Source organism: Plectropomus leopardus, chromosome 7, assembly GCF_026936395.1.
Source record: "Plectropomus leopardus strain MGB_pleo_1.0 chromosome 7, ASM2693639v1, whole genome shotgun sequence".
NCBI lineage: Eukaryota > Metazoa > Chordata > Actinopteri > Perciformes > Serranidae > Plectropomus > Plectropomus leopardus.
In genome coordinates this window covers 13,654,059-13,757,909 of record NC_142182.1, presented here as the reverse complement: position 1 = coordinate 13,757,909, position 103,851 = coordinate 13,654,059, and the positions used below count along the sequence as shown (strand labels likewise).

Genomic DNA, 103,851 nt, shown 5'->3' with positions numbered 1-103,851 from the left:
AGCAGTTTTTTGGAACTGTAATTTTTGCCATTTTTGCCATACTATAGCCTTGCTTTTTTGGTCATTTTTTCCCTGACATGCCGAATTCGGGTGTTTTGGGCCTTTTTTGCAACATTCTATGCTATGGTGTCTTGGCACACTATTTAATGTAGGTTTAAGCAGTTTTTAGCCATTTTTTGGAAATGTCATTTTTTGCCATTTTTGCCATACTATAGCCTTGCTTTTTTGGTCATTTTTTCGACATGCCATATTATGGTGTTTTTGGCTTTGTTTGCAACATTCTATGCAATGGCGTGTCTCTGTGTGCTATTTAATGTAGGTTTAAGCAGTTTTTAGCATTTTTTTGGAAATGTCATTTTTGGACATTCTTGCAATACTGTAGCCTTGCTTTTTTGGTCATGTTTCCGAACATGGCAAATTTGGGTGTTTTTGGCGTTTTTGACAAAATTCTATGCTATGGCGTGTCTTGGCACACAATTTAATGTAGATTTAAGCAGTTTTTAGCAATTTTTTTGGAAATGTCATTTTTTTGCCATTTTTGCCATACTATAGCCTTGCTTTTTTGGTCATTTTTTCGACATGCCATATTATGGTGTTTTTGGCTTTTTTGTAACATTCAATGCAATGTTGTGTGTCTGTGCACTATTTAATGTCGTTTTCATCTGTTTTTAGCAGTTTTTTGGAACTGTCATTTTTGCCATTTTTGCCATACTATAGCCTTGCTTTTTTGGTCATTTTTTCGAACATGCCGAATTCGGGTGTTTTTGGCGTTTTTGGCAAAATTCTATGCTATGGCGTGTCTTGGCACACTATTTAATGTAGGTTTAAGCAGTTTTTAGCAATTCTTTGGAAATGTCATTTTTTTGCCATTTTTGCCATACTATAGCCTTGCTCTTTTGGTCATTTTTTTCAAACATGCTGAATTCGGGTGTTTTGGCGTTTTTGGCAAAATTCTATGCCATGACGTGTTTTGGCACACTATTTAATGTAGGTTTAAGCAGTTTTTAGCAATTTTTTGGAAATGTCATTTTTTGCCATTTTTGCCATACTATAGCCTTGCTTTTTTGGTCATTTTTTTGACAGGCCAAATTCGAGTGTTTTTCGCGTTTTTGGCAAAATTCTATGCTATGGCGTGTCTTGGCACACAATTTAATGTAGGTTTAAGCAGTTTTTAGCAATTTTTTGGAAATGTCATTTTTTGCCATTTTTGCCATACTATAGCCTTGCTTTTTGGTCATTTTTTTTTTCGACATGCCGAATTCGGGTGTTTTTGGCGTTTTTTTGCAAAATTCTATGCTATGGCGTGTCTTGGCACACTATTTAATGTAGGTTTAAGCAGTTTTTAGCAATTTTGGGGAAATGTCATTTTTGGCCATTTTTGCCATACTATAGCCTTGCTTTTTGGTCATTTTTTCGACATGCCGAATTCGATTGTTTTTGGCGTTTTTGGCAAAATTCTATGCTATGGCGTGTCTTGTTACAGTATTTAATGTAGGTTTAAGCAGTTTTTAGCAATTTTTTGGAAATGTCATTTTTGGCCATTTTTGCCATACTATAGCCTTGCTTTTTTGGTCATTTTTTCGACATGCCGAATTCGATTGTTTTTGGCGTTTTTGGCAAAATTCTATGCTATGACGTGTCTTGTTACAGTATTTAATGTAGGTTTAAGCAGTTTTTAGCAATTTTTTGGAAATGTCATTTTTGGCCATTTTTGCCATACTATAGCCTTGCTTTTTTGGTCATTTTTTCGACATGCCGAATTCGATTGTTTTTGGCATTTTTGGCAAAATTCTATGCTATGGCGTGTCTTGTTACAGTATTTAATGTAGGTTTAAGCAGTTTTTAGCAATTTTTTGGAAATGTCATTTTTGGACATTTTTGCCATACTATAGCCTTGGTTTTTGGTCATTTTTTTTTCCGACATGCCGAATTCGGGTGTTTGTTGTGTTTTTTGCAACATTCTATGCAATTGCGTGTCTCGGCGAGCTATTTTACGTCGTTTTCATCAGTTTTCAGCAGTTTTTTGGAACTGTCATTTTTGCCATTTTAGCCATACTATAGCCTTGCTTTTTTGGTCATTTTTTCGACATGCCACATTATGGTGTTTTTAGTTCTTTTTTCAACTTTCAGTGCAATGGTGTGTCTTGGCAGGCTTTTTCGTGTGGTTTGATGTCATTTTCAGCTGTTTTTGGGAGATGTCAAATTTGGACATTTTTGCCATACTATAGCCTTGCTTTTTTGGTCATTTTTTCAACTTTCTTTGCTATGGTGTATCTCGGCAGGCTATTTTATGCTGTGTAAGGTGATCTTCAGCTGTTTTTGGGACACAATTTTGCCATACTATAAACAGTCACACACAGAATTGTTGTTTCAAAAAACATAAAGCACAAAAAAATACAACATCACAGACCACAGAATATGTTCACAAAATGCATACATTTATTAAGAACAAAAATATTGTGTCAGTATAATGCATTGTAAAAAGTGCAAAAGTCAATGTAATATGACATATCAGTGTAATTTGAAAATAAAGGTAAGTTTATACTGTTAGCATGTCAAAAAAAAATAAACAACAATACATACACAAAAATCAGAATGAATACAGTCAAACATATGTATAAAATATATGGTAAAAAAACTAAGTGTAAATATCATGTAATAAAATTCTGAAAATTCATTCATTTTTTCAGAAAAACTTCATAAGAAATGAATAAAAATAATAATGAGCCTATTAAAAGAAAATCTGTTTAAAATTTGTGTTTGAAAAAAATCAATATAATAAATTAAAAAAGAACTTGAAAGAATCACAGTATAATCAAAGGATTAAAAAGCATTGTATAAAAATAAATGAAATGAAACTGGGTTTTTCCAGTCTTTTTGTCAGGCAGTTCGACAGAAAAAAATGTTAAAAATATGGTTACAATGCCTATTATGAGATTAAATAGCATGCCGAAACACACCATATCAAAGAAGTTGCAAAAATGGCCAAAACACCATATTTTAGTATTTAAAAAAAAAAAAGATGACAATGCAATACTTTTGTATGCAACTAGCCTGCCAAGAAACGCCATAGCAAAGAAAGTTGCAAAAAGGGACAAAAACACCATAATTTGGCATTTTGAAAAAATGACTGAACATGCAAGGCTATAGTATGGCAAAATTGTAAAAATATGACATCTCCCAAAAACAGCTAAAAACCAAATTAAACCATGTAAAATAGCCTGCAAAGACATGCCATTGCAAAGAAAGTTGCAAAAAGGGCCAAAAACACCATAATTTGGCATTTTGAAAAAATGACCGAACATGCAAGGCTATAGTATGGCAATAATGTCAAAATATGACCTGTCCCAAAAACAGACGAAAACTAAATTAAACCACATAAAATAGCCTTCCAAGACTCGCCATAGCAAAAAAAGTTGCAAAAAGCGCCAAGAAAAACATAATTCGGCATGTCCAAAAACTGACCAAAAATGCAAGGCTATAGTATGGCAAAAATGTCAAAATATGACATGTCCCAAAAACAGATGGAAACCAAATTAAACCACATAAAATAGCCTGCCAAGATACGCCATAGCAAAGAAAGTTGCAAAAAGGGCCAAAAACACCATAATTTGGCATTTTGAAAAAATGACCAAACATGCAAGGCTATAGTATGGCAATAATGTCAAAATATGACATGTCCCAAAAACAGATGAAAACTAAATTAAACCACATAAAATGGCCTTCCAAGACTCGCCATAGCAAAAAAAGTTGCAAAAAGTGCCAAGAAAAACAGAATTCGGCATGTCCAAAAACTGACCAAAAATGCAAGGCTATAGTATGGCATTAATGTCAAAACATGACATGTCTCAAAAACAGCTGAAAACCACATTAAAACCTATAAAATACCCTGCTGAGACACACCATAGCAAAGAAAGTTCCAAAAAGTGACAAAAACACCATAATTTGGAATGTCAGAAAAATGACCAAACATGCAAGGCTATAGTATGGCAAAATTGTAAAAATATGACATCTCCCAAAAACAGCTAAAAACCAAATTAAACCACGTAAAATAGCCTGCTAAGACATGCCATTGCAAAGAAAGTTGCAAAAAGGGCCAAAAACACCATAATTTGGCATTTTGAAAAAATCACCGAACATGCAAGGCTATAGTATGGCAATGATGTCAAAATATGACATGTCCCAAAAACAGATGAAAACTGAATTAAACCACATAAAATAGCCTTCCAAGACTCGCCATTGCAAAAAAAGTTGCAAAAAGCGCCAAGAAAAACAGAATTCGGCATGTCCAAAAACTGACCAAACATGCAAGGCTATAGTATGGCAATAATGTCAAAATATGACCTGTCCCAGAAACAGACGAAAACTAAATTAAACCACATAAAATAGCCTTCCAAGACTCGCCATAGCAAAAAAAGTTGCAAAAAGGGCCAAGAAAAACATAATTCGGCATGTCCAAAAACTGACCAAAAATGCAAGGCTATAATATGGCAAAAATGTCAAAATATGACATGTCCCAAAAACAGATGGAAACCAAATTAAACCACATAAAATAGCCTGCCAAGACACGCCATAGCAAAGAAAGATGCAAAAAGGGCCAAAACACCATAATTTGGCATTTTGAAAAAATGACCGAACATGCAAGGCTATAGTATGGCAATGATGTCAAAATATGACATCTCCCAAAAACAGAAGAAAACTGAATTAAACCACATAAAATAGCCTTCCAAGACTCGCCATAGCAAAAAAAGTTGCAAAAAGCGCCAAGAAAAACATAATTCGGCATGTCCAAAAACTGACCAAAAATGCAAGGCTATAGTATGGCAATAATGTCAAAATATGACATGTCACAAAAACAGATGAAAACTAAATTAAACCACATAAAATAGCCTTCCAAGACTCGCCATAGCAAAAAAAAGTTGCAAAAAGCAACAAGATAAACATAATTCGGCATGTCCAAAAACTGACCAAAAATGCAAGGCTATAGTATGGCAAAAATGTCAAAATATGACATGTCCCAAAAACAGACGAAAACTAAATTAAACCACTTAAAATAGCCTTTCAATACTCGCCATAGCAAAGAAAGTTGCAAAAAGGGCCAAAAACACCATAATTTGGCATTTTGAAAAAATGACCGAACATGCAAGGCTATAGTATGGCATATGACATAGTATAGTATGGCAAAATTGTCAAAATATGGCATCTCCCAAAACCAACTGAAAGCCAAATTAAACTACTTAAAATAACCTGCCGAAACATGCCATAGCAAAGAAAGTTGCAAAAAGCGCCAAGAAAAACAGAATTCGATACATCCAAAAACTGACCAAACATGCAAGGCTATAGTATGGCAAAAATGTCAAAATATGACATGTCCCAAAAACAGATGGAAACCAAATTAAACCACATAAAATAGCCTTCCAAGACTCGCCACAGCAAAAAAAGTTGCAAAAAGCGCCAAGAAAAACAGAATTCGGCATGTCCAAAAACTGACCAAAAATGCAAGGCTATAGTATGGCAATAATGTCAAAATATGACATGTCCCAAAAACAGTTGAAAACTAAATTAAACCACATAAAATAGCCTTCCAAGACTCGCCATAGCAAAAAAGAGTTGCAAAAAGTGCCAAGAAAACAGAATTCGGCATGTCCAAAAACTGACCAAAAATGCAAGGCTATAGTATGGCATTAATGTCAAAACATGACATGTCTCAAAAACAGTTGAAAACCACATTAAAACCTATAAAATACCCTGCTGAGACACGCCATAGCAAAGAAAGTTCCAATAAGTGACAAAAACACCATAATTTGGAATGTCAGAAAAGTGACCAAAGATACAAGGCTATAGTATGGCAAAATTGTAAAAATATGACATCTCCCAAAAACAGCTAAAAACCAAATTAAACCACGTAAAATAGCCTGCCAAGACATGCCATTGCAAAGAAAGTTGCAAAAAGGGCCAAAAACACCATAATTTGGCATTTTGAAAAAATCACCGAACATGCAAGGCTATAGTATGGCAATAATGTCAAAATATGACATGTCCCAAAAGCAGACGAAAACTGAAGTAAACCACATAAAATAGCCTTCCAAGACTCGCCATAGCAAAGAAAGTTCCAAAAAGTGACAAAAACACCATAATTTGGAATGTCAGAAAAGTGACCAAAGATGCAAGGCTATAGTATGGCAAAATTGTAAAAATATGACATCTCCCAAAAACAGCTAAAAACCAAATTAAACCACATAAAATAGCCTGCCAAGACTCGCCATAGCAAAAAAAGTTGCAAAAAGCGCCAAGAAAAACAGAATTCGATATATCCAAAAACTGACCAAACATGCAAGGCTATAGTATGGCAATAATGTCAAAATATGACCTGTACCAAAAACAGACGAAAACTAAATTAAACCACATAAAATAGCCTTCCAAGACTCGCCATAGCAAAAAAAGTTGCAAAAAGCGCCAAGAAAAACAGAATTCGGCATGTCCAAAAACTGACCAAAAATGCAAGGCTATAGTATGGCAATAATGTCAAAATATCACATGTCATAAAAACAGATGAAAACTAAATTAAACCACATAAAATAGCCTTCCAAGACTCGCCATAGCAAAAAAAGTTGCAAAAAGCGCCAACAAAAACAGAATTCGGCATGTCCAAAAACTGACCAAAAATGCAAGGCTATAGTATGGCATTAATGTCAAAACATGACATGTCTCAAAAACAGTTGAAAACCACATTAAAACCTATAAAATACCCTGCTGAGACATGCCATAGCAAAGAAAGTTCCAATAAGTGACAAAAACACCATAATTTGGAATGTCAGAAAAGTGACCAAAGATGCAAGGCTATAGTATGGCAAAATTGTAAAAATATGACATCTCCCAAAAACAGCTAAAAACCAAATTAAACCACATAAAATAGCCCTCCAAGACTCGCCATAGCAAAAAAAGTTGCAAAAAGCGCCAAGAAAAACAGAATTCGGCATGTCCAAAAACTGACCAAAAATGCAAGGCTATAGTATGGCAATAATGTCAAAATATGACATGTCCCAAAAACAGATGGAAACCAAATTAAACCACATAAAATAGCCTGCCAAGACTCGCCATAGCAAAGAAAGTTGCAAAAAGGGCCAAAAACACCATAATTTGGAATGTCAGAAAAGTGACCAAAGATGCAAGGCTATAGTATGGCAAAATTGTAAAAATATGACATCTCCCAAAAACAGCTAAAAACCAAATTAAACCACATAAAATAGCCTGCCAAGACTCGCCATAGCAAAGAAAGTTGCAAAAAGCGCCAAGAAAAACAGAATTCGATACATCCAAAAACTGACCAAACATGCAAGGCTATAGTATGGCAAAAATGTCAAAATATGACATGTCCCAAAAACAGATGGAAACCAAATTAAACCACATAAAATAGCCTTCCAAGACTCGCCACAGCAAAAAAAGTTGCAAAAAGCGCCAAGAAAAACAGAATTCGGCATGTCCAAAAACTGACCAAAAATGCAAGGCTATAGTATGGCAATAATGTCAAAATATGACATGTCCCAAAAACAGTTGAAAACTAAATTAAACCACATAAAATAGCCTTCCAAGACTCGCCATAGCAAAAAAGAGTTGCAAAAAGTGCCAAGAAAACAGAATTCAGCATGTCCAAAAACTGACCAAAAATGCAAGGCTATAGTATGGCATTAATGTCAAAACATGACATGTCTCAAAAACAGTTGAAAACCACATTAAAACCTATAAAATACCCTGCTGAGACACGCCATAGCAAAGAAAGTTCCAATAAGTGACAAAAACACCATAATTTGGAATGTCAGAAAAGTGACCAAAGATACAAGGCTATAGTATGGCAAAATTGTAAAAATATGACATCTCCCAAAAACAGCTAAAAACCAAATTAAACCACGTAAAATAGCCTGCCAAGACATGCCATTGCAAAGAAAGTTGCAAAAAGGGCCAAAAACACCATAATTTGGCATTTTGAAAAAATGACCGAACATGCAAGGCTATAGTATGGCAATAATGTCAAAATATGACATGTCCCAAAAACAGACGAAAACTGAAGTAAACCACATAAAATAGCCTTCCAAGACTCGCCATAGCAAAGAAAGTTCCAAAAAGTGACAAAAACACCATAATTTGGAATGTCAGAAAAGTGACCAAAGATGCAAGGCTATAGTATGGCAAAATTGTAAAAATATGACATCTCCCAAAAACAGCTAAAAACCAAATTAAACCACATAAAATAGCCTGCCAAGACTCGCCATAGCAAAAAAAGTTGCAAAAAGCGCCAAGAAAAACAGAATTCGATATATCCAAAAACTGACCAAACATGCAAGGCTATAGTATGGCAATAATGTCAAAATATGACCTGTACCAAAAACAGACGAAAACTAAATTAAACCACATAAAATAGCCTTCCAAGACTCGCCATAGCAAAAAAAGTTGCAAAAAGCGCCAACAAAAACAGAATTCGGCATGTCCAAAAACTGACCAAAAATGCAAGGCTATAGTATGGCATTAATGTCAAAACATGACATGTCTCAAAAACAGTTGAAAACCACATTAAAACCTATAAAATACCCTGCTGAGACATGCCATAGCAAAGAAAGTTCCAATAAGTGACAAAAACACCATAATTTGGAATGTCAGAAAAGTGACCAAAGATGCAAGGCTATAGTATGGCAAAATTGTAAAAATATGACATCTCCCAAAAACAGCTAAAAACCAAATTAAACCACATAAAATAGCCCTCCAAGACTCGCCATAGCAAAAAAAGTTGCAAAAAGCGCCAAGAAAAACAGAATTCGGCATGTCCAAAAACTGACCAAAAATGCAAGGCTATAGTATGGCAAAAATGTCAAAATATGACATGTCCCAAAAACAGATGGAAACCAAATTAAACCACATAAAATAGCCTGCCAAGACTCGCCATAGCAAAGAAAGTTGCAAAAAGGGCCAAAAACACCATAATTTGGCATTTTGAAAAAATGACCGAACATGCAAGGCTATAGTATGGCAATGATGTCAAAATATGACATGTCCCAAAAACAGAAGAAAACTGAATTAAACCACATAAAATAGCCTTCCAAGACTCGCCACAGCAAAAAAAGTTGCAAAAAGCACCAAGAAAAACAGAATTCGGCATGTCCAAAAACTGACCAAAAATGCAAGGCTATAGTATGGCAATAATGTCAAAATATCACATGTCACAAAAACAGATGAAAACTAAATTAAACCACATAAAATAGCCTTCCAAGACTCGCCATAGCAAAAAAAGTTGCAAAAAGCAACAAGATAAACATAATTCGGCATATCCAAAAACTGACCAAAAATGCAAGGCTATAGTATGGCATTAATGTCAAAATATGACATGTCCCAAAAACAGACGAAAACTAAATTAAACCACTTAAAATAGCCTTTCAATACTCGCCATAGCAAAGAAAGTTGCAAAAAGGGCCAAAAACACCATAATTTGGCATTTTGAAAAAATGACCGAACATGCAAGGCTATAGTATGGCATATGACATAGTATAGTATGGCAAAATTGTCAAAATATGGCATCTCCCAAAACCAACTGAAAACCAAATTTAACTACTTAAAATAACCTGCCGAAACATGCCATAGCAAAGAAAGTTCCAAAAAGGGAAGAAAACACCATCATTTGGAACGTCAAAAAAATTAACAAAAACATGCAAGGCTATGGTATGGCAAAACTGTCAGAATATGACATGGCAAAGAAACAGCTGAAAACAACATTAGACTACATGAAATAGCCTTCCAAGACACACCATAGCATAGAAAGTTCCAAAAAGGCTATAGTATGGCAATAATGTCAAAATATGACATGTCCCAAAAACAGATGAAAACTGAATTAAACCACATAAAATAGCCTTCCAAGACTCGCCATAGCAAAAAAAGTTGCAAAAAGCGCCAAGAAAAACAGAATTCGGCATGTCCAAAAACTGACCAAACATGCAAGGCTATAGTATGGCAATAATGTCAAAATATGACACGTCCCAAAAACAGTTGAAAACCACATTAAAACCTATAAAATACCCTGCTGAGACACGCCATAGCAAAGAAAGTTCCAAAAAGTGACAAAAACACCATAATTTGGAATGTCAGAAAAGTGACCAAAGATGCAAGGCTATAGTATGGCAAAATTGTAAAAATATGACATCTCCCAAAAACAGCTAAAAACCAACTTAAACCACATAAAATAGCCTGCAAAGACATGCCATTGCAAAGAAAGTTGCAAAAAGGGCCAAAAACACCATAATTTGGCATTTTGAAAAAATCACCGAACATGCAAGGCTATAGTATGGCAATAATGTCAAAATATGACCTGTCCCAAAAACAGACGAAAACTAAATTAAACCACATAAAATAGCCTTCCAAGACTCGCCATAGCAAAAAAAGTTGCAAAAAGCGCCAAGAAAAACATAATTCGGCATGTCCAAAAACTGACCAAAAATGCAAGGCTATAGTATGGCAATAATGTCAAAATATCACATGTCCCAAAAACAGATGGAAACCAAATTAAACCACATAAAATAGCCTGCCAAGACACGCCATAGCAAAGAAAGTTACAAAAAGGGCCAAAAACACCATAATTTGGCATTTTGAAAAAATGACCGAACATGCAAGGCTATAGTATGGCAATAATGTCAAAATATGACATGTCCCAAAAACAGACGAAAACTGAAGTAAACCACATAAAATAGCCTTCCAAGACTCGCCATAGCAAAGAAAGTTCCAAAAAGTGACAAAAACACCATAATTTGGCATTTTGAAAAAATGACCGAACATGCAAGGCTATAGTATGGCAAAACTGTAAAAATATGACATCTCCCAAAAACAGCTAAAAACCAAATTAAACCACGTAAAATAGCCTGCTAAGACATGCCATTGCAAAGAAAGTTGCAAAAAGGGCCAAAAACACCATAATTTGGCATTTTGAAAAAAATCACCGAACATGCAAGGCTATAGTATGGCAATAATGTCAAAATATGACATGTCCCAAAAACAGACGAAAACTAAATTAAACCACATAAAATAGCCTTCCAAGACTCGCCATAGCAAAAAAAGTTGCAAAAAGCGCCAAGAAAAACATAATTCGGCATGTCCAAAAACTGACCAAAAATGCAAGGCTATAGTATGCCAATAATGTCAAAATATCACATGTCCCAAAAACAGATGGAAACCAAATTAAACCACGTAAAATAGCCTGCCAAGACATGCCATAGCAAAGAAAGTTACAAAAAGGGCCAAAAACACCATAATTTGGCATTTTGAAAAAATGACCGAACATGCAAGGCTATCGTATGGCAAAAATGTCAAAATATGACATGTCCCAAAAACAGACGAAAACTGAAGTAAACCACATAAAATAGCCTTCCAAGACTCGCCATCGCAAAGAAAGTTCCAAAAAGTGACAAAAACACCATAATTTGGAATGTCAGAAAAGTGACCAAAGATGCAAGGCTATAGTATGGCAAAATTGTAAAAAATATGACCTGTCCCAAAAACAGCTAAAAACCAAATTAAACCACATAAAATAGCCTGCCAAGACTCGCCATAGCAAAAAAAGTTGCAAAAAGCGCCAAGAAAAACATAATTCGATATATCCAAAAACTGACCAAACATGCAAGGCTATAGTATGGCAATAATGTCAAAATATGATATGTCCCAAAAACAGACGAAAACTGAATTAAACCACATAAAATAGCCTTCCAAGACTCGCCATAGCAAAAAAAGTTGCAAAAAGCGCCAAGAAAAACATAATTCTGCATGTCCAAAAACTGACCAAAAATGCAAGGCTATAGTATGGCAATAATGTCAAAATATCACATGTCACAAAAACAGATGAAAACTAAATTAAACCACATAAAATAGCCTTCCAAGACTCGCCATAGCAAAAAAAGTTGCAAAAAGCAACAAGATAAACATAATTCGGCATGTCCAAAAACTGACCAAAAATGCAAGGCTATAGTATGGCAAAAATGTCAAAATATGACATGTCCCAAAAACAGATGGAAACCAAATTAAACCACATAAAATAGCCTGCCAAGACACGCCATAGCAAAGAAAGATGCAAAAAGGGCCAAAAACACCATAATTTGGCATTTTGAAAAAATGACCGAACATGCAAGGCTATAGTATGGCAATAATGTCAAAATATGACATGTCCCAAAAACAGATGAAAACTAAATTAAACCACATAAAATAGCCTTCCAAGACTCGCCATAGCAAAAAAAGTTGCAAAAAGCGCCAAGAAAAACATAATTAGGCATGTCCAAAAACTGACCAAAAATGCAAGGCTATAGTATGGCAATAATGTCAAAATATCACATGTCACAAAAACAGATGAAAACTAAATTAAACCACATAAAATAGCCTTCCAAGACTCGCCATAGCAAAAAAAGTTGCAAAAAGCGCCAAGAAAAACATAATTAGGCATGTCCAAAAACTGACCAAAAATGCAAGGCTATAGTATGCCAATAATGTCAAAATATCACATGTCCCAAAAACAGATGGAAACTAAATTAAACCACATAAAATAGCCTTCCAAGACTCGCCATAGCAAAGAAAGTTGCAAAAAGGGCCAAAAACACCATAATCTGGCATTTTGAGAAAATGACCGAACATGCAAGGCTATAGTATGGCAATCATGTCAAAATATCACATGTCCCAAAAACAGACGAAAACTAAATTAAACCACATAAAATAGCCTTCCAAGACACGCCATAGCAAAAAAAGTTGCAAAAAGGGCCAAAAACACCATAATTTGGCATTTTGAAAAAATTACCGAACATGCAAGGCTATAGTATGGCATATGACATAGTATAGTATGGCAAAATTGTCAAAATATGGCATCTCCCAAAACCAACTGAAAACCAAATTTAACTACCTAAAATAACCTGCCGAAACATGCCATAGCAAAGAAAGTTCCAAAAAGGGAAGAAAACACCATCATTTGGAACGTCAAATAAAATTAACAAAAACATGCAAGGCTATAGTATGGCAAAACTGTCAGAATATGACATGGCAAAGAAACAGCTGAAAACAACATTAGACTACATGAAATAGCCTTCCAAGACACACCATAGCATAGAAAGTTCCAAAAAGGGCCCAAAACATCATAATTTGGAATGTTGAAAATATGACCAAATATGCAAGGCTATAGTATGGCATTAATGTCAAAACATGACATGTCTCAAAAACAGCTGAAAACCACATTAAAACCTATAAAATACCCTGCTGAGACACGCCATAGCAAAGAAAGTTCCAAAAAGTGACAAAAACACCATAATTTGGAATGTCAGAAAAATGACCAAAGATGCAAGGCTATAGTATGGCAAAATTGTAAAAATATGACATCTCCCAAAAACAGCTAAAAACCAAATTAAACCACGTAAAATAGCCTGCTAAGACATGCCATTGCAAAGAAAGTTGCAAAAAGGGCCAAAAACACCGTAATTTGGCATTTTGAAAAAATGACCGAACATGCAAGGCTATAGTATGGCAATAATGTCAAAATATGACATGTCCCAAAAACAGACGAAAACTAAATTAAACCACATAAAATAGCCTTCCAAGACTCGCCATAGCAAAGAAAGTTGCAAAAAGCATCAAGAAAAACAGAATTCGGCATGTCCAAAAACTGACCAAAAATGCAAGGCTATAGTATGGCAAAAATGTCAAAATATGACATGTCCCAAAAACAGATGGAAACCACATAAAACCACGTAAAATAGTCTTCCAAGACTCGCCATAGCAAAGAAAGTTACAAAAAGGGCCAAAAACACCATAATTTGGCATTTTGAAAAAATCACCGAACATGCAAGGCTATAGTATGGCAATAATGTCAAAATATGACCTGTCCCAAAAACAGACGAAAACTAAATTAAACCACATAAAATAGCCTTCCAAGACTCGCCATAGCAAAGAAAGTTGCAAAAAGCGCCAAGAAAAACATAATTCTGCATGTCCAAAAACTGACCAAAAATGCAAGGCTATAGTATGGCAAAAATGTCAAAATATGACATGTCCCAAAAACAGACGAAAACTAAATTAAACCACATAAAATAGCCTTTCAAGACACGCCATAGCAAAGAAAGTTGCAAAAAGGGCCAAAAACACCATAATTTGGCATTTTGAAAAAATGACCGAACATGCAAGGCTATAGTATGGCATATGACATAGTATAGTATGGCAAAATTGTCAAAATATGGCATCTCCCAAAACCAACTGAAAACCAAATTTAACTACTTAAAATAACCTGCCGAAACATGCCATAGCAAAGAAAGTTCCAAAAAGGGAAGAAAACACCATCATTTGGAACGTCAAAAAAAATTAACAAAAACATGCAAGGCTATAGTATGGCAAAATTGTCAGAATATGACATGGCAAAGAAACAGCTGAAAACAACATTAGACTACATGAAATAGCCTTCCAAGACACACCATAGCATAGAAAGTTCCAAAAAGGGCCCAAAACATCATAATTTGGAATGTTGAAAATATGACCAAATACACAAGGTTATAGTATGGCAATAATGTCAAAATATCACAGGTCCCAAAAACAGACAAAAACTAAATTAAACCACATAAAATAGCCTTCCAAGACTCGCCATAGCAAAAAAAGTTGCAAAAAGCGCCAAGAAAAACATAATTAGGCATGTCTACAGTATGGCAATAATGTCAAAATATGACTTGTCCCAAAAACAGATGGAAACCACATAAAATTGCGTGCAGAAACACACCATAGCAATGAAAGTTGCAAAAAGCGCCAAAAATACCATAATATGGCATGCTCAAAAAAAGGCCGACAATGCACTACTATCGTAGGGCCTTTTTTGTTGTTTTTTTGACATTCTGCATTATGGTGAATTAGGCAGTTTTTGCAACTTTCTTTACCATGGCATGTGTCTACATGCTATTTTATGCTGTTTTAAGCTGTTTTGGGGACATATGAAATTTTGACTTTTGATGCCATGCTATAGTATGGCCTTTTTGGTCATTTTTTTGACAGGCTATATGATTTTGCCAGTTTTTGCAACTTTCTTTGCTATGGCATGTTTCGGCATGCTATTTAATAGGGTTTTCAACTGTTTTCAGACATGTCAAATTTTGACATTTTTTGCTATAGTATAGTGTGGCCATTTTCATCGTTTTTTTTTTAAACATGCTACATTATGGTGATTAAGGCCGTTTTTGCTACTTTCTTTGCTATGGCATGATTCAGCATACTATTTTATGTGGTTTTCAGCTGTTTTTGGGACTTGTCAAATTTTGCCATTTTTCGCCATACTATAGTATGGCATTTTTGGTCGTTTCTTTGACGTGCTATAATATGTTGTTTTTGGCTGCAACTTTCTTTGCTGTGGCATGTTTCAGCACACAATTTCTTGCTGTTTTGGGGATATCTCAAATTTTGACTTTTTTTGCCATGCTATAGTATGGTCTTTTGGTCATTTTTTTGGCGTGCTATATTATAGTGTTCCTGGCTATTTTTGCAGTTTTCTATGCTATTGTGTGTCTCGGCATGCACTTTCAAGCGCTTTTCAGCTGTTTTTGGGACATGACAAATTTTGACATTTTTCGCCATACTATAGTAAGACATTTTCAGTCTTTTTCTGGACATGCTAAATTGTGCTGTGCCATTTTTTCAACATCCTATGCTATGATGTGTTTTGGCATGCTAATTTACGTGGTTTTCAGCTCTTTTTTTTTTTTTTTTTACTTTTTTCGACATACTATACTATGATGTTTTGGTTTATTTTTTTGACATGCTTTATTATGACATTTTTGGAAGTTTATTCAACATTCTATACTCTGAGTTTTCTTGATATATTGACCTAAACATGACAAAAAAGTCATGGTATTGTATGTTGTCCAAATTGTGAAGAAAAAGTCATAGTATAAACTGTGAAGAAAAATGTCATACTATAGCATGTCGTCCAAAAAAAAAAAATGTGTGAAGTATGTTGTCCAAAATATGATTAAAAGGTCATACTATAGCATGTTTTTATCATATTTTGGATGGCATGCAACTTTTTTTGTATGTAACACTATGTACACTACATGTCTGCTAAGTAAGTAATAAGTAAGTAATAACTGTGCTGTATTCTTTAACACCTTGACTTTATTTCATGAGGTTTAACAGTGTACGTTAAGATGCCATCTCTGTCTTTTAAAATGGCTGTCTCACTACTGAATAAGCAGTAATGTCGGAGCAGGTGACACCACTTTACATATCCACACACATACTCACACACACCTTGGACATGGACTGTGCGCACCCTCACACTCGCACAAAATCTACTCACATTTTATAGGTTCTTATGTGCTGTGAACTCAGTATTGTTTTTAATTTAACTTAAGTCGTTTTTATGATGTCTCTACATGCGTGATGTTGTGAGGATCGATGAGCTTGTAATGCAAGACAAATGTCCATGCAAACGGACAATGAAGTCTTATCTTATCTTATCTTATCTTAATTTCAGGGATTTTTTTTCCTGTGTTAGCACTTTCTCCCTCCACAGTCCTGGTGCCATGGAAACCTTACTTCCTCTAATGTGGGTGCAATGTAACATCCGCATCCCACTGTCATGCCATTTACTCGCTCCCTTTGTTTTCAGACTTTCAGAATAATCAGTTAGTGAGCACACCATATTCCTGCACATCTCTTTCTATACACATTTATTTTTGCTCATGAGTTTACAAATCTTTTCAGTGACATCTTTTGTTAATTTGTCATGAAACCTGCCTACACTAGTACATTTGCTACATCTCCTCAAAATGAACCACCAGAGCAAAAGCAGGAGAAATAAAATGGAACAAGTCAGAAACAAAAACTCAGTTTGCGACTGCTGTATGCACTAACAAATCAGGAAAAATAGCTGTCACACAGGGAATAATATTGATATGACACAATGTATGATATATTTCACCAAGGAGAGGGTCAGTAGAAAAACTGCAGCATTTTGTTTACATGTGTGAAATGTACAGAGATTGGCACATTGAGGCCTTGGCAAGCACACAAGCCTCATTCATCACATCACCTCCCCCTCTGGAGCACACAAAGATGTTGTCACAGCCCCTCTCTTATGAAGAACCCTTTACATTCCTGTGTTTACAGCACATGGGCCCTCCATTATCATATGTGCCATGTAATTCAGCATCTAAAACTAGGCGGCTGTCACTCACTTTTTGTGACTGAGTTTAAATGTTGCATTCAAAAGATGATTACTATATCCAAATTGTTCTTTTTTATTCCTTAATCAACGTACACACTGTGTATATAGTATGTACATCATGTATATTATTCTACTTATCCTCAGGATAACATCAGGGACTTCATATTTTTGTATTCCCAACCCAATATAAATATTAACTGACTTCAATGGTGCATCAGTTGCACAGTTTTGATTGCTATACATCAAGTTGATTCATACATTATCCACTCCACTTTGACTATTGCAAAATCCATTTACATTTCTTTACCTCAGAGGTACTCTTTTCTAGTTAAATAACTCTCAAAAAATTGACACATTCCTTTATTTAAAAGGGATACAAAGCCCCTTTCTATCAAAACAACAAAAAAAGCACTGGCAGCTATTGCTAAGGCATTTCCAAAACATATACTGTATATACAATGATCAAGAAAAAGGGAATCAGGGCTGCATAAATTAAGGTGGTGACATCCCCAAGTTGTCTTGAAAATGGAAAATAACCAAACTCCAGTCCACAGGTAATGTCTGAAATATACACAAGGTTACAACAATAAGAAAACAGACGAAAAAAAAAGAAACATATGGAAAACATCTAGGGTTGTTTTGCTCAAAATTATTATGTTTTTTCTGTTTTCAGTATCTCAAATAAAATAACCCAGTTCTCATCATTGATTCATTATTTCCCATCTAGGCTGAATGCCCTTGAATTTAGGATCCACCAACACTATAAAAACAGAATGGTATAATTTCATCAATATGTTCTTCACAAATTAGTCCCCCTCCCTTTAAAACCCATGTCTATCCAGCACCATCATCAACAAAGCCTACAGCTCACAAACACAAAGACAATAAACACAATCACACACCCTGCTATGCACCGATGCATGACACTCCACCATGCACGGTGCTCTTTGACCACCATTCATTTCCCTAGCTAACCTGGCATACCACAACAAACAAAATGCTGCACATATTGGTTTGAAAGACATGGTCCCACTGAGCGGTAACAGCTTAAGCCACAGTACAATACGTTGTACCTCGGTAAGATAATTTTTCTAAATGACACACACTTACACCCTTACTCAGTGTCCATCCAGTGCTGGCCACCAAAGCAGTTTTTACCACCCAGTGTTTGGAACCCCAACCCCCCAACCCATCCAATCTCCCAACCATCCCCTCACTCTATCCCTCACTATCCTCACCTTCTCTTTCCTATCTGCTTCTACTGCACTCCTCTTTCACGCCAGCTGTTCTTTATCTGGCGACTCCTCTAGCGTGATGACGGTGAACTCCTCTGTGTTGCCATTCTCCTGAATCTTCTCCTTGTTCATGAGGGTCACCATTTCCTGCTCTCTCTCCTGGGCGTGGGAGCTGGATACCGATGCCGCAGCACCATTCCCCTCGCCACCATCTTTGGATGTGATTATCAGGGTCTGCTGTCTGCCGCACCAGCTGCAAGAAAATATTTATTTATTATTGGTTGTTTTGTTTTTTTGCCATCCACCTAGACTGAAATAAAACATGTGGCTATTGGAACGCTGACTACTGTGCAAGACATCACATGACAACTGTATTAGTGTAAGATTTAAAAACAAATAGCTATCAAAGTCATACCTCTTTCTTTTGGCAACAGCTGCGCATACGAGAAGAATAGCAGCAACTGCTACAATCACTATAAGGATTACCAGCCAGTCTAGAGGGAGAGATGATAAGCAAGATAGTCAACAGTGTTAAGGCTGAGTCAGAGAGAAATAAAGAAGGAATCCAAAAAAGAGTGCATTTTTCCAACATGGTCTTTTTTGACTGCAATCTCTTCAGGATGTTAGAGGTACTTACTTGAATTGCTTTTCTCCCGTTGATTGGGCTCCTGTGTACTAGGAGTCAGGACCCTATCCTTGCCATGAGGGTGTACCTGTTGTGGAGCTGCATGTCAATACAGCAAGAGTTAACATTTAAATCATGTCCAATACAAGTCATTCATTGACAATTTTAATTTAAAGGAACACACAAAACTAAGCATATTGAAAACATAAAACTTGATGAAATATGTAAATGTATTTGTGACTACATTACAGAGGATGTCTTTAACTTTAAATTCCCAAATTCTATGTGCATTTTCATCACTTTGTGAGGAGGCTTTGTGGCACCAGATACAGCAGGCTACATAATAAGTTGCTTCTCATTGTACAGCAAATTAAACTGTGCTTTCCATACACACTTTTGTGCCCTTGATGTGCTTGTTTTATACACTAAGCATTATAGTAATGCCCTCTATTACTGTTATTATTGTTACTGTCATTTTATTCTATTCTATTTTATTCTATGTTAAGTGCCTTCCTTTGTATATATATTTGCATTATTTTGCCTGTTTTAATGAATATTTCATTCAGTTGCTCTCTTATTTGCTGCTGTAACAAAACAATTTCCCTAACACAATTACTAAAGTATTATAGTATTATAAAGAATATTCTAAGGGACATAGAGGTAAAATCACTGTAATAAATCTGCTTCACAGCTCAAACTAACACAAGGGGGCGTCATGTGCTCTTAAAGTTCTCTAAGTCTCCCTGAAACCTGTTGCATCTGATGCCAGGACGTGTCTTTATATTTCGATCTACTTATATAACAATATAATAATCTCAACCATCTTTTTCTGTGATTCACTTTGGATATACACATGGCAGCACAAAAAAAAGTAACCTTGCATTATAATACAATCAGTCAAATAAACAGAGTTAAATCTGCACTCATTCTCTTTGTCTACACACAAATTAGGCATTATAATCACCACAGAGGTGCTTTTGATTGCATGGCTGTAACACAAAATGCATTACATTGTCAGAACACCAAAATCCTGTTGTAAGTTGTAATCATATACATAACAGTACTTGTACTTTAGTTTGTAGCAGCTACGTTCTTTTTTTTTTATTTGTTTTTTTTTTTTTATTGCTGGTGTTTTTCTTACTTTTATCATCATCTCCATCATGCCTTTTTTTCTCTTCTTCTAGCTCATTTTCGGTGGCAGGTGGTGCTTCCTCTGGCTCCCCAACAGGGGCCGTTGGAGAGACTGTCTCCTCCTCAGGCTGCATCCCAGATCCAGCAGGCTGATCGAACTCTTCAGGCATGAAAGTGGACCCCATGCTGCCGTTTTCACTCCCTCCAAAAGGGTTTTCTTCTACAGCAGGGCCCTCTGTGGAAGACTCTGGCTCATCCACGCTAATTTCTGTGTTAACAGTGGTGGCTGGCAATGTAAGGTGCCCAGGTGTTAATGTGGTGTCTCCACCATCACTTCCGGAAGAATCCTCATGTCGTGTTTTTGGAGTGGTCTCTTCCTGGCCCTCTGCCATTGTTGGGGCTTAAAGAATGAGAATAAAGAGGTTCATGCATGGTAACAGTCACACATAATCTCATCTGGATATATTTGTACAGTGTTGTAAAGCCTGATTACATTCTCTCATGAGATTAAACTTGTTTTTATCCAGTCTGTCAATTTATTTATCATCTAGGCATTAATGTTACAATAGTAATACATTACAATTCAAAACACAAGTAAATTAACTTGCGTGATTGACTTTCTATGTTCAGTTGAGTTTCTCACAATCTTCTGCTTTTCATTAGTGTATCACCTCAGTGAAACTAAATAGTGTTTATTTTTTCGTTAGCATGAAAAGTAATCCTTCCATATTGACTGACTTGGAGGAAGGTGCAAAAGGGTGCTCCTCTGCATGTCCACCCTGTTGCAGCACAATGTTTCTACAGTAGCCCAGACCAGACAAACCAAACACTGATTCTAGTGAGGGCCTTTTGCTTTTGATGTTACTTGGAGGCCACCGTAGGTTTTGTGACACATGAGAGGTGAGCAGAGGGGTACTCACTTGGTTGCAATCTGCACCCTACCCCTGAATGCCTCTAAATCATACATACTGCTCATACATGTATATAGCATTTTTTTTTTATCATGGATTCATAAATCAGTAAATAAATACATGCACTGCAATATTTACTTGTAGGATGCACAGCTTAAAAACCCACAATAAAGATGTGTGAAGTGTTACAGCTACTAAAGAATTGCCTTGGATGGGAAGTTTTCAAAAAAGGGAAAAAAGAAATTGAGAAACTGATCCCTTAATGGCACTCAAGGCGGTCATACCTGACTGTAGGTCCCACCTTAGCTAAGATAGCTAGGATATGCGAGGATGGTGTTGACTGAGGAGATAATTAGGTAACTAGATCAAGATGTTGTCTAAGACGTATTATTTGCATTTTCTTTTGCTCCAACATATTTTCACTTCCAACTTGTCAAATACCGACACTTGATCAGATACTTGTCAAAATATGACGTTCCAGGTACTCCTCCTGCGTCAGTTTTGTACACTCGTTACATGCATACATGTCTCTTTTTAAAATAAACTACTGTTTTCGCAAGAAATACACAGTTTCTGCTTGTTTAATGCATTGTCATTTTCAAAATAAACTTAGAACATAGGTAAAGACCTTTGCTCTTAGGTTTACCACGGTTAGGCTGAAAAAAAAAGACATGGTTTGGCTAATATTGTTGTAATTAATGTAACATAATGTCATGTGACATACAACACCAGTATTGTATGCTACACATACATGCATACATACATACATACATATAGTATGTTGTTGTTAAAACAATTCCATTGACATTTGGTTTCACATGTGACACAAACAGCAGGCTCCTGGGTGAAAGTCCAAAGTTTTTTTGACCCATATTTGATCCACCCACCATCCCTTCCCCCTGCCCTATGCTGACTCTTGTTCTTTATACTATGGTATCCTGGAGCATCAAAAAAGGTCACCTCCTGATGCGCCTCAGCCTCACACTGAAGGGTGCCTCTTTGCACCAGTGTCTAATACTGAGGTACATTGGCCACGTATCGACTGACTATTTGCAGAGTTGTTTGTTGCTGTAATTATGTGGAGGGTTTGTGAAATTCTAAATTTGTTTATTGTCAGTTGCCTGTCAGATGTGAAAACAAATATGAATGCAGTTTCATAATCTGGACATTCTGAGTGTTTTTAGATGTTGACATCTCATCGGTATTTCAATAGGTCTGATGATAGACAAGATTAGATTTCTTTTATTTGTTTTTCCAGCTTGTCCATGTAGTAGTAAATCAGTATTTAAACTTTGAAAGATGGTGACAGTTGGACACTAAATGTATAACACAAGGTGAGGGAGGAGCAGATCTCTTGTGCCTACCTGGTGCACCTGTGGGTAAAGGTCCATTGACTTCAAATTTTTTTGAACAGTCCATCCCAGGCTCAGCTAGCACATGGGGAAACAGGAAACAGATATTACCGAAAATGGAGAAGCAAAGAACAACAGGTCTATGCAATACAACTTTACATGACATTTGAGCTATTTGAGTGTCAGCTTTGGACTGCACTTAAGTGCAACTGACTTTTTCCTGGGGATATAGTCACCTTCGTTATCATAGCAGTAGACATCATAGCGTTCCTCAGCATTAACATGCGGTTGAAAAATGAAGCCAGTGTTGTTCTTTGCACAGTTTTCATGGTGAGACTGTCTGAGGATGGCAATGCTCACATTGCTGGTCCAGCCATACCTGAATAGAACACAACAATAGTAATATTAGAGGATATATTATGACAGCTTTGTAGCAAACTTTGAGACATTTGTTTATAGAGAAGGCCATTTTTCTCCAAGTAGCCACACATTACATCATCCTAAAAGAAGTAACTCACATGACACTCAAGTGACAATTAAGTGTGTGAAGATACTCTGTAACTAAAATGCAAGGCATGCTTTATTTTCATGCTTTACATTGTCCCAGTTTTTATGATTTTTTTAAATTTTTTTATTTATTTTTTTTTATCTAGTTTTGTGGTATTCACACAATCTGCCCAGGGACTACAGTTGAAAATTACCCAAGGTGACTTAACTATTATATGTGTATTAATGTGCACTGTCCCTGCAATCTCAAAACATAGAACAAAAAGAGACAAACTCAGCTGTGGAACAGATGGTAGTTTTCTTTGTTAGAAGTCTACATGAGTTCTACCACATGACAAAAGTGACATACCCATTTTATAAAGCGGAAAGACCTTTTTCCTCTTTTCTGGTATTACATGTTTTAGTGAAGGCAATAATGGAGACCAAGTGTGTTAAAGCTGATGTTCAACTGTTGTTCAAATGTTAAAAGATGTTAGAGGGCTGAACTCATGGAAAGACCATATGCATTTGGGGTCCATAAATGTTTCACCCTAAATTGTTTCATCCACACATTTTTAAATATATCTACATAACAACCATAAAATGATTTTTTTAAAAAAGTCTTGTTTACAACACTTAATACAGATAATTATGACACCGAGGCTTGTGGTTTTACCTGCATGTTTCCATGTCTTTGTCATAGGCTTCCTGGACTTGATCAGGATGCGCCATGGTGCTCTGCAGCTGCTCACACACCTTTTGAGCCATGTCAAAGTTCAGGAAGTGACGGTCTGCTCCCTCAGCCAGAAATACCCCAGCATAGCTGCAGGAACGGGACTTCACTGTCGGGAGAGAGAAGGAACAGAAAAAGGTTCAGTGTCTTACAAGATTCATTACGATTTAGATAAATTATGGGAGGATTGCAGGTTAGGAGCAGTGGCGCCTGGGCTTCAGGCCTTTGCATGTATTCACAACAAATGAAGAATGAGAGCCCAGAGTTGTTACATTGTAGCAAAATCAAACAAACAGATACGACATGACAAGACAAGACAAGACTTTTAATCCTCCTTTAATAGTCCCACAATGGTGAAATTCGAATTACGTGTCCGTTTCTAGAAACCGGGAGTGTGCAACCGCCAGCTACTCTATGTAATACACTGACTAGACATAAATATCTCATACAGCCCCAGTTCAATAAATCTCACACCATCCCTTTTAAATGAAGAGAGAAAGAAAGGCATTATCAGCACAACGTAATTTCATTTACTAAAAGTCTGTTCAAGGTGGAGCTTTCAATTCTGATAGAATGCTGGAAAGTTTAATGCATAGTTATGCATCATATTATAATTCATATTTTGTGAATAAAATTGGATTCTGCAAAAAAACAAGTAGCATGTCTCTGTCAGGTAAATGCAGTGGTAAAATGTAGACACAGTAAGTAGTTTGAGTTGCACATCTTTTAAGTGCTTTGAGGGCCTTTTGTAAACTATTTCAAGGTATAATGAGTTAGAACAGCAACAAATTATTTTTTATATCTAAAAATCATGAGAAATCTATAGCTATCTGGGGTGTGTTGTTTAGGACCCAGGCTGAGCAGCAGGCTGAGCCTATTGCCTCATTTTGCACAGGCACATTTTGAATAAGCACTACACTGGTTAATTAAATTCCTAAAATCCAGTTATGGCTTTTGATTTTGATATCCCGCATGATTTCCACTGACCCCATCTTGTCACCCCACAAAAAAAATTCTGGGTGTGCCACTGTGTGAGAGTAGCATGAAGGTAAAAGAGTCTGTCATTGCTTATGTTTTTTTTAATACTCCATCAATGCAGTTCATTTCTAGCCATCATCAAGTAACCACAGGCTGACATTTTCATTTTAAATGACTATGGCTAGCTAGGGAATACGCAATTTCGGATGAGCTGAGAAATTGTTCTAGTCAGTCGAGAGAAAATTAGTAACTGAATCATATGAATGATTTATTAAAATACATGTAAAGTAAACAAATCAGTAGTAGCTCAAAGCCATAATTACAACATGCAGACAGCGAGATGGAGCATGGAGTTAAGATGCTGCTTCTGAAAATAAATACTATGATAAGGATCCAAACGCTGTGGATTACTTAATAGGTATTTATCATATATTGTTTTAGAATGATTTTGGGATCTACAGTGTTATGGGCATCCTGGTGCCTTTTTAAATAACACTACTATTTACTCAATTTAGCTACAATGTCTTTCACTCAGATGTTTCATTTATTAATTATTTAAGTTGCGATGGTGGGCATGAGTGCTTAAAATGTATGGTAAGAAAATCTAATTCATACTATACACATGCAGTGTCTTTTGCTTTAAGTGCCAAGTCATGGGACTTTTTTCTTTTTCAGATGAGTTCACTGGGAGAGAAGCACAGAAGCATCATGAGACAGGAAGCATCTACAGTGATTAGCCCCCAGGTCTAGTCAAGTCTATTTTGTTCAAAACAAATTGAGTACACAAGTGTCTGCCAACAACTTACAGACAAGGAAGGATACATAAAGGTATGCACACACATACACACTATGCTGTATGCTTAAATGTATAGCAAATAAATTGCCTAATTAATCGTGCCATCACAAAAAAAGGTTTCACTACAGTATCAACCTCCACAAAATGCTGCCAAATGGTACACTGAAAGTGGAAAACAGTGTGTCTCACATGTGACACTCAGCGTATTTGCTTAAGTTTGCTTGACCAAAGGAGAAACCTCAGGGAAATGACTCTCCCTTGTTGAAATGAAAAAAAGACAAAGTAAACTAGGCCTAGCAAAGAAGCCAATGAAGAGGCAGCATATGTGTTTTTGTACACATGTAGTTTGCTTTCAAAGAGCGATATGTCCATTAAGAGAATGTTATAATTGGCATAAAAACAGATTTCAGAGTTTTAACACTAGGGGATTTTTTGACATGAACAGGTGATCATTTGCATTGAGAATGAAACATAGAGACACTACCTGGGAAGATTCAGACATGGGACACACATCCCTCATCCTTATACCTGTGACTGTGACACCATCTTTGCATGGTTTCCCCTCCCACATAGAGAAAAAACATTATTGTTTTCCTGTTGAATGCCACTGAAAGCTATTTTGAAAAACATCTCATCTAAATTATGTGAAATAACACATGAAACTCATGTTTCCAAACTTCATGGTAAATTGCAAAAGTCATAAAATGCATTATCAACACTGAAAATTTGATCAGGAAGCTGATGGGTTAATTCCGTTAGGGCTTAACAGATAGTTAACTCAGGTGCTGAAAACAGGCAACATTTTGTGCTAAGACTCGTATATATAAACTTTAGTGCATTAAATTGCACAGTGCCTGTGGGTATAACTTCAGATTTTGTTTAATGCAAGAATAATTTGCATGAGCAAAGGCAAAAATATCCTTTTGCACAAGCACAAATTTATTAGAATCCATGCTGTTAATGCACTGAACAAACCAATATCAGCAGATGCAGGGGATGTGAAACAACACCAGACTTGTACAGGAAAGCAGCACACATATGCTGAGCTTCTTGTGGTGAGGCCTGGCAAACAGATAAATCTGCAGTAACACCTATTGCAGAGTTTCTGAACAAGTAAATAACAACCGTGCCAACTTCTGTTAACAGCTTTCACTAACTGGAATACTTATAGCTTCACAAGCCTCCTGAAGGATCAGGACATAGTACAACTAAAGCCAGTAGCTATAGGGTTTCTTTGTGTTGAAAGTACTCAAGAAGACAAGACTGAAAATGGATCTAGATAATGTGGTTCACAGTTTCAGGAAAAAAACAAAAAAAATGTAATTAGCAAGTTGGAAGAAAACTAAAGTTACAAGAAAAAGTTATGGTGAAGCAATACATTAAAACATACTTTACATTACTTATTATTTTTCTCCTTTACTGCTGCAATTAAAAAACCTTTTACTGATCAATACTTATAAAAACTGCTCCCTCACAATAATATAACTACTTAGCAACAGACCAATGAAGGACATTTCTTGTACAATGTAATGTAATATACAATTGTCCCACAATATACATCCTACATTTTGAATCCTATTGAGCGTGCTTCAGAGAGAAGTGAAGTCAATTCAGTGGTTTGTGTTGTTGTTATCTGGTTGCACGACATTGTACAGTATGTTTTCACATTGTAATCACATGCTCCATAATGACTAATTGTGCGTCTAGCCTCAGCAAAGAGGGAGGTGCACTGTCTAACCACCAGCTTTGGCTTTCTCAGGCTGTATCCTGAACATCTGTTTTTTTGGGTGGAGGGGTTAAATATTCATAATATTCTTTTATAGTCTTTATTTTTTTCTATTTCAAATTATGTGTTGAATTTTACATGCTATTACCACCATGCACCTAAACACCAAGACAAACTCCTTGTTTGTGCAAACTATGTCATGTTTGAGGCAGGATGAGAACCTAAAAAGCAGAAACCCAAAAAGGGAGCAAGAAGTACAAACAAAAAGTGAGTTTTAATGCTGAAGAAAATCCACAAAAAAACATCAAGTGACCAAAAATACAAAGTACAAATTAAAACATAAGCAAAAACTAGGCCGCAGCAAACAAAACAAAAGGACAGACAAAACTAATAACACAGGTGACACAAATCAGGGAAACAGAGACAGAGGAACAAAGAATCAGGGAAACATAGATAGAGGGAGAGACACACTGAGAGACAGAGAGACAGGAAGGCACAGAGAAAAAGCACAGAAGACACACAAGTAGTAAAAATACAAAATAAAACAGGAAACAGAACATGAGTAACTAGAAACAAGGAAAAGCTAAAAAAACAGAAAACCCCACATCAAAGTCCACAGCATAACACAAAACTGCTCAACCATGACAAACTACTTGACAATAAAACTGTTTCTGATTTCTCTGATTACACCTGCATTGAGGTTTGCAAATATGGAGATGTGCCTCAGTTTTAAAGTTTTACGATCCTATGTATGTAGAAATTTCCAAAATTTCTTTTGTTATGTTGTGGCTACATTAATCACTTTGCCATGGAGAAAGCTGACCTCAAAAAGACTAGATATGAATCTCCCCCTCCCCATTTTCCACTGGTTGTTATGAGTAAACAGCACACTAGCAGCAGCAGGAAGTTGAGCTCTCTGCTGTTAGTGGCAGTTGAACAACAAGAGTTAGTGCCAACACTGGCTTTGTCAGGCATTTCAGTTTGCTTCTCTCCCTCTCCCTCTTTCACTCACTCTCTCTCTCTCACTCTCTCTCTCTTGCTCTCTCTTTCTCTCTCTCTCACTTTTGTACACAAACACATAACTGAAAGAACATCAACACATGCTGCCACATGGCAAAGTGTCCCTGAGAGTAAAGGGGTGAAAAACAAGACAACAGTCCTGGCCTTGCAAACCTGCCCAGAGAGATCAAAAGGAGCACCGCTTACCATCAGTGAGCTGAAAAGGAGGCTGACATGAATCTGAGGCGCAATCATTAGTATGCAGAGCGAACGGTCATGGGTGTCTTTATACAGTTGAGAAGCCTGCTATGCCAAGGCACTGACTCCCCCAAAGGCTCCATTGTCACCTAATAGAGTTGAAACCAAGGATACTGCAAAGTGTGAGTGTACAGAGCCTGAGAGAAAGGGAGTTTTAAGGCAGCATCTTGCCAAAACCTCCAGCTGCTCTAGAAGTAATAGACAAGCCCGACTCTCCACTCTCGCTTCAATTTCTCCCCCCCACCTCTGTGTGTTTCTCTTGTTTTCTCTCATTACCCTCTGTTTGTCTTTTCTATGCCAGCAATAAAGTACAAATTACCCCCTGCATGCAGGTGTGCAAACACACAGAATATTGGCTGATCATTTCTTGAGTCATAACCTTTATAGAACCACGACACCACATGGAGCACAGCGAGACAGCCACAATGCTCAGCAGGCCAACATCGGCTTATTTAGTATCTGCATTTTTCCCTTTCCTCTTGTCCTTCATGGCTACACCTTACTGAAAATGTTCTCACTAATGTTTCTCATAAGTACTCATAAGTACAGGAATCCAGTGCTTGAACAGAAAGTCTACTGTATATCCCACTACTACTGTGACATCCTTTTAGCCATAGTTCATCAGCTAGCTAGACCTTTACTCCCACAATGCTCCAGTGTCCTGCATTATCACACTTGAGTGAAGTTGCCCCGTCAGCAGGCATGCCTTTCCCTCGACTGGTCAAAACAAAGGTCCAACGGGCGAGTGGAACAGGTGAAACTTGAGAAATGATGCAAATATGTTTGCACGCATGCACACACACACACACACACACACATCCCAGTGTTACCTTAAGGTTACATGAAGGACTCTAGCTATCTGATTTTCTTTCTTATTTGCCATTTCCTCTTTCACCTTCTGTCTTCCACCCATTGACACTTTGCAGCTTTCTTGAAACAGAGAAGGCATGTGCACGTTTTTTCCCCCTTTTGCTTAAAGTTCTCCACTTATTTAAAAAGAAGCTTAATAGATCCAGACATCTGTGATTAGATATTTGACCTCCTACATTCTTTTCAAATTTTAAAATAGGCCTAGAGGAGACTTTAGAAGTCACACACTTTAAAACATTCTTGACACTGCAGGAATATTTCCGTGATACTGTGTGCATATTTTAATGAATAGCTTCTCTGTCTCCTGTTTGTTATTCCTCCGGGTTTTAAATAATGTTTTGCTTGACTGTTTCTTTAAGAGTAATAGTTTGTATGAGTACATGCATTTACTCACTTTCTTGCTGGAGGCTGGGAGATGGTTAGCCTAGCTTAGCACACAGACTGGAAACAAGATGAACATCTACACTAGCTCTCTCCAAAAGGCTCAAAAAATCCCCTGACCGCACATCAGAGGCTTACTATGAAGAAATGTTGTTTGTTTAATCCTTACACAAACAGAAATGCAAAAACAAAACGTTGGACTTCCCCACACTAGCTGTTGCCCACTGTGCCCATCTTTGTGCTAGGGCTAAGCTTGTCCCCTCACTCTAGTGCCACACTTAATGAACTGGCACGAAAGTGGTGGCGATCTTCTCGTGTAATTGTCAGAATGAAAGCAAATGACTTAATCAACCAAAATGTCAAACTATTTCTCTGAAGTAACAGCAGTATTGTTTTTATCTACACTTAGTCACAGTCCTGTCTGCACAACTATGGAAAAGGGAACTTTTTCCTTTTTGTCCTAACATGCATGGATCAGTATAATCTGTTTTACACCTGATGATGCAGTCATCAGAGTTAAGAAATCACTGCCTTGTGCAAGAAGATGTGTGTACATTACAGAGCTCTTTCTGAGCAGTTTTCCCATGGACACAAAGACTTTAGTGTATGTGGAAGGCAAGCAGATGGGGGGGTGGGGGGTGTAAGGAGTATGAAACTCACAAAAAGGTTTTCAAAGTAATAACAAGGTTTAACAGCAGACAAAAACAAAGACAAAATCTGAAACATGGGGGCTCCTGCACCATATAAGATTTGGCTTTGTAAAGACGAGAAAATTCAAAGAGGAGAGAGGTTTTACAAAATACTGGTGCAGGTCCATTTGGCTTCAGGGTAGTTAATTTGTAGAGAGGGGTATGTTGGTAGTGACGGCAAACACGTGTCTGAGAGTCTCAGGTGGCAGGAGATGGTACTCGGAGTCTGTACAGGCACAAGCCCTCTTTGTCAGGGCCCAGTCCCAGTCCACAGGGCCCCTGACCACCCCTCACCTTGTAACATGACACTGGTGCGTGCAGGATGGGCCTTTACGCCAAGGAGGCAAATACGGCCACATTTGCAGGAAGTCCAGCGGTCAGGTTTGCCCGAGTGCTTGAATTTAAGTTTGTGTGTGAAAGAGAGAGACTGATCCTCTGCATAGAGGAAGCAATAGTCAGAATAACAGTCGCACTATCGCAGCAAGTGGACACTTGGTATCTATATATGATACTCAAAAGATACAAAAAAGCTAAGCGCTCATCATCAGATAAAGTTATCAAGTGTTTTGATTCTGATCATCAGATCAGCACAGTTGAATAAACTGACAAATTATCAAATTTGAAAGGTCATTACAGATAACTTTTACAATCTCATGATCAACTTAATTATTGAAGTGCCTTAATAAATTTGAATCATCCCAAATTGGGTTTTTATTACACTACTTTCAGAGGTCATATAGTTACACATGAATTTATATGGCTGACATTAATCCAATTATCTATGTGGAGAAACTAATTTGAATATCCCTGGGGCATTTTCATTCACTACTGTGAAAGAGATACCAGTTACTAGTCAAATTACTTTTTTTTCCAGAAATATGTTGTAGAATTACAAGCTCACAGATGCTATTGGTGGGCAGTCAGTCAGAATTGTAAAAACTCTCCACAAATCTAATTTTCTTAGGCCACAAGTCCATGAGTGCTGCTCTTAATGATGTGCTTCAGGCAAAACACAGCCACCGGTTTAAGGTTCAAAGACAACGTCTGGACAAGGACGAGATGTAACCACCGCAGGACATTTCTAGCCAGACATCATTACTCTCAACACTCATACATAGACCTACAACCACACACAACAACTCACAACTCTTCAGCACACAAGGTGCCTTAAGGGGTGCAAACACATGTTGAAGCACTGGGGAGGAAAGAGGCTCCATCCCCTTTCCTCCTCCTTACCTTGCACATACAAGCTGTTTGGGCAATCTCTTATTTGCTTTTAAATACTGGTCAAATTTATAGCTTGATGCTTGTTGTTCTTTGGCGCAGTGCCAGAGGGAGTCTTTGTGAACAACCCCACTACCACCTCTTTAGGGAACAAGCCAGACGAACCCAGACCTGTTTGATTCAGAACCAACTTCACCTCCAGAGATATATTGCTCCAAGCAACATATCCAATCAAAACCTTACAGCGAAAGCACATGTGGGAAAAACAGACAAAGAGAAAAGAGGTACACATTGAGGGGGGACAGCTAGAGCGATTGCAGAGTATCCTTTGTGTCAGAGAATAAAGCATTAAGCGTGGCAGCACAGACTCCAGCTGTATCAGCACAGCAAAGAAGAAAAAAAAACTATTTCAGCTTCTACCTGAAAAGGACTGCTTGTGAAAGCCTAGCTGATCACCTAAAACCCTGATAAATAAGGTTCACTTCCCAGCGTGTGAATGTGTGTTAGACAGAAAGTGAGCAAGAGCGCCTGTCTCCTTTGTGTCTGTCAGGAGTCTCAGACTGCCAGACATAAGCCTGTCTATGCTGGTTGTAGCACACGCTCTCTTGCCGGCATCCACTCATCCATTCTACAAGCAGCAGAGCAGCAGCAGCCTCTTTCTTTCACTGCCTTCTCTTTACATGAATGCTCACTCAAATACTCAACAATCCTCAAGAAGAGAAAAAATAACAATACTGGTTGGTCCTAAAATGTGAAAACAAAGGGTTTACCAGCATAATTTTGGCAGAATAAGATAAAAAAAAAAATAAAATCCCCAAACAAAGAGCCATCTGCTGGGCAAAGGCACAGTCTCCTCACCTTGAAGTAGTTCGGACCTGGTGGAGGCCAGTAATCCAAAGGTGACCCCCAAGAGAAGCGTCCACATCCTGGGCAAAACGTCTGGCGATGGCTGGGTGAGTAAGCTGGGAGTAAAGGTGTGTAACAGTCCTCCTGTGGTCCTGTCTTCCCTCTGCCAGGAGTGACGGGTGGTGTGAGTGTGTGTGTGAAACAGAGAGAGGGTGAGTGAATGAGAGAGCAGTAAAAAAAATAAAAAAAAGAGAGAGAGAGAGAGAGAGAGAAGAAACCTGTCACTGTAGATGGGAGTTGCTTTAAGTGTCTGGTAGGCTGCTGGAGCTGACTCAGACTTTGCCCCAACTTTTCTATTCTCTGCCCGAAAAGAGACACAGAGACTAGTGGCACACGAGCAGAAGGGCTGAAGTGGTTCATGTAAGCACACACCCTTCTGCCTCTCCCACACTTGCCCCACCTCCCCTCCCGCCCCACCTTGCAAAGCCTCTCTTTTCCTCTTTCTCTCTTCCTGCCTCTACATTTATTAATGGTTAAGAAGAAGGTGATCTCTCCCTCTGCCTGGCTGCTTATCCTCGTCTCCCTCCTTCCCTGCCTCCCTCCCTGTCTCCTGCTTGCTCCCCACCCCTCTTTCCTCTTTTTATGTTCCTGACAGCAACAGTTTCTGAGAGCCCATCTGGTCTTTTGTTCAGTCCTCACTCCATTTTCAATTCATGCGATTTTCTTGTCTCTGCTCACTCTCTTGTCTTTCTCTCTAGCTGTACTGTATGTCTCAGTGTGATCTTGTGCCGCCAAATGAAAGAGGTCACATCCATTTCACAGAGACACACCTCATCCTCCAAGTTTTTACAGATCCAAAACACTGATAGAAAACAGAATTGTTGCAATTATTTTTTTGAGTGTCTCACATCTGTTTTTACCTGCTTTAATCTTATTGTACTGATTGGCCAACATACATAAATTCATCAGATGAAGAAAAACAAGCACCACAGAGTTACATTAAACCCATGTCTGCTTTACATAATTCTGAAAAAAAAATATGGTTGTGAAAATGTGTTCCAGTTGTGCCTCTAGCTAGGAACCCCCTGACATAGAACCATGCTTAATGTTATCTGCAACTTCCTTTTCCACCTCCATTATGAGGAACCTACTTCCACTCATTTCACTCTATCAGGCGATGGACAGAGTCATCATAAATTTCTACAGTCTCTCAGGCAATCTCGTGTTATTTACATGTGATTGTGCAATATTTTAAATAAACTGTGATGAAAATGTATGGTTGTCAGTCTGTAATTCTGTGACTTCCTCAGCAACCAACCATAACGAAAGTCTGATGGCTCAGCATGACCAATAACTCTGTAGTCATGGCAACAGCACTTAAACAAACAGATGTGACCTGGCCTCTCAGGTGAACACAGTTATTATTACACTCAGCTCAGCAGCTCATGGCACTTATCTCAACATTTCCAGCTCATTTAGCCAATATCATTATGAGACAAACAGGGACAACTGGAGTAATGGGTAAACAAAAAAGTCACATGAACATAGATTGCAGATACTTAAGGTCGATATGCTTTTCAACCGGAAACTTTTTACACACTTCTGTTGTGAAACACAGGAAGTGTAAATGAAGTTGAAGACAAAAGCACAGTCACACGAGTGAAATAAACATTAGCAAATATTCACCTCCCGTTCACTGCCATTCAATAAAAGGAAAGGGGCAAATAACACATTTGCATGCACTGGCAAAGTATATTTACATGTTTTTGTATCTTGTGGAGTTCAAATTTGGTGAACTTGACCGCTGAAGTCACAGCCACAACTAATAGCAAAGAATGGCTAATGAACTGCGCTTTTACAGTGCTATTTTAGTCTCGTGACCATCCAAAGCACTTTAACACTACAAGCCACATTCAGCCATTCACACACACATTCACACACTGGTGGCTGAGGCTACCATACATGTACACATACCATGTACCATACATGTACCCATACACACTCACGCCGATGAAACAGCCGTCAGAAGTAATTTGGGGTTCAGTGTTTTGCCCAAGGATGTGCCGACATGCAGACTGGAGTAGCAGGGGATTGGACCACCAATCTTTCAATTTGTGGAAGACCCGCTCTACCTCTGAGCTGACCGGTTCTGTCCAGCTTCCTATACTGTAACACTTCAAGACATGTGAAGTCTTATAATATACTGAATACTGAGCACAGTTTTCAACCACTAGATGAGAGACAGAGATCAACATAGGTTCATTGAACCTAACGGCCATGTTCTCATTTAATACCGTCCAGGGGCGTATCACGCAGACATGAAAGGGGGCTTTTGGCATCAGGATTGTATACTGGAAGCACTGGCAAAGCATATTTGTATTTGACCACTTTAGAAAAAAGTATATCAAAGAAGAATAAATGGAGGAGACATTGATTGTTACTGTGTCTATCCAGCCAATACTATATGATATTGGCAATGAAAAACACAACCTGCCCCACATGAGAGATGCGGCCTTGCTGGCATTGAGTCGGAATGTATGAAAATAGAAGATGCATCAACAACATCAGATTTTGGGGTATGCATTAGCAAGCTAGCTTTCCATGTCTGTCATGATTTCAAAAGAAATCAAGCCAATTTTCTGAGATCTGAGATACATATATTGGAACCATAGTAGCCTATGTACGTACACAAAATTTAATAGCAAATCATCAGTTGTTGAGATTTGTCAGTCTTTACCACAGTGGTGAACCAACTGACTGACCAACTGCTAAAGCCACATCACAGGCAGAGCTAAAAATACTAAAATACACCTGAATGCAATCAAAGCCCCAAACACAATCCCCGTCACTCAGCTAATGATGAAATAAACATACAGGAAAAGGAACAAGTGGAACTCACTGCAGAACAATACCTGAGGACATTGAGAACAATGTGCTCCCAGTAGGTCAGGACTAGTCCTTCAACTTCCTTTAGCCTTCACTGGACTCCTGTTTGGGAACAAACCTTTGATAAGCGCAATTATGTGAAGTGCTTTTGCATGTAGCCATGAAAAATTGATTCATGGTATTTGGGTAAACACAAAGATGAAGAATTAAAGGGAGAATGTTTAGATTTAGTTTGGAGAAAAATACTTACATTAGTAATTTCACACTCGTGATTTCATACACTGATTAAAACACATTTATCTTTTCTGATGACTGAATTCACACACACACCCTTGATTTCACTGAGAAAAGAAACGTCAAAAAGAGAACGCAGTATCAAAGATTCACACTTCCTATCCTGCAGACACAAGTCAGTTCCTGTTTTAGCTGTTGCCATAGTGAAATGTGTTTATAGTTCATCACAGGCAATAACAGCAAGGGTGTAACAAGGTATTTGGTTCATGGTTGTTTTTTTTCATGTAAATCACATTGAATTTTTCCCATGTAGATATGCTACAAAAATAAAGTTTCCCTTGCCGGTTTGACAAATATGCATACTGCTATATGAGGAATTATGTAAATATTTAAGGTGGTTTATAGTCCAATTTAATAAATAAAGCTGAGAATAAAACAAATTAAGTGTCAGTAATATCCAGACAGACTGAATGAAAAACGTTAGAAAAAGAGGAAGAGGCAGATTGACAGAGAGACGCCAAAGACAAACGATTATCCAGCCTTCCTTCATTTGGTTTGCGTTTCATAACAATGTCTGTCCTAGTTTCTCTCTCTGGAGAAACTCTGAGACAAACTGCAAAGACCACTCCTTTAATGAATAGTCAGGTGAATGTGTAACATTTGCTGTGATTGATAAATCTCTTTTCAAACTGCTGAACGTACACATTGTGCCATGTAGACCTAAGAGTATAATGTTCAACACTTGAGCTCGACGGAATGCACAAAACTCTCAATCACTGTCAGTCGATAGTGGTTAAATAAACTTGTTCACCTAAGTTGAACTCATCACGTTTAAGAGCTTGAATGAACATGATCGTGACCTAGTGATGGGGAGAGTTTGTCCTATTTAAGTGCCAAGTGGACAATGTAAATAAAAAAAAGGCGAGAGAGACAAAAGCCTGTAACCAAACAGTTAACCACAATTTCTGTGTTATTATCTGGCTATCTGTGCTGTGTGACGTTACAGCAACACAAAAAAAGAAAAGCACAGGAGGTGAACAGCTGTACACTGGGCATGACTACAGCCTAAATTAAACAGCAGACTGCTGAGTCAACCAATACGCATCAAGCAAGGAAAAAAAAATTTCCATGATAGCTATTCAGCGAGGACACACACATATGCTCTCAACAGACGCCCTTGTGGTTGGGGATCCTTGTGGTAACGGCCGACTAATGGCAGCTCCTCAGCATTCCTGTGAAGTAGCGTGTCTTTTTCCCTTCAACCAGCGCAGTCACTGGTTTTGCGACTAGAAGCGATTGCAAGATGTCCTTATACACACAAAGCAACAAGACCAAATCCATCATTCACTCTCTAAAGATACAGTGAATATGAGCGTTTGCACAGATGTAGTGTAATAATGAGAACTACATGTTCTGCAGTTATATTTGTGTAAAATATTAGCTGTTGCTGAAGACAGCATTAAGTTTCTACACATTTTAAAGTGATCCACCTCAAGAAGAACATGTGATCTCTTAGTATTTATTAGATAGATGTTTCTGACAACTCCCTGTTCCTCTTAACTGGAACTACAGAGAGCCAATCAGAAGCCGGACTATGTCCTGGGGGTCTATGGGGAGGTGAGGGAGGTCATGAGGAGTGTGTCCTTGTTGTGTATCTTTGGCCGATGGATGAGCTCTGCCTCACCCTGCAGTGTCTCAGGCTGAATGAGTTATCCCGGCGTCACAGGAGCATGACTGGACTGCTTCAAAAGGCCGGGCTTTGTGCAACAACAACAAAGCAAGGGCCTCGCTTGTGTTTGGGTGCTGGGACGGCAGAGCGGGCGTGTTTGGACAGTGAGTGTCACAGAGTGCTGTATAGCCATATGGAATGTCTTGTGTCACCCCACATCGGGGTCGGACTCTCAGTCAGCATCACAATGATTAACCACAGCAATCTCACAGGTGAATTGTTTGCAGATCTCACTCAGATTCTGATTAATTCATGTGCTTCCTTCTACCCAACAGGATGAGTGCTAAAAGAGGCATTTCTAAGAAATGACATAATGGTCTAACTGCAGTAGAACTCAGACAGAAGAAGGAAGTGGAAGTATGAGGTGGTAATTTTACAGCAGGCTTGTCTGCATCCCAGTTAAAAGACGACTGAATAGAGAAGTGCTGGTAGTAAGGGAAAATGGGGAGACCAGAGGAAATCCTGTCAACAATGGTTGAACAAACTTGAGCGTGAGATAATGTGGATGAGAGCAAGCCTCTCACCAACCCTGGTGATCACTCACAAAGCCGTTCACACAGGGAAATATGTGTCTCTGTGGGTGTGTGCGTGATGCCAAAAAAAGAGGCAAACCCCTGTGAGGCAAAACAAAGTAAAATGGGACATTATAGGATGATACGATCATCAAATTCCTTTTATAAATGTTGAAATTATTCATAATTTACCGTTACTTTATCCTCCACAACACTACCCTCTTTGAGAAGACAGAGAAATTCACATGATTTTGTTTGAACACTTCAGGGCTGTTAATACATAAATGGTTCCAAGCTTTGATAGTGCCCAGAACTGGGAGCTGATGGATAGAGGCTTAAAGGGTGGGGTGCAGACTGGGGTACCGTAACACATCCCCACCCCATGTAATTTTTATTTATTTTTTTTTACAATCAAGAGGTGCATCCAGCCCCTCATTGGATGTATCGAAACCCTTCAAAAATGGAATTCTGACCACTTCTGCAAATTTGGACCCACACGTTTTGTCAGACGATGCATCTGAAGGACATCCAAATATCAGCACAAAACAAGTGCACACTCGCCCACTTTGGTCTCCATAGCAACTGCCTCCATCTCTCTGCAACCATGCTGTGTGTCCATGAGTCTGACCTACACGGCAGCGCGAGCCCCCACACTATCTTCAAGACCCTGTGCACAGTTCATCAAAACCTCGGCGGGAGCAAATCTGATTCCTTCTGTCTGGTGGCTCTCTTACCCAGCTGTTACACATAACAAGATTGCTGAGCGGAGATTGGCGGGCAGCAGTCGCAGAAGTAAATGTCAGACTGTGACAGGAAAGCCAAAGAAATGTCAGAATCTGTTTTGCTGCATTCACAGTGCTGATATTTGGAAGGGCATTGTTCAACTGCACTGCTTAGCAGCCCCAGCAGTTGTCAAGCTTCTAGCAAAATGTGATATGCAGGGAGGTCAAATAAAGGAACATGATTTCACTTTCCTGACAAACAGTACCAACCATATAAGAACAGAAAATATTGCATCACCAGAAAAAAATGCCTATTTCATCATAAATATTAGGCCTGAAGGATATTGCATACCAATGACACAAGAGGGCCAATACAAAAATCGTATTTCAATCAGCCAAGACCATAAGACAACTAATCAACATACGTAATAGAGATGCTTCCAGTTGCCTCTCTGTCAGCTCTGTTAAATTTGTGCTAAATCTACAAGCTACATGGTAGATTCATTCATTCTTTTTTAAACAGAGTTTAAAAAATTAAAGTTAAAATCTGCCCTTGATCTTGCTTCATCTTTGGAGTTGAAGGATGAGTTGAGTAAAATCACCAGCTACGATGAAAATTTCATCCGGTTGCTTGGGCATGTTGCTGCTAAGATTCCTGCCATGCATTTTTTGAATTTGCATCTCAGTCTTGTGTCCTGTCTACTCTGAACACGGTCCACCCATCCAGTGCAACAGCTTGATCCAGGATGTTTGGGGTTGACTGTGTTTCCGTGAAGATGTACGCAGAGCAGTCTCTGATTCCCGTTGCTGAATGAGCCTCAGTCGCATCTCATCCACTTTATTCTACTGCAACCTCACATTAGCCAGAAGAAGGCATGGTAGAGGAACAGCTCTCGATCCAAGTTGGGTCAGCCTTGCCCTGATGCCAGCTCTCCTCCCTCTCTCTTCGTCCAGCACTTTTGTTTTTTTTTCTCCCTCTGGTCTGATTGGCCACTCGGCATATGCTGTTGGTGGAAATCCTCTCGTGGTCTGCTGCATTCAGTCCAAATCCCACACAACTTTTCCCAAAGTTGATAAGTTCTTCCTTATTGTAGAAAAGTCGTGCTTCATAAATTTTCTGCAAAATTAAGCTCTTATGTCTATTTTGCAAGTCTTGGAGGTGCTCTTTGTTGCTGGCTTTGGATGGTGGTGGCGTGTGGCTCAGTCATTCATCCACGTGAAAAAAAAACTCTCCTTCTGCTGACTTCTAGCTAAATAGCTGCTAGCTAGCCAGGTCAAGATTTTGAAATGTAAACATCAGCAAACAATAATCAAAGTTGGGAATGAATGAACACCAGCCGAACTAACATCCAGCTAGTATTGCACAGGCATCGATAATAGACTGGACAACATCCATGCTGCAGCAGTTTCCAATGAAATCAGGAACTGTAATATCCTTGCATTCACCAAAACTTGACTAAATGCTGGACAGTGCCATTCAACCATTCAAAATTGACTCTTTTTGTGCATGCCCATCCGGTGGTACAGAGGACTCTGGCAAGAGAAGGAGAGGGTACATGTGCTATACGATGAACAAGGACCAGTGTGACAGCGGGAATGTTAGGTGCTGTCCTGTTCCTGCTGTGGATCACATACACCTTGTGGGGGGCGGCTGCAGAGTGGAGTCACTGCCTGTGTTCGGGTGGAGCAACCACGTGGTGGTTGAGGTTGGGCTGTGTGGACAGTTAAAAAAGTCCAAAACCAGAAATCATAGTTTACCAGAACTATCAAGAAACATAGACTGTTATAAAGCAGCAGCAGCAGCAGCAGCAGCAGCAGCAGCAGCAGCAGCAGCAGCAGCTAACAACGTAGGAGGACACAAAAAAGACACAATTACAGTGCACAAATTAAGGAGCTGAAGGGATCCCATTTCACTGGAGTCGTACCTTGCATAATTCTGTGACAAATAAATGACTGACTGATAGACATTTTAAGAAAAATTACACGTTTATCACCAGCTCTCGCGCTGTCAGTGTGTTGCTTGGGTAACAAATCTGCCACCTGTAAAGATGTTTAAAAACTCAAAATACCTACAGAATGCAAATGCTTGCATTTGTGTTTACTTCCTGTGGCTTTGTCTTCCTGAGCAGTTGTTTCAAAGTCTGTTTTTGATTTGATCTCAGTCTAATCCAAGAAGCTACTATATCTCTCACCAGCAGCTGGTGGAGGTTTGCACATAGATAAATACTTACTCAATGCAGCAGTTGTATTATAATAACACATTTATATTCAATAAGGAGGAGATAAATGGAAGAAAGCTTCCCCTCAGCGAGACCATCTCAGACAATGGAATATGGTCCAATTCCTGAAACTGAAAGATGTACAAATATTTTAGACATTTCCTCTTTTTTTTAATTTCAGGTGTGCATGTTTATAGTGACATTTCATGCTTGTCAAATCACAAGTAATTAGAAAGACGAGACTCTGGAGACGCTTCTCCAAATTGTGGTATGGTGATTATGACTCAAGCTGAAATGTTAAAGGGCAACATTTTTGTCCTCTCCCCTCACTTTTTATTTGAGTGTACCTTCCATCACCGTGGTAACCAGCACCAAGGAAGGTGTATGTGAGTGTCTGGAAATGGCTAGCTGAACAGTGGGCATACTGTAGAAAACAGCTGGGCTGTGCCAATGGCCTGTTAACCTCCCCCCATCCCTATGTACCCTGCCTGTATGTGTTCCTCCTCAACACAGAATGAACACATCTCATTCCTCAGCAACCAAAGAACAAAATGTCCTTGCTCCACATTCACTGAAAAGAGTCTATGACGAGTTATAGCCAAATCAGAATAGCAGGGAGATAAGGCAGTTCTAAGAATTACCATCAGCCAGAGAATTTCACTACGAACCTGACTGTAATAGCATTCAATATTAGTGCAGCTCCTGTACCTCTTTTCTTTCATTGCTACCAGCATAAAACACAACTCACCTAAGGTCATTTATACTCTGAATTGAAAAAGTAGAAAACCCATCTTGGAAATAAGCAGCCCATAAATAAGAGCAAATTAATTAAAAGTAATGTATTTTCCTTGTCAAACTGCATTAATTGCACCAATCTCATTGTCAGCGCTGCCCTTGAAGCAGTGTGTGGTGTGTAAAATGGAAATACAAGCTGGGGACATTAGAAAGTGTGAGAGCACAACTTGACTAATCAGCAACTTCTTCCTTCATCTCGAAAAGAAACAATGTCAAACCCTGCCAACACACATCTAGGATGAGCTCTGGCCAACTAGTGCTGATACATATGTAAACAGCTGTTCTGCCCACACATACAGCAAAGATAAACATCTGCCGGCATAGACTGACCTGTATACTAAGCCTAGGAAATTATCCTAATTGGCTTCTATAAATTAATTATCATGTAATCTCTTTAGATTCTAATTAAACAGAAACAGTCACACATCTGTTGTTTCCCTGGTAGCCATGTGCATGAGGGTGGGGAGAAACATGTTTTAATGAGGCACACACACATTTCAAAGTTGAACAGTGTGTTTTATTGGCATCTGAGGACACCAAAACCTAAATGATTAGTGTATGTATTTTGTATACACATGGACTTGGAAGATTGGTTTTCAGGGATGTTGCATCATCTGTTTTAAATAAGTTAGATTAATTAATACAGATAATTAATTACCTTGCTCAATTCTGTGAATTTTGTAACAGGAAGTGGTTCATGTGGGTTTACCCTGATCGGAAACTGCATTGCCACTGATGTTCAGTGATAAATATTTTTGTTTTTTACAGCATCCCATGCATGTGTTTTATAGTGACATAGAGAAGATGCACTGGGACTGAAAAACAGAACTATATATACACAACGGAGGTGTAGCACAGAAAAACCACCCCTATTACAGTATGTAGGATTCACGTGCTATTCTCTCTTGGTAATATTTGGCACCACTGCTAGACTCCTCTACTACTCTAGCAGAAGCCCAGTTAAACTCCTCCATCACAAAGCCTGGGGATTATCTGTCAGAAGTGAGCCACACACAAGTTTATAGTATGTGTAAACCATAATCCAAGCGCGACCAGGAATCAGCTTTTTAAGAGCTCTCTGCTTGTGAAAGCCCACGACAGGCTTTGTCATGCAGGTGTTTCTTGCTTTTTCCTTCTAATCACTTTCATACAGCTATCCTGCTTTTGTTTTTTCAGGCTAGGGCCATGCGCTGTGGTTGTTCTAGGTTGGCGCGGAATTTATCTAAAAATCGTGAGGCTAATTCATCATCCACAAGTCGGCCGTCACTTGACAGCGTAACTGTCATCAGCTGCTGGGTGCGCAGGGTCTGGTCATCCTCGCACAGTCGCAGCTCGGCCCTGGAGGTCCCGACGGCAAGGATACACGCCTGAGGAGGGTTTATCACGGCGCTGAAGCCGCTGATACCGAACATCCCCAGGTTGGATATACTGCCAGCGAGACAAAAGGAGAACAGAGGGAGGAAGGGATGGGAAGAGACAGTACACATATTACATCATTAGTCAAGCTCAGCAGGGGAGCAAATGCATGAAAATCAACTAAATGAGCATTATAGAGGCGCTAAAACCAGCTTCTTGACGCAAAAAAGAACATTATCTCTTAGAGTGAGTGAATAAAAAAATGGGAGTGAATCAAGTCTATAAATACAACAGACTGTGAACATCTCATTTTGAAGAATATAACATTGAGCAGTAAGATTAATACCAGCCAGAAAGTCTCCCCCTTAATGTTGTGTATGGTGAGTAAGAGTGACCTGAGGGCAGTCTGCTGTTTGCCTTAATGAGTATTGGAGCTTAGGGTGATGAAAAAACGAATAGAGGAAGGACATACACATATATCCCCAGGAGGACAAAAAGAGCTGCATCTCCACAGGAATTCATCTCTCCTGCCTGACACAGAAACCCCATTTATGCCTAAATGACACCATTAATTCTAATGAGTTGAAAAGCCTCCCTTCCACTTTTCTGCAATTGATGGCACAGTAACTGATGGTACTTGTCGCCCAAGACCACATTAAGTTCAGTCCCACATGAAATGTAGAATATGCATAATATATTGAGTATCTGTGAAACAGGATTTAAGTCATAATAGCGGAAATTTATGATGGCTATCTTGCCGCTGAGCTACAAAAGGAAATTGTGAAATGGAATTAGGTGTTACAGAGATGATAGGGCCACTGTTCTCAAATATATGTAAGAAGTCAGTTTATTGAATTGAGAAAGACAGAGTCATATTGAAGACTGAGGAGGAAAATAACATTAAGTTTTATCATGTGTCTTTCTGTATGCCTTTTCTGTCCCTGAGAGATGACATATCGGTTGGGTTTACCTGAATGAGCCTCCCTGGTACTCTTCAGGTAGAAGTTTCCCATCTCGAGCCTTCTGGGCCAGTGCCTATGGAAACGTTAAATGTCAATCAAACTTGTGAGCTTTGTGTCAGAGAAGAAAAAATTCGAGCATGACATGCGGGAATAATACAGTGATAGAGAAAGCAAACCTATGTGACATGTAGAAGAAAAAGCTTGTATCCAAATCATTATAAATACACACAAGAAATCAGCAGAGCCCCTATTTGTCCATATGAATAAGCAAGAAGCATACAAAGTATTTGGTTAGATGGTAAAGGGAAAGTCAGATCATCGGAGTCAAAAAGATTCATCCTCTGGATATCATGAATATCTTTACAATATTGTGTGCATGTCCATCGAGTCCATGTTGAGATATTTCATATGATAAATGTAAACTTTGACCAGCTGGTGGCCCTACAGGAAATGTCAGGGGATCACCAAATACATTAGAGTCCATCACCTGGGGACCATGCATATCTGCACAATGTTACAACCAGATAGTTGAGATTTTAATCTGGACCAAAGCGGTGGGCCAGCCGAGCAACAGACTAACCGACAATGCCAACTACAGCCCATTTCCCACTGCACAAAACCCAACAGCTGCTAACATCTGGCTGTTTATGTAATGGGAAAGGTAATAATCAACATTCACACCCAAGTCAAATGACTCTGCAGTAATCACAGGTATTTTATTGGCTCCGATTGGCATTAATGGCGTGATGCAATGACACACTGACACAGAATATACCATTCAACTCTGCCCAAGCAGCGCTTAAGCATTACTCCAAACTAGTCTGCACTGAATTTGAAAGAGAGACTGAATAAGTAAAAGATACATAAAGAGAAGCAAGCACCGTAGAGTTTTCACAGGCCTCAAACCATGCTGCTCTCGAGTGTTTACTGACCTGTTCTCTTGCCTGTCCATTACGTTAAATGTAATGCATACTCTTATTGTAATAGCCCCTCAGCAGATGGAGACATAAAATACAATGCTTTACCATGTATGTACTATTAATTCATTGTGCAAAATAATAAATGTACTTGAACTTAGGATGGATGTTTTGTACCTGTTCACTTTGTCAATGAAAAAAATGGTTTGTGATATTAGCAGAAATTAACATGTTGGTTGATATTAATATTTCAATATCTGCTGATACCGTGCGGATAATACTGTGCATCCCTAATATCAAGCCAATTTACACAAATTAAAACTGTGCAGTTGAGGAAGGTTTAGTATATTCCCTTTAAATACATATGTTCTGATGAAATACTCCAAAATGTTCAGTAAACATGTTTACTGAAAAACTGTTTCAGTCACAGTATTATACCATTCAGACCTTTCAGTGAAAGGGGTCAACTTTCCAATATCATGATCAAAAAAATGATTAAAAGCCCAATAGCAAGCACTGATTTACATGAGAACTATTAGACCGTGTATTGCTAAAATCAAGAAAGGGAACTGACAACACCCAGTAGGAAGATGAGACATCTGACAAGGAACACGAACACACTGGGAATGTACTTGATCTACTTCTCACTAAGAAGTATTTGTGTGATTCTCTAAACATATACAGTTGTACCAGAGATCAAGTATGAGCTTTTAAATCTGTTTAAAATACAGGCTTCATTATATTACAGACATTGCTAAAATAACAGGGCTACTGTTGAAAAGCTATTGTTGAACTTCTCTTTTTTCCATGTTCTTTCTCTCACTTGAGACTGCTAGGTGGCCACCATGTCTTTATTCAACATGAACTTTATTCAAATGGAAATGTACTTAAAGGTTAATGCGGGGACACCACTAACACAGAAAGTTGAGAATGACTCACGGTGGTTGTGAGACACTGTGGGATACGGTAGGCGCATTTGAGATAAGAGCTCTTAGGGCAAACACAGTCTGATGTGCCACTCCATCACATCAACAGCCAGCAGTGACCTCTCTATGCTTCATTCAAACCACATGTTGATTTTAATTTGAGACCAATAAGGACTGATAAATGTAGATTTAACTGAAGCCAGCAGCATAACTAAACTGAATAGCAGTGGGTGGCGAAGCTCATTTTAAAGGCCGAAGTGGACTGAAATGTACGCAGTGTCAGCATCTGTGCTTTATAGCAGCTGTTTGCATGTGTATGTGCACTAATTCTCCTGCAGTGATTTTATTGCTAAGCGCCAACAGACATAACATTATCTGACTTAAAGTCATAAAAAAATGTTTAATAAAGACAACACATGGATAATGCATCTTTTCCTCTGGGGCTCACCACTGGGGCAAACTAAAGTTACTAACTAGAAGTGTAAGAACATATCGAAGCACTTGAGTATCGCAATGCTATGTTTTGTGATACTGTGTCGATGGAGTTAACAGGCAAAGATTCGTGACAGTGCTTCATTTTATGTTGTGTTCACACCCCAGCTAATAGACAGCAGTGCTGTAATCTATCTTTAGCCACCTGATTATTCCACTCCAACGTAACAACATATCACTTACATAAAAACAAAAAGCCAGGTCCTATGAAACAGGCAGTCATAATGGCAACACCAATTGCTCATAATATTACATTTTTTTTTAATCAAAACGTATCCCCTTAACTACAGTACCGCAATGTATTATATATATATATATATATAAGCCTTCCCCATAGATGATCCCTTACTCTGGAACTCACTCCCCACACTTATTCAGAACTGCACTGACCTGACCCAACCAAATTTAAATCTTAATTAAAGACTTACCGTTTTAAGCAAGCTTTAAATGTGTGACTGCAGTGTGTTTTTGTATGTTGTTATTATTGTTGTTTTTTCTGTGTGAAATGCCTTTATGTTTATGCTGCTTTTTAACTTCTGTATAGTGTCTCTGAGTACTAGAATAGTGCTTTATAAATACTATTATTGTTATTATTATTATTATTGTTATTGTTATTATTATACTGCATTGCAATCCCTGTATAGTGGTATGCACTGTATTTTCAGATTACTGCCAATACACAGCCCTATTATTAAAACTGCATTTCAAAAGTATGGCAGCCATGATTAAGACCAGAAGAAATCTAATTCACAAAACCACCAAATTTCACCTGCTGTCCAACTTCCTAGACAGCTTTTTTTTAGCTTAATGCAAATAAGTTGGTGACTTGACCTGATGATTCAGGAAGCAAAAATTACACCTAGAATATATAAAAATAATATATGTATATATAAACATTAAAAAATGTATTTAGCAATTATTATTATTATCCAATATAATACTTTTTTTTTAATCTCCTGGAGAATAAACAACGTATACCCTGGCTCTCAATAACACTATTGATAAAAAATACACCAATCACCATCCAAATGCATAATATTGGACACTATCTATAGTACCAAATTGAAATGTGCATTAAACTGGATAGCACTACAATCATCTACCTAATGCAAAACACCTTAGCACTAAAAAAGATATTACTAAAACGGAAAAATATTGCACTCTGGGTTGACGAAAACAAAGGGTTTAAAACAGGCAAGGTTTGTTCAACTGTAATAGACACTAATCTATAAAACCACATGTTGAGGCAACACATTATATCCCTCTGCACTTAAGCATCATATTAACAGGTAGTTTTACTAGCTCAGTATTGACATAAGTGTGCTAAGATGTCTGTCCAAACAAACACCTCATGGGCTGAAGCAATCATATCTGTTGCAAAATCTGTTTATTATGGATGTACACCATTGCAGCATAGTCATCAGTGCTGAAATCTGAAAAGAAAAAGTACATCTAAAACCTAACACACCCAGTCACTCCTTCCCTAAACAACTCTCACAATGACAATGTGTGATTTCCCAAAATTACCCCACCATTGTCAACCCCACCAAGCTTTAACTGCGACTTTGCTAAAAATACTATCTTACTAAAACTACTTCAGCCAGCCCACTGAAACAACAGCTGAAATGTGCTGTCAAAACTATATAGTGTGTGATACTATATGTGTGTGATGTTGTATGTTGATTGTCATCGTAAGTAGTGATACTGAGTTTGTTGAATCTCAGATGCTGAGATCGCTACTGGATATTACTTTGGTTTCCAAAAAAAAAAAAAGGGTTTGGGGGGGGGGCTGTGCGGCACTTCTTCTGCCACTAGACGGCAATACCTGTGACCAATCACACCTGAAGCAGTTTTTGCACTTACAAAGGGTTTTTTCCTTAAGTCTAAATTCTTGCTTGTGTTGTACGTCGCTTTGGATAAAAGCGTCTGCTAAATGAAATTGTAGAATTGTAGAATATAGGCTAAAACTGGTAGAGAGGCAGTCTTCCAGTTTGACAACACATTTTGTGTTTAATGGAGACAGCCACGAGGGTTTCTTATTTTTTTGCAAACAGCTGTTGAATCAAATAAAATATCTTCACTAACACATAATAGACATAAACAGTGGCCCTAAACATTTAAGAATATTACAGCCAGTCACTTGTAGTGAGACATTACACTTATTACCCTCTTCTTGAGAAATTCATATATATTCAGTATCTGATCTGTGCGCGTCTTAAATGAGAAAAAAAGTGAGATTAATCGTCAAGTGTGTGTCTGTACATGCATATCAGATTTTGAGACACATTTCATCTGTTTGTGAATAAATGCTGGTCCCCAGCTGCTGACTGTAAGCAGGAGAGAGAGCTGACCACTGTTGCTTTGTGCTCCATCTGTGGCCAGTGACAGCTGAGCCCTGAAGCAACCCAAACCCAAAAAACTAACTATCCCAAATCTAATCAGTTATCTACAGATCTATCCACGGAGTCCAGCAAAAGTCAGGTTTCCATCCAAATGTAGCACAAATTTTAACCAAATGTTTGGAAGAAAATGCTAATTTATGCCCTTTTCCATCCACTACTGGTATGCAAAAACTGGGTACTGGTTCATCAAGAAGAGCACGAGATGGCACTCTGATATAATGGCACCTGACTGGAAATTACTCCAGGAAGGTGCCATTATATCATTACAGAATAGGAGGGTGCAAAAGAGTGTCAGTCAAACTTAAAACAAAGGAAAGCAACAGATGAACGATAACTGAGAGCACACTTTAAAATCAAAGTTTTGAACAACTACGATTACTGCTTTGTGCTCTTTGAAGAGTTCGGGTAACAGCCCTTTGTTTATTTTGGCGTGTGAAAAGACATGCAGAGATGGCAAAGTGAGCTTTCAGTCGCCTATGTAATGATGGTAACGTTACATCATAAGCTCCCATTGCACTAAGTCAAATTCAGATTTAATAAATACACCAACTTTTCCATCTCCCCTGATTTTTCATGATTTTTGTCAAATTATTGGCTCCAACTCAGTTTTTGAGGAGCAAATTGAAAATGTGCACTCTACGTGATGTGATGGATAACAGGGAAAAAAAGACAACTCTCTATGCAATAAAGTTCAAGCCAGATGCCTACAGAGTTTGTTTTCCCATACAGTTGGGCTGCAGTCAATTCCCAAATCCCTTATCTATTCCCACCAACAAATCACCAGCAAAACTCCATGTCTTCACCTGAAGTGATACATTGAACACCCCCACAGTTTGAAGTTAAAATCTACCAACAGCAACGCAGGTATGAGAAAAAATCCCTTGGTAAGGGAGCAGGCCTAAAGAAGACAATACTAATCTCACAACATATCATACCGCACCGTGGTGTATAAAAGTCCTTTTTTTACCTTAGCATTAGCTGAGATCTCCTGGACTCCTTTGTTTGCAGCATCCTTGATGATGGGGGTAATGAGGCCTTTGTCAGTAGCCACAGCGATTGAAATGTGGACCGAATCCAGTGCACGGGGTCCATCACCAGACCAGGTCACATTCACTTCTGGCATTTCCTGGGTTAGAAATTCAGAGGTCAGTCAAGGTTTTGACAGATCTTAAGAGTGAAAATAAACAAGACAAATACAGATACATAGTCTTCCTGCTTTGGTTACACAAATCAAAGTCTAACATGACCAAATATCTGTGATATATTTTTTAAGGTGACTGGTAGCATTCATGATCAATTATGATGGCAGTATGTTATATTGCAGTAAATGTGGAAAAATCACCAATCAATTTGGTGGTGGATGTCTACTTTTGCTATCAGGCCAGCAAATCTGGATACAGATTTACTGCTCCTATAATGATGTTACAGTGTTACACAAGTCAATCGCTTAGCTCAGGTTAGTGTAGAAGCAATGGTATTTCTAACATGTGGGATTCACTGGGAAATGTACACATTTATGTCCCAAATTCCTCGCATTTACTGTGACACACGCACCAAACAGCCAGGTTTTGCAGCTGCTGCTTTATCCTCACATAGCAGCATTTTATACATATATTCCTACAGTGTGCATGGTACAATGTCCAGCTCCCATGACATGGCATGTGTTAGGCCTTAGGCCAAGACATTTATTCACTAAGGTATATACTATATTCCATGATAAATGATAGCAATACAGGAATAAGCAGATGGAAGGCTGTTCTTATCAGATACTGTTGAGACATTCCTTGTTGGAGTTATTTAATTACCAGAGGACCGCATCCGTTTTTCCCCAATTACATTAACAACAGCATCTTTATTCCCAACATTTATTTTGTATTTGCTAAAATTGCTTGGGGAAATGGTGGAGTTTCCCCAGAATTTCCATCAACTGTCAGAAAAGAGAACAAAATGAACAGTGTCTGAGTAAACATCTAGTTTTGTCTTTTATTAGCAAGGCTATCAGTTGATTCACAATCTGAATAAACCAGCAACAAGGCCAACAGAGAGACCTTGTTGCAGAAGTAAAATAGTCAAATATAGAGACCAAATGATGCAGCCTTGCAAATTATTTACAGTATGAACTACACATTCTTGTGTGGGTTTAGGCTTCATGAAGCAATGAAAGACATAGGAGATACTTACAAGCATACAAGTTAAATAAACCTGTGTATTATAAATAGGTTACAGAATTGAACAAATAAAGATGAAAACGTTAAAGCAACTGTGTGTAGGATTTAGGGGGATTCAGCGAAATCTAGTAGTGAGGATTGCAGATTGCAGCCAGCTGAAACTTCATCTGGTTACAAATCCCTCAGTGTTCATTGTTCAGTTCAGAGTTTTGTTTTTTTTCCTGGGGAGCTCTTCATCTCACAAAACAAACTGTCCAGGTGACTTAAACCAACTGAACCACTGAATGAAGCAGTTTCCCATTATAATCAGTGTTCTACAATGCCATTTGGCATGCTGTATATAACATGCTAGCCTAGCAACTGCTAATGTGTTCTCACCTACTTTCTCTGATAACTTAAGATCCAAAGGATCAGGAAGTTTTTAGCGGGAGACTTATTATCGACAGTGGTCTCTTCCTCTCACCGGTGATTTTTAACCAGTAAAGACACTGAACAAAGCAGTTTCACATAAAAAAAATAAATTTAAAAATCAGCATTTTTCCAACATTCTTACTGTGTAGGGCTGCTTACTATGGTTGTTGCTGCAAAAACGGAAATGGCCCCATCCAGAGGAGGTGTTTGGTTTGCATGTTCTGGGCTACAGTAGAAACATGGTGGTGCAACTTGTCAATTCCTAAAGATAAGAACCAGCTCCTCATGTAGATATAACAGCTATTGTTACGTAAAAAGAAATGATACTACTCGTGCTTTCAGGTTATTACTCAGTACTTATGTTAATTCCATTTTTGCCAATATATCCCCTAAATCCTACACGCTAAACCTTAAATTAACAAATGACAACAAAAGAAGATTCTTTCTGAACCATACTTACTTTAAGTGTAACAGCAGCTGCCTTGATAATGAAATCATTAACTGATACTTTGATTTGTTCTGAAAAGACAAAAAAATAAACAGTCTATGAGCCCAATTTAAGCAGCAAAAATACAGGCATGATTTCTGTAAAAGATCTGTTACGTTCGACATAAATCTCTCTCAAATAGCACATTTCTCTACACATTCTCTCAGCGGGAAGAGAGACCTCCTGTCTCTTGTATCTTGTTGAGCTACACTCCAACTGATCAGAATCAGTCCCTCTCAGTCACCAGCAGTTGTTCCACTCCCCTTCCTGTGTGTGACACCAGTGGGCCGGGCGAGCTCGGCCTGGCATCACTGCCAACTTGTACTAGTGTCCATTAGTGCAGTACCAGACAGTTATGAATGCTGTGAGCGGGATGATTAACGAGCTAACCGTGAAATCGCGCTGCTCCCGAACAATGAGAGTCCACAAAAACAACCGGAGAGAGAATCCCTCAGTACACACACATCCTCGCTAATAGGTCTGGAATGGCCGTCCTATTTCCTCCATCACAGAGACAGCACCCAGAGAGCTTTAACGTTTGTTTGACAGCTAGGCAAAGTTAAGCTAAATAAAGCCAATTACGTGCTAGTCTGTTGATATAAATGTTTAAAAATAGGAAATTGACAAAGCACTCTTGCTATATCAACAGAAAAAGGCCCAAAGTACGCATACGTTACATGTTATGCTTCCATGAAAAGCAGCCGTTTAAGGATAAATATTTTCTTAGCTGAATGAAGCAGCAACTGTTGTGACACATGAACAATGTTCCCTTTCTCTGGTTCACCTTAAAACACATGCACATCCTGATGCCTGTTGCACAAGAAGCTGCCATTAGCTCAATAACAGTTGCTAGGGAAGTCTGTAAGGCTGAAAAAGTAAAAAAGCAGCTTGCCTAAACTTGGTAAAGACACAGCTCAGCCCTTCTTCTACATATTATTCAGTTTTTAAGCTCTCAATCCATACATAACATACCTTACTGATTCTGTATGGATGGACTGACCTATTTTTGAATACCTCTCATTGCCCTCATGCATATCCTTTCCTCCAGAAACCTTTAAATAGGTTTCCACAGTCATTTAATGCTGATCTTTATCTCAAACAGTCATTATGTAACATAGGGCACATCACTCTAAAGAATCCATTTCAAATACTTTGAACTAGAGAGAGATGATTACTCTGGTAGACCTTGCAGCACAAAAGAACATCTATATGGATGAAAACTCACTGTTATGAATTGAAACAGCTTCCATTTCTAACAAATGTTGTCACTTTTTTGTTTCTGAACTAGTGTGTGTTATTTTAAGATAACAGTGGCATACATCCTTCCTGTTAGTCAAAGTGAGAAATTGTAGATTAGAGCTATGTGTATGACGAACTGTTGGTGTCTCATCAGCTGTGCATTATGATGTGTGGTGCGACAACATCTGATCAGTGTCAAATATGGAATTTTACAAGATCAAATACTGCAACATTCAGTCTTGTGGAGGTGCTAGGCTTCTGGGTTTGAATCAGCCACATTTATTCCCTCTTCATAACCCATACAAAATGTGAACTCTCATCCACCCACAACTTGCCAGGTCACACATATATTGGTTTTAACCAGAGGTACATGACCACCCTGAGACAACATGTACCAGAGCTTAATCAATGCAAAAGACTGTCCTCTCTGTCAAATGAGCAGTCATGTGAAAACCCTGAAATCCACATCTTCATGGAAAAAGTTTCCTTCCAAATGTTGACGTCAAGACATTCACTGAGGGACATGACACTAACATGCACATGTAAAGAAAAGTACTAATGTGTAGACACTTCATCAATGTTGTGTGATTTTACCATTGGCCAAGTTTTTGCGTAGGTTCATGACGGCAGCCATGTCGCAGTCGACTGAGGCATATGCATGGGGGATGGTGGTCTTCGATTGCGTTAGTCTCTGAGCAATCACACGGCGGACGTTTGTGGCCGGGATCTCTGTGAAAGTGCCCTGAGGAGGACAAGTGGAGGGAAAGGGAAATCAATAATTGACCAAGGAGAAAGAGGCATTTGCAAGAGACAACAAGAAAAACAGGGGACAAGAAAAAGACATATCTCAGCTGCCACCAATCACTCAAAAAATGCATGTGGTTAAAATGCAAAGATGCTATTGACAAACCTGTAACAATGAGTTAATGACTGGTTAGAAGTGACTGAATGATTTTATAGAAATAAAAAGGTGTGCATCTGGTTATTTATAGACCCTGTAATTGACATCTATATGTCACATTTTACAGGATGCATACTAATGAAGACAAAACTAAATATGGAGCAAAACCAGAGTTTCTGCCTCCCAGTTTTATGCCTCCTTGAAACAGTAAAGTTGCAGTTATAGTGTACATCTATGTCTGTTCGGACTTTTGTGGCCATGACAGCTAACAATGTTTGAAATACACGATGGATGTTGCCGAAAAGAAGTTACATATTCTAAAACGTGAATACTTCACACACATCTTCATATTGAGTCCTGAGCTATGATATTGCGTGATGGTTAGAAAAGTGTTTTTACAGAACACTATGATGTCACAGTGAAGTTGACCGCTGACCTTTTGGATGTAAAATGTCATCACTTCATAATTTTACTGTATTAGATATTTACGGGAAATTTTGCATTATAAAACATATCATCTCTTGAGTTATGGCCAAAAAATGTTTTGTGAGGTCACAGTGGCATTGGCCTTTGACTATGAAATTTTAACGCACAAGTTAAAAGCTGAAAAAGTTGGATTGTTAAGTGTTTCTGGCTGATGATATGATTTGAGCGATTTCTTTAGTCTGTGTCATGCACAAAAAACATGTGCCCAACCCTCATGGGTTTACAAGGCATCATTACAATATGATTGCAGTGATCAATCCAAAATAATTATTATTTTACTGCTCAGTCACCAAACAAAATACTCTGCCTTCTTTCCCTTTGTTGTTTGTGTTACCCTTTAAAACACTTTTTTTCAGTCACCCACCAAAAAGAAATCAACATAAATGCGGTTCATTTTACAGAATACATCCGTTATATCTTTATATGCAGGCCAGTTAAAAAAAAAACAAAAAACATTCTCAGTTTCTCCTGAGTCATACAACAGACAGTCTGTCCTCCTTTGGAGTAGCATTACATTACTTGTAGTTTCTCAGCACTAGCACAAAACAAAAACATGTGTTTAAGTGCGAAGAGTGCTCACCGGTGCTCCTGGTTTCCCTGGTACAGAGAGGGGAGGTATGTTGGGTCTGCTGCCTGGTGGTGGAGGAGCAGCTAATGGGGTGGGGACAGGACTTGGGGCGGCTGGGGCAGCCATGGCTGGGGCTGCTTTAGGGGCAGGAGACATCTTCAAGAGATTCAATGCATCTCTGTTAAAGTAAAAACAAACAAAAAATAGATATACAAAGTTTTCTACAGTCAGGGACATCTAGCTGTATTTATATCTGAATTACTATGTCAACACATACTGGACCAAAAACACTGGAGTATTGGCTCAGAAAAATATTATAACTGGATGAGACAAAATATTCAAGTTGTTACCACATGTTCATTCACAAACATTTACACTAGAGCAGATGCTTCCCAGGCTCTTACCAAATATTTTGCAGGCTGCAATGATGCTTCTGGGTCAATTTTATTTGGGTCCATCTTTATTGAAGTACTCATGTCAACTCCTAGCATTCTCGTTGAACAAACATACTATTCTATTTGAGGCCTCTGGCAAACTTTTTTCTTTTCATTCATTCATTTTTTCTAGAACTTATTAATAATGGCCTACTTTTTGCAGCGAAAAAAAAAATCAAACATTTTTTTTTCTGCATAAAAACTGCAGTCATTTTTTTTTTATTTAGCTTTGACCATGAAAAATTAAATTACACTTGTATGAAACAACACTGGCATAGCTTATCAGTACAAAATTAAATTATTCACCCATTTTCTCCCACTTGGCAAGCTTAAAAGTAGCACTTTGCTACTGGTTTTATCTGGTTTGTATTCGTGTCAGGCTTATACAGAGAGGTAACTTTCGGTTATCCTCGAGCGGATGGGCGTATTGAGAATCATTTGCTAGTCACAAACAAACCCCATCAGGGTTAGGCTAGGCAGGATCAGATGTCAGCTGCAGCGAGGGACAAGGTTATTCAAAACCTCCGCTTCATTACCCTTCCCACTGGCATACCCACTTCTAAAACAGTATATTTGTCCAAAGGCAAAATAATAAAATAGCCTAGACTAATTATTTTTTTTGGAACAGACACCTAATGTTATTCTGCACAGTTAAAAGACACACTTTACATCTCAAATGAGGGTGATTTCCCTTTTTACAGATCATCCTAAAGCTACCTTCAGGAAGTAAAACTTAGAATAAAATGCCAGAATCAGTACTCTTTGATTGGAAGTAAATCAATTTCTTCTGCTGCATTTTTCACGTGCAATCTGGTTTTAATGCATCAAAGCACTGCTGTTTCATACAGGTAGTAAAGGAAGGTAAAGGAGGTGACAATATGGTTTGGGTCAGGATACTGCAGACCTACACTGTGTACTAATAAGACAGAGAAAATTAGAAGGTAAAGAAGGAGGGAATCAAAATGTACTGAAAGATCTGCCTGATTTTTTTTCAACCATTAATTTTGGTCTTAGCAGTGAAAGAGGTGGGAGGGGCAGGTATCAGGTGCTCCTGCTTGAAGCTCTCTGGCTCCATTTCAGTGCACTGGGGTCCTCCTACCCACACGCATCCAATCTTTTGTCTGGACCATTTGCCTCTGACCTCAACATGTGACCAGGAACAGTCTGGGCCCTGCTGCTATTTTCTCTGTGTCCCTCTCTGAGCTGTATCTTTTTTATTTCCTCTAGCACACTTGCTCCTCCCTCTCCCTCACTGATAGTGTTAAGTAGGAGTATTTGTTTGTGGAGCAACTAAGGCAACTTGGAAATCCCCCAGCTAAACTGAGAAGACCACAATGACGGTTTAATGATTACAGACCACCATGTAAAAAACCCCACAAAAAAAACAAAGGTTACATGCGAGCACTACGCTTGAAAAAAAAAGAAGACAGATCAAACAAATCTACAAAAAAAAACATTAAACTAAAAAGAATCAAAAATGCTAAGTTTGTGCAAAACCTCCTATGTTTTCTACTGTAATGTATTTTTCAACACTGCATGAAAATCAAGAGGAAGTCAAGTCAACAGCAGTCTACAGTGGACACTTCACAATGACACCATAGATACTGCTTGTGTAGCTGGTTGCCATGTGCTTTTTACACTGACCATTTACACCCATACTGACAGCTAAGGAAAAGGAGCCTCTAAAAGGCTGGTAGAGGGTGAGTAGAATACTAAAAAGGGAACGAGGCAACGTGCACACACACACATACACACACACACACACACACACACACAAGCACGCACGCACAAAAAGCACACACATGAATAAACTTTGTCTTCTACTGCCACCTAGGTCGGGCTAAAATGGGAGAATGGGTGTTGTCATTATGGGAGCTGCTCCAATGGACTGCTGTGTGGTCTGCCTTTTTATTCACATAAAAAATATATAATGTATGAACAATCTTAAATAGAAATTCAGGCAATTTGAACAACCCATTACGGCTGAAATTGAGTCCATTGTAAAAGAGGACTATGCAGTACTCTGAGTGGTCTTTTTCTAATAACATTAAGAGAAGATGATGATGACTTCATTAAGAATCAGATGTGCACAGCAAATACAACCACGATACGTTTGCAAAAGAAAGAGAAATGGGTTCAAATTATCACTTTACCCATGAGGAAGTTGGCACAAACAGTGGAACAGTGGTACACTAACAACTGCACTTCAAATCACCAGTCTGCCAAACTCCTTAAATTCGTGGACGACACCACCTTCATTGGATTCATCTCTGGTGGGGATCAGTCCGCCTACAAGTGGGAGGCTGACCATCTGGTGACCTGGTACGGCAAGAACAACCTAAAGCTTAATGCTCTGAAGACAGAGGAGATGCTAGTGAACTTCAAAATGACTGCTGCCATCCCTGCCCCCGCCTCCATCACCCTCCTTGACTTCCCAGTTTCCCCAGTCTTTCCGCCTCCTGGGGACCATCATCACCTAGAACCTTAAGTGGGAGCTGAACATCAGCTCCCTCATCAAGGAAGCACAGCAAAGGACGTACTTCCTAAAGCAGTTGAAGAAATTCAACCTGCCGAAGACAATAATGGTGCTTCTACTCCGTCATTGTAGAGTCCTTCCTCACCTCCTCCATCACAGTGTGGTACGCTGCAGCCACATTGAGGGACAAGACCAGGCTGCAGCCTGTCATTCATGCTGCAGAGAGGGTGATTGGCTGCCACCTGGTATCTCTATGACCCGAACACCTCCAGGGCCCTGAGGCGTGCAGGGAAAATTGTGGCCGACCTCTCTCACCCTGGACACGGACTTCTTGAGACCCTCCCCTCTGGCAAGAGGCTGCGATCCATCAGGAACCAAAACCTCACGGCTCAAGAACAGTTTCTTCCCCACTGCAGTCACCATCATGAACAATACTCAGGCCATCCCCCCTCCCCCACCGCCCACATGACACAGGCTCTAATCCAGCGTAATGTTAGGCTAAATCAGTTTTTATGCGTTACATTAACACACTGGACTGGACTTTCTTTGTTTGCAATGCACACTGTAGGTTGCTTTGTTTATTTTAGACTGTGGATATTTGCACTGGAACTCCAACTTCTGCACAACTGTAATAGTTTAGCAGTTCAAGTTTTGCAATGAGGAGATGTGCTTTTCAAACAATGAAACACTTAATATGTGAATATAACTAATTTTGACATACCCCTATATGGCAGTAACATTCCTTTTTTTTACAGTATTTTGTTTGTTACAACATTAGGTACAAATAATATTTTATCTGTAACATACTGTATACATGTAAAACGTAGGTTCTATTTGTTATTTTAAGTTTTAACTGCAGCTCTGATGTTGAACATGCCAGAGAGTCAGGAATCAAGAAAACCTCTCTTTGTCAATGAAAACCTTTGTTGGTCAAGGTCAAACAAAACTGCTTTTTTCAAGCCAGCCTCCTTTGCTATTAATCCTTTTGTGTCAGTTTTGCCGTTCGCAGTATTAAACTTCGCATAGAGTAGGAAGTGAAATAAGTAAAGATATCATGATTGATCCATTACTAAATAATATATATATTTATTTTGGACTTCATTAATAGAAAGTATCAAAGTAAGTAAAATTTTTTAAAAATTACAATCAGCCACAAGCTCGATAAAGGAGGCTGATAGCTAACAATGAAGGGGTTTCCTTGTTGAAATTTCTGTATGCTTATCCTGCTTTAACAAATGTAATACTTCATGCTTGATAAGTGAAACCAAAAGGGTTGTGATAAATGTGTGCAGTTTCACAGCAGTGAAAAACAACTATTTATAAAGAAATAGCTTTTTAAAGAAATCAAACACATTGATGCACATGTAATGTCCTGCATATATTTCATGGATTTTCTTAACTGTCATCCTTTCCACATAGTTGGTAGTGTTTCGCCTGCATTTAAAGGTTTCATTCATTCTGTCTGTAGGAACAAACTTGTGGTATGGCCTGTGTTGAGATAGAAATCACTATAACCTTTACCCACCACGGTGCTCTTGGCTGACATTGCTATTGAGGATAATAGTAAAAGATAGGGAGAGAACACAAAGTAGTAATAGTTTCTTGGTCCCCAATCTGTATTAAAACCTTGCAGTGGATTATGTAACATGCTATGATCTCATCGCTTAGTTGTGTGACCTCTAGTTATTCATGCCCCCTATAGAGGGGCCTCACCAGAGCAAAAAAGTGGAACGGGAGGGGTACCTTTCCCTGGTTTCAGTCTCATGTGATGCACCAGAGGACAAAGGAAGGGAAACCGGGTCTATCCTGCCCTCTCTTGAAGGAGCTAAACCTTAGTGAAACTATTCTCACCAGGGGGTTTGGTTTCCAACAAGTCTCACAACATACCTAAACTATAGGCCATACGTTCAGCTATTCTGGGACATCAAACTTAACATATCTACATAAATACGTTATCTAAAAGGAAAAGGCTTATCAAACCAATGTAAGAATATTGGCTACTCAATATATCCCAAATATGAACAATTTCACATAAACTGTACAAAAAAGACCACTTATTAAAAACTCACACAGTGAAGTTGCAGTTACAGTTTACATCCATCCACACAAATGTAGCAATGACAGTTGACGATTATTAAAATTTGGATGATGAGTCTAAATCATAGATGCTTCACACACATCTTCAACCCGACAGCACAGAAGATCTATATAATCAGTTTCACTGTGAACAGGCAAGATAAGTGTCATCAATTTAGTGTCTGAACAAATGTCTCCCCTTTTGTTTCTGAATAATGGCATTGAATAATGGGCAGAAAACAGTGTTTGCAACACGTCATATCACAGTGAAGCTGACCTTTGATTTTTTTGGATATGAAATGTCATCACTTCATCGTTTTTAACTTTTTTATCATTAAGAAATTTGTGTGACATTTTTCCATAATTAGTGTATGAATTCTTGAGTCATGGCCAAAATTATTTTTTCCTGAGGTCTCAGTGACCTTTGACCACCAAAATCTAATCAGTTCATCCTTGAGTCCAAGTAAATGTTTGTGCCAAATGTGAGGAAATTCCCTCTAGGCATTATTGACATATTGTGTTTATAAGAATGGGACGGACAGATGGAGAAACAACCAGAAAACACAATGCCTCTGGCCACTGCTGCCAGCATAAAAATCCTCTAATGCTTGCCCCTGGTATGTTAATTGGCCATAGTTGTCACTGGCTAACTTGGCACTATGAAGTCAAACTCTGACCAAAGAATTTCCAATCCAACTGATTTTTTTTTTGAGAAAGCAGCTTTCAGCCTAGTCATTCAATGACTGTCTCACCAAGCATCTGAGCAAATGACAAAGTTTGGAACACCACATCAATTCAGAAAGGTCTCTTAGCAAAGACGTATATTAGTTTTTTGTGAAACCTCTTGACACCCAGAGTCTTTAATCTCCTGCAGAATCCTCTGCTTTCTTTCAGCATCTACCTTCCTTTCTGAAGACTTCCAGAGCTTATTAGCTAGCCTAGGTGTCAGTAAGTTAATTGGCAAGCCATTCATGCAAATCTTGAGTCCAACAAATGGTTTGAAGAGCAGAAACTAGCAAGCATGCCAAATCAATTATCTGAGATATTAAAACTGCATTAGTAATTAAACAATTTAAACTTCAAAACATAGAAATCATGTTGACACACATGTTGAAAGTAAGAAAAGCCGATTGGCTAAACAAGGATGCTTATGTATGAAATGCTCTCTCAGCTGTTACCACACTTATTACTGGAATTAATAAGACAGGTGTTTGTAAACATATAAATCATAGTAGTGATGCTATGAATCCAGATTTAAATGGGCCCTTTTAGCTACATATACAACAAAGTATGCAATAAGAGAAAAGGTAGCACTGTTTTTTTATGAGTCATCATTCTTTACTGTGTTTGGTTTATGAAGCTCCTCTTTTACTGTCTAAGACACGCATCCCAGAAAACATATGGTCTGCGTTTCTATGGTCACCAGTCGGTCCTGGAGACTGGGTTGCTATGGTGATCGAAGTTGCTTAATGAGATTCCCCTGCAGGGTGTTAGGGTGGTAACGAGAGCATTCAATCAGGTCTCTACTGACAGCAGGTAACCATTAGAGCTGTATGTGTGTGCCTGTGTGCGCGTGCATGTGTATGTGTGTGTGTGTGTGTGTGTGTGTGTGTGTGTGTGTGTGTGTGTGTGTGTGTGTGTGTGTGTGTGTGTAATTTTCCATGGTGTGAATTCACTACATAACAGGATTAAAGTACCTAAAGTCTTAAGCACCTCTTAGTCAGTTTTCAGTCATGTAGTCCCTCCCACCTTTTCATCTGTATTCACACTGCCTACACTGTGGTTATAACCTGCCTCGCTCTGAATGACACCTCTCTCCCACAGAGATATTGCAGTGTTATGGAAGCCACAAGGGGACCCTTCCCATCTGTGACCTTAGGCCTACTACAAAGCTAAACAGGCATCCACTGCTGACTTATCACTTCTTTAGAAAAATACCACCCCCCTCGAACCACAAAGAAAAGAGTGGACAAGCAAAGACAAAAATCTTAATATATTGCACTTTATCCAATCACCTGTTGTTGTTGTGGATGATGATTATGTGATAGATAGGTCATACTGGAATCCATTATTTGGCTCTAATGATTGTAAGTTTCTAAACAATAACAGTTTCTGCCCAAATACCAAATTTCTACCCAGGGTTTCCCCCAGAAAGGTTGTTAGGTCAGGTGCCAAGTTCGGCAGTTTGACCTATTATGGCGTTGTTAGGGAGCTTTGACTCAAAGTTAACAAATTGTTATCATTAGCTCACTCACTGTAAATGCAAACATTAGCTGCTGCAAGCATTAACTAAAAAATTACCACTAACATCAGTCTGATGTTAGCTAACAGGTAACATTAACATTATGTCTGCAAAAAATGTTGTTGCACGATGCCGATTCACCATTAGCGCTGTTAGCTTGTTTACTATATTACATGAACGCCACTGTCACACTGGATGCCCCGCTGAGCCTGTTCAAACTTCAAACTATATATGGAAAAATAAAATGAATCATCGAATATTCGTATTAAACAGCCAAATTTGATTCCACTGGCATGACCCTGAGTAGGTTGCCGCCCTGCTATCAAGTTTACCTCATTGACTCTGCGTGTGCGCAGTCACTTTAATTTTCATTGCCATTCATTATAATGTGTGTAATGCTTTTTTTCATTTAATGTTTGGGCTACTGTAATTTAAAAGGCTTCTTAAAAATACATTTGATACAATCTTTGATGCTTAGACTGGGCGGGCCGTCTGACTTTCAATACACTGGGGGAAACTTGTTATCATAACCAAGCCAAACAATTCTAGTTTTTATAACCTTAGACTGATGTCTGCATGTTTGTTATGTAATCAGGGAGGTTCTGTATCGTGCATTAAGGAGCCCTCAACAGGCCTTAGTGCTAACACATTCACCCATACTCACTCCTTGGTGATAAGTCCTCTTGGTCCAGTGGGTGTGGCCAGTTTGGGGTCGACACCATGGGTGTCCAGGATATGCCTTGCTGCTGGACTCAGACGTAACCTGGACAAAGAAGAGAATAAGGCACAATTTTACTATACCTCAAGTGTTTACTTTATACATTTGCTTTAAAGGTCCAACATTAATACTGTTGATTTTAATTATAGAAAGAAATGTTAAATCCTTCATTTATTAAGTCTTACTGAGAAGACAGGTACCTAATAAAACAAGTCCTGGTCTTTAAAGCACTCCAGTCTCACTTTAAAATATCGTGGCACATACTTTATTTATAAAACATGGGAAAGGATGTAGTGCTTAGCTCAGATACCATCTTTTTCACAGCTTTCGTTCTACTTGACCTAAATGCCTAAATATAGCCTACTCCTTTATCTATCACCTGACGATCATACTTTCAGCACAGCACATCTCACCCTTCATCTTTTACCACTGTAAAACTGATGCAGCCAGGGTACATATCTGAAAATATGGACGGGCTCAGCGTAAAAGGTTTGCATAACAAACAGGCCCGTTTGTTTTGTGGCAGCTCTTTTGCTTTTTGCAGGAGTATTTATTGTGTAAACAGGGCAAGGTAGGACCTCAGATTTTGGAATGTGAGCAGAGAAAGAACATCTTCTTCAACCTGCTGGATGGTGGTAGATACTGGAAGGGTCCCACAGACTCAAATGAACAGGTTGAGAAATTCTTAAATCAATTATTAACTCAAAGTATGGCTTCTAAGTAGTCTGGTGTACCTATGTCAAGCACTGAATGTAATAGGTAATGAGTAATATGTTGAACTGTATATACTTTTCATGATGGCTGTGGTGATTAGTAGCATTTATTGTATGATTTTGTTGTTTGGGTAAGTGTTGTCTGTATTTTTGTATTCATGTGTATTTGTGTGAACAGTTGACATACTGGGACAAGACAAATTTCAGACTTATTTCTGTGAATGCTCTTTCAGTGAAGTGAAATCAAGCAATCAAATCTTATCTAATCTAAGACCTTTAATCAGACTGGCTGATCAACTTAATTTAAGCTTTTTCAAGGGTTAAATGATACAGTGTACCAATTAATATCCAGTTAGGATGTCTGAGTCGAAAGTTTAAATGTCAACACAATCACTGTTTCCCAGAATATCTGACCCTCTATTATTTCCATATTAGGTTAGGAGCTAAGTGTGTAGACTTCTATTTACGCTAGAGGCTGATTAATCTTTATAGGGAGTAATTTCAGCAGCTAAAAAGAAGCAAGGCCACACTCACGGTCCTGATGTGACTGGTTTTGGGGGCTGAGCCAGGGAGGGAGCAGCAGGGGGCACAACTGGAGCAGCGGCTGCATCTGCAGCCGGTGGAGCTGCAGATGGAGCTGCAGCATCTGGAGGGGGGATCTCAACCTGCTTCCAGTCCTGCCCTTCCTCCACCATGAGGGCAATGAGAGTGCCCAGGCGAACGTTGCGACTTCCCTCCTCCATCTGTAAAGAGGGCAAGAGAGGCACTTACACAGTGAGGGGAGAACATTAGCAGAACTGGTTCAGTCACTTCGTAAGTGCTATTGAGCAAGAACAAAGGGGAAGTTCTCTTGTTGTATGATTTTGAAGCGAAGTTTAAAAAAAGAGATGAGGTGAAAGTGAAGAAAGGATATTTAGTTAACCGGCAGTGACTGAATAGACAAATATTTTGACAGTCATTATTAGGAGACCTCTTCAAAATAAAATCACACTGCCTTCTCATTCGCATCAATTTCCATCATTCCATTTTCTCGCTCTGTTAACTTGACAAATCATACAAAAACCCAGCTGTGCTGGAATAGGTTCTTGGGGTGCAATGGATGTGTTTTCATGCTGTTCAAAGCTGCAACTATTGATTCATTATCTTGTTGCAGAGTAATCCAAATCCACTGCAAGCCTTACGCTACTCTTCCAAAGCTGTGCAAGGTGTTGATCCTCAGTCAAATATTGATCAGTTTAAATGAAAGGCCAGGCACAATAGACAGGGCTGGTCTGCTGCACTTCATCTCTTTTCAAAAGGTGTCTACTTAGTGAGCTGCCTCTTAAACGTGTAGCCCGATAAAAGAAGAGAAGAGGAAGGAAGGAAGGGAGGAGGCCCTGTCTACAAATGGCAGAATATATCAGATCCTGACTGTGCTGTTGTGTTATCACCCAACGCCGCCACTGATTAGCTAAAAGATAATAGCCTGAGATTTCTAAAAACGGACCTAATAATAAAAAAAAAGGTGTGATTTCACAATAAAATGGTACAAATTGCACTGTAGTAAATCATCATACTCCACCCCAACCCCCCTCCCTCTAGCAGGCTTGTAAAATCAAAAGCAGCACTTCAGTACCCACCTAACTGGAAACAACAGCAGAATATATCAACACCTGCGCTCACTGGAAGAAAGAACTGCACTCACATGCTTTCTCTGGGCTACTTTAATTTGATGTACACCTACTACTACTCCTGTGATGGTGGTAAGCACAAAGCTATAGGCACAATATACTGGGCAACACAAAAACACTACGCCCAAGGTTCTAAAACATATAAATGACAAAACTTTAAGATCGAGCGTAAACCTCAACAATAGGTCTGATGTGTGATTAACACAGAGCTGCTATGGGAGGTGATGGATGAGGGTAGGGCCTCTCGGGGATATCCGGACTGTAAATCTCCACAAAGATCCTTCTCCTAAGTCCCAAAGGGATTGTTTTTTTACATGGTAGAGACTAGAGATGCAATATATTACCCACACTTGCTGAGGTACCAAGCAGCACTGCAATATGTGATACGTTGTAACGAAAGTCATCAATACACCTGTGTGTATCTGAAGAGGAAAACATACCCATTAAGAGACCAAAAGCCAGGATCTGTAATATACTACATTTATTTAATGCAGGATAAAATGTTTACATACACAGATATCAGCATGTGCACATGCCATCAGCAGGTCTCCTACAAAGCAGAACAGATCCATTATATAAAGCACAGTCATAAGTGAATGTATAATGATTCTGGTGCCATTTTTTAAATTTTTAATATGACCAAAATGACAATGTGTTATAATTATTTAAATCAGACAACCCACATAAATAGATTTGCATCTTTTCAAAAATGTGTCTGTAAAATCGATGAGAGAATTCGTTTGTTTGAAAGTACAGAGAGTGGCTGGCAGCTTCACAGAATGGTGCACTAATCAATTATTACTCCAAATGTGAATCTAATTCTGTTTTGCAGCTGGCTCTCTTTCTTTGGTTCGTCCCTCACCTCTAAGGTTGAGAATTTATTTGTAGTGGTTCACCCTGAGGGAAATGTTGTCAAATATTTATTTATCTGCCCTTATTGTACTCTAGATCAGAGTTATTTAGGCAGTCGAATTGCATGTTTATCAGTAAACATGGAACTGAAATTTGTCGGTATGTTAATGACCAATCAGCACCACAGTTAGCTTTACTGACAGAATGTGTAGTTGAGCAGCATAGATAAACTATTACCAAAAAGTACAATAACATTGCCTACAAGGCAAGTGCATCTCTCACATAAGTGGAAGTTTTGAAAACCATGATGCCATACAGTATGACGCACATTTTTCACACGAACTGAACTGAGAAAACCAAGAGTGGTTTCATGTTAAGGCTCGCCACCTTTAAGGTAGTACCACACACACATTACTGCACCCATAAAACTTAGGTGGATTCTCACAGTAAAATCATATGCACTGTTAACAATATGCATGGTGGGTAGTTGCATAAACAGATGCTTAGGAAACTAACTCTGGGGCTCAACACTGCCATCAAATGGCTATAGAACACACTGAGACCTACGGGAAGCATAAATAATGCTCAGACCAGCTTTTGAAATGGTTTAAATATTCTGAGGGGAATTTGCAAAGAATGGACAGTGAACTGTGCATCACTTGCAACAGCTATCTGCCCCCATCTGAAGGTCAGATTAAGAAAAGATTGATATAACATAAAAAATATTGATACTGCAGCACACACAAGCCCATAAAAATTGGTAGCTCAGTGCAATTTAGCCTTTGTTCAGGTATGACTGCAATTACCCACGTGGCAAAATATAAATGTTTCCCTTTGAAAGTCGGAGGCTCAAATCAACAGGCAGAGATCCTCAGTTGACTGAGGTTGCATTAAGTCAAGCCACTGTTTTTCCAATGCAGTGTACTAATGGGGATGTTTTGGTCTCCAGATTTTGCTGTGGATTGAGTGGTCTTGACTTTCACTTCTCTATGCAGTTCTTGACTTGCTACAGCAGCAAGAAGGGAAAGAGAGACCGCACCGCAGGGTGAAGAAGTGGTGAATTTATAGCTCACGGCAAGTTAATACGATTCAGTCTCTGGCTTTTGTTTGATATTTAGTGTCTGCAAAAGAAATGCTGCATATTTTTGACCTGCTGTTAGCACCGTTAGCTTGGCAGCTGTCATACTGAAAGTCCCACGGAGCCTATTCAGACTAAACTTTGTATTGAAAACAAAACGAATCAGTGAATATACGTTTGAACAGCCAAATCTGATTGGACTGCCATAATCCTGATTAGGGTACAGCCCTAGTTGTCTTTGCAGAACGAACATGGAAGGCAGAACAATGGCAGAGAGAAAAAGAAGACAGACCTTTTCAGACTACAAGCTAAAGGTCCTTACCCATGAGGTACAAAGGCATTCCTCAAAACCTAAGCAAAGTTATTTAAATTGGAAAGATACAAACTGTGATGCCACTTATAGATGCATTTCAGTTACCACCAACTCTCTAAAGAGACACTTAAAATATCACTGCATGTGTTCATTTCTGTGAATTGGACTGTTTTTGCAATGAGGCTCATTTTCATAGAAAGGGGCCAGTTTTGCACCAAATGTATGCATATTACCTCATTTAAATATGCGCAAATAGCACAGGGGCACCAAGATGCTATTTGCTTGCCAGGTTTAAGGGTGCATTTCACACTTTGCGGGTGCTTTGAGAATTACACGGTTTCTTTTCATGAAATTTGTGCAGGATTAGCCACTGCAAAATCTGCACAATCCTTTTGTGAATTTGGCCCATCTATTTATTTGGCAATACTGGTTTCACATATGCTCAAAGAGGTGCTGCTGAGAAAAGTTATCAATAAAATCCCATATTGTCAGCATGTCAAATTAGAAGAAACATTTAATCTTCACAACCTGTAAAAACTGCTTCTGCAATCACAGGGAGCGAGCATGGCATGACACTAAACCACATACTCAGGGCCAGATACAATTTTTTTATAAAATCTTAAATATTTTGTACAAGTATAGTTGGATTATTAACTTGTTACAATGTCATAAAGTAGGCTTAATTGTGCATACGTACCAGTTTGCAGCAAACAAAAATGTTTACGGTGTAATTACATTTTTCACATAAATGGATGACCACATCTAAGTAAAATAATTGGGTAATGTGTAAATTTCATCTTTGTGTCCTCACAGCCATCCTTTCCCTCATACTTAATGAAAATAGGTTCATAACTGGAAAGAAAGACATCGTGTTGGCCTAATCTGGTCTTCAGCCTTTTTCTATGGCAACATTCTTACCGTGAGAAGTCTAACAGATAGCAAATAGGGCTCTTAAGGGACCTCGCCAGAGCCTATCAGCTATGCTAATGATATTACAGTCAGACAGGACCATTTATGAGGTTTAACCTACTTATCTCCAAACTGTTATCAGCCAGCCATACAAGCCCCCTGAGAGTCCATACAGCTCAGTGATAAGCTTAGCTTAGACAGTCATCAACATTCCTTTTAATTTATTTTAATTAATATTGTTGGCTGATGTAGCTTTAAAGCTTGTGATGTAGACTCCATAAAATGTTATCATTCAAGGTTTGTCAGCAAGTTGTCACAGGGGCATTAGATCATGGTCAAACAGTGTACCATGGAAGCCATAAATCAACCCCTGAGTGTATAGTGTTTGAGTAGGTGTTAGTCTAGAAATAAACATAAAAAGAGAGAGAGATCTTGTTGAGGGAGTGAGACGGGGTCTGTCTCTGATCAATAGAGCATGACAGATATCGCACAAAGAGGATTGCAGCCCCATCCTTTGTCTCAGCAAAAACAGTCTGCCATTCCAATGTAATCTCATACTTTAAAAAAAAAAAAAAAAAAACCCACACACAATTGAAGCTGCAAATTACGAGTCAGCTCGTTCCTTCTGAGCATCATGTTTGCTGAGCTTTCTAACCGAATGCTGAATGGTTAGAAAGTGATTTACAGTGACAATTGATTTATAGGACACATAGCTGGTTATATTATTGATCCCTAATATGACATAGTGTGTGGTGATGAAGAGAGGAGGTGAAAGGGAATGATATATTGGAAACGGATATATTGGATGTGTTAGATATCTTCCTCAGTGTACCCATCTATTCATACATCTATCCATCAGTCCTCTCCGCCATGTAATTCATTATATCAATCACGAACATCCATAATCAACTATGTACTCATCGATACATTCCTAGACCAGTGTTCTCCATTTAAAGCTCAGTAGCATTCATCACATCAGAACACAGGGGAGCCATAGTATGTAACTGCAAACACATGCGTGTCATACATACTATGATTGATTGTACCCAGGGCTGACTTTCAGATTGAAACCCTCGGGTCAGGGTAGAGCAGCGCAGTAAGAGTATGATGACATACAGTAATCTGTGCTCCTACCACCAACATCCACATCCCAATGTGCGCAGAATATATCCCCTGCTCCTTACTCCCCCACCCCCACCCCCACAATAGCCATGGTTGGAAATTGGTAGAGGGCCATAGCAGTGCTTGACCCCTATAAATAACCCCTGTGGAGCACAGGAAGTTCCACATCTACTGCCGCCTGTCCAGGCATTTGGCCACAGGCAGGTAATTATGGTAGCCTCTAAATTAGAAACCGACTGGGTGCTTGGTGAGTCCCAATTACACTACTAAAGGGGGAATGCACTCTGGCCTAGACAAAGCGGATGCAACATTGTCAGTGTCATGTACGAGTGTACAAATCTCTGAAATATTGCCACTAGCTGTTGTTTTTCTTATTAATGATAAACATACTCTCTATCAGTGCGAGAGAGAGAGAGAGAGCTAAGGGGCTTATCTAATGCAGACCATCTTTCTCTGCCAGCTCCAGCTCTAAAGCCCCTACCCCCAATTCTTGGGTGGTTGCTATGGAAACTACCTCATCCCCTCACTAGCAAAGACAAGGATGGAGTGAGGGACTGTGAAAGAATGTAAGCAAGTGAAATGCAAGGAGATATAATCCTGTAGTTTCTGACACTCATCCATGCGGTAATTTATTTTTTTTTTAATTTCGCCATTTCTATGTTTGTGCATGTAGAAGCGAGTCTGTGTTGATCATGACCAATGCATCCGTGTGCTCATTTGTGATGTGCATCTGCTGGTAAAGACTGGCAGTGTATTTGTTTTTTATTTCTTCTGTTAAGGTTGTGCAAACAGACACATCAGCTAATTAAAACCTGTTCCACTGGGGCGTCGCCAGAATGTGAGCATGTCCGAAATTACATGGCAAGGGAGCACGTTGGGTTATTAAATGAGGCACTCTCTGTGACAAGGAGCAAGGGTGTTTGATTTAGTGCATGCAGGGACAAACACAGCAGCACTTTGCTGCCATCCCATCGGTTTTTAAAATAGGGAAGCTAAAAAAAAAAAAAAAACAGAAATCTTTCTTGAACCACTGGGAAATCCTGCCCCTCCCTCCCACTTCTCTTTTCTCTTATCTAACTATTTCATAGATAAGTCAAAAAGCAAGATAAAAGATAAAACATCTTCATTGTTTTGTTCAGGGGGGACGAACATGTGGTGGAGTACTGATGAAAGAATGAAAGAAAACCAATCGCTCTGTCTTTGGCAGCCTATTAGAAATTCGACCGTCAAACAGCACGGTGGGGGGGGGGGGTATTTGTCACTGAAGACACCTTGTCAAAGCTTTGCTGTCACCATGTAAGTACAGCAGATTTAACAAGCGCAGCCAATTAGCATAGGCAATGAGGGAACCATTTACACATAAATATTAACGGGTATTTTCTATGTGGTGATAAACTTATGTAAAACATAGCTATAATTACTTCAAAACGCTGACTTCACATAGTTTGAAGACATAATAAGAGTAAATTGAGGAACATAATTCAAAATCCTGGTGCTGCTGACACACTTAACTACACAGCATTTAACTACTCCTTCAACACATCAATTTCACAGTTAAGTATACCTGGATATCTAATCATCTCCTGGAAAGGTTTGTATGTGTTTTGGCTCACTCACCAATATCTTCGCCATGATACCATCATCATTAGATTCCATGGTAACAACAGCCTTGTCAGTCTCAATCTCACAAAGGGCATCACCAGCTGCCACTGCCTCACCTGCAAAAGCAAAAAAACACATCCAAGAATTTCAATATAACATAAAAAAAATATATTTCTAAAATAAAAAATGTAAGCAACTAATTTCCAAACATTCTCTTCATTATGAAGGGGTTTCTGACCTTAGTGAAAGTGCAAATGACTTATTTTAGCTATAATTGGGAAAGCATAAATCATGATCACCAGCAGCATGTTCAGAACAACTGCCTTTTGACTGGGGGCTTTGCACACACTGAGAACAAATTGGCTGCCATAATAATAAAAGAATTCCACTGAAGGGACACAAAGGTTATGTGAGTGAAATATCTGCTTGGGCTTTGGCCTACATATCAAACGAAGAACCTAATCAATGTTTCATGGGAAAGAATGAGAGATATGAAAATGCAGCGTGTCTGAAGGAAGGCAAGATCTTTGCCTTTCCTGGAATCCCAGTAGATTCCTCACTGGTCCACCTCGTGAGCGAGCTGGAATATATTAGCATCTGCTTAGCAGTGAAAGAGGATGTCAATTAGGAGCCACTGGTTCAGTTTTGCTATGCTCTTATATCCATTTTGTGCTACACCTGTTTTGTGTCACAACTCAAACAGGGCTTTCAATGACATATGGACATTGTTGTCTTCTTGGACAAAAAGATTAGCATAAGAAAAACTAATGGGGTCAGTCGTACAGCTCAGTTGTACAGGAAATGCTAGATAGAAATCAACAGTATGTTGTTGAAAATGAAGAATGTTTGGTTACAGAATTTCAGGATTTCCCCACACATTCATTTATTTGTGGCACCCTCGCTGCCACGTACTGATTTTTATATCTTTGGAACTGGACTTTCCCTCAGGAACGCTATTGGAATATACTGTATATACTATTCAGTTATGCATTGCACCGCAGTGCCTGAATGCAGAGTGTACTCTGGGCACAGGCAGAGCAGCAGAACAACAGGGGCAGTGAAAGTGAATCATTAATTGCACTGGGTCTATAAGTTTTCATTAATTCCTTTTCATCCACAAATCTGATCTGATCCGTTCTGTCTGCATTGATTGATCAATTATCTCCCTTTGCAGTAGAAACTTGCAAACTGCTGCTGAGGAAAAAATGAGTTCCACCTGAGTTGCATTCACAGACCCCCAAAGATTCTGAATTTAGAGAGGGGACACAGAATCTCAAAAAAGGAGCACACACAAAATAGGCGACTGCCACACATAGATTTTAAATCTGTGGGAAACACTGACAATTTAGCCCACAGCAATTTCTAGCATTTAGCATTTGCAGTCAGTCTATTTCATGTAGAGAGTCAAGAGAAGGTACAGGATGATTAAATCGTCTTTGTGATGTATATCCAATATACATTATAAAGATGGTATAAAGACGCAAGGAGGACGTAAGGTATATGACACAAAGGTCAAGAGGTCATGGATCTGACATCTGATCACATTTTTATCTTCGGGCTGAAAAAGCTGTAAGAGGTGCATCACCTAGGCTTGTAGCAAAGAATAATAAAACCAAGGACAGAACTTTGACAAAGAAGAAGGTCTCTTGTAAAACCTCACATTAATATCCCAATTTAAAAATGAAGTTTGTGGGATCTGTTTAAGGTAGAGAGATGTTTGGGAAGGAAAAAAAAAGAAATAGGATGGGTCAAGGGAAAAAAAGGATGTAGATGGGGATGGGTGAGGGGAAGGTTGAAAGAGCAGTATTGACGTTGGAAGCCCCTGAGAGCAAGCAGTAGTGGAGTCAAAATTGGATTTGTATGAGGCTTTAACACCGAATGACCCCAGGGGTTAGGTGTGATGTGCAACATTAAAGATTAAACAGGCGACCTCAAGCCTTTTCACCTCTGTGCTATACCACAAAGGCAATGGGCATAATAACAAAAAAGACATTATATGCAGACCAGAGCTATTTTAATGCACATATAAATCTGTCAAAACAAGATGTTGATATTATTTGTATGTTTTGAAGGAAGCCCAAAATATGGAAAAACAGCTGGTTTAATTATTCCAGCTTAATTATTTTAAATTCTAATTCAAGGAGCTATAAAATAGGTGTTCTACATTACAAAAAACACCTCAGCAAACAAAATTCCATTGTAGCACAATTAACATGACCATGATATAAAATAAGTGTTTTTTTTTCAAACGTCTCTTAAAACCCTTTGAGGAATTTAGGGGTAGGAAAGTAGCATCCTGAATGTGTTGTTCTTGTCACTGAGAATTTATCTTTCCTTTCTCTCTTGCACACACATGTACATATCTCACCCCAAGTCACAGAAGCACATGGCAACACAGTAAAGCAGCCAATCAGAATTCAGTATGCTGCCTCCTGATAGATGAGAGTGTGGCTTAGGCGCCTGGCTGAGCAGAGTTGCTAAGCAGTGATGAATAGTGACTGCCGAGTTTCTTTGAGCAAATTAGCCACCAAAGGCCCTCAGGTGCTTCCAGTGCTCAGTCCTTTGCCTTACAGAGCAATCTGATGTCATGGAGTAAATGATTACTGCTGCCCCTGGTCCATCGCTGTGAGGGAAAAGAAAAGCTCAGCTTTCTGATCTGATGAGCAGAGGGTGTGACTGTGAAAATTGCATAGGACTTAACAGTAGATTTACCAGGTTAGTTATAAGAAGTGAAGCAGAAAAGTGTTGCAATGAGACCTGGCAAATGAAGTCTTGTGTCATGTGTTTCTTTTACCTTCCTTCTTCAGCCATTTGACTATGTTTCCCTCCTCCATGGTGGGGGAAAGAGCGGGCATTTGCACCTTGAGTGGGCTGACACCTACAGGATGGAAAGAGAACATGCATCAAGGCTCATCAGACTTAACTACATCAGAAATATTCCCATCAAAAACAGAGTTAAAATTTTTCTACAGCCCGTGCTTTCAGCATCAAATAGGCTGTGTGAGTGTCAAAATAAATCAAGGAACATGCCCAGAAATAGCAGTGTTTGGCTGTGAGCCCTCAGGGGTTCCAACATGTTCATCTCGGCAGCAGGGCACAGGAAGTGACAGTGGCACTATGACTGCAAAATGCTGCGGGTCATTTGTGTAATTGTGATCCTTGCTGACACCGCACAAGAGGCTGCAAAGGCGCACGGACTCTTTCAGGCCTGTGAGCGACCATCAAACCCCCCCCCCACTGTCACCAGCTGCAGTCACTCAGAAGGTCAGGGTTCAACTGGCTCACAGCACTGTGGTGGACAGTGGGGCTCCTCGCTGCCAGAGGCATCACTTGCTGAAGTTTCTTGAGGATGTTTCACCTCTCATTCAAGAGGCTTCTTTAGTTCTAACAGACCGGTCAGGCCTTAAACCCTGTGTGGGTGCGAAGCCTCACACAGTCAACAGTCGACTCTCAACTCTGAGGGTTCACAGCAGGCTGTTTGAACTGAAGTAGCCTCTTGGATGAGAGGTGAAAAGTCATCAAGAAACTCAAGAAAGAAGCAAATACAACTGCCTGATATATAGCACTTATAACTACCAAGGTATGGAAGACTAAGAATCTTCATCAATATTAACATTAAGAGACTGAAAGAAAGCTCAGCTGGTGCCAGTGTATCACTACTGAGGAAAACGATTATCGAAACCGTTTAAAATAATCAGAGACAGAAAAAATGTAAATAGATAAGGCAGAGGAAAAGGAATATGTGAAAGGGTTTTTCTTTTTTTTTAATTTGATGTGACCTGAACAGTTCAAATAGAACCCATAAGACCAAATCCTTGAGGTATGATGAAATGAAATAAAATACCTGCAATAAACATACAATAAAACATGTTGCACTATCTTCACAAGTCTTCCAATTTTGCAGTGATTATCTATACAATACAATCAACAAAAAATCAAAAATCCTGAAATCTGGTCCTATCAGCCCATCAGTGTTCCCTCCATGTTTATATGTATCGCAACATAACACATTTTATCCAGTCTATTTCAAATTAGAAGAAAGTCTGCTTTATTCAAAGAATGTCAAAGAGAAACAGTTAAAAGCCTCTATAGAGGCCATATAGGATTTGCCTCGTGACAATTAACTATCATCCCATAAATGTTGAAATTCACTGCCGTCTCTGGTCGTGCTGTGTGCTGCTGCCATCTGCTGGATATATGGCAATGTCACAAAATATGTGTGCATGTGCAAGGAAGGCTGGTATATTACAATAGTATCACCATTTATATTTTACTTCAAAATCCTGAAAATCAAGAATATCATCAAGGTGTTTTTAGGCCTGTTTATTTTTTGTGTGTGTGTTGTGTGAGTGTTTATGTGAGTGTGAGTGTGTGCGTTTCTAAAGAACAATCCACTTGACCTTTTCAGTAGGTAACTTTTTGGGTCCTTCATATTAACATATTGAGTCAAACACACAGATTTAGCGGAAATCACCTGTGTGTGTGTGTGTGTGTGTGTGTGTGTGTGTGTGTGTGTGTGTGCGCTTTCATAAGTAATAGACTGTTTTCTTGGCAGTGATTCTGTCATAACAAGCGAAACACACATGCAATTAAAAACATGAATGACAACTAATGATGGCTACATTTCATTTAGGTGTGCCAGTTCCAAGAACCACTCGACTGTGCATGCTTGCTTGCTTACTGGCACAGTTTGAAATGGAGCCATCATTAATGTGATTAGTTACACCAGTGCTTTGCCTGCTATTACATGTCAAACTGTCAGCAGTAAAAAAGATCTGTTAGCTACTAAAATCAAAAGCAGCACATAATCAGTCCAAAAAATCATAAATAAATGCCATATTTGAAAGAAAACCTCTTTAAGAGTCACACAGCTGCTCTTGATTCTCAACATTCCCCTCACATTTTGCTTTAGTTTCTTCCAACGACCAATTATTTCTGCCCTGGACCCTTTCCCTGTGCCTATTACTGCTGGTGAGTAATGGCCACCTGCCAAGCAGTAAGTTGATTGGCCCTCCCCCTAAAACTCAAGTAATAAACTGCTAAATGGTGTTAAATAGCTGATAAGTAGCTATTCCAATATTATTTCTGGATATATAAAACAGTCTCTATATGTAGATAGTTTTATGCAACTGTCCATTGCTTCCCAAACTTCATCTACATCATTTACACACTTTATTTAATACAGCAGCGACATGCAGCCTGGTGTAAATTACCAAGACAAGAACAGCAGGTGAGATGACTAAATGATCTGTCTTAAATTCTGTCAACGTCATCCATCTCAGTTATGTTGCACAAGTATTACTATGCCCAGCATAGTCTCATTAATTTTCTAGATAAATGTATATTAGTTTGATTGTTGGATTCAATACGACTTTTTCAACAGAGGGAATTGTGAATGTCACAGTTATTAAAAAACAGGTGTAAATCATAAAACGAATAGTAACACTGTGATTCCCTACCACGACAATGCTGTGAAAAAGGCATTTAACTGTTGGACATGTACCTCTTTGGTCAAATATTTTCTAAATAAGACCATTTTAGAAAGTGGGTGAATTCCTGCATGTTTGAGAAACAACAGGTGGGATCAACAGACAGATGTCATAAAGAGAGACGGATGTTTCGGTAACACAGCCTGCATTGATAGAGCTTTCTGAGAAAGAAAATCAAAATGTAAATAACATCAGAGGCTTCTAGTACAACTTGGCTTGTGGCGCCTGTAACCCACAGCTTTGTCGCATTCCAAAAAGGATGCTGCCGTCAAAGCTAACAGAGTTGAGACAAACCAAAACAAACAACTTGATATTCCTGTTTGGTGACAGTTCGTGTCCACTACAGTTTAACTCCAACAAGGTTTGATAGACCTTTCTCACAACAGACATTTTTACTGGTCATAGTGGGGAAAGCACAGGTGTATTTATGAACTCTTTGAAACTTGAGGAAATTAACCAGATTTCTTTCAAAAATACAGGAACAAGGCAATGAGTAACTTAAGAAGAAATGACTCCTAAATTAGCTAGAAATTAGTAAATAAGAAAATTACCTGAAAAATAGAAATCAAAATCAAACCAAAACAAACAAAAAGAAGAAAAGAAAAACAAATTAAAAAAAAACAAGGAAATTATCTTGAATAAGTGCTTAAGATGCCTTATAATCTTGTAACACAATTTTAAATATGCATTTATATAAATATAGTTTTTAATAGCTTTTTTTTCTTGATTTCCCTAGACAAACAATGTTTTCTAAATCTACATATTTCTTGCAATTTGTGGAACATGTCTTACCTACTTACCAATTTTCTCAGGGTTCAAAGGGTTAAATACTTGTGAAAGGTGAAAGCAGCACTAAAAAAGTGATGTTGCACCAGGTTTCAAAGGGTTAACATTAACAGAAGCTGCATTTCACATAGAGGAGACCTGGTATTGGGTGAAGTCAGGCAATTTGTGACACTTTTTGGTAGATTACAGAGAACCACCTAGAATGCTACAGACTATCCAAAGTGTTACTTGTAAAACTTGCTATGGTTCTATGCCATATTTCTATAAATAAAATATGTTATTAAAACATTTTAGAAGCTTTGGATCTTCAGACACATCAAGACCCCCCACATCATTTTGATGACATGTTCAGGTAAAATGGGACAGCTAGTAAGGCAAAATAGGACAGTCATGTTTGTTTTGTTTTGTTATTTTTTTAATGTTCAAATCAATTTATTAGTTCAGTCATTAAATCATTCACATAACCTGTGGCTACGCATTCAAAAAAGATATTTTCCCTGTTCTTTGCTGCTTGTTTCCTTGTTGTCATATCATCTAAAAATGACGTGTGTGATTACATGTGTGTGAAAATGATGGCTAATTCTGGACTCTTGTGGCTGACATGGACTCACTGCATCATCTTAAATACCTTTTAAGAGACAAAAATACTAAAACGTTTGAAATATGACAAGGAGGCAAACAATGTCATAAGTCATGATTTTATGGCACCTGGTAGCCTGAAAACATGCCGATTACACATTTGAAAAATATCCCTTTTTAGCTCAGTTTTTTGTCCCAGTTTTTTGTCCCATTATATTATAAGCATTATATTCTCAGTCAAAACCCTTTCCCATAAAAAGTACAGTTTAATGTTAAAATATTTTGATTTTAAGTTAAACAGTTCATAAAATGCAACATCCTACAACCATTTTTCATTCTTATATTGTTTTTGCTGTAGTACTTTACTAACTAACATGAGAAAATCAACATGCCACATGGCTTTCCTGACAAATTCTAGGACCAGTGACTTTTTGACTCTTTGCTTTGCACATCTTAGAAATCACAGATCAATAAAAACATTAATATATAAAGAACATTTGTAGTAACAATGAAGTAACACATTTGACTGGCTGCTCATATGTAAAGAGCCCAAGTTGAAAACCTTATTACCTTTCCTCTCTTCATCCAGACTCGTCAAACTTTCAAAATTATTAACGATTAAATTTAGTACAAGTTTAATACATTATACATAGCAGAGGAATTTCTCAGATTGAGGATATTGTGGGCTTAGCCCGACCTCTGTAGGGGGGTCCGAAGGGACCTCCTTTATGATGAACAAGCTCTATTTTGATGCTTTTTTTATGCACCCTGGCATCTTATTTACCCTGAAAAACATTTCTAAAACTTAAACTATAAATTGTGAAATTTGAAATTTTAGTAGTTGGAGTAGTTAGATATGGAATAAATGCTCTAACTGAAAAAAATGACTAGAGTTGGAGAAATAATATATATATCCATCCAAAGTGGAAGAATCAAACTAAGTACATTTGATGAAGTGTAAGTATGGAAATATTATTAGATCTAAGGCTTTTTATTAGTATTATTATTTGTAATATATGGAAGAGTAAGAGCTGGTACAAAAAAGGGGAAACACTTCAAATAATACGTTAAGCACTGGGAAGGGAGTTCAGTTTTTGTTTGTTTTTTGACTTAGAGGAGGGTTATACAACTTTAAATTGTTTTATATTTATTTTACTGCTGATTTTTTTAATAGAAAAAAACATGACTTCCAAACCCACATGCCTACCAAAACTCAAATCACCAAAATTGCACTATTTATCACAGCCAGAAGATGTAAATCCTTAACATATCGAAATTATCGTTGGATTTTCATTTCTCTGACATGATCCTCGGACAAACAGGCCGAATAACACCACACACAGATGTGTCTGTTTCAGTTTGGTAGAGCCAGACTCTCCTCACAATTTATCATCTCACAATGTCAATACCCCAATCATTTAACGTTAGGCTGGCTTTACACTAGTTGCAGGTAAATGTTTGCATTTTAACAATTACCCTAAATAGCTGAAACATGATTTGTCTCATGCAACACGATCCCATAGCTTATTTCGAAAATTAGCTAGCTAGATTGCTGTTTCCCCCCCTCCATCCGTGTGTACTCGCTAAATAATGTCAAGTGGAGGTGTAACGTTAATTATAAGTACATTTGCGTCATTGTAATTCGTGTTGACCGGACGTGTTTTGTCGTTTTGGGTTTCTGTTTTCCTTCTGGCACTGACCGCTAAGCTACTTCATTTCATAGCGGCTGTCATGGAGAAAAACTATCGTTGCATTCCCGTTTTTTAGGGCCAAATAAAACCCTTCATATTCAGGCTGAAGTGCATAACATCAATGTCATTAATCATCATGCTATTAAAAATGATAATGAAGTAACCTTTAGGCGATTAAAGGGAGCAGAAAACGATGATAGCAAATGTCAGCGGCTGCTAGCACAGAAAAGACACCTTATAATACATTGTCAACACTCACCGAGGATCCACGGAGACCGAAAGAAGTGTCTGACATGCTCCTGCCACGGTTGAGTTGCCCAAAGACATTTATTAAAATGAGATAATTTAAGGCCAAATAAAATCCCTTGACGACCCAGACGTAAGGAGGCCGCCATGTTGTCGTCCTCCGTCGCAGAAGTGCCCCTACAAATGCCTGCCGGAAAAAACAGCGGGGAGGGGGGGATGGGAAGTGTAAGTCAAATATCAGAGTTAATTTTGTGAGAATTATTATCTGTATAAAACTTTTAAAGTGTGCCATGATTTGTCACATATATTGTTTCAACCAAAAATGCACTGGTTGTATATTCAGAGACAAATGAGCAGGCTAAAAATAAGTTACTGTTTAAGGTCCTTCGAGGTCCTTTATGTTGTTGCTCGCCTGCGTTTAAACTTGGTCGAAATCCCACTGTGCAATGATTTACTGACCTCTGCTGGAGATAATATGAAGTGACTATCCTGTACAAAATAGTTCCGTGTTATATGATAACAAAATACCCCAGTGGTAGGCCTACTTTCACGGCTTCTGTTAGCAGGCCTCAGGTTTGCAGGGGTTTGTTCCACAGGATCATAGAAACTAAAAGCTGCTTTGCCTTGCTTGGTTTTGATACTGGGAATGCTGATTAAACCTGTTTCAGATGACCTGATAGGGCTGGATGCTTTGTAGCATACAGGTATATCAGGAATGAATTTAGGCCCATTTAGGACCATTCAGTGCATTATAGACAAGGGATTTTAAAATCTATCCTTTGACACACAGAAACACAGTGCAGTAATTCAAGAGCTGGTGTAACGTGCCTCACCTTCTTGGTGTTAGCATGGACTCTGGTAGCAGCATTTTGGATGAGCTGCAGCTGTTGATTTGACCTATGAAGACGCCATTGCAGTAGTTTAGCCTGCTAAAAATAAATGCATTAACAAGTTTTTCTGTATCTTGTTTAGACAGAAATCCTTAAATTCTTGCAAAGCTGTGTGTCATCAGCAGAAGTATGGTAGGAGATATTATAATATTCCATAATCTGAGCAAGAGGGAGCATGTAAATGATGAATGAGGATTTTTGTTTGCCCAGATTTAAAATTAAAACCAGCTGATTAAAAATAGTCCCTGTCTTTTAAATTGTTTTATTTACCATGGCTTAAGGAGGAGGACAATCAAATCAATCAATACACAGCTTACTGCTCTCTGAATCCATGAATACAGACTCCTTCACTTCTAAAAACATCCATTTAGGATTCATTTTGAGATAAAACATCATCATCATCATCATCATCATCATCATTGTTTTAAAGTTTTATATACAGCACATAATGCTGTTATGGTAAATATTTCCCACTCTGGAATGCACTGACATTATTTCCCTTTCCTAAATAAATATATCAAAAAGAAAAATACCAATGCCAGGAAATGTTGATGCGTCTATATATAAGAAAGAAGTATTGTTACATCTTAATATAACATGCTTTGTTGTTGTTGTTGTTTTGTCATTGTTGGAATAAGATTAAAATTTAGGTCAAGATGTGCAATTACTCTGATGTGATATGTATATTTAAAAGAAATACAGATACATGTGATGTTTCATTTAATTTTTCACATACAATAGAACCACGTGACAACATGAGCATACATGTCAGTTTTGTTTGTGACAGTGTGTCAAACAAGAAAATTATTGGTTGAATTGATGATCCAAAGTGCATAGGAAAACAAACATTAATGGAAAGTCTGAAAAACTGAGCAGGAAATTAAATCATAACAAGACGCCCTTGCATTGTCATGAATGCTTCCTTGTACTTTTGTCTCATCAAAAATGCAGACCTGACTGTTAATGACTCTTCATTACTGTTTTTATGAGCACTGTGACACCAGGGCTGGTCTTTGTGCCATGCAGAAGGAGTGGTTTGACTGTATGTTAGCATGTGTTATTTTTTCTTACATAAGATACTAAAGCAGTGTGTTATTTCTAACTGGGCAGTAAACTGTGATACAATCCTCCCCCACCTAAAAAAAAGTTAAGCTGCATCAGTGACGCAGTGCTAATCTGTCCAGCTCACAGTTTGGGCTGAATGCCTCACAGGGCCATTTGAGTGTGAAGAGAAAATGATAAGGGGCCTGATAAGCTGGGGCTGTGTATCTGCCGAGAGAACACAATAGCCCCACTGAGCAGGCATGGGACACAGACACAAAATCCCAGCTGGCTGTCTTTATGTCCATGCTCTGCCTATCTTTCATCACTTCCCTGTTCTTCCTCCAGCATCTATCTGATTGAATTAATGCACTCCCTTTAAAATAATAAAATAGCCCTTGCGTGGCTCATTCAAATCTGAAAATATTTTTCTGACAATAAGAGATAAAGACACTTGTGGACAGATATTGCATACTGTTTTAAGGCAAAATAAAGATAGCCATTGTTACATCTGTGCAGCCTGGTGTGACACTCAGTGTGGGAGACACATAGATCTTTACCTACATTTTGTTGTCATCTTCAGACAGTTGCACTATTCTTATCATAGTAGATGATGTGCGATGAAACCACTCATTGCTAAAGTGAGTCACACGGATTAAATATCTCTTCCCAGCTGCATTTGTCTGTTTTTTGTTCCTTCCTGGATCAATTACAACCGGTTTGGGTGCATGTTTACCCTACGTGACATTGCATGCCGGCATGCCACGAGCACACTACAACCAGGTGTTGTAAATACTTGTTACGCTGGTTTAAAGGTGCTTTCCCAAATGGCACAATATCTTACCCAACGTACGTCTGATTCTTAAGAACCAGTGAAGTCACATGACTCAGTGATTCACACGCAAAACCCCCCACATTTTACTATCACTGCGTATAAAAGGCCACTGATGTCTGATTTGAATCAGATGTGAATGGCAGTCATGGCTTTCTCAAACATTGAGGGTATGTAAAGCCTAAGTTTGCATTCACAGGGCAAGTCTGTTAGGAAAATCAAGCTCTTGTCTGTCTGTGCTGCAGGGGTTAGATCAGTCTAGACAATTTGCCTAACGGTTTACTAATCTTCACTCGCATCAAACGTGTCCCCCTATCACAGCTCTCAGCAGCATCCACATTATTTAGAAGTGAAACTGAGATCACATTTCAGTTGTCTCTATGTGCCTCTGGTGATCCATCTCTTTTGTGTGATATTAATGCTCACATACAGTGCATTAAGTCTTATAGTTTGGAAATCAAAATAAATAAAGCGTCCAAGGTAAAAAATACACAAATCTTATTCATTATGCTTCACCTCATTTGTTTGTGGCTGCAACAGTTTTGCAATTTGCTTCTAAGCTCTCTGCTATATTGTCATTATTTAAGGATGTAAAACACATGCCACTTGTAATCATAACTTTTATTGTAGGGAATCATTGGCTCATTTTGTGTATATTTCAAATTAAAAGTGCCCAATATGGGCCATGATAAGTGCTGCTTCAGAGAAACAACAAAGTGTGATTTTATGTAACAACAAAGACTCTAAACAATGGAATATGATGGATGTGCACTTCAATTCGCATGGCTTGCTTGTTTCATGTACGGCAATACAACAATGGCAATCAGTAGCTATTATCTCAACCCAATCAGGAGCAGTCACTGGCTATATCATCTCTCTGCTCGCAATTTTCTTATTTCATCCAGTCGTCAATGGGAAACAAAATTACTGCAAACTCCTGTAATCAGAGACAGTTTCCTGCTGCCAGGAAGAAATGCTCTGTTAGCGCCTCCATCAGATCTGACACTAGAAGATTGATGTCTACCTCGTGATAATGACGTGGTATAATTTTCTTCCAGCTCCCATCATGACAGTGTTGGTTAGTGACACTAATGTGTGTGTGAGAGCTGGGCGACAAAGAGCGGTGGTGGTGCAGTGGGCAAATTTTGAAGCAGTCAGGAGAGATAATAACTGAACACAGTGTCAATCAATGCCACGCTATGTAAAGAAGGGTTACATAAGCCAGATAAATCAGAGTGAAGATTAGACCAAAATTTGCTTGTGAACACAGACCAAAGAATGGAGCCTTATATTCGCACTGCTTTTATCTTGTTGGCCATCGCGGTCCAGTCATTTTGTCTCCTGCCACCAGCTGGGGAACGTGCCGATGAGCAATTAACTACGTGGCATTTCACACAGTCAACTGCACTATCTCTGAGTGCACGGCTTTTAAAAGTCAAGCTTGTAACATATCCAATGGGAATAAGGCTTAAATCTAAAGTCACACACTGTGGGTAGACAAAAACAACTGCAATTTGGGTGGTAGCTTGAATTAAAAATGTTGATTGATATGATTTATCAGATTAATATGACTTTGTTTCATAACAATTAAAAGTCACAGATATGGCCCTCTTCTTGATGTAAAGCATACCAACCAAATTGTGCACATGGAGTCCTGAAAGATAACTTTCATAAAATAAAAACAATGAAAAGCTTTATTTGTGTCAAACATCAACAAACATTTACATTTTTTTACAGCTCAATGAATGCAAAGTATGAAATGAACCAAATAAAACAAATATATCTCATGTTAAATATTTATCATTTGTTTATGCATTCTTTTACTTCATTGCTGCATTGTGCCTATGGATTTTTTTTGTTTTTTAAATATTATCTAATGTTGTTATGTTTTTCTGCAGTGATTTCCCTACCAAAGGACACTTCACAGTATCAGTGTCAAAACATACATCAGCATTTGCAACATGTGCTTTCAATTCTATCAACATGTGCTCCTTTGGGACTTGTAGTATCTGGGAAAAAAACAACAAGAAAAACAGGATTCACAATGTTTTACATTATCTTTTGGCAGTTTTTGATGTCCTTTTTGTCAGTAAGATCTTACATAAACAGCTGTGTTTGAGGTTTGACTGCTGTCATGCTCGCACAGTAAGCAAGAGTTTTATTAAGGAACAGTACAGAACGTCTCAGTGCAGTGTCACAACAAACGAATGGATTTAAAGAGAAAAAAAACAATACAAACATATTTATAACCAACAATGTGTAAACAGTTCAAACATATATTTTCTGAAACACGGTGAACGAAAACAACAATAAAACATCACATTTGCATTCAACATCCAAGAAAACATAAATTAATGAAATAGTCACTTGTCTGACTCCCTCCAGCCTCTTGCATTCCTTCCAAACTTGTAAACCAGTCTGCGCCCATCGACTCGCTCTAGGATTTCTCTTTTGTAGTAATATCTGTAACAGGGGACAGATGAACACTGTTAGACAGATTCAAAATTAATTACTCACAGATCGTGTTTGAAATTGTAAAGGCTATACAAATATTCAGCATAAAACTCTTGTAGTCTGATTATAGAATTAGAATTAGAATTGCAGACAAAATGTCACACTAGGCAGCGCTGATCAAATATGCATCAAGATACTGTTACTGCATTGCCTATTTCTCACCTCAAATTTTTTCCAGAAACAAATTTTGGGGTACTGTTTAGTTGTAAAATCAGCTGATGGGAGTAAAAAATACTAGTAATACCAGCTATTAAAGCCTTTCTCAATTTACAGCTAAACAGTACACTAAAATATGTTTATGAAAACAAGATAAGCAATGCAATAACAGAATCTTTCCATATTTTATTAGTGCTGCCTATTTTTACAGTTTGACTGCAGTTCACGAGCAGTGATTGTCATGATTGGCAGCTGCTTTAGAGACTCCTCCTCTGATTGGTTGTTTGTGCTACACCAGTAGTAGCAAAGGGACGAGGAGGGACATGATTGTTTTCACACACTATCTGTTCCAAGCACTTCTTTAAAATATAGTGGCAGTTTCAGCAAATATGACACAAACTTAGTTTCATAAAAGCCAAAACCACATATATTGCTAACAAGTATTATCTGTGTATCTAAAGCCTGATCCCCTGTGCCATAGATCTCCACTGTTGTTAAATAAAAACACATCAATGAGCCACACAGTTGCCCAGTGACATGTTCCTTAATTACAATTTACTTAGATATAATTTTGAATCAATCCCATATACATTGTCCTGGTGGTGAAACAATAAGAAATCCACACCCCAAAAATAGTCCCCAACAAATACACTATTTTCCACTGGTCTCTATACTACACAGATGTTTAGATCAATCTAAGATCAATTCCTATTTAATTTTTTTTATTTAAGTATTTACTCACTACCAATTTTTAAAGATGTATGTCCAATAAGTAATATCCAGTGGGAGCCAAAGATGGGCTGCTGAAATCATAAAGTAAAGAGAATAACAAACACATTCCTGGTTTGGGATTTTTCAAGGGATTCGTGGACAGTAACAGAAATATAGAGATTTACCATCCTTATCTTTTCACACTTATCTTAATATGTAATACGTATGTCTTCAATGTCAATAATTTGTGTTTTCCTCCTCTCAGTATAAGTTTTACATTCAGTATTTTATCTGAATGAGTTTTTGCTTGTTTTTTGAAGCAACCAAATTTGATTAAAGCTATTGCTGTCATCAAATTACTTTTACCACATTATCTGTACTAAATCCAATATGCAATGAAGGTATGAAGACAGAGCATCAGTTAATACCAGCCTAAATTTAAATTTGATGAGCTTTTTTTTTTTTACTCAGTGTCATCAAGAAATAGACGATAGCTTTGTCAATAGAGTTACAAGTAACCTCAGTGTCTGCGTTGTTTGGCAAATATAATTTTCTTTCACAATATATTTTATATTTCCATGAAATTCAATCATACAGATTCAAATGAAAAGAAACTAAGTTAGTTTATTTTTTTTTATTCCTTTTTCTTTTGTTATTCATAACAGAGAGTACCGATCTGTTTGGTGATGCCATCAAGCTGTAAATCCTCCTGCTGCACCACAGTAAATAGAAAATCAGCTTTGTGGTCACAGTGACAATACCTGTGGGCACATTTTAGTTCCCAGTGGTTTGCACCACAATGAAATTAAGCTCATTAGATTAGCTCATTTGAATGTAAAGCTGCGACTATTGTAGGAGCTAGAAAGATTTTCCGAGGAGAAGGCTATTTCAGTTCATTTGGGGGAAGAGTGGAAAACATGCAGCAGTTCAAAAACGAGTCCATTCTACTGAAGGTAATCAGCGATGGGAAACGTGTTTGAAAGGGCTGAGTTCATTGTATTTAGATGTGTAACGCTTAATGATGTCACCTTTGAGCATTTCAAAGTAAAATTCCTAGTTGTTACTGTTTCAGTGGTAAGTGCATAATATAAGCTGCTTAAGTTAATTGGATTAGGAACAATGCAGTGTGAAAAGTTTTTCTCATCACAGATTTTACAAGCTGTTGCCAACATAAAAAAAACATTGTGTGTATGCAGGTGTTGATTGCATCAAAAGTGCAGCAACTTAATTTTGCAGACAAGTTTCACTCTAATGAAGGGAAAAGTGCCGAAAAAGTAACAACCTACATGGTAGCATTTAGAAGTCACAGTCACTAATGAATTTGGCACATTAAAGGTCCAGTGTGAAGGATTTAGTGACATCTAACAGTGAGGTTGCAGAATTAGAACAACATGACAGACTCCATGGAAGAGGACCTACAGTGTATGAAGATATAAACAGCCCATTCTAAAGAAAAAAATACACAACGATTAACATTTTCAGGTGATTATAAACTAATGAAAGCATGGTTATGAATATCATATACCGTTTAGAAGATTATCACTAAACTGAACCCCACTTCAGATACTATTAATGTATTAACATTCAGTATTTATCTCTCAATATAACAGTTTTTATGACTAGTGACGGAGTCCATCATTCATGTGCAGAATTCAAATTGCTGAGCTATATAGGAGGGATTCACATGAATACAATACATGCATGTAATCCAATCTTATCTCCTTGATATCTGCCTCACTGCTTACTGTTAGCTCTTACACCATCAAATTAAGTTTCAGAAAATGCAAACAGAAAACCTGATAGCCCAGCTCCATATTAAAGATCCATTGTGTAGGATTTAGCAGCATCTACCGTGAGGTTGCAGAACTGAAATTTCTCCCGTGGGACAAGCATGTAGGAGAACCATGGAGGCCAATGCAAAAACACAAATGGCCCTATCTAGCCAGTTTTTTGTTTGTCCGTTCTGGGCTACTGCAGAAACAACATGGTGGACTGCATGGCAGAGGACCCACTCTGTATATAGGTATAAATGGCTGATTCAAAGGAACCAAAAACACAACAGTTCTTTTTTTCAGGTAATTATACACAAATGAAAACATAGATATGAATATTACATACTGTTTGGGCCAATAGATGCCCCTAAATCCCACACACTGGACCTTTAAAATCAATGAGCACTAAATTAAGTCTTTTAGCCGATTCAGAATTGTTATGTGCACCGTCAGTGATTGATTACTTACTGTCTGAATTTATATTTGTGTTTCTAAATGTAGTGGATAATAGCTGTAGGTGTACCTCATTGCACGGCTTAGTTTCTCGTAGGTCATGCTGCTGTTATTCTTCTTCTTGCCCCATAACTGTGCCACTGCCTCTGACTTAAGGAAGCGGAAAACCCCCTCCGTCCGATCCTCCCACTTGATTAGCCCTGGGTTTCGCTCTGGGTTCAGCAAAATGTCTCTGATGAACTCCCACAAATGGGTCCCCCTCGGGTCTGTAAGGAAATAAAATGGGTTGAATTAGGAAAAAACATATCATATGCAGAAGAAGAAAAAGGATATGTAAAGATGAACTGTTATTACTTACTGTGTTTTTTGACCTGACGACTGAAAGACCTTTTGATATCTGAGAGATGGAAATAAAGTTATTGAATTTATTCATTTATTTTGATTTGTAATACTTGTGTTTATTGTATGTGAATTCCTCACCAGGGCTAGAGGGGGTGGGGGAGGCAACAGGAGCAAGGGGATGAATTGAGGGATCATAGATTTCTAACGAAACAGAGAAAAAAAAGAGTCAAGAACAACATTTCATTTATTTGTTTTGATCTATTTCTGTTAAAGCTTGAGATAAAACATTGCAGCAGACAGATATATTTACAGTACCTCCAGCTGGATAGCTGACATCTGGAAATGGACAGGAGAAGTCAACTATCAAGGGGGAAAAAGGTAAGTGGAAGGAAATAATGATTCATTAGATTTATCAGAACAACAAACATATATCTGCTGATTTTTTTTCAAGACTAAAAACTTGTTTGACAGACTTACATTCTGGTTTGAGTTCCAGTTGTCCTATTTCCACATGGTACTGCCCTGTGCAGACATGAGAAGGAACAAGGAAGTGAATTATCAGCATCAAATCAGGAAATTCAATTTTTCAGTGTTGTGCAGTACGTGCAGATTGATTATTTACTTGCACATTTATTGTGAGTTGTGAACCAAATCCTTGCTGAAAACCTTGAAATCCTCTTTAGTATGTATTGTATTCCTTTGAGCCATATGCATATTAATTTCAAAGCCCAAAACAGGATGGTTAACTATTGTCAGCACAAATAGAGCCAAATCATGCACTAGTTTCTTAATAGCAGAGGATAAAGCAAGTGAAAGATTGGTTGCAAAATTACCTGTTTCTCAGCATAAAAACAGTAGAAAGCAGGGAAGTAGCAACAAACATTCTTTAACAAGAAGGAAAATGGGAAATCTGACATTCCCAGAGTGTTACCCATTACTACCCAAGGCCTCAACTTTTTGGGTGCTTGTTATCCCAGGTAACACAAACAGTTTGACAATGATTTTGATGTATAAAAATGTAACCTCTTTTACCAAGAAACTGAGCTGTTTTTTTCTCTTACAGCTTGCAGCAACAATAGCAGCATTGTGCTCTAGTTCAGTTCACCTTGAATGTCCCTGTCACCTGGAGGTTAAACCTGTTGTGCCTGGTCCCTTGCCATTACTGTTGTTTTGGAATGCCATTAACTTTAGATGTTAAACAGATGTCTTTCACCACATATTGTTGCACAAGAACGTTTATTTCTTTTTCCTTTAAGGCACACATAATAGTTAAAAGCCCAATGGTGAAGCCTAAGGCCTATGAACTTCTTCTTTCTTTACAATAACCCTCAAACTCTAATTAAAAAACAGTGGATGAGCAAGCTTGTTTCTTAGCTTCACATCCCCTTTGTGCTTTGTTAGGAGACCCACTCTAGCAAGCGCAAACAACAAATCCATCATCTCCCTCACTTTAAGCAGTCTCTCGCCCCCTCTACAGCACCACGCTGTGCGACCCCTGACCAGCTCTGTGATCTCTCCTCAGCAACACTTCAGCAAGACCCAACTTGAATCACTCTGCTTCGCTTTTATTGGGACTAATCATCTTCCTTTTTTCCCCCTCAGCCCCCCTCTCAGACGCACCGCTCCACTTGAGCTCTGTGATGCTGTGGAAAAGAATGGGTCCCACGCTGCCAGCAGCACGGATGAAGTCCTGGTAGCTCAGGCTGCAGAGCTGTTGGCCGTCCATATCAAAGTTTTGGAAGGGAATGCTGGAGGCATCCATCTGGTGCATGTCCATGACCTGCTGCAGCCACTCCCACACCTGGTACTTACTCCAGAACTGTGGCTGGGAGTCACGAGGCCACAGGCGACTTGTATAACCAGACATCACCATCGGCACTGGAGACAGACATCAATGGTTGTGCATGAAAACATCAGTGAATTTATTTTGTTTTGATGTAAATATGCATTTGATGAGGGAAACATAAATTCCTCTACACAAGGTATTGTTCAATAATTAATCTGAAAGAGCTGTTGTGCTACTACTCAGTCGGGGATCTCGAATTCATGCCTTGTGTCTCAGAGCTCTGGGCTCATCAGGTGAGCAATACATCAGTTGCTAATTGTTGAATGATTTTCATTTTGCATTGCAACTTCATAACCAGAGAGCAAACTGGATTGTTGAACAGACAGCAATCAGAATCCTGCAGCAGAACAAATTAGCATAATTTCTTGAGGCATTTTAGAATTTAATTCAGACAATTTAATTAGGTGATTTACGTCAGTGAGGAGTGCATACATCATGTTAGTAAGGCATACAGTAGGCTTCATTAAGAGCTTATTAGTATGAGTCAGAGGCCTCACCATCAGGGTAGGGGTCTGTAGGGCCCCAGGTAGCGGCCAGTTGGCTGTCCAGGGTGGTGGATGAAGTTACACTCATATTGTAGCTGCTACACTCTGATGTACCATGGCCCAGGGGCTGAGGCAGGAGAGAAGTAATTTAATTTATGGATCAACTGAAAATGAAATAATGATCTCTTCTGCTTTAGGCCATCCAAACAACACACAAAACAACTATGCTTGAAATATTCTATGAGTAAGGTGATTTCAATTAAAAAATTAACAAAATATTCTGGTAATATATAAAATATAGTTTGTTTAATTCAACCGAAGGTCTCTCATGTTAATCAAAAGGATGATCCAAGATTATAATAAATGAAATTATAAACAAAATACATAAAAATATAAGATTTACATGAGAACAAACACTACATTTGATATTATTAATGTTTTTAAATTCAGTGATTATCTCTTGATAAAACAATTTTGATGATTAGTGGCGGAGTCCACCATTCAAGTGCTAGATTCAGATCCCCTACCTAAACAGGAGGGAATTACATGAGAACACATGCATGTAACTCAGTCTTATCTCATTGATATCTGCGTCATTGTTTACTTTTCGCTCTCTTTACACCATCAGAGCTTCATTACAGTTCTGCTAGTATGAACAAAACAATTCTACATCCCTGTCAAAAGACGAAACAAAGGTGGCTCTGTTAAGAAGCAATGTTTTTGTTTTTTTTTTCCCCACAGTACGCACTACACATGAACAACTCAACCAGGCCTGAAATCTTAAGGATTACAACATTTAAACTGTGTGAATAAGTTAATTTATTAAATTAGATGTATTAATTGTACCATTTAAGGTCACTAAAAAGTAGTCAGCACTGTTTATGAGTTGTGTAAGCTGTGCAGTGGACATTCAAAAATAACAGACGAATCGGTCAGTTGGGTTTTATGTTTTAATGGGGGCCTGTTTGCTGGTTACATGGTGTAAAACCAGTTAATCTGTTTGTCAGTTCCGTAATCATATTTGTTTTGGACTGCTTGTACTGTCTTTACTTCAGAAAAGGCTCAAAATGCCTTAAGTAACATAAACGCACATGCTGCTGCTGTTTGAGCTACTGATGTTATTATATTTTCCACACTGATTTTACATAATTAAAGCTGATTACTTCATTGAGAGTTGATTTAGCAGTTAGTATGGGCTGCACTCCCTCTCACGGCTTACACTTTGCAATTGCATAGAGGTAAATAAAAGCATGTGTCAAACTTAACCATAAGTATATTTGCATCCCATGTAAATAAAGCTTGTCAGAATTTCAGCCGCATTGCACATGCACAATAGCCAAGTCATGACTGGCACTAATATACAGTTTTATGTTACTGTGTTACACGGTGATGAATTCTACATGTTTGCAACATGAGACATGAAATGCCAGACTATTACTTACCGTAGTTTAGTTACAAGCAGCGCTGCCAAAACAGATGACTATGCACATTCTTTGATCTGGTCGACACTAGGGGTTTTGTTTCCATATGTTCTAAAAAGCCTTTCAACTAGAAACATTTTCCAAAAATTAAACAAATCTTCACGCTCCCAATTTATTATTTTTTTAAAAATAGTTTTTGGTTGTTTGAATTTTGCTTATTGACTGAATTTGTTTGTTTACTTTTCTTCATTGCATGGTATTTGTATTTATTATGCTTATTGAGGTGGGATTCCTTATAAACCCCCATGGGTTTCTTAATCTCACCTGAATAACATTGTTTTCTTTTGTTGATGTATTTCTATTGGTTTGTGTAATAATTCTTCACAGCTTTGGGAACTGAACTTTATTTGTCTTAACACGTGCTTTAAACTGGACATTAATTCACTGCCTAAGATGAGAAACATGAAAATAAAATGCTGCAAATGCTATTGACTTGATACATATCAAAGGTCAGCTTTGGTTAAGGTTGGTAATACCCGTCTCAGATGGCTACACAATGAATCTAATTCTTTACACAATGACCCACATTACACCTGTTCCCTGGGAGATCTTGGTCACACCTTTATGGCAGGTTATAAAAAAAATATGCCAAGCCCTGTCACACATTTCAACAGCAGATACTGTGCTGTCATCCTAACACAAATGTGATATATATACAGACAGGCAACCAAGCTCCTTAAAGATCTGGCAAATCAGTTTTATAACAACCCCAAAGTCAAGATCCCCCTGAATGAGATTTCCCCAGGAGACAGGTGACACGCGCCGTCATGCCAAGGTAGATCAGCTCCTCAGCTGACAATCTGACAAGTGTGCTCAAACACCTTATGCTGTGTGTTAACCCTCACTGCTGTCTGCGACTGCCGAGCAGCTATCGTGTCAACGAGGCAGCGAGTACTTTCTGTCAATACAACAATCATGTAGCAGCACTTAGGAAAAGAGACAAAGACAAAGTTATGGATCATTATCCCGTTAGCTGAGCCATGGTAAAAAAAAAACAACACACCACTGCATATGACATGGTGACGTTGTTAGGAGATAAGCTTATCTGAAGAAGTTCACACAATCACAATTTCAGTCAGAAGACTGTTTTGTTTAATTTCAGCCACTGCAGCTTCACGAAGGTCAACTTTTGTTTTAGCTCTCTCTATTTTTTACTTTATTTTTTTACCTATCTACTGTCAAGAGGACTTTTGAAACTAACCTATAATTAAAACTGAGGTTGATGCCATGGTATTAAATATGCAACCTTTCTGTGACACCAGCAGCTGAAACACAGTGAGGAGATGCAGTGTTGACTGTGTGAAAGTGTGCTGAAATAGTGCAAGTACAGGGGAATATATTAAAGTTAATGCATTACTTTGCATAACATTACACAAAACTTTTTTTGGGGTGGGGGGGTTTAAAATTCTCTCAGCAAATGTGAGCAAAGGAACACATGAGGATAAATGGGTCAGTTTGTGTGCACTATTCAAGGTTCCACTTTATCTAACTCTCATGGAAATGTCAAGATGAGACATACACAACATACACGTGAGACGGCTGGACATTTAAACCCACTGGAGAAAACTGTGCAAAAGTTGTTTGACATAAAAAAATGCCATTTTTTCCTATGTTTCCCGAATTTCAAGATACACCAAATAGAAAGGCTTCTAATGAATACGTGTAAAAAAAAATCATAATACTTTTAGGATCAAATGGCTTCAAAACACACTAAGCCTATTCAACCAGCCTTCAGTTTGATCATACTGTGTTTAGTCATTTTAAAAAACCCTGCTGGCTGCCCAGCACCAGTGTGACAGCTTACCAGAGCAGTAGAATGGGGTCGGCCCAGGCCTGATAGACGTCTCACGTAGATCCACTCTCAACACTCTGGACACAGATCAATACTAATTCCAGGAGATTCCAATACTCTAGAGTACTAGTGTTTACAGTGGGACAATGTGAGTCCTTTTGCTTCCCAAACCTTTTAATTAACAGATGAAGCATGCAGCCACACAAGGTGCTGCCCTACCACAATGGCTTTTTTATGCTCCTAACTTCCTTATCCCACACCAATTGGCTACCTGTCCATGCTCATACCAGGCAAGTATTTGCATAATGCACACCCACACACACTCCTCGAATAACTTTTATATTTCCTATTGGCACTGCAAAGCACTCTTAGTTGCTTACTCAAACACACGCTCGCTCAAGCTGAAAAACACACACTCATGAAAGGACATATACACAGGCATGGATCCAAACACACTGAAAAGAGCACGGAGGGAACGTTAAATTGCTTAAAGTCATTGTTCAGTCATAGTTTCTTAAAATAGTGTTTAACCTTCAGAGAAATTTTCCCCTGTGTTATGTTGCACAACATTTGTTTTCCTTATTTCATTATGATGAACGAGGTGCTGACAGTTTAGGTAAGAGGCCCTGCGAGAGTTTGCTCCTTTTCCCTTTCTGAAAGTCACTGGAACTGCATGCTAGACAAACATTAGTGTGCCTGAAAAGACTGTAAGAGAAATGTGACACCTGGGTTACACATTTACAAAATACCTTTAATTTGTCTTCTAACACAGTGGCCTCTTTCAGTTTCGAATTTGCAAATTAAATGCATGCTTTGTGTCTGTTTGAAAGATGATCACTGTTTACGACAAGCTTATTTTAGTTTTACTTAGAGCTATGGATGACCTCGCCTCATCACAATCACGTCAGGCTTTGATCAGCTCTTAAAATAGCTTCTACCGACACACGGTGATCTGCAGGTGTCTGAGTGGAGACTGACAGATGACAATTAGCTTTGGTAGGCGTCCCACGAATCCCAGTGAGCATCACAAAATGATGACAGGAGTGAAAATTCACAAGCAGCTTTACCATTTGTGAATTCTTTGCCAGTGTTCATATATGCCAAAATCTTTTCCTGTCAGATATAGTCAATTCCCACTCTGTGACATTCACAAGATGTGCTGTCTTTGAGGAGGACGTCAAATACTGTAGCGGACATAGAGCTAAGTCAATGCCAATAAAAGATAAAATTGTGTTTATATTCAAATCAGCCAATGCACACTGCAAGGCTGTACTAATAAAGAAAGAATATGAAAGTGATTACTTTTTTCATTCAAATTCCTCAAAACTTGTTTGTCCTGTTACATTTTTTTTCTCCCAGTATGCAAATGCAGAGCACATCTTTACAAATCAAAACCGGATAGATTAAATAAACAGTATCCATGAAAATGTGTCAAAAAAGCATTTTTACTGAACTTTGTCACCCTTCATATTTGCTGTTGCCCTATACTGACAGCGATCAGAGGGAGTTCAAACATTCTATTTTTGCTTGACGCCAATTAGGGTTTGGGCAAATTGTAACATCTTTGATCTGAGATCTAAATGTGATCTGTAGCCTTGTACCACTACAATACCTCTTGGGACCAGAGGCACTAACAGTATCATGTTGATAATTGATGTGACTTTGAGCCGCGTTGAACTGTATAATAGGCTGAAGAAGGGAGAAGTCTCTGAGAAAGTATGTCAGGTTTCTCTCAGAGCTTCGAGTCGTGTGGAGGGAAACAAGAGGTGATGCTGAGCAAATAAACTCAATTAATTTGCTCTTATACAATATGGATCTATCAGGCAAAATCATATAACATCATCTCCAAGCCTTAATATTTAATCACCTCAAGAGGCTGACATTAATGGCCTTTCCTCATTCCACAAATCCCTGTGATCAACATTCTGGCTTAGTTCTGTGCTCTCCACAGTTCACACTGAGCTCACTTTGGAAGCTCTCACTCTCTCTCTGACCGTGTGTGTGTGTGTGTGTGTGTGTGTGTGTGTGTGTGTGTGAGAGACTTGGACTCTTGCCCACAGCTCAGCCTCAGAGGTAATGAGGGAACTCAGTGTTAGCATGATTATCTCTGAGAGTTCCCCTCATCTCCCCACACACGCCAGACCGCTAATGGTAAAAACCCAACACTCCTGATCTCCCTGCAACTCTCTGACACCGGCCTTCCTCACGCGGGTTACGGATAAGTCGCCTCAAGCCCTCCCTGCAGCCCCTCTGCTGCCTATTTGTAACACAGGTGCTATTTTCTGGATTATTTTGCAGCAGTTTCCCATCCTCTTCTTAAAGGGTAAAGTGCCTCCAGGGTGTAATTTGGGAACCTTAGCTGCGTTTGGTGTGCCGTCCCACTGTGAATGCCTGACCAGATTTTATTGCAGTGAGATTAATACGCCCATCAGCAGTGAACTCAAGTCACACACTTCTCATTACGGCCAATGGTGCTTCTCAACTTTTTTTTTTTTTTGTTCTTTCTCTATCACACTTTCTTTTTCTTTTTTTTTTGCCATGTCACAAGGAGAGCCGAGTATTTGGCATCTCATTTCATGGATCTTCGTTCTGCTTTTTCAGGGTGGATGTGGGTCGACATATGCAGAAGTCCACTGGGGGAATAGCAAAAGAGAGAGAGGGAGAGAGAGGGAGTGGGAGAGATCAAAGTCTGTCATATCAACTGTGTGAGTCAGCCTACCAACATCGTGAGAGGCAGTGAAGACATCCTCCCAGACACTGAAAATGTCATCAAAATGTTGGCATTATAGACAGTGTCATCTATTTTTAAATAGAGAGTCAAGTAGAGGCTTATGTCACCCTCCAATAATAGTACACTACTGATCCATTTATAAAGAGGCTTATAACTTGCTTAGTGGTACTGTGAAATATTAATGCTTTATTTGAGGATGCGGTCAAAAGTTTCCCTTTGACAGGAAAGGCTGTCAAAGCTGTCAGTCAGAAGAAACAGACAAGACAGGAGGAGGGTACAGTTTGCATGCTCTAATGAACAGGAACTTATTAGCAGGAGTATGTCTATTACTGTCCCACTTGCCTCCCCTCTTTCATTAGCTGCTTATCACGCCCGTTAGTGTCTTCTTTAATACTTCACATTTTGATTAGCACATGATCCAAGGGGAAAGTTGGAAAAATCATTTTATTAGTGTCAATTACTGCTACAAATGACAATTTCACTGCCTAAATTGCAATTTCACATTTCCTCCCTGTCAAAGAACAATGGCTGTGTAATTAATGTAATGAGAAGTGCAACAGGAAAAAAATTAATCATTCAAAATCCTTTTCCTTTCTTGTTCTTTTGAACTCCGCCGTGTCTATTTGCTTGTCATCTGCCTGGCTGTTTTAATCAATTTAGGAAGGAGAAACGCAGGTTGTGCATGTCTAGCAAGCGACATGTTCAGGTGCATGAGTCTCAGAGCATGAATGATGTAAAAAAGAACTTTTCACCCGTACAGTGTCCAGGAGCTTCACTGCACTTCACGAGGTAGCATGTGGATCTCTCCTCCACCCGTAGGTGACACTGTTGTCTCACATACTGCTGGGGATCTCTGAAAGCAAGGTTACGTGATGAGTGAACAACACAGATATGACATGAGAATATGTAGGCGATGAAACATGCCTCCTGACAGCTACTGACTGCGGTGCCAATGGATGGCGCTACCCATATAGGTTACTGTAACCTACATACTCCACCAGCTCCCGAAGGGAAATATCAGAGGTGTAAGAAGGATACATGAAAGAGGAAGAGACATAAGAGACGAGAAGTATGGTTCAGCACAGGACCAGTTTATTTTGACACATGCTGTATTATGGCTTTGCCATGGCCAGTAGCAGCCCCCTGTGTTTCAATTAACACATCTCAGAGACGTACCACACACACTGTTAATCCTGGACATCGGTGACGGATAGTCTCTCAGTTTCTAAGACGACTGAGGTACAACACATCATGACACAGACCCTGAGGCTGTAACCTCCAGCATGAATGTACAGTGTGGTATTACAGGAACATCCCGCACAAACTGTTCATAACAACAACCATTTATTTGCTAAGAATGTATTGTAGTTATAAAGAAATAACTGTGTGATTTTTGCACTTTGTACCTCTAAGTAACAAATATGAATACTTTTAGGCTGCAATACTTTAGATTTTTGCATTAACAATGAGTCAAACTGATTAAAAGAGGTTGTGCGTAGAGACAAACCCACAGATAATTATCACTTAACTTCCCCTCAGCTCTACAGAGCAGAGCTATCAACAGTGACTGATTGTTTTGGTTTTGCATCCCCCAGCTTTACTGTTTTGATTCCTTCTTGCTGCCCCCATGACTCAAATATACAGGCAGCTGTTTTCAGCAAAAAAGCTCCATAACTTACTGTATGCAAACAAAAAGCAGACAGAGAGAATTTGGTGAACACAGTGGAGCATTTAGCAGTTAAAGAGCCATGCATTTTATTCAGGAGTTGGTAGAGCACAAAACAGAGAGAGAAGGAGAGTGAATATGCAAAAAGTCAGAAACTATGACTTTAAATGAATATAATTTGCTGGATGTATATATAATATGGTGTATGTCACTATATTATGTTAAAGGTCCACTATATACAATTTAGTGGAATTTATTGCCAGAAATTGAATTTCATATTCATACCTTAAATCTGTATTAGTTTATAATCACCTAGTAAACATCATAATTTCTGTGTTTTTGTTAGCTTAAAATTAACGGTTTATATTTACATACGGAGGGGGTCCTACACCATGGAACCTGACACGTTGTTTCTACAGTAGCCCAGAACAGACAAACAAAACACTGGCTAGATAGGGCCATTTGCGTTTTTTTTTCATCCATTGTAGCTCTCTTACACACTTGGATAATAGGAAAAGTTTCAGTTCTGCAATGTCACTGCTAGATGCCACTGAATCCTACACACCAGGCCTTTAATGAGTAATAAGAATGTTGCATTTCCAACTTGTTTCAGCTTAAATATGTGAAATAAGTATTGTAATTCTCACTCCTGCTAAGATAAAGGGGCTGAAAAAGAAGCCAATCCGCGTCGGAAGTGCAAAAACTGCAGTTCCTTGAATGGCCACTTGAGGCTGGCTTTAAAAGCAAGTTGATCATTCATGTTAACTCATAAAATTCTCAACCTCACAACTGAAATAAAGAGGTTTTCAGCCGGAAAAAAACCCAACCTATTCATGACAATTGTAAGAGGGGTACATTTTTAGATTAAAATTTTAGACCTAAAATTATGCGTAATTAAGGGCGTGGCCACTTTGAGTGACAGGCTGTCTGTGAATAGTGTCCACAACTCCACCCTCTCGTCCAAATATGATCACTTTTGCCTCCAAAATCCCCCAAAACAAAACAATATGGTGATGTCCAAAATCCTAAACTTAAAGCTTAAAAGCAGGAGTCGACTAATGGCCATTATTTTTGTACAGTCCGTGGAATATGAAGATACAATCAGCAGGCTATTAGCTTAGTTTAGCCTGGCTAACTAGCAACCAGCAGAGACTCCAAGAAGTCACTGCGCCTGGCCAGACATTAAAGTCGCATCAATCTTCACATCTACCGTTACTCTCTGCAAAAAGGGTTAGGGTGAGTTTGGGTGAGTAAATAAGCACACACTCCCAAAATGTTGATAATTACTTTGTGGTACTGTTACTAGTGTTCCTGATTCTGCATGAAAACACCAGTGAGATCGCATAAAAATCATTGCACAGGGCAGAACTAAAATGTAAACATCATGATCAAAGGATTGGTCACAAATATATTCACAAACAGACATGCCAGTCCATTAGCACTGACGCCCATTCCAGAAGAACTGCAGCGGGAAAATATCAGACTGGAAATATGTCTTTTTAACTTGCCTCTCTCTGTCTCTCTTACAAAAAGCAGAATCTTTCTGTTACAACAAGAACTGTCTGAGCACAGAGAACAAAACCATACTGCTGCATGCTTTAAAATTAATACATGAATATGTCAAAAAAATTGCAGATGACTACTCACTCTTATCCTAAATTAGCATTTCATTGTTGGGTCTTAAACTGCAACAGCTGAAGTGGTTTAATAATTGAAAATAAAATTAATCAAAAATTAATTCTTAGTATCTCATGGCAATCAAAGACATTATGTCAATTTATTCTGCAACTGGGCAACTTGACTTGAATATTTCAAATTCTATAAGTACAGTAACTCATGTATTCTGGCTCTACAAATAATCATTTAATGTTGTATTTTTCTGAACTACTACAACATACTGAAGCAGGCAATATGTGTAGTCATAGTATTTATTTAATCATTATTTTTTGTTTTGTTTCAAATAGGTGATTTATTGCAGTAAAAATGTTATGAAATAAGTGACTTTGTTCAAGATTTTGTATTTGTGCAATCCCAAGATCTAACTCTCCATAACTCTCATGGTTTCACTCATTAGAGCTTTTCACACCACTACGCAGCAACTACCCTGAAAACGGCTTCACTTTTGGGGGATTCCCCTGGAAAGCCAGGTGTTTTTGAAAGCAGCTGCTGCCGCTGTGGTGCGAGGCGGTGATGACAGGGAGGTGTTTCAGTGAACGTCATATAGCTTTGGGACAGCCCACCCAAAAGTCCACCAAACTATTTTTTTTTCACAACATGTATACTACCTGTCGTATCATCTTCGTATATTAACCATGTACTGTATATGTGCAATAAAATTGGAGAAAAAAAATGGTTTCATGGGAAAAAATACCCTAGAAAATAGGCTTCATTAATTGGTTCTGCAATTTTATTATCAGGTAGAATAAGTGCATCGGAACAGCCCACCCAAAACTCCTGTTTTTATCCACATGTATTATACTATCCTGCTTATAACATCTGTGAATTAAACATGTACTATTTATGGGCAATAAAACTGGTCAAAGTATGGTTCTGTCATGAAAATGATTCCCCCTAGAAAATAGGCTTCAAACATTGGTTCCGCAATTTTTGTGTTCAAGACACCAACATTATCAGCTCCTCCATGTTTGCTTTCGGATCTGCGCTTGCCATTTCTGTGTTGCCCATCCCCTTCTATTTGATGGGCTGCCACCAGAAGATCAACATCAACGTACATTTAAGAGAAAATCAACAATCAGCACAGCAACAGTATCAGTTATTATATTAAAGAAGTACTATGCCAAATTTCCTGCAAGTCGGCGTGCAGTGCAAGGATATTGGCCACCATTTGGCTGAAATCAATGCTGAAAAGAAAGTGGCAATGCAACTGGCAATAAAGTACATGAGCTGTCTGAGTGTAATTTGTCAGGCGTTGGCAAGGCTTCTGGGTTTAGTAATTGCCATGGACACATATAGAATACATGTCATCCTGGTCCACCCCTCATAAAATAACACCCCTATCAGGTACAGGTTGTCAACAATCATGAAGTGAATGAAATGTGACGAGCGGCTAAATTTGGAAACATCAGTTGTTGAACTGAAATATCATGTGAGTACCAGCTCTGACGGTTGAGCCATAGGGTCAGCTAACCACCTGTGTTCGCAGAGGGCTTTTGGTGAATTAGCTTTAGTGTCTTCAGAGCTGTCAACCTTTTCCTCAATTGCCTAGATAGGCTGCCCCTTGCTGTGTGCCTATATCTTGTAGTATAATAATTCTGCATGGTGGAGGGCAGATTGATCAATTTTGACCCTCTCCTGCTGAGTGAAAGCTGTTGTTATACTGTAGGATATTTCTGCAATTTCACACTCTTTACAGGTGAAAACGAACATGGGGAAGTGACAGAAATACAAAAACTGCAGGTGCGCATGATAATGAGGTGAAAATTATATATTTTGTATTTTATTGTTGAAAGACAAAGTGGGAGGAGCATGATCCTTTGGCTTTTGTGTGAGTAATAGTGGTATTTGTCAGATTGTAGGAAATCTGTTCACACAGTTGCCTTGTGGGGACTCAACTCCCATCTGGGAAGCTGAAAGCCCAACTCCACACGTTTAAAGGTTACTTTCAGATTTTTTTAAGTCTATGATATAATGCTGGTACTCACATCCCCATTGTAAAAGTTATCGTTTGCCATTATCATTCCACCTGTCCATATGGCTGTCAAGCGATCCCTTTGTAGTGTGACTCCAATGTGACAGATTGGGGACAAAATCCATTGCATTCTGAAGTTCAGCTGAAGCTAATGAGTTTTCAATAGTGTGAGTAAGCCAAATCAAATACCAAGGTTATAGTCCTTGTAGTATAAAACTGTCTCTTTATGTCAGACACCTTTAGACCGAAAGTTTGCAACCTCTCACACTGCTGCCACATATAGACCTGTACAGCCTGTTGGTAACATCTCTTTTGTTTTAAGCAGGCTGTAATGTTAGGCCACATGTATATTTACTGACAGAAACAGGCCAGAAACTAATGCTCGCTAAAACAAAGAGGAGGCCATCCTGAGGAAATCAAACATCAGCTGCAATAATGTTAGCAGCAGTAACACAATTATCTTTTTAGGAAATTAGTACTTTGGATGTTTATTGAAAAAAAAAAACTGTCCTTCTACTCTTTATTCAAGCATATTTTTGAGCCACTGACTCTACTTTTTTGCCTCGCTATATTTGCCATATACTGTATATAACTAGTCTGCTCTGAATGCAAAAATGGTGGGGAGGGGTTAGCAGGTAGCACCAGATATCAAGTTGCTTGCTGCCTGGAGAAAAAAGCACCACCATTCTCTTGAGTCAATACAATGATGGTGGAGCAAGACCTGAACAAGAGATTTTGCAAATGGAAATTTTCACCTGTATTATTTTTTTTTAGGATGGTAATGTAATTTGACTTGTCTGTTATTTTCAGCACTAAGCACCATTATCATTAATTTGTACTAACTTTTGATGTAATTTCAGGAGAAAAACATGACCATCTTTCTCTGTCTGTTAGCTACACGAGGTTGTGGGAGCAATTTCCAGCAAGCTTGCAAAACATTATACTTCTGGTTAGATTCACAATGCTACTGAAGTGGCAGCCTGTGGTTAGGTGGACAGTCTTGAAAATGTGCTTTTTCTCTGCAGCATCTTGCACTTGTGACATTTTTTTATTAAAAACTTTGTTAAAATTAAAGTAAGATTTATGATTAGATTAAGGTGAGGGTAAGTATATCTTTACATCTAAAATGTTTTCTAAAACAGAACAACTTTACATGTTACGTGGGAAGGTGTGAGTTTTTAGGTTTGCCTATATAATGTAATGTATTTATGTGTGTTTCATATGCCTCTTCCAAAATCCTTTGTAATGATGTCATACACACTTGAACATATTAAGTTTACATCCAGTGTTCTGTTAATACAACAATGTAAAAAGGCCCCTAACTAAAGTAGCATTACTCCTCCAATAATAGAACGATATTTGTGTATTATTGTCCCTGATCGGCGTTACAGTACTAAAGTCATAGTTCATTAAGAATCAATTAGCAAAGATGGGAATGGTGGCTGCAGACAGCACCAAAAGGGACTTTGAGGAAACAAACAGACAAACAATAAATTCATAAATGCATCCAGTCTGTGCTCCATTCACTATTTCTTAATGATGTGTTTTCAGGCAAAAACAAAAACAAGAAAAGACTATTTTCATACTGCATTAGTATTCATCAATAACTGCAAATATACAAAAGACTGACAAGGTA

The 103,851-nt window shown here is 38.5% G+C and overlaps 3 protein-coding genes across 4 annotated transcripts; all 3 read right to left on the bottom strand.

The window, feature by feature from the left end:
* Window positions 1-16,692: 16,692 nt before the first annotated feature.
* On the bottom strand, window positions 16,693-32,879 carry cd44b (CD44 molecule (IN blood group) b). Of its 2 annotated transcripts, XM_088079983.1 has the most exons (10): window positions 32,725-32,879; window positions 32,459-32,609; window positions 23,623-23,788; window positions 22,697-22,839; window positions 22,473-22,538; window positions 20,208-20,597; window positions 19,079-19,165; window positions 18,857-18,935; window positions 18,445-18,694; window positions 16,693-17,767 (listed from the first exon to the last, which is right to left on the bottom strand). In XM_088079983.1, exons 2-9 carry the CDS (start codon window positions 32,523-32,525, stop codon window positions 18,481-18,483), a joined length of 1,212 nt encoding a protein of 403 aa, XP_087936109.1. In that variant the 5' UTR covers window positions 32,526-32,609; window positions 32,725-32,879; the 3' UTR covers window positions 16,693-17,767; window positions 18,445-18,480. The 2 variants fall into 2 exon arrangements, with proteins under 2 accessions (XP_087936109.1, XP_087936108.1); XM_088079982.1 differs by having other exon boundaries at window positions 32,459-32,875.
* Window positions 32,880-42,038: 9,159 nt separating this feature from the next.
* On the bottom strand, window positions 42,039-80,036 carry pdhx (pyruvate dehydrogenase complex component X). The gene is made up of 11 exons (XM_042496914.2): window positions 79,868-80,036; window positions 73,858-73,941; window positions 71,079-71,179; window positions 64,052-64,260; window positions 62,751-62,849; window positions 54,871-55,036; window positions 53,498-53,645; window positions 51,638-51,696; window positions 49,566-49,724; window positions 43,870-43,934; window positions 42,039-42,971 (listed from the first exon to the last, which is right to left on the bottom strand). The coding sequence occupies exons 1-11, from the start codon at window positions 80,001-80,003 to the stop codon at window positions 42,716-42,718; spliced, it is 1,482 nt and encodes a 493-aa protein (XP_042352848.1). The 5' UTR covers window positions 80,004-80,036; the 3' UTR covers window positions 42,039-42,715.
* A 4,247-nt stretch (window positions 80,037-84,283) lies between these two features.
* Window positions 84,284-94,415, bottom strand: ehf (ets homologous factor). The gene is made up of 9 exons (XM_042496291.2): window positions 94,182-94,415; window positions 90,909-91,023; window positions 90,186-90,443; window positions 89,043-89,087; window positions 88,881-88,925; window positions 88,704-88,766; window positions 88,582-88,620; window positions 88,294-88,489; window positions 84,284-85,080 (listed from the first exon to the last, which is right to left on the bottom strand). The coding sequence occupies exons 2-9, from the start codon at window positions 90,982-90,984 to the stop codon at window positions 84,981-84,983; spliced, it is 822 nt and encodes a 273-aa protein (XP_042352225.1). The 5' UTR covers window positions 90,985-91,023; window positions 94,182-94,415; the 3' UTR covers window positions 84,284-84,980.
* Window positions 94,416-103,851: the final 9,436 nt, after the last annotated feature.

Bases quoted from the DNA above. Each gene is read 5' to 3' on its own strand.
- cd44b (XM_088079983.1), bottom strand. From the start codon at position 32,525: ATGTGGACGCTTCTCTTGGGGGTCACCTTTGGATTACTGGCCTCCACC. The intron at 23,789-32,458 runs GTGAGGAGACTG...CTCTCCCGACAG, and splicing joins CAGGTCCGAACTACTTCAAG to TGAAGTCCCGTTCCTGCAGC. The intron at 22,840-23,622 runs GTAAAACCACAA...TGTTCTATTCAG, and splicing joins AAAGACATGGAAACATGCAG to GTATGGCTGGACCAGCAATG.
- pdhx (XM_042496914.2), bottom strand. From the start codon at position 80,003: ATGGCGGCCTCCTTACGTCTGGGTCGTCAAGGGATTTTATTTGGCCTT. The intron at 62,850-64,051 runs GTGAGTGTGGCC...TTCTTTGTCCAG, and splicing joins AAACCAGTCACATCAGGACC to GTTACGTCTGAGTCCAGCAG. The intron at 55,037-62,750 runs GTGAGTATGGGT...TTACTTTAACAG, and splicing joins AGAGGACTTATCACCAAGGA to AGATGCATTGAATCTCTTGA.
- ehf (XM_042496291.2), bottom strand. From the start codon at position 90,984: ATGAGTGTAACTTCATCCACCACCCTGGACAGCCAACTGGCCGCTACC. The intron at 89,088-90,185 runs GTGCGTCTGAGA...ATGTCTGCACAG, and splicing joins CACAGAGCTCAAGTGGAGCG to GGCAGTACCATGTGGAAATA. The intron at 88,767-88,880 runs GTACTGTAAATA...CTGTTTCGTTAG, and splicing joins TGTCAGCTATCCAGCTGGAG to AAATCTATGATCCCTCAATT.